The sequence below is a fragment of the Delphinapterus leucas genome, chromosome 4 (assembly GCF_059928025.1).
Source record: "Delphinapterus leucas isolate spDelLeu-1000000601 "Yukka" chromosome 4, BTC_Dleu_Yukka2, whole genome shotgun sequence".
Classification (NCBI taxonomy): Eukaryota; Metazoa; Chordata; class Mammalia; order Artiodactyla; family Monodontidae; genus Delphinapterus; species Delphinapterus leucas.
Genome location: NC_143132.1, coordinates 100,393,583 through 100,537,761, shown reverse-complemented (window position 1 = coordinate 100,537,761; position 144,179 = coordinate 100,393,583). Strand labels below are relative to the sequence as shown.

At 32.7% G+C, this 144,179-nt stretch overlaps 1 protein-coding gene across 1 annotated transcript; it reads right to left on the bottom strand.

The window, feature by feature from the left end:
* Nucleotides 1-32,729: 32,729 nt before the first annotated feature.
* SI (sucrase-isomaltase) lies at nucleotides 32,730-133,083 on the bottom strand. The gene is made up of 47 exons (XM_089910924.1): nucleotides 131,468-133,083; nucleotides 130,479-130,615; nucleotides 128,758-128,875; nucleotides 128,355-128,464; nucleotides 121,462-121,613; nucleotides 120,098-120,269; nucleotides 118,571-118,670; nucleotides 117,516-117,628; nucleotides 114,394-114,519; nucleotides 113,391-113,522; nucleotides 113,184-113,303; nucleotides 106,962-107,075; nucleotides 102,091-102,175; nucleotides 101,034-101,151; nucleotides 93,539-93,710; nucleotides 90,228-90,344; nucleotides 88,172-88,326; nucleotides 87,252-87,336; nucleotides 86,408-86,464; nucleotides 85,161-85,285; nucleotides 83,144-83,232; nucleotides 80,407-80,456; nucleotides 79,280-79,450; nucleotides 77,432-77,587; nucleotides 72,382-72,588; nucleotides 70,899-71,053; nucleotides 69,330-69,498; nucleotides 67,613-67,709; nucleotides 67,411-67,523; nucleotides 67,198-67,323; nucleotides 65,578-65,706; nucleotides 64,368-64,478; nucleotides 62,626-62,685; nucleotides 59,066-59,182; nucleotides 57,677-57,764; nucleotides 56,635-56,773; nucleotides 49,909-50,042; nucleotides 48,573-48,607; nucleotides 48,369-48,485; nucleotides 45,756-45,904; nucleotides 43,858-43,942; nucleotides 43,718-43,774; nucleotides 42,989-43,113; nucleotides 40,233-40,321; nucleotides 36,314-36,363; nucleotides 35,912-36,076; nucleotides 32,730-32,883 (listed from the first exon to the last, which is right to left on the bottom strand). Exons 1-47 carry the CDS (start codon nucleotides 131,583-131,585, stop codon nucleotides 32,815-32,817), a joined length of 5,478 nt encoding a protein of 1,825 aa, XP_089767050.1. The 5' UTR covers nucleotides 131,586-133,083; the 3' UTR covers nucleotides 32,730-32,814.
* Between the last annotated feature and the right edge of the window lie 11,096 nt (nucleotides 133,084-144,179).

The following is a 144,179-nucleotide window of genomic DNA, read 5'->3' as shown; positions in this document are numbered from 1 at the left end:
ACCTTTATTCATTTACCTATATCTTTCTCAATATAATTATTTTTACTTTGTGTCAATATAAAAAGGATTTGAAATAGCCCATAAATTATGTACAAGAAGGTAAAAATGTAACTGAGAAAAATCACATGAAGGAAAAAGAATAAGGGCAGGTAGTATTAAGATTCAAATTGCTTGTCATTTATAAGCAAGTTACAAAAGTTGCTAAAGGAAAATAGCAAATCTTTGGGATTTGCAACTAGCCATCACAAAGTAGGACATATTAACAGGTAAATTGTTTTACTCTCATAAGTTAAAAACAAGCTAGTTAGTCAGCAGAAACACATTTCTCTCCCAAGAAGCTTTATGCTATGCTATAAAGAATGTTTTTTAATGATAGTTCTGTAGAAAATACAAGAGAGAACATGAACAGGTCATTTTTGTAACTAAGGAAGAGCAGCAAATCTGAGCCATGCATGGCATAAGCAGCACTGTCTAGCACTCTCTGATCATCTGATGGAATCCAAGGGTCATCTTTCACACATCTCAAAAGGGACAGCTGCATTTCCTTCTAGTTGTATTCCCTAAATAGTATTTTTTTTCAGCACAGCTTTTGATTGAGCCATCGTAAATTCAAGGTTATGTCCCCAACAACAGATTATACTACTCTCTATGAACTTTCAGGCTGGTTATTAAAATATGAATAGCAAATGGGCAATGGAAGGTCTTCTTTAAGTGTACTAGTGTATTATTGACCTGGAAAGATTCCCCAATATTTTAAGTGAGAAAAAATAAGATAAAATACTGTGTGTAGTACAATCCAATCATTGTAAAAAAACAAACAAACAACAATAACAACTAAATGAGTAAGTAATTGCATGTATTTACAATTAAAATGCCCTTCAGGATATCCAGTAATATGTGAAAAGTGAGTATCTCAAGGTATGGAGATGATAGATGTTCTTTACACTTTATTGCCTGATATTTTACAAATATTTTGATAACATGTATATGTTATTTGAATTAGCTATAAAGTTTAGTTATGATCATAACCATTGGGCTGTAATATTGTGTGATTCACAGTAAACTGATCCAGATAAAATTAAGATATTTCAGTAATTATTATTGAAAATATACCAGCTTTTACATCTGTATTTAAGAAATTTTATATGGAAACATACACTAATATTCCAAAACTTATATAGTTGTGGTAGGGGACTGGTTCCAGGACCCTCCTTCATACCAAAACCCATGGATGCTCAAGTCTCATATAAAATGGTGTAGTATTTGTATATAACCTATGCATATCTTCCCATATACTTTAAATCATCTCTAGATTACTTATAATTACCCAATACAGTGTAATTCTTACATAATAGTTGCTGACAGGAGGCAAATTGAAGTTTTGTTTTTTGGGCATTTCGGGAATTTTTAAAAGGTATGTTTTCAAACTGCTGTTGGTTTAATCTGTGGATGTGGAACCTGCAGATACAATGGGTGAACTGTACTTATTTTTTTCAGGAGAGAAGTGATAAAGAATGCTGAGCCCCATAAGAACTGAGTGTCCTCAGTTCAGGTATTTGTTTCAAAATAAAACTTAAGGGGCTTCCCTGGTGGCGCAGTGGTTGAGAGTCCGCCTGCCGATGCAGGGGACGCGGGTTCATGCCCCGGTCCGGGAAGATCCCACATGCCGCTGAATGGCTGGGCCCGTGAGCCATGGCCGCTGAGTCTGCGCGTCCGCAGCCTGTGCTCCGCAACGGGAGAGGCCAAAACAGTGAGAGGCCCGAGTACCGCAAAATAACTTAAGAGAAAGCAAAATATGGCTGTGTCATAATTAGTAAAAATTATGGCAATTAAACTTTCCTGTTCTAAGAAAATCTTTCTTCATCTTCTTGGGATTTTAAAATTTCTCTCCATATCTAGTTTGTATTTTTATTCACAGCTCATACTTTTATTATCTTTTTAAAATAATGTACAGCTCATTATTAAAGTAAATGTTCCCTAGGGATGAATAGAAAAAAATTATTTCCATAATTTATATTTCTTATCAAAACGGGAAAATATACCAGAGCACTCTAATTCCACCACTGAACTTTTATTACTCTTAAATTTTAGCTGCTAATCTGTTTTTTCAAGTATCTGAACATAAAATACTAAAAAAGATTAACTACAAATTTAGTCTTTTCTCCACGTATATAACTTCCATATCACAATATGTTCCACCCATCTTTCCACTTGTTGGTAATATTCAGTATTGATTGTTCAGTTAGTTACAAATCCTATCCCTTCAATATCAAAGGAACAGTGCTATACAAAGTACAATGGCCCACATTTCATCATAAATGTATTTATAAATCATAAAAAGTATCTGCAATATTTTTCTGGATAGTTATTTCTAACTACGACAGTCTTTAAATAAACCTCTGCTACTTAACTTAGTTATTTTATTTTAAATTTATACAATACATACCCAGTGATATTTTAAAAGGTAATTGAATATACCTGGAAAATGAAACAAACTTCTGTGTACTTGATTTTCTCATGCAGAAGTGGCCTTGATACTGTGTCTCATTCACATGGGATTTATAAACTCGAGTAAGGAGATAAGACAGCACTGTATATCAAATGTTCAAAAAAATGCTTTGACATGGTGATCAAAAGGAAGTTACTTCTAAAATATGCTAGAAATCTTGAGGCTAAAAAAATAAAATTGCATTAGAAAAAATATTGGAATGATACTATGCTCTGTGTCTAATCTAAAATATTTTAAGAATATATTTTACTAACAGATTTAGCATTGATAACTCTATATTATTTTATTTAAAAATATAAAGGAATATAGCTGAATTTTAATTTCACCATTTCCTTTAAAAAAGCAAAGTGGTATGTCATTTTAACTGCAATAAAATTTTCTGTGTTATTTCAGCTATTAAAAATTCAGTTTTAATTTTAAGTATTATGAACCCCATTTTATTACTCACCCTTCTAAATCTCCTTCCATCCTCTCCCACCTCTGCAGTGGGAAATACAACATTGAGTTAGGAGACAGGAAAAAAGGGAAAAAACGTCTTCTCCCTTAACTTGCATACTCAGGTTCTGCTCCACAGGTAAGAACCTCTTTCAAGCTTCTTATTGGCTAAAAAGCATTGTGAATAATCATCTAGCTGCATTGCCTCAACTTACACTAGCTATTAATAAATTTTTCTCTGTAGAATACTTATCCATACATCTTAAATGTACGTTGATTCCCAAAGCCACATATAACTAATGTATTAATGTAAATCAGCAGTCCTGTTTTGAGACATGTTCACAGGAGTGACCTGAAACAGTTTTCCCTGAATATGCATGTTTGTGAAGATACACAGAGTGCCTATTTCTTGGAGATTCTCAGTGCATACTGTCATGTAGCATTTTAAACTAAAGCATCCTTTCCCTCTGTAAAATTATTTCTTCAATTTTTTGTATCAGTGTTTCCTTTATTTGTTGAAATATAGAATTATTTTTTATTATAACATATCAGTATATGTGTGTATGTAAGATGTGTTGGTTTGTTTTATTTAGATTTTGTTCTATTATTACCCAACATGCCAGTTTGGGAAACACTGAAATGACATTTAGTTCATTGTTGATATTACAGTAATGCATAACCATAGATAAATACACATGATTAAATAATAACTCACTGACATTTTAAGAGTTTATATTGCTTGGTTTATCATTTATTTTTGCAGTTCATTATTATTCTCTCTCTTGATGGTGGCTATAGGGTATCTAATCTCCCCAAAAAGCACAATCCTCTCTAAGATATCCTTATTTGAATTTAGACATCTTACTTGCTATGAGGAAAGTTGCCTTTCAAAACTAAAACGAATGCTCCATATTATACTTAGTTAACAAGGGAGACCAAAGAAATGCCTGTTTCCCAATTTCTAGTTACCATCTCTTTCACATCACCCATAATTAAATAATTCCAGTGGCTCAGGTGGAATTCAAGTGCTCAGTATGAAGATATCAATAGTAGTCCAATAAGCTTGGGCAAAGAAATAAAGACAGAGGTAAGAAGTAAGAAATTTATTTAATTATATTTTAATAAGGATCCAAATTTCCCTGCATTGTGAAAAATAAAGATTCTGTGTTTACTCAGAGCTATAAATGTCTTACCTTGAAATTTTGCAGTTTGAAAAACTTGGCTTGTTATTTCAGCTAATCATTATATATATTTACTTGATATACGTGAAAGTATAAGAATTCAGTGAAGTGGCAAATAACAAGAAGTTCTTTGCTGTTCAGTGAATCAGAGTAGGCATTAAAGGAGTGTTTCATAGAAAACAAATTGAAACAATAAAAGGTAAAGTCTGCTTTTTAAATTTCTGACTCTGAGTAAAGAGGAAAGTTAGACAATCACAAAGTCTTGTAAAGAAATCCTGTTTTCTCCTACTTCAGCAGCTATTATTGAGGATTAAATGAAGTAAGCATGTAGTTTAGAATAGTATCTGGTCTAGAAGAGCACCTGGTCTGTAGTTAGCTCTCAAAAAAAGTTAACTGCATTTAACAGAGTCTACGTTAAAGTTTTATATTTAAAGGTAAATATCTATATAAATAAATATGTATATTTATGATTTGGGGTAAAAATCTAGGTTCCCCATACTTAATAAGTAAATTGTCTTAAGTTCATGAGTAATCAAATTGTTTTTCCCCAACAGAAGCATATTACTGACTTCTAAAACACAAAAATACTGGGATGAGAAAAAATTTCTTGAGGTTCAGATTGTAAATAAAAAAAACCAAAACATTGAATTAGTATTTCATTTACTTTTTTTGTATTTATTCACCCAAATTAAATTAAAGTCACATCTTCACAGAACTTCTCCTTTTCTATTTGTGCTCTGCCTTAAGATGACATTGTGAAAGTCTATTATTCAAGAAATATACAAATATAATGCTGATATTAATAAGAATATTATAATTATCTATGGCAATTGAATTTAAGTTATTTTTGTATAACCTCACTTGGGACAAAAGCTCTGTCACATAAGATTTCTACCAAGCAACGATGACTTTGATTAAAAGTTATCATTATCATCAATATCATCATCATTAAATTTCTTATCCCAAACATATACCATTACTTTATATGAGTGCCAGCAAAATCTCACCTTAGAAAGGTTTTATTTTATTTAGAATATACAAAAAAGTTTTTGACAATTTGGAGAATTATTATTTCCCATTGAAAATCTTAGAGAGAAGTACTAAATGCATATATTGGTAATTCTATAAAGTAAATTCCCTATTAGAGTAACAAGGTACATTTCTAATTCTGGATTCTAAATAAAAAATATTTTACTAAGGAAAACAATTTTACAATCAAAACGTTAATAAATGTAGAAATTAAAGAAATTTATAATATATTGATATAACATAAAGAATCAAGAATTTATAGCAGAAAAGCAAGCATAATGGTCAGTGAAGAAAGTTACCTATATTACATACATTTTTTCTTAACCTGACATAAGGTTTAAAAGCATGTAGGTGTTGCAAAAGCTAGGATGAACAATAAATGAAATGTCAGGTTCCTTATTACATATTCATTATTTATTACATACAACATGCTGTTGTACTACTTCTTCTGGATTATTTCTCACAAAAATAAAAAAGTATAGAATATCTCCAGTAACCCTGTAAGTTATTATTAGTGTAGGCTGAATGAACGTTTCTGTGGAAAAATTGAAACATAAATGTCAAGTATCATAGAATACATAGACATAGCATAATTATTATGGCAATTTTTGCTTTCACTATATTATTTTAGAAAATCATGAATACAACATCTTGGATACTTGGTTTATGTTTAAAAATACTTTTACTAATTTTACAAAATATCTATTAGGAAAGATGAAATTTGAACATTATTGCATCATCTCACTTTCCTTTATCTCTCCTCCTGAAACTTTTTTTAAGCTTATGGTTATTCACTATTAATCCTTCCTGCTCTGTGTCCACAGTATCATTCTTTATCTCCTTACCCTGCTTTAATATTCTTCTAAACACTTATCACTACTTGATATTGCATTTTATATTAATTTTTATATGATTTATTTTCTGCCTTTCCTTTCTAGAATGTAATTTCTATGAGGGAAGGGAGTTTTCTTTTTTCCTGCTCTATCTGTAATACTAAGCAGTACCTGGAACATAATATTCCACAGAGTTTTGTTGAAGGAATAAATGCAGCTCACTGCTGAAACTGGATCTTTATACAATTTAAATTTCTCTTTTATTTTAGCATTTTCGTGGAATATAATGTACTCTCATTGTTTTTCTTCTGGAGTAAATAATGCCTTTTGTTTTCTCCCCATTTTCTTAATTGGTAGGTACTTATCATGAATTCTTTGCAAACTCTTCAATAGAATTATAAAAGCCCTTTCAATAAAAATTTTAACATGCTTGAATACATTAGGTAATTTCTTCTTTTTCTTTTTTCCACAATGTCTATCCTGATGCTCCCTATATCACACCTCACTCTAACCTGACTTCTCAGTAGGCCAGATGTACAGCTGTTATCTTTGTCATATTGGGAATTCCCTTTGCCTCTTCCCTGTGTTGTATCACTGGTTTCCATGATACCATACACATTCCTCTTTATTCCCTTGTTTTGTGAGTACATCCTCCATTTCTTCTTGGAAAATAGCCAGCGTAGGTGTGGCCAGCATACTCTAGGGAAGCTACCCATGATTCCCACCTCTTGGTATTCATGCCTTTGTATAATCTCTCTTTGACTGCAGGCAGGACTTGTACATTATTATATATGACTGAAGCACCAATCTTGCTCCAGTGTCTCTCTTTCCTTGCTGACTTGATGAAGTAAGCAGCCATGTTGGGGAAGCCCACATGGCAAGTGGCAAGGAACCATGAGCAGCCTCTAGGAACTGCAGGCAGCTTCCAGGAGCTGAGGTCAGTCTTTGACAGCCAGCCAGGAAAAAAACCCCGAAGCTCTTAATCCTACAACTGCAGGGAATAAACACTGCCAACAACCATGTGATCAGGGAAGTGAGTCCTTCCTTAACTCACTTCCAGATGAGAACTAAGCCCTGGCCAACACTTTAATTGCAGACTTGCGAGACCCTGAGAAGATGTAGCTTAGTTGTACTTGGATTTCTGACCCATAGAAACAGTAAGATAACAAACGTGTTTTCTCATAAGCTGTTAAATTTATGGTAATTTGTCACACAGCCTAGAAAACTAATACAGTAACAATTTTATGAGTCCATGTGTGTCTGAAAATTTCTTTGTCTACTCTAACATTTAATTTTGAATTGGCTTTGCTTAAAGTCTGTACAAATAATTTTTTTTCAGAATTTGGATATAGGATGCTCCATTGTCCTTTAGCATCCATTGTTGAGAAGTGAATTTCTATTCTAATATTCAATAATGATTTTATGCTTTCTCTAGTCTACTAAGTCAATAATGATTTATTGACTTCACATATATTTACTTCACATCTTCCAGAAATGTTTCTATACCTCTCATCTGATGTCTCTTATGTTCTGATTGTTCTTGTGTGTTTATAGATTTTTAACTTTACTGTTTTGGATTAGAGTGGAGAAAAGTGCATGTGTTTAATTCTTCTGTTAAACAAGCTATTTTAGATATTGATTTTAGATATTTTATTTTTTGACCTGAGTCCTATTGCATACTATCAATAGCTTCATTTTATTTACTACTTTCCACAGAAATTTCTTATAAACAGGTCAAAGTCAGAGAGCTCCTTTTCAGGAGATGAAGAGAAAATTTTAATGCCTCGGGTTTATTGGCACCACCTATAACCCGGATTTCTTATCTTTAAAATCTGCTCACTTTTGTGAAATAAAAGTCTTATTTTTATGGCAAGATGAGAAATTTAAACAAAAAATCTTCTCTGCCCTTGGCCTCCTCTCTCCCCGCACTGTGCGTTGTGTATCTGCATTATGCATTGACCAAACCTTTCCCATCTTCCCCCATCAACAGGAATATCTACTCAGCCATAAAGAGCAACATTCTCCTAGTATCAACAAGACAACTCCTTAAAAGATAACATTCCTTCTTGATCTTGTCAGGGGTCACATGACCCACCACAGTGATGCTTAGATCTGAATTATTTTAACTGTCAATAATACTTCATTTGATGTACGGCCTTCTGTCTCCAAACACCTATATAACTGTGCCTTGACTTCTAACAGGTGGAAACAGTTCTCAGAACTTTCTGAGATGCTCTTTCCAGAGTTATAATCCTCAAATTTGGCTCGAATTAAATTTTCCATTTCTTTCTTAGATTGACTGATCTATTTTTTGTTGACACTTTCATGTAGTTGTTTTTTATTTTTCTCTCCCTGTTTGTGTTTTTTATTTTTAATATATATTTCTTTCCCAGTTATAACAATGATGGTACATAAGAGTAAATACCCTTATAAAAACAAGTGCAGAACACAGGCACACTCATAGGAGAACACATTCCTCCTGACACTCCTAGTAGCCAGTCTCCCTCAATAGATACTCATCTGAATGTCAGTGTAATTCATAATGTAAGAAATTCAGAGATGTCAACAGAAGAAATTCTACAGTTGCTTATTCTGATAACCAAGAGAGAACATAATGAATTTTTTTTTCTTTTTTTTTTTTGTCTTGAAGTTTTAAATGTTTGATCCAGGTAGTCCATTCTCAATTATCCATTGAAAGGAATAATGCTACAGCTTCCCTAAATGAAAATATTAGGCAATTCAAGAAATATTATATATAACTTAGCTAATCCAGGGATAAAAATTAATTTGTTTTGTGCATACTCTTAAGGTGATAGTATCATGGTAAGGAAATAATGTAAAGATATTTATCCTCGGTACCAGGAAGTTATTGGGGAAGGGTTGGTAGAGGTAGAAGTAAGTTATAAATAACTCACATATAGAAAGCCCAGGGCTACTTATATCTACTTTATAAACATTAATTGATTACAAGCTTCCAAAAAATAAGTTAATGTTATCCTAAATAGTTCTAGAAACAGTTACCTTTGATTTTTTGGTATATTTTTCATACATTTTTTTCAATGACTGAATGGAAAATCCCTAATCCTTAATAGAGCTGCATTTCTTTTACACAAAATGCATTTTAAATGGTCAGCAATCATACTATTTTTATACCCGAATAATGTTAATTAATACATTAAAATTCATGTAACATATTTTGTGATCCACAGAAATGACTCTTGCTTATTAAATGTTGATATTTAGTATCCCTCTTCCTCCAACGGGTCATGTTTCAGTTCCATTTATGATTATCAGCTTTCCTCATATCAGATTTTTTTTTTTTACCATCAGCCTAAATTTCATCACAAAATCATTTGTATTTGTGGGCCTCGAAGTACCCATATTATTCCATCTTGCCAGCTTATTTTCCCAAAAAGTTAAATTAATCTGTGAAATTGTTTGACTCAAGTCAAGCAGTAAATTGGTGAACCAAGCCTAAATCTGTGGCTCACATTCCTGATTCTTTTTATCTAACCTTTTAAGCAATACTTAAATACTTTAAACTTTTTATTGTGTGTGTGTGTTCCATTTTTTATCAGAGCATTCTACTACTTATCTTTTTAAACATTACCTGTTCCCTATCATTAAATGCTGTGGATAATGAATACTATCTGCAAAAGCTATGTTTTACTAAGAGAATTCCATTTGTGGTTTCATTTGATTTTCACTGCTGTGACCTTGTCTTTTTTTATGACAAACATGTATAGATGTCATAGGTCATTCTGTACCCTTTCTTACCAGATGCACTGTTGTCTTTCTAATTCCTCTCTGTTGTCAAGGACATTTCTGCATATCTTCAACAATAATGAGAAGACTATACAAATTACTGAAATAAAAGTGTATATAATACATTCTTGCATTTTCAAAATTTGCAAGTAGTAAGAAGACACAAAAGCTGATGTTAAGCTATGCTGTGTAATAGCTAAGCTACCGCATATCTCAATCTTTTCCACTTTGCATTTGTATTGAGTAAAGTATACCACTGCTTCCCTAATTTTCATTGTGCGAACTTACTAAATCCTAAAAATACCACAATATATAGACACAAGAAAATATTTCACAATCAATATGAAGGATAGGTTCAAGAAACTTAGAATAAATTAAGGTTATCCTGCAACCCTTTTGCCTTAATTCATAGGCAAACCTAGGGCAACATGAGTCATGCAAAACATAGTTTAACTGTTACTGTTTAAAAATATGGCTAGAGTATAATGTGCATTTGTGTGTAAAGAAATAACAGGAAGTGAGGATAAAGAAGAGAGAAGCATGGGCCAAACTAAAAAGGGCTTTAGAAGTTCTGTTAAATATTTATAATTTAGAGAGAAGCAATTAATGATCTGTTAAATATTTTTAAGTAACAGATTGCAGTATCAGAATACTGTATTTATGACACATGTAATATAATCATAAGTAACCACCACTATATATTTTCACTAATGCTTTATATGTACACTGGAGTAGAATCATCTTAGTCTTATGAAACAAATATATTTTTAGCTCTTTGAGGATACACAAGAGACTCTTCCCTTTCTTCCTATTCTCTCACCCCTTACTTATTCAAGGAAAAAAAAATCCCAAGGAGTATACTAAAAGAACTTTGGAGGATAAACAGCAAGGTCCTACTGTATAGCACAGGTAACTACATTCAATATCCTGTAATAAACCATAATGGGAAATAATAGGAAAAATAATATATTATTTCTCCTATTCTTTCCCATTATGGTTATACACTGAATCACTGTACTGTACAGCAGAAGTTAACACAAATTGTAAATCAACTATACTTTAATAAAATAAATTAAAAAAAAAAACTTTGGAAAGAAACAAGTTTTGATAGTTTGACTGCACCAGCAGACCCCAGTTCCCGTCCTTTTATTAGTTAACTCCCAGTTTCTGGTCATCATTGTCCATGAAATTGAGCAGGACCCTGTGGGGCTCCTGGGCACAGAAGTCTTTCTGTCTCCTGTTTCTTGTTTGTAGGGGATAGACTCTAGTCTCCATGACCTTCCCTGAGTCCCAAAGGTCAGATTCAAACATTTGTTAATTAGGGAAGGGAGGGGAGGCAGAGACAAGGGAGGAGCAGTCAAGAAACAATAGTGCAGCCTTGGGGCAGGTCCTGGCTCTACCTCAAGGGATACACATAACAATATCTTTAAGTTTTTCTGCAGAACTAAAACCCCCACCAAATGGAAGATGTTCAGGAGAGAAGGTCACAGCTTGATAAACTCGAAGCTCGTCAGGAGGCCACCTGAGGCCAGATTAAAGGAGGGCAGGCCCTGCACCTTGTGCAACCCTGCCCTTGAACCATTACTATAAAACTCCTCACCAAATCCTTTCCAGGCTGGACACACCGTTTGGAAGGCAAGAGCACACTGCATCCCCCTTTGCCTGGCAAAGCAATAAAGCTATTCTTTTCTATTTCACCCAAAACTCTGTCTCTGAGATTCAATTCAGCACCAGTGCACAGAGGCTGAGATTTCAGCATTACCCGCTGTCACCCCGATTCCATAGCCAAAGGTGCATGAAACTTTTTTGCTTTGCACTGGCATAATGTATGTTAAACAAAAGAAGTGACATGCAAAACTATGGGAAACTATCTTATAAATGATAGAATATATAAATAGGATCCAATTCAGAAAATGTATATTGTTGATATGCTTTCTAGAAAATTAAAATGCATTAATTCTTGCCTACCAGGATATTTTTTTTTTAAAGTAGGATGAATGGATGTAAATTACTGCACTAAGATGAAGTTCTGGGACATTGTAAGTAGTTACTGAGGATAACGGGAGATACCTTGGGTGGAAAGTGCAACTCTTTTTTTTTTTTGGTTTTTTTTTGCAGTACACGGGCCTCTCACTGTTGTGGCCTCTCCCGTTGCGGAGCACAGGTCCCGGACGTGCAGGCTCAGCGGCCATGGCTCACGGGCCCAGCCGCTCCGCGGCATGTGGGATCTTCCCGGACCGGGGCACGAACCCGTGTCCCCTGCATCGGCAGGCGGACTCTCAACCACTGCGCCACCAGGGAAGCCCGGAAAGTGCAACTCTTGTCACTGGTACAGCTGTGTATTTGCATAGACATGAACAGTTCAGATATTGTGCCCTACCTCATCATTTCTATGAAAGAAAGAAGGAATATTTCACCATTCCAAATTTTAGTACAATGCTGAACATAGTAGGCCCTCAAAATACTTTTTAATAACTGAATAATACTGCAGAAAAAAACATCTAGACAATAATAATCAAGAGACAGATTAGCAATTAACATGTTGCTTACTTATGATAGTATCTTCTATGATTTATGGCAGCTACTCAAAGCCACTAATTCCCAGATCATATCTCTAAAATAACCAAAAATGTAATTAAAAACTGTGATTAGATGGTTAATACAAGCATGGAAAGAGTATTGAGGGCACTAAAATAATTCATCAGTGATTAATGTGAAGGTGCCTATCCACTTCCTCTTAAAAACACATCGTATTAGTTTCCTAAGGCTACTGTGACAAAGTACCACAAACTAGGTAGTTTAAAACAACAGAAGTTTATTGTCTCAAAGTTTTAGAGGCTAGCAGTCCAAGATCAAGGTATCAATAGGAGTAGTTCCTTCTGAGGGCTGTGAGGGAAAATCTGTTCCATCCCTCTCTCCTAGCTTCTCGTCATTTGCAGGCAATCTTTGTCATTCATTGGCTTGTATAATAGATGCCTCCAATCTCTGCTTTCATCTTCACATAATGTTCTCCCTATGTCTCTCCACATAATCTTCCCTCTGTATGCCTGTCTCTGTGTAAAAATTTCCTCTCTTGATAAGTCTTATTGGATTACTGCCCAACCTAAGGACCTCTTTTTAAATTGATTACCTCTGTAAAGACCATATTTCCAAATAAAATCACATTCTAAGGTACTGGGGATTAGTACTTGAACACATTTTTTGAAAGAACACATTTTCACCCATAGTAATATTTTTTATTGCATCCTTATATTTGAAGAAGCAAGGCTGGAAGAGTCCAAAAGAGTAGAAATGGCACTTAACCTGGAGCCTGTGGAACACATGCTCACTCTGTTCCTGACCAGCTAAACCACAGAAAGCACCCAAACCTGCAAAGTGTCTTTAGAAGGTTACTCTAGAATGGATAAGAAGGCTAGTTATGGCAAGGAACATTATGGAGATAAAAGAATTAATCAATTCAAGCCTTAATTAGGAGGGCCCAGGAAGAATGGAATACATATTTCTTCCAGATAATTAGTCCTAGGCTGCCTTTCCCAGCCACATTATGAGAAAGAGCTGTCCCCAGAAGTCACAGAAAACCCCATCCATCCTCTTCTCTGAATTATATATTTAAAGTCTTTGACATAAAATTTCTTTTTTGTGAATCACAGATCCATTACAAAAGTTATTTAAATATATCAAGATCAATCACCACACTTTCTCCCAAAATTGGACAATTCTTTATAAAGAAATAAGCTCAAATTACCATTATTTATTCAGTATATGCTTTTGTATATGTCCTAACGCTTTAGCCACTTGTATCCACAACCCATGGTAGTATAACTTCTGCTCTGCCAAAAGAATATGCATTCATGCTCAGGTCTATATCATTTAATTATTTTCTTCAATGTGATTATTCTCCATATTTGTTATAATATTGTTTATTAAATACTTAGATATTTTTACCAAAAAAAAAAGTAAAAGAATGTATATCACTAGCAGCTTCAAGACTCTATCTACACTTTTCCAGTTGTTTTAAGCAGATCATAATCTTATTTATACTCATCTTTGTTCCCTTTATGTTTATTTACACAGACATTTCTAATTATTTATTATTTTAATTAAAGTAAGAAATTGTATGGACTACTCAGATATTTTCTAATTGCTAGGAGATCTTTTTGGTTTAACTCTAAATTTTTTTTAACAGGTGTGAAAAATAGTTATTTTTTCCATTTGAGCTGCATTTGTGGGTCATATTGATAAATGAGGAATTATTAGGCAAAAAACCCCCACCAATTTTTATTCTCCTTTCACAGGAAACATATTTTCTTCCTACATCTGCACATGCCTTAAGTTTTTATTCTTTTTGAATAAGTGGTTCTCCTTTAATTATCATTTTTAAAGATTTTTAGCACTGTGTAAATTTTTTTAAATGTCTAAACTATCATCAAATAGAGTCATTATTTTAAATATGAACGAACTTATATCTCTTTTCTGTTTCCCATTACAGCTAGAACAAATATATTCTCATTTCTGCAGCCCCAAACACCTTACCTGAAATGGCCTATGCCTACCTTTCCCACATCTTTCTTATTCTCTCCTCCTTACCCCCTCCTCACCAGATACACTGGCCTTTTGGGTCCTCAAACACCATAGGCTGGTTCTTATCTCAAGGCTTCAACACGTGCTGTTCCAGGCTCCTCTCAGGTTATTGCATATTGCCTCCTTCCTGCTACTCATTAGCTCAAACGTCATGTTCTTGTGATAGTTCCTCTGATAAGGAACTAGGTTCAGATCTAGGTTTCTGAAGCAAGGGTAGGAAATAGGTACCATGCCATCTTCATGTTCTCTGTCTCTTCATTGCTTATTAGTTCTTTTAACCCAATGGTTAGAGAAAAAAACATATTTGTATCAAGATTCCTGGTACCACCATCTTGCCATTTCAGAGTAAAATAGGGTGTTTTACAACACAAAAAGGAGCAAAACAATGGACACAACTTAAATTTTGATTAAGAGAAAAATGATTAGAAATATTATAGTCACTAAATATAATTTTAATGACTAAAAATAAACATTATCATATTGCAAATAAAAAGACAGCATAATAGGATGTTTCCAGTGCTGTGCATAAGATGTAAAGAGAAATATCTATCTATTATCTATCTATCCATCTATCTATCTATCTATCATCTACGTACAATATGATTAAAAGAAAAATACATTAAAAGTTAAATGTGGTTATCTCTCTGGCTAAGAGAATTATAGATGTTCTTCATTTTTATTGTCCTTTTGCTCACTTTCTATTATAATAAGCAGGTGATACATTTAATATAAAAATGCTAGGCTCCCAAAATATATTTCAACTCCAAATAATTTATATATCTCTGTCAATCTAGTTAATAAACTTGCCTGTATATGTATACTTACTTAAGTTAAATATTTCATTTTGCATTCCAGAATTTATTCAGACATATGAGGTTTAATTTTTGTATACATAACACTTCAGATTTTTTTCCTACTTAAACTCTAAAGATCTTTAGATATCACTAATCTTTGTCTTTTAATATGGATAACTATTACTCAATATTCATGTTATTTTCTTCATATTCTTATGATAAATTCTCAGGAGGGGTATAACTACATCAAATATAAGTTTAGTGGCTCTTCATAAACAAGTCTCAATTGGACATTTCTCTTTACCACATGGCTTGGTGCCCCCTCCAGTTTCAATTTCTACCCAGCTTTGACTTATTATCATGATGATTGACATCTTTGCAATCTCTTCTTTACTACAACATTGTTTTGAGTGAAAACTCTCTCTTGCCTGGAAAATTCTAAAAGTGTCATTTCTTATTTGAGATGTAGTAAATGGTGACCCCAAATTGTCATAAATGTCCTATTTTATGTAGGCTATAAATTATATTTTATTGACATGCATAGAGTTCCTTTATAAAAATGGTTTCCTAGCTGATATTTTAATGTTCTTGATTTTATCCTCTATTTTGCCACCATCTTCAATTTATCTTCATTTGTAAATTGACATGGAAATGGATTAATTATTTTTATATTGCTTTCTAATGACTATTCAAAATCTCCTCTTTTGTTTTTTTTGTTTTATATTTTTTCTTTCTTTTTATATAACTCAATATTTAAGATAGGAGAGTTCTATACTTGGTTCTTTCTTGTGTGTCTTTTCAAAAAAATTTTTTGCTAAAATTATCAGATTACTGTCACATATTAATTTACTCTCTCACTTTATGTTTATTGATACTCCATGTGCCATTTGTTGTGTTAGTACTGACCTCATTTTAGTCTATGTTCACGATTTGTTTCTACTTTACTTTTATACATTTGATCTGAACCTCAAGATTTCCTTGGAATTTTCTCTTCAGTTTCTTCCAGAATTCTCAGTCTTATCTCTCCTCTAGTTAGCAAATAATTATCTAACTCTCTGTTAATCTTCTTTTTTGTTTTCTTCTGTGTTTTGTATACATAAACCATAATCAATGTACCTGAGATTATCATACTCCTTGTTCTTTCACTCTATTTGTAAATATTTATAAATATTAACATTTTAGGACCATCACCAACAAGATGGATTTTTTTTCCTGAAAATAACTGTTTTAAATTTATAGAAAGTGAAGAAAAATAGAACTTGTATATGTTTATTAATGAGTTTATGAATTATCATTTTCAAGATAAATATAAAGTCCATTTCCTCGGTAAGTGTACTCAATGTTATAGTTCCTTTTTATCATAATTTAGGTTGCACTAGGTGTATTCAACACATTCCTTTCTCAGAAGGTTTGGCTGGTAGCATAGAACTGAAGATTTGGGGAAATAGGGATATAGAGATGAATAAAGCCAAACTCTCTATATTGATGACCAGTTTCTAACCTCCTCAGTAGTCTCCTGCATCTAGTTTCAATGTATACATACAATGGAGAAGTAAAAGTAATCTTGTACACTTGTGCAGACATTCCATACAGAAGTCTGCAAGGTTGATCTTTCTTCATAGTTCATCTGTAAGTGATTTCATTAGCACACATGCTCACGTACAGTACACACACACTAGCTTTCTGAATATAAAACTGTGTACAACTTTACGTGACTACAAAACAGAATAACTGGAATTGATTGTTCCTGAAAATGCTATTACACTATATAAAATAAAAACAAATTAAAAATCATGTATATTCTGTTTTCAAGAACAAATGGTCATATTTGTCAACACATATTTTTTATTTCCAAAATTCCAAAGCATGTTTCAGTTTGCTGGAGTACCTAAGCAATGTGATTCAATGATGTTAAGAAATATTTTACTAGGAAACAAAATTAAATTAAAAGCATGATTTTATAAAATGCTGTTAATACTTTTAAAACAAATTATTTATCTTTGCATTAATTAATTAATTATTTTGAATGACTAATTTCAAAAAACCAAGAGTATTATAATGGGAAACTATACGAGTCCTTCCTGATGTGTCTTGGTACTGATGTGGAGATATGCTCCTTAGAAAAAAGAGTGAGGGAGAGGAGAGAGAAAAAAGAAAAAAACAAAAATCCATGTTTAAATTATCCTGGAAACAAACACACGTTAGAGGTATAAGATAATGTATTCAAGCCTCTCAGAAATCTTAAATTATAAAAAATGTTTAATCATATAAAATCCATTTTCTTCCTTTGCTGAAAAGAGAAGCAGTATTGAGGAATATACACATCTGACCCATGCATATGACTCTTCATATGTATCATACTGTAACAGATATTCAAAGAATCAGAGTAAAATTATTGTGTATATTTCCCAGAGAATCATTTGAGTAATAGATGGAGACCTTTTCTAGTGTTGAATGATAATGAAGAAAAGTAGATTTTAATTCAAAATATTCTAATTGTTTGTCATGTTACTCTCAGATGAGAAGCTTTAGGTTTCTACCCAAAAAAAAGGAAAGTAGTAAATGCTTTTACTAAAATATTCTTACGATAATTTGGAATATGATATACTGAATCACAATGTAATTGTAGCTAATTGAGAAATATAATTATAAGGCTATTCAAATTCAACTATGCAAATAATCTGTGTAATCTAGGAAATAAAACTAGGAATTTCAGAAAATGGGTTGCCTTGCCTCCCCAAATTGGTACAACCCAAATATAGGGAGAATAAGTAAATTTAAGAAAGGGACTATACCAATACTCTACTAATCATATTCTTTGGGACAATAATTCTACTGTATGTTGAAAAGTGTTATTATGGAAAATAGATCTGATGGACATATAAGTTTGAAAATTGGTATGTAAACTCATTTATATAGGTTTCAATATTTTAGGAGTTCACTGTATATTTCATATGATAATGAACAAGATGCTCCTTCCTTGCACAACAAAAAAAAAGTTTTTTACCTTTAGCAAATCCCTGCTAAGTTATCTGTCAACTCCCCCTCTATCCTCTGGAATTTTTCCCAATTTCCCTACTTCATTATCTCAGTATCTCAGTTAATGATACCACCACCTTCCAGTTATCAAGCCACTCAAGGAAATTACATAGGCATCTGCTGAACCAGCTCTTTTCCACTGCTGCTATCCCTTTTGATGCTCTACTCCTGGCGATCAATCAACTTTGTGCTGCAATTCTTTACACTACTGAAATTCTCATTTCTACAAAGTAAAATGTAGAGCAACTATGTCAAAATGGTTTATAAAATTTCAAAACAGCCATATATTAGTAATCTCAGAGCTAACAGATTCTGTTCTCAAGAACAATAATAAATTTATCTGATAGTTTACAGTACTAAAATTTAAATGCACCTTTTTGAGCTCTCTAATAAGAAGAAAGTTGGCCACTGTCCCCATGGTGATTCAGATAAATCAGTTTGTGGAGACACAAGTTAGTACTGCCTTACTGAACTAGCCATGCATCAGAACTTGCCCAGCAGTCTTGCAAACTCAGGAGAATGATTTTTTTTTTTTTTTTTTTTGCGGTACACGGGCCTCTCACTGTCGTGGTCTCTCCCGTTGCAGAGCACAGGCTCCGGACGCGCAGGCTCAGCGGCCGTGGCTCACGGGCCCAGCCGCTCCGAGGCATGTGGGATCTTCCCAGACCGGGGCACGAACCCGTGACCCCTGCATCGGCACGCGGACTCTCAACCACTGCGCCACCAGGGAAGCCCTGGGAGAATGATTTTTATAAAGTCACCAAGAGTGGATTCATTTTTCTCAAGCCTGAAAAGTCAAAGTTATAGCCTTCTTTAAATAATTCAAAAAAACCTCTTGAAATTCAAGCCAGAAATGCAAATATAAATATTTGAAATGGGATGCCATAAAACCTTTCACTTGCATTCTTTGTTTGGACAATTCATGAATGACTTGGAAAGTCTATGGCACGGTAATTTGCAACTTTGCAAGGAAACAAATTTCAATCATACACCTGCTAGAAGTCTTAAATGTGGAAGGGAGACATTCACCAGGGAAGTGAGCCTAATTTACTACACAGCATCAAAAATTCAATGTAGTTTTCCTCTTTTCCACTTGTGTCTGTTCCCTCTATAAACTTAATTCAGGGCTGAAGGTTGTTACCTAAAGTTTTCATTGTTAATTTGTATTACAAAATTTAGAAATTCGAATCCTGGGAATGGGCTTACAAATTTTTGTTTCCTATTAAAGATTAGAATTAAATAAATCTCCTTTAAAAATAACACACACACACACACACACAAAACATGTGCTAGGAAACCTGTAGCTTTACGTTCAGCAGAGGTCAGAATCAAAGTTATAGGGAAGGTGATTTTGTTTTCTTGTCCTAGAAGTAAGAGAATAAAATCTTATCTTTTCTGACACCTTCCTAATGACAATCTGAGCAGAACATTATAAAATGACGGTTTCGAACAAAACTGTAGTGTAGTAACCCCTATACTTACAAGTCTATATATTTTTCCAAGATAGTACTAGTTACAAAATGCATAAGAACAAAAAGAAGAATACAAAAGCTACTGAAGTTGTTATGCTTTGACACTAACAATGAAAATGAGGTGTTCTATAAGAAACAGTTTTTGGTGTCTCTCTGTACATATAAATATTGAGATCTCTAGAATAGCGGTCATCAAATGTAAATAACGTCATTTCTGGATGGTGTGATTTTGGGTGATTTAAAATGTCTTCTCTTTGTATTTTTCTGCTTTGTTCTATTAAAAAAATTTCAATACACAATATTTCCTTAAATAATAGACAATTGAAAATAACAAAAATCCTTTCTAATACCTTTAAGTATTATACAAGCATTCTAAATTATTTGCTTTATTGTGTGCTTTTATCATTCACTAAATACAATAGAAAGCCCAGGTTTCAAGTCAACTGAGTTTAATATACAACAGTTTTTGATTGTTGTGGGATTAGCGAGAAAATGCTCTTCATGAATTATCTCTTTTAACATCCCTTTTCGAGATAAAGCTGGACTTACAATGTAATCACAAGTCTTGCTTCACATTTTATATATTTGCATTCAGCTCTCATTTATTGATACACAAAACATATCTAATAAGATATTTATTTAAATTTATTATTTGTGATAGTAATTATTAATAATAACATTGACTTTAATATATCGATCTCAAATTGTGTCTGCCATGTGTTATATCATAGATAAATGTGTCTACATTTTATAGCTAAAGAAAGAAGAGCTAGAGAATTAAGTAACTTAGCAAATGAATACAACAAGTAAGTGATACTATAATCAAGAGTTAAATCCATGATCACCTAAGTTTTACATGTATTATTATTTTAATATTTTCTTCTGAAATTAAAATAATTGTTAAACTATATTACAATCTTTCTGTGTATCAGACTTTCCTTAAATTATTTCCAAGGATCATTTTCTTTAATCCATACAAATATACAAGGTAGATACTATTATTATCCCTTTTCACAGATGAAAATAATTACATAATGTGCCCAAAGTCATACACTTAATAGTCTCAATAATGTTTGTTGATATTCAGAACCATACCTATCTTTCTAAACTCTTACCACAAGGGCATTAGGTCTGTAAACCTTTCCCAGACTTTCTTGCCAAAGTGGTTCTGTTATTTATTTCCTGTCTTGTGCCCCCTTTCCATCTTCAAAGCCAAAAATGGCCGCTCACACAGCCCTAATACTGATTCTCTTCTGCCTCCCTCCTCCACTTATAAGGATCCTTGTGATTACGTTGGGACTACTCAAATAATCCAGGATAGTTTTCTCATCTCAAGGTTAGTTGATTAGAAAACTTAATTTCTTCTACAACATTAATTTTCCTTTGCTGTGTGGCCTAATATATTCATGGGTTCTGAGTATAAGGACATGAACATCTTTGCATTAGGCATTGTTCTGCTTACCACAACTGGGTATAAAAATAGACCAGATAAGATTTCAGCTCACTAAGCTTTAAGAGGATGACTATCTGGTTACTGTGATCTTGTTTGAGCAAATATACCAAGTTCCCCACTCCCCACAAAATATATTTGCTATGATAATTGTCGTGATGATAGCTGTGGCAGTGTTTTGTGGGAATTTCATTATTATAAACATAGAATGTAGGATGCACTTTCTAAAGTTTTCATTTCATAGCATTGTTTCTAGCAAGGAAAATTTTGTTTCTTTTAAGGAAAAGTCTATTTTAAAAGTTAACAGTATCTGAAGAGATAAAACACATTTCTGAATCCTATTTTAAACCAATTTACACCTATTAGAATGTGTTGAATTGAAAAAAGAAGCATCCATATTTTCACTGTGTCAAATGCAAATGTTTTCTGTATTTTGATGTTTCAGGGGTGAGAGTACTCCTCGGGTCAGCTAAATTTTACCACATACGTGTCTAATTAAATGCAGAAACACATCAGTGCCAAGGTAAATAATACTGATTTCTGTTTCCTTATAAAATACATCATTTAAAATAGAAACAGGGGGGCTTCCCTGGTGGTGCAGTGGTTGAGAGTCTGCCTGCTGATGCAGGGGACACCGGTTCATGCCCCGGTCCGGGAGGATCCCACATGCCGCAGAGCAGCTGGGACTGTGAGCCATGACTGCTGAGCCTGCGCGTCCAGAGTCTGTGCTCCACAACGGGAGAGGCCACAGCAGTGAGAGGCCCGCGTACCGCAAAAAAAAAAAAAAGAAAGAAAGAAACAGGGGATGTCCATGTAAAGTAATAACCATTCTATTGGAGGAAACACCTTCTTTTCTGCTACCCTTTATTCATGCAAGTGCATGTGAGTGTATCAAACCAGAATACCTTGCAGCTGAATAGCTGAGATTCTAACCCCTGCTCTACCACTTTCATGCTGCCTGACCTTAATAGTCAGCTTCCTCATTTTAAAAATAGAGATAATTATATAAATATTGTGTTGTCAGGATAGTTAAGATCAGTTAATTTCTCCAAAAATATTTATAGAGTGTCTACTCATTGGCAGGTGCTTTTCTAGGAGTTAGGCACGAGGCAATGAGCAAATAAGACAAAGTCATGCTCTCAAAGAACTCACATTCTGGGGACGGGAGACAGGGAATACACCAATAAATATTATAGCATGTTTTATGGTAATAAGTGCTAAAGATGAACCATGGAAGGGGGATAAGGAGTGTGGTCAGGGAGACCTCACTGAGCAGACAACGATTGTTAAAGACCTAAAGGAAGTGAGGGAGCCAGATGTGCTATTACCTGGAGAACAAGGAGTGTCCAAAGAGAAGAGTATGTTCAATTTCTCAAATGGGAAGAAGCATAGTGTTTCTAGGAACACAAAGAAGGTAACTATAATTGAAGCAGGGAGAGTGAAGGATAGTGTGACACAAGGTAAGTATGGAGAACTACACCATTATCAGGAAGGCTCATGTGAAGGCTTTATTTCCACCCCAAGTGTAAAGGGAAGCCATTGGTGGGTAAGCATGAGGATAACGTAATTGTATTCTTGTTTTTATTAAACATGTTGGCTTCTGTAAAGGGGATAGATAGGGAGAGGGAAATAATTGAGGCAATTGAGGAAGATAGAGTAATTAATGGGCTACTGTGGTATTCCAGATGAGGCATAACAATGACTTGTACTATGTTGGTAGCTGGAGAGATAAAGAGCAGAAAGAAGAATTTAGGACCTAGAATCGACAGAATTTGGTGACACATTAGTTCTGGGGTGTAAAGGAGAAATCACTGTCAAAAATGATCCCCCCTGAAATTTTGGCATGAACTACTGGGTGAATGGTGGGGTCATATTCTGAGGAGAGAAGGAGTGGATGAAGAGCTAGCTTGGCAATTAAAGTGGAGTTGAGAAGGTGGGCAAGATCATGAGTTCAGTTTTGAAAAGTTCACATATGAGGTGCTTGTAGATGTCCAAGAAACTACTGAAAAGGAGGGAGTTAAATATGCAGGTGTGAAGCCCATGGTAGAAACCTGCCCTGTAGTTTAAGATTGCTGAAGTTGAAGTAATAAATAGCTAGAAAAGCAGTGCCATGGGAGAATCAGACAAGTTTCAGCTAAGGACAACAAAATGTGCTGAGGGAATATTTGGAGAAGTTGAAGATCTGGGCATTAACTGACTGTGAAGGCGGAATGGTTCAGAGAATGAGTAAGAGGTAGAGAAGTAAAGACCTGTGAAGGGATAGTGAGCCTTTGGGTGATGTGGAATACCTCTAAGGTTAATTTACATATTTTTGCTCTGAACAATTGCATGTTGATTTCAGAGACATCTTACTTCCAAATTCTTCAGATTTACATTACCATAACTTCTGTGTATTGATAATAACTTTCACACTTATACTACCACATCAGATGAAGTTTAAGAGTAAATGTATGATAAATGCTATTTAATCTTATTGTACTTCTAGATAATTATTTTTCCCAAATCATGTATTGTGACTTTTTTGAATATTACATCATATTCATATATTTCAAGTATGGATTTCACCTAAGTGAGCTATAATATTTTCCCAAACTTACTGCTGAGAAATGAAATACTAGTTGATAATAAGTTACAAAGTCCAAAGTGATAAAGGGACTGAAAGTAATATGTGTATTTTGTTACCAGTTAACCTATTTTATTGCAATCTCATTTTAAAGTAAAATGATGTGTGGTCACTACATACAGTTAATATTCATGTAAAAAATGAACCAACATTCATATTCATAGTAAACAGAAAGTTATATCAAAGAGCTTTAAAATATTTACTAAAATGACGTTAAGAGACATGAATAACATATATCATAGGAGAAAAAGCTTAGTCAGCTATGGCAGTAACACACATCAGGAACAAAATGTGAAAGACCTGGGTAATTAAGGAAATAATTATTTGATCAAATGGCTGATAATTACAAGTCCTACAAACTTATACCCAGCTATTCAGAGAATAGCTGAAATACCTAAGAATATAATAAGGAGCTATAAAAATAGACAAGAAGCAGAAGAAAAAGAATTTTATAAAAGAACACACTTCAAATAATTTCTCCAACTTTAATTGAGCTTGGAATAGAAAATACAACAATTTCATTAAAAGAAAATATAAGGAGAAGAATATTTAAATTTTGAGAAAAGATAAAAAGATGTTTTGGAAGATATAAAAATTAAGAACATATTAACAAACAACTGCAAACTATAGTACTCAGTTTATGTATGTATGATATTATACATGCTCTCAAGAGAGATTATGAGATGAGTTGTTTATTGAGCAGTTTGTCATTATGTTCAAACTCTGGAATCTAAGAGTTGTATCTTGAAAAGTAAAACATATGGGTTAATAAAATAATATTTCATTTCCCCTAATATTATGCAAATTGTATTAATTTTGAAACATGCATTCATAAAAAATTGTAATGACAAAAGATAAAAGCACCACAATCTCCTCTGCAGTCTTTCAACTGCTCAAAAGATGTTTCAACATTTTCCACCTAGTTAAACCAGAAGCTGTCCCAGGGAGAGAGTCCTCTGTGTGCAGTGTGCAGCTGCTCTCACACCTTTGATGTAAGTAAAAATATTAACTTCAGATAGACTAAGTTAAATATATTTTGTTCTTTGCAGAGAGCTTGGTACCAGTTAGCTTGTCCCTCCCTTATTCTTGGATTTCTCCTCACCTAGAACGACTTTCTCAAATCCATACAAAAAAAAAAAAAAAGCCATTTTTTTTAACTTATTAAAAATCCTATGTACTTTTTCCTAATTTATCACCCACCAACCACTATTTCTATTTATGTCAAATACAGACTTGCCATTTGAATGATCTAATATGCAGAGGAAACTACATTAGATATGATTTAATTTCATGTTGCATATGGGGAACAAATTTAGAGGAAAACAGAAATGTGCATGATATTTACATAGTTCAGACTTAATTTCCACATCATTATCATTTTTACTTTTATTGTTTTGTGTTGTTCTAATCTTTTCAATGTCAAATCATTTAAGGGAATTTTTAATATAGAGTACAGATTATTTTTTTAATAATGGAAGCTTGTGTAATACATATATAATAAGACAATTTCTTTAAACATAAATCCCAGTGAAATTAACACTGGGAAGTCAATGAAGATTTTCATTACCAGCAATGAGGCAAGCAACTGAAAGGAGAAGCAGGGAGAAAAGAATATAAAACTCACAGATCTGGTAGCTTGTCTAGAAAGATGCTGCCATCAATTTGCCAGGCCACCCTCTCCTCCTCCCCTCCCCCTCCCCCTCCCCCCTCCCTCTCCCTCCTTCTCCTTCTCCTTCTTCTTCTTCCTTATTTAGCACATTTATTAACACCTACTACTGTGTGCAGAGTTAGGTATTGGTCATTGGAAAAAAGCCAGCAATCAATCCCTGTATTTTGTCATCAAAAGGTCATAATCTAGTTGGATGGTATAAATAGCCAATTACCATTCCAAGGTAATGTAATACAGGAGATACTATGGAAACTTGAAGGAAGAGAGAAATAATTTTGCTTTGAGGAGTTAGAAAATCTGCCCATTAATTTGTCAGTGAATCATAGATATAATATGATAACAAGAGTTTGTTGAAAGAATAAGACAGAAAGAAGCAACATTCTAGGTGATGAGGTGGGGAAGAAACAAAATGAGGGTGGGAGATTAGGTTAAAATTAAACCTCTTTATCAAAAATAAGGTATATCTGTCTAAAATATTTAGTAGGACTTTACAGTTTTTTTTTCCCATTCAGTTATAGCCTTTTATTTGCTAGTAAGAGTTTGGGATTTTATTTGAGGGGAATCATTAAAGAAAATAAAATGATAAGATTTGTATCTTAGATTTTTTTTGTAGTATGTTATAACTGGGAAAGATTGGAGGAGATGAGAGTGGAAGCAATAATAAATATTTAAGAGGGTCTAAAAAGTGTTTCCAGGTTAGAAACAATGGTGACCTCAGCAAAAGTAGAGAGGAGATAATAGACTGAAGAGGGGCTTAAAATATAAAATATATGACTTTTAAAGATATGGGCTATTTTATTTTGTATTACTGCAAATTCTCCTTGATGTAATCATCACCGAGTTACTCCTTAGCCCTTAAATCAGATTTTAACATTGATTTTGTGAATCACTAGGGAAGATCGTGAATACCATGTATTTTCTACATCATATATATAACTTTGTGATCTGAAATGTAGCCACTAATCACTATGTATGGATAATGAGGATAGCTAAAATTATGCAGCACATTCTACATCACACTATTAAATGTTGGAACTAGAATTCAAACTCAAATCTGTTTGATGCCCGACTTTAGCTTATTGGGTAGCCAAGTGCATAAGTCACATATACCAGAGCTAACATGGGTAATGTGAGAATGGGCTAGGGGACTTGGCCTGCTAAATCTCTCTTTTCGTTTATTTGGAGAAACCTCTACAGAAATGTTAGGGTTCTTTAGGGGACAACACTTCTAAACCTCTAGTCTATACTATTCTCTCTCTCTCTTTTTTTTTTTTTTTTTTTTTGCAGTACACGGGCCTCTCACTGTCGTGGTCTCTCCCACTGCGGAGCACAGGCTCCGGACGCGCAGGCTCAGCGGCCACGGCTCACGGGTCCAGCCGCTCCGCAGCATGTGGGATCTTCCCAGACCGGGGCACAAACCCACGTCCCCTGCATCGGCAGGCGGACTCTCAACCACTGCGCCACCAGGGAAGCCCCGTATTCTCTCTTCTTTTAAAAAAAATATTTATTTATTTATTTTAGAGAAACAGATGTAGAAAACAAATGTATGGACACCAAGGGGGAAAAGTGGCGGGGGGTGGTGGTGGTGGTGGGGTGAATTGGGAGGTTGGGATTGACATGTATACACTAATATGTATAAAATAGATAACTCATAAGAGCCTGCTGTCTAAAGCGATAAATAAAATAAAATTCAAAAATTAAACAAATAAAATAAAAAAATAACACAGAAAAAAATTTATTTATTTGTTTTTTAATAGATCTTTATTGGAGTATAATTGCTTCACAATACTGTGTTAGTCTCTGTCATACAACAAAGTGAATCAGCCACATGCACACATACATCTCTACATCCCCTCCCCACCATGAAACTCCCTCCCACCCTCCCCATTCCACCTCTCCAGGTCATCACAAAGCACCGAGCTGATCTCCTGTGCTATGCTCCTGCTTCACACTAGCTATTTTACATTTGGTAGTGTACAAATGTTGATGCTGCTCTCACTTCGCCCCAGCTTCCCCCTCCCGCCCTGTGTACTCCAGTCTACTCTCTATGTCTATATCTTTATTCCTGCCCTGACACTAGGTTCCTCAGTACAATTTTTTTTTTTTTAGATTCCATATATATGTATTAGCATACGGTATTTGTTTCTCTCTTTCTGACTTACTTCACTCTGTATGACAGACTCTAGGTCTATCCACCTCATTACAAATAGCTCAATTTCATTTCTTTTTATGGCTGAGTAATATTCCATTGTATATATGTGCCACATCTTCTTTATCCATTCATCCGATGATGGACACTTAGGTTGTTTCCATCTCCGGGCTATTGTAAATAGAGCTGCAATGAACATTGTGGTACATGACTCTTTTTGAATTATGGTTTTCTTAGAGTATATGCCCAGTAGTGGAATTGCTGGGTCATATGGTAGTTCTACTTTTAGTTTTTAAGGAACCTCCATTCTCTAGCATACTGTATCACTGGCAAGAACATAAATCTCATAAAGTTATTTTGGATAGATAAAGAATCATAATTTAAGCACATTACATATTTAGTGTAATAGTTTTTAATTGCAGAATACTTTTTTTAAATGAAAGTGTAATTGTGCAAAGTGATATTAGTTTCATTTTTACAACACAGTGATTCAATATTTTTATAGATTGCACTTCTTTTAGAGTTATTTAAATATTGGCTATATTCCTTGTGGTGTACAATATATCTTTGTTATCTTACCTATTTTATACATAGCAGTTTGTACGTCTTAATCCCCTAACCCTACCTTGCCCCTCCCCCTATCCCTACTCCCACTGGTAACCAGTAGTTTGTTCTGTGGTACCTATGAATCTGTTTCTGTTTGGTTATATTTATTTATTTATTTTTATTTTTTACATTTCACATATAAGTGATAACATCCAGTATTTTTCTTTCTCTGTCTGACTTATTTCACTAAGCATAATACCCTCCAGGTCCATCCCTGTTGTTGCAAATGGCAAAATTTCATTCTTTTTTATGGCTGAGTAATATTTCATTGTAAATATATATACATCTTTTTTATTCAGTCATCTGTTGATAGACATTTGCCTAATACTCATTTTGAGCTTTTTTTCTTTTTTTTAGTATTGCTAATATAGGTTGGCTTTTTATGGAATGAGGGACTGATTGTCAGTTCATGCTAATCTTTTGTCTTCACCTGAAATTTGGTTCCAAATGCCAATATGATGTCTTATACATCTTTGTGTGTAGTTAATACTCAGTAAATATTGTTAATTGATTATTATAGTGCTTGCCATGGTTTGTCAGGTACAGACATAATTGTCTTTGGTCTAGTGTTTTTAGAATCCTTGGTGGAGCCTTATTTCTGATAGTGAGTTATTTTATCTGTCTGATTATGTTCTGTTTGGCACATGGGTAAGTTTGGGGATAGAACAGACAGAATTTAAGATGGCTTTCATAATCATCACCTCCTGGTGTTCATGCCTTTGTGTAATTTCTTCCCCTTGAGTGTGAATAGAACCTTTCAATTCCTTTAATAAATAGAATATGACAAGTTTGAGGAGATGTAACTCCCATGATTATGTTATGTTATACAATACTCTATCTCAGCAGTCCCCAAATTTTTGGCACCAGGGACTGGTTTCATGGAAGGCAATTTTTCCATGCACGGGGTGGAGGGGGTGGGGTGGGGATGGTTCAGGTGGTAATGAGAGCAATGGGGACTGGCAGGGGGAGCAGCAGATGAAGCTTCACTGGCTCTCCCGCCGCTCACCTCCTGCTATGCGGCCCGATTCCTACCAATCTGCGGCTCGGGTGTTGGGGACCCTTGCTCTATTTTGTTAGCAGACTCACTCCAGAGATTCTTCTTGCTGCCTTGACTAAGTGTCATGTTAAGAAAACACACATGGCAAGGACCTATGGGTGGCCTCTAGGAAGTGAGGGCAATATCTAGAAGTTGAGTGCAACCTGTAGCTGACAACCACCAAGAAGGAAGGTCCTCAGTCCTTCTAATGCAAGGAAATAAAGACTACCAACAATCTAAGAAAGTTTGGAAGTAAATTCTTCCCCAGTGTAGTCTCAAGATGATAACATAACTCAGTCAACTATTTTTTTTTTTTTTTTTTTTGTGGTACGCGGGCCTGTCACTGTTGTGGCCTCTCCCGTCGCGGAGCACAGGCTCTGGACACTCAGGCTCAGCAGCCATGGCTCACGGGCCTAGCCGCTCCGCGGCATGTGGGATCCTCTCAGACCGGGGCACGAACCCGTGTCCCCTGCATCGGCAGGCAGACTCTCAACCAATGTGCCACCAGGGAAGCCCAACCCAGTCAACTCTTGATTTCAGCCATTGAGACCCTAAGCAGAGCAGCCTGCTAAGCCATGACCGACCTCCTAAATCTTGGAAACTGTGAAATAATGAATCTGAGTTGTTTTAAGCTGCTAAATTTGTAATAATTTTTTAACACAGCAATAGGATACTATTATAGGGGAAGTTGTTTTGATACCCTGAAGTTCCCTAAGGTAAGTCAGTTCTTCCTTGCCTGGAAAAGGCAAGGAAAAATTAGTGGGTCTAGTAGAGATATTATAAAGAGAAATAGTGGTGGCATAGAACAAAGGCATAGACATCCTCAGGTTGTTTAGGAGACAAAGTATAGAAATGTCATTTTTATATGGATAGCTGCAAGTAACTTATCATTCCCTTTTAAAATGTATACCTAGAAGCCTTCACACTCATATATAAAGTATGACATTGAAAACAAAATAACAATTGCTTTAGTAATAATTACATTGAACCAGTTAGGTGTATATTGAGAGCTGATATGTTTTTAACTAATATTTCATTATGAGGACCAAAATTTCTTTTTGCAAAGTGACTTAGGTCTCATATAGGATATTGTCTTTAGGAGAACTACCAGGATAGACACTATATCCACTTCTTTGATACCATAGTCAAAATTGATGCCTTTGTGTTATTTTTTAAATTAATTTATTTTTCTGGAGATGGAAGGAATGGAGTAGGACTAAAGCTGCAATTGATTAAAAAAAGCAAGTCACTTATATTAACTTAGAGAAGCAGGTGTTCGTTTGGTATTTTGTGGTTTGGAGAGTCTTTCTATTGTTTTCTGTTCTCAAAATGTTTATGGAGTGGTCTTTTTATTGTCTTGTTCCATTGTGGTTACAGATGAACTTGTCTGATGTAAGTGTTCTGTGAAAAATACTTATTTTCACAGAAAAACACCACAGCATAATCTTTGGGACCAAGCTAACTCTAAACTGACAGCAGCCAATGATTTTTTTTTTTTCTTTTTCATCAATAAGAAGTGAGTATGCTTGTACATACGTCTTTGTGCACATCTGTGAGAATATCTCAAGGTGGAACCCTGGGTCAAAGGGAAAATACAAACAACTTTACTGAACACGAATGACATTATTGCCCTCCAAAAATGGCTGCACTCATTTATAATCTCATCTGTAATGACTGGATTTCTTCTCAGCACCTGGTTTTTTAATTTATAATTTGCTTGTCAATTCCTCTTGTTATAATATTTCTTGGAAGTAAACTTCATTATTATTACTATTGTCATTATCGTTATTGTTTTTCCTGGTCTTTGTATTCTGAGTTACCATAGCGATATTCTAATTTTATTTATTATTTTTTATCTTTTGACTCTCTTTACCCATTTCTCCCATTCCCCAGCCCTGCTTCTGGCAACTACCAATCTGTTCTCTATATCAATGAGTTTTTTGTTTGCTTGTTTGTTTTTTGTTTGTTTTTGTTTTGGATCCCACATATAAGAGATATCATATGGTATTGTCTTTCTCTTTCTGACTTATTTCCCTTAGCATAATGCTTTCAAACTCCATCCATGTTGTCAAAAATGGCAACATTTCATTATTTTTTATAGCTGAATAATATCCATTGTATACATGTATCACACCTTCTTTATCCATTCACCCATTGATGAACACTTAGGTTGTTTCCATATCTTGCCTACTGTAAATAGTGCTGCAATAAATATTGGTGACACATATATTTTTCTGAGTTAGTGTTTTCATTTTCTTCAGTCAAATCCCCAGAAATGGAATTGCTGGATCATATGGTAGTTTTATTTTTAATTTTTTGAGGAAACTCAAAACTGTTTTCTATAGTGGTGGCATCAATGTACATTGCCACCAACAGACCTCAAGGGTTCCCTTTTATCCACAACCTCACCAACACTCGTTTCTTGTGTTTTTGATTATAGCCATCATTATCATTTTATTTTTCCCTGGTCCTTGTATTCTGAGTTATGAATTGTCTTAAATATTTCATTATGACAATATTCTAATATTCTAATTAGGAAAGAATTATATCAAGTTACAGATATTAGTTGATTAAGTAAATTCAAAGCAACCTAAGTGTTAAAAAAATATCAACGATTACGATTTTAGGCCATGACTTAGTCCTCCAACCTTGATGAATGAGCTAAGATGATTTATTCAACTAACTAAATAGAATAGATAGTAATATTTTTTTCTCCTATCCATAAAGCAAAGTTAGAAGAAGAAATTTGGACTTTGTTATGGACTGAAGTTTGTGTCCCCCTATCCCAAATTCATATGTTGAATACCTAATTACCAGTGTGATGGTATTTGGAGATGTGCCTTTGGTACATACACAGTCATGCATGTGGAGCCCTCATTAATGGAATTAGTGTCAGAAGAAGTGACATCAGAGAGCTTGCATTCTTTCTCTTTGTTTTGTGCCATGTGAGGACACAAGGAGAATTTGGCTGTCCGTAAAGCAGAAAGAGGGACCTCACCAGCCACCAAATCTGCAGGTACCCTGATCTCAAACTTCCCAGGCTCCACAACTGTGAGAAATATATATTTATTGTTTAAGCCATTCATTCTATGGTAAATTGTTATAGCAACCCAAACCAAGACAATTTTCTTTTGGAAAATTTTAAAAACTGTACACTGTATGTACTTATATATATTTTATTTTCTCTTTTCTAATTAAATGTACACACTAAGAAATAATTAAATCTGATGACAATTATTGGTACATAACTCAAATCTACTAAACACTGAAGAAAATATATAAAATTACATAAAACTTTTGCTTAATTTAAAAATCACCTATTTTAATTATATCTTAATTACACATACATATATATTTATTAACTAGTATACAGTTTTAGCTGATACTTAGCAAGAGTAACTAGAACAATTAAATTCTTCTAAATAGTTAAAGCATTGAATCAAGGCCACATTAATATTATAAAATCAGTATTAATATTGTACACTGTGCAATAACTTTAGATAGATGTTGTGAAAATCACATTTTACACAATATAAGAAATAAATGAAGAGGGTAAATAATTAGGGTGAATAAGTAAATAAGTATGGTGAAACTTAAATCCAGATGTTAATTTCTCTTTGACAGCTGGGACTGATGGTGATCTTCATGACCAGCTGATTTCTATTGGCTCATCTAGAGTAACGTTATTCTGTCTTAGATCAATGCTTAATATCTAAAAAAAAAATAAAATGGTAATTAATTGCTTAACCAGAACTGTTTTTTTAACAAAAACTAATTCCATAAATAAATGCTCTATCAGTAAACAGGTATAGCTTGTTTTTCTTTTCCATTTTGATTAATTTTTATTCCAGAGAGTTCACAACCATTTCAGTAATAGTCTCACCCAACCCACCCATTATACAGATGATGAAAATAAGTCTCAGAGGGGGAGAATGGTTGTCAAAATACAACTAAAAACTGAGACTATTAACCAATTATCTTATTTCTACTACTTTACTCTTTCTCCATGACTCCTAAATATGCAGTTATTCATAACTGCACTACATAGATCTCTATGCATTCCGCCCTCAAATATTATCCAGTCATCTAGAGACAAAACTTAGATTTTAGAAATATGTTTTCTTTTACATCAATCTTAAAGGGCTTTAACATGCTGAATTTATTGCCAATGATTTCATTGTGCATGTTACTTTCTTCCACTGGAGAGAATCTCTGTCAGACCATATAGGGACTAAGTATGGAGGTGACCAATTAAGCCACTGTACTCAAACAATCATCTGTAATCTTTTTATAATATGTCGATTTCATTAGACTTTTCCATTGCTCTAATAGACTCACATGACTCTCAGTACCTTAGCTCAGAAAGTTGAATTCAGTCATCAAATATGCAAGAGAAGAAGAAAACCAACATTTCTTTACTGCTAAACAAATACCAAACACTCACTGGGGAATTTATAAAATTTATTCTTCACTAAAGCACAGCATCTTAGGATTTATTTCCCATGCTTCATAATAGAAGAGTTTAAAAGGTAAAAGGTAAATAATTTTTTTTAGTATCTATTAGGTTTGAAACTGATCCATCTTACACCAAAACCTAACTTAGTTCCTTTATATCAAAAGTGAAAAACAAGCATTACCTCACATAGATTTTAATACCTGTACAGATGGCAACTAGGCATAATTGCTGCTAGGAAAGTGTTTTAAAAATTGTATTGATAGAGCAATTAAATGTCCTTTGCTTATAATTTCTACACTCATGGAAAGGGCAACCAAAATAGAGAAAGAATTTGACTACTCCCTCCTTTTCCCATATATCTATAAAAACTCAGAAAACAGTAGATGCTCATAAATATTTGTTTTATTTAAATACATTTAGAAGGGACTACTCCTTTGTTAGTAAAGTTAATATCTTCTTTTGGAATCATTGAGATAATGAACCATGTAAAAATTTATTCTTAATATTTAAAATTCTTTGTGAATGTGTTTGAAAGCAGTGGAATGAACTTTTCTTTATAAGTGGTGTTTTTTATGCTAAGTATTTGGTCGAAATTATCTTGAAATAATACTTGATATGTTAAAATATCTTATTTGACCTTGTTCAGCTGACTGTATTTAGTTTACTTTTATAGTAAAAATTGTGAGCTTTATTTTTCACCATTGTTGTAGTAAATAAGAACAAGAAAAAATGTAAGGAAAACCAGTGTTATTTAATCTCATTGAACATTGGGCTGTTCAGAAAAACTGACTTCTAATTATGTTTGATAATCATTGACTATTTATTCCTGAGGAATTAATTTTCCTTTTTAAAGATTCCGTTTCTTAGTTTGCCATATAAGACCACTGGACTAAATCATTGATTCCCTTACTTTGGAATTTTATAAACAGGTGAAATTTTAAAAGAAGAAAAATGGGGGTGAGGTGGTGGGTTATCAACTTTTATTTTACCGTGGAAGGTCATTAAATATATAAAACTCAAATTTTCCAACCTTGATAGAATTTAAAGAAATAGAAGTATTTTAATGCCAAAGTAGTAATAAAGAAATAGTTGCATATTAAAGGTGAAATTCTGATTGCCTACAGAACAGCAATAACAATAGGATAGATGCTAAATTTCAACTGGAAGAAATGGCTTCTCAGGTGCTGTTCAACTCTTACATCTTGTACAATTTATGAAAACCTAAAATTATGCCCAAGATACAGTTACTATTTTTTTAAGTTGTAGTCAGACAAACAACTAGCTATTTTGTAAGTTAAATTCATCCAAAGTGTTTAGTTGATAAAAAGCTAGTTGTTTTTATTCAACTTTAAACACAAACAGGTATGTGTACACACACTCAAAGTTTTAGCAGTGCAGATGTAGCCTTAAACTTGGATCAAAGACTTTAAACAGTTAGCTGGCTTCTAGAATATATGTTCTTTGAAATCTACTTTCACAGAATTTAAGACTGGAAGGAGTTTAAGAGGTTGTTTACTTGCATATTCTTACTTAACTGTAAGGAAAAAGAAGTCCTGAAATTATTTATTCAACATAAAAAGCTCGTTACTAGCAGCAAAGGGATTTTAACATAAGAATCCTGACTCCTTTGTGTAAATCATATCCTCACACAGCTCTATGTCAAATTATTCATAGATGCTAATAGACAGTTCTATTAATTTTGCAAGGATTTTCAAGTATATTTTATCTAAGACATATTAAATGTTCAAATGTGAACATTTTGGTTTTGAAACGTATTAGCTTTTTTTTTTTTTTTTTTTTTTTTTTTTTTGCAGTACGCGGGCCTCTCACTGTTGTGGCCTCTCCCGTTGTGGAGCACAGGCTCCGGACGCGCAGGCTCAGCGGCCATGGCTCACGGGCCCAGCCGCCCCGCGGCATGTGGGATCCTCCAGGACCGGGGCACGAACCCGTGTCCCCTGAATTGGCAGGCGGACTCTCAACCACTGTGCCACCAGGGAAGCCCCAAGTATTAGGTTTTGAGGGATGAAAATGCTTTAAAGATTTAATGTAAATTTAACTTTGCTTTGATTATATCAGAACAATTATAAAATAGATGCCGTTAGGTTGATTTATATGTTACCAAGGATGATAATATGGAAATAGATATGGATGTTTAATGAAAATAAACAAGGAAGCAATAGTTGACCCATAATTATGTTTCTTTAGGGCTAAGAAATGCAAGACATTCATGTAAACGTTTTGAATAGCTCCATTTAAAAAAGAAACGTCTTTTTACATCACTTACCTCCAGGTCTGGGTTTTCAAAGTTAACAGACTCTTTATTTCCATTATATATGAGATTAACCTCACTAACAGGAGTCTTTTCTTTCCCCCATATATGGATGTATCCAAGTCGCATTTCATTTTTGTTTATGTAACTATTTTTCAGTATAGTGCTTGTTATGATGGTCTATAAAGACAAAGAAAAAGAAATTAAACCCTTCATCTAGCAAAAGCAATTAAATCTTTAAAAAGCATATATCTGTTAACCAAAATGTATTTCATAGTATAGCAAATTGTTTATTCATATATTTGAAAAGAGGTATGTTATATAATATATATAAAATATGTAAATATAAAATACAGCCTAAAACTTCAAATATTATTTAACACAATTGCAAATAAATGATCTGTAGTGACTACATACCTTGTTTAAATTAAATTGTACAAAGAAATATAGGTCTCTTTCATAGGTGTCTATAGAGAAAAAAAAAAAGAGTGATGTATTTATATTTCCAAAGAAGAGCAATAGTAAATACTAGTACTGTATATTTTGCTTTTCTTTCACAGTAAAAGGGTACCAAATACCATCAATGTATATTTAATCTTCTCTAAGTTTATATATCTTATTTGAACACAGTCCAAGGAGCACTGAAATATGAAGGATGAGTCACCAGAGAGGGTACTAGATGGATGGGTAAGTTGGTGTGTGCCTGTTTGTATGTAGGAGAGTAACACTAAAGCAGTGGCACATGTAAAATCACCTTCACACAGCTGTGGGAAGGTGGAAGAAGTGTAAGAATAAAGAGAATTGGGTGTGATAGTCGTGGACACTTACTGGCCACCTCAGTGACTGACAATAAAATAATATTATAAAGAAAAGAGAACATGATGGTAACTTATCCTAGTGTCATTTGAGAAAAATATTCAATTGTGAGAGATTATTTCAGGTCAACTGAAATCAAACTGATAAAACATAGGCGTTATACCCAGCTCTTTAAATAAGATGTAATCTTGCCAAATTTAAAATCAGTTTAAAAAATAATCTTAGAACTAAAATTTATTATTTAGTATTTGTTATTCTAAGTACTTTATCACAATGCTGTAAGAGATATGTATTATTATTACTCTCACTGTATAAAAGAGGAAAAGAAAAGTTAAATAAATGGCCAAAAGTGAAACAACTAATTATTATCAAGTGTAGACTTATATCCAGTTTTCTCTGACTTATATGATTGTGTCATATGTAAAACCAAACAAACGTGTAAGACAAAAAGGCAAAAGTAGAGTCAAAAGCATGACTAACACAAGTATTAGGATAACACTGAAAAAGCAACAAATTTTAATTCTCTTTTCCACTTATGCATGCCAGCATTATATTCATTAATTCTCGGAAAAAAATTGCTTAATTTGAGACTAATTGTGCCTATATTAAAATTAAATGATATTCTGCCCCGAACTTTCTCTGTATATATTAATGTATACATCGCTTACTTAATATGCATTTTGAGGCAAAATTTTTAGTCTTAATTTTAAATATATAATTATAGCTTAAGTTTTTAAGAGTAATTTTTAAAGTACAAATCAATGAGATAAAAGAAAACAAAAGTGAAGCTATTAAGAGGATATGAACGGTTTTGCTGTTTTGCTGTTTTCAATGAATAAGAGAAAGATACCACATATGAACTTAGTCCAGAGAAGACATATGTCTATTTCACTAAGATGAGTAGGACAAATTAATATTTTACTAAGCTACAATTTCATTAGCTAGAACAGTCAAAATTTACTTAATGTATACACATTTCAAAATAAGTTTATTTTGCTTTATTTTTGATTTTTTTTGAGAGAAAAAAATATGTCTACAAATAACAGTGATTGGGACAGAGTAAAGGGAGCAAGTAGGTGATTAAATAGTTAATTCCAGTAGGTGACTGTAAGTAAAAGAAAAAAACCTGTAAGTTAGTGATCACTCAAGGGAGTAGGCTTGCTTAACCACAAAATCAAGCAGGCTTGCTTAGCAACAAAACCATACAGCATAAGCATGAGACATGCGCCCAAACAATAAAACAATGGTGGAATGAGACCCACATCCTGCCCAGTGAGGTCAGTAAGTTAATGATTCCTAGGACATGCTTTTCTGACCACACTAAAGCAAAAATATAAGGAAAAGGTGACATTATACTGAAACCTGAGATGATTTACCATATTTTAGTGTACGTTACCGCCTTTTTGCTCATTTCCATTGTGCCATGACAGTCCCGGTTTGACCATGTAGGGACAAGAAAACTTTCCAGCCCCATGAAGGAAGCTTGACATCTATTCAAGAATGAGGAAGAAGGTGGTCTTCTCCCCCTCCCCATTTTTCCTTTGATTATAAAACTGTAGCCCACTAAGTTCTCTGCGTGGCACCCTCTTGCCTGCCTGCTTTTAAACCTCACAAGCATCCTATTCTAATGAATCATTTCTTATCTATCACTTTGCCTCTCGTTTAATACTTTCTGTGCTGAGACATAAAGAACTGGAGCTCCTTAGAGCCCACCAAGACATATTTCTAAGATTTCAATAGTATTCTGTAAATTTTAAATGTACTTAAAGGAGGAAATCATTTAGATATCATCTAGTTTATCGAGTAGATTGGCAAGCTTGCTGTGAGAGAAGACTTCTTTGGAGATTCTGATCTAATAAATCCAGAGACTCCAAGCATTTGTTATGTATTGTTTTTGCTGTTCACTCAAGAAATTTCAGGGGATTAGTTGAGATCTTTATACTTAATTATAACAAATATACTGAAATTGTGAAATAGAACCAAAAAAGTAGGTATAATGGGCCAGAACAATTTTGTATGCTTTCATGAAGAGAACAGAGAGAAATATATGAATTATGTTCAGTTACTTTCCAGTGATAAAACAAAAAATCTGCCATGAAACTTTCATAGGGTAAAGGTTATACCAAGTTCTTTCATCTGCTATCTTAGTTTGATAGAAAGAGCTGGAAAAAAAAAATTCTAAGAGAAGCTTTGTCCCCATTACTGTTAAAATGAATTAACTTAATTTGTTAGAGAGTAAGATTCAAATATCCCAAGACAAGCATGCAAATTATGTATAACTCAACTTTGCAACCCTGGGAAATTGTAGGTAAATTCAAAGTGCCTCTTGCTGGGCCCAGTGAGGCAGAAAGGTTGCAAACTTTTTAGAACCTCCCTTAATGTATTAATGAAGTTCAGGGCTCTGAAAACATATGATTTTAACTAATAGCAGTTGAGTTCTTCACCTTCTAAATCACAAAATACTAGGAAGAGGTAATTTTATTTTTGAGTCTTGCTTATTATCATATGATTCTTATATCACTTTCTGATATGCTTTACTCACTAATAAATTCCTATTTATTATGTTTGCAGAATATTAACTATGATTTACCTGAAAAGATGAAAGATGTCTTTGCTATTAATGAAAAATCTCTCATCTATGGATAATTTATTTAAATTGCAGTGAACTGCCCTATAGCTCCACACAGATGTTAGTTTTTAAGACAAAGATTTGTGTCAAGAGAATGCTCAGAAGTCCCATCTAGCAGAGCTGGCACTATTAATGGCAGTCAGTAAACCTAATCCTCTAACAGTGTTTATTTAACAGCATAATAATGACCTGGGGGCATTTTACTCAAAGGCAGATTCCTGGGCCTCTCCCCAGATTAATGGAATTTAGATGGGTCCCAGAATATGCATTCTTTACAAACTATCCCAGGTAGCAGAGCAAGCACTGCTAAAAGTTTAGTAGTTCAGTCTGATTTTGAGGAGTAGCCATGGAGTAAACAAAGATTTAAGTTTAAATCTTTAAGCTTTTCATGTAAAAAACTGCTGAATATTAAAACAAAAGTAAAAACAAAACAAAAGCTATAGCCATAAAGCACAGAGAACAAGTTTGAGTTTTGTTCCTGAACTCTCTCATGTTTTAGAAGCATCCTTTGTGCATCAATATGTGTGCATGGGAACATGGATTTTCAGCTCAGTTGACCTCACACATACTGAGTGCCTATTATGTGAACAGCACTGGGCTAACTTCTGGGACTACAAAGATGATCAATATATCAGCCCTGCCCACACAAAACTCTTAGTCATCTAGACACTGATCACAGGGATTAAATATATTTAGGATAAGAAGAAAGTCTTTAAATATGTAGAAGTCTATTTTTTAAGTTGATTCAACTATTTATTAAACTATTTTAGCTTTGAATAATATTATTGGCTTTTTATTCAGCTTTCAAAGTACAATAATAGGTAACAAAAAAGTAATGTGAGATAATATGTATGTTACCAGTTATATTTATCTCCTAAATGGAACACTTACCTATAGTCTCTCCATCATCCCAAAAGAGAGATCCTTGTGCCATCTGATTATCATCTGCAGCAACAATGAGCTTCATGTAATTTTTTCGACTATAAGAAAGAAATACAATTTTACCAAGGTTTATAGAGTAACACATTTCTTGTTATGATATGACATCCATGTAAGTGTCCAAAGGAACACAGACTGTTTTAGGCAAAGAAAATAAAAGGATTTTCCTTTTTTAATGAGTTAATGGAAATTATATAAACCATAAAATCCTTCATATTTAATAGAAAATATCATGCATTTCTTTTTTTTTTTTTGCGGTACGTGGGCCTCCCACTGCTGCGGCCTCTCCTGTCGCAGAGCACAGGCTCCGGACGTGCAGGCCCAGCAGCCATGGCTCATGGGCCCAGCCGCTCCGCGGCATGTGGGATCTTCCCAGACCGGGGCACGAACCCACGTCCCCTGCATCAGCAGGCGGACCCTCAACCACTGTGCCACCAGGGAAGCCCGCATCATGCCTTTCTTTGACATCAAGGATTCACCTACTGTAACAAATCAGAAGTGGCCTCATTTATAATTAAAACCATATTAAGTTTATTGATATATTTATTTATTCTTCTCTCTGATAATACTGTCATCGACCATTAAACATAAAGCTGTTTCAATAGCATGTTTTAATCTCATATGACTTAAGCTTTCCTCACATTTACCTATATAAATCACTTATCATTGGCAATTGTTAATAAGAATGTGAAGAGTAGCCAGAATTGCAAGTCTTTTCCTTGGATTGGACAGTACTTCCGAAGCTTGTGCCTACAATAGGCCTATCTATGAACTAAATATCTGCTTCCATGCTCAGTCTGCAAACTTGGCTTGACAGCCTCATATTGCTATGGAAGGATTTCTCAGACAAATTATGCTTAGCTCTCTGCCTTTTCCAATCACAAGTGTTGAAGGTTACACTGCTATGGAAGTCTTCTAAAATATCCAGAATATCTAGAGTTCAAATCTCCACAGCAACTTTATATTTTCCATGTACAGATATTGGCATGTCTTAACATGCATGTATATATGCATTTCAATTCATAGTCACTGAAGTAAAAGATAAGTAGATCTTATTAGAAATATTAAAATCTGGTTTAACACACAATTTCCTAACATACTTAAAATAAGATTAAAAGAGTTTCACAAATTTCATTCTACCTTGTACATACAGTTGACCAATGAACAATGTGTATCCAAGTATCCACAGTTCATCTGCATCCACAGATTCAACCGCCCATGGACTGAGTAGTACTGTACTATTTACTATTGAAAAATATCCATGTAAAAGTGGACCCATGTGATTTAAACTCATGCTGTACAAAGGTCCACGGTATACCTAAACCCAATATCTTATTTACTTTACCCACCTACACACACACACACACACACACAGAATGGCCTCTCTACTTGTCTCTCATAACATAAGGAGTCCTCAAGGCACAACTTATGAATGGTCTCCTCTATGAAACTGTCATTTCTCAGGTATAATCATTTTTCTCCTCTTCAACTGACATCAGGGTAAAATATTGATAGAAATGGATCTGGGTAGCTCCAGAAGCTAGAAAGAGTCTACTCATGCCAACTGGGGCTGTCAGCATGTAGATCACCACAAGAGTGGGTACAGCCTGAGATGAGAAGAGGAACAGAACAGAGTCCTCTAGAATCTGAATGTTTAAGCCAGGAATTTAGTCAGGGGAAATAGACTCTATGACTGGTCTCAGAAATTTGCTCTTACATCAGTCACAGGAGACAGAATGGACCCATGATCCGTGGAAATAGGACATGTTGTTGACTGTGAAGGAGAGAATATCACATAAGGGGTCTTAGCAGATGATCAGTAATAAATGGTAATGAAAATCTGAGTTACCTTTCATTGTTAAATGGGACAAGGTTGCTACAAATAGGTCTGGTTCTTCTGCACACAGCAGAGGACTTAAATAGCGTGAAGGAGTAGTGATCTTGTCAATGGATATCTACATTTCATAGACTAAAGTGGGTCTGGGTATGTGTCACAGGACTGATGGAGGTAGAAAAGGGGGAGCGGAAAAGATAGAAGGAAAGAGAAGCCCTCTGAGCCATGTTTGCTTAAAGCTCACAGAAAAGTTCACTTAAAAAACATATTTCATAAAGTAAATAATATTTCTTTCCAAATAGACTCAGAAAAAATGATGAGGTCTCACGTGAGACTGGCATTTAAAATACAAGATATCCGTTTATCAATACCTTTGCATGTTTACACAGAGGATATTAAGTTTCCACTGGTATTTTGGTTGGGGAAACATTCTATCATGTTGGAGGACAATTTTCCATGAGTTTCTCAAGTTTCTACATATTTTGCATACAGAAGCAATGACAGTTTTTCTGCCTTCAAAGCAAAGAATGGATGCTTTTGCTTACAGCCTATTATAAAAGATTGAGTTTCCAAAGTGTTGCCTTCCTTAGCTGTGACATAATCCTCCTGGGTGGGCAGTATCCACCTGGGCCACTTGATGTCACCCATATGAGACTTGGGGGACAGGGGCAACTGGAGCAAACATGAAGCTCATATTTCTTGCTATGCCAAGAGTAAGAAAGACCTTTGTCTCAGACTCAGAATCCATGAAACTGTGGCAGGCTAATCTGTAAGCTTGGAAGTAGGATAAAATCTCAGACCTTTCCCGGTTCTTGACAATTCTAGCATGCTCTCTGTCAAAATCTAATCTGAGTTCTGTGAACACTTCACTTACCTGTAAAATGTGTTTTGAGCAGCCTCTTGACAAGGTAGAATATAACCACCACGGACATGTAGATTTATTTCATACAAAGGAGCTGCAAATGTATGAAATTTTTCCCTTACACCAACATCTTTGCCCTGGAAATGACAGCGTTGGACGAAAGAACAAAACAATAAGAAGCAGAATCACCAGCAATATTGGTACTTGAGGGGGCACATTTATAGAATCAAATAATATACTTTTTAATTAAAAAAATAATAAAACCACAAACATTTATTCAGTAATTCATGTTGTTAAAGCATGTACTTATTCCTTAGTTGATTGATAGCTTTGAAAGTAATTTACCACCGCTTGTTTTTGTGGTGCTCACATGAAGAAAATATATGGGTTTTTGATGGGTCACAAAAGTTATTCCTGATTTGTCATATACATTATTCTTTAAAGGACTGTATTACTTTTAATGATCTTTCTGCATACCTAATAAAGGGCAATGACCTTTTTGTGTATACTGTATAATTTCCACGTTTATTTGGTAAAATAAATCAATGACTACATAAGAAACTATGGCAGAAAAAATTAACTCTTTCACTGTTTGTTAATTTGATTCTGATATAATTAGCAAGAAATATCTTGCTCTCTTTAAGTGGAAAGGAAAACAAGTACGTTGTTAATAAAAAGGCTATAACTAAGTTGTTACCCATTTCTGTTTAGTCAATCCCCCAGAATTCCTTAACTACTTACTGTATGGTAATCAAACCACCGAGCATTAGGGACATAACCTTCTACAGTGTCAGCGTACTGGAATTTAAAGATATAGTCATTAAAAACATATAAACCATGGAAAAATTATTTTGTGAACAAAAATATGTGGTAGGACTTACAGCTTCCAATACAGGGGTAACCATAAATGCTGGACCCCACAGGAACTGTTTGAATATATCCCAGGTTGGCTTTTCATTAAAGAACCTGGACAAAATATTTACAAAATTAAATCAAAGAAATTTATCTCTTCTGAATACCATAAAATAATTATTAAAATCACATTTTGCAGTATGGACTTTTGTGGATTGAAATGAAAATCAAAACATAAAAAATCAAAAATGATTTTATCACATGGAATTCAGTGTGCAGTAGTACAATACTTTGTAAGTAAATCTAGACCATGACTAAACCTTCCCACAAAGCACAGAGTTGCCATGGATGTGTAAGACCAAGTGAGAAATCTCCTTTGAAGAGAACTCACATAAATTCAAATATTAACTTTGTTTAGTAGAAGATCAACAAACCAGGAAGCAAGAATTATAAACACTCTGGAAGAAAAGTGTGAGACAAGTGTGTTATAAGAATCTTAATTTGGTAACCTTAAAGAGAGTTTGCACATCCTATGTAAATTAAGCTCACTGAATAGTAAATATATAAATCCTTAAAGGTTCTTCCATTTGTTAATATGTTTCTGAGTTTGAAATATAAATGGCTGAAAAAACAAAATCTGCTTTTTATAGTTTGAGAATTGCCACTATTAAATGTCCACATTTTTTCTTTAATTGAAATGGAAGTATACATTTTTAATTTTTGTTCTTTTGTTTGTGTTTTGTTTTACTCTAAACTGAGATTAATGCTAAATTGGACTGCTGGGTTTTTCCTCTATGTATTTCCCATGGGAACAAAAACCCAGAAGTTCTCAGCAGGACAAGAGTCTGCATAGTTAATAATAATGTTTCTGGCTGGGGACTCAGACCAGTGCTGATACTCCAGCTCTTCTGGAAAGTTAATAGGGAGAAGACAAAGAGGAAAATTCTAGAAATAAAAGAGGAAAGAGTTTAATAAAAAGTTACCAGAAATAAAGAAGGGATTACAGTAATAAATTACTAGAGGATAATTTGAATCTAGGAAGTATTTTTTTTCCTTTTTTTTGGAAAGTTGGATATTTTATTATTAGAACAGAAGGCATATTGATCTACTTGTTATTTTGGTAATTTTATCTTGGCTACTACTGTTTAATTTGAGTAAATATTCGCTGTTTATTTTTTACTGATTTATCAATAGTGAAATCTAACAAATCACCCCAATCAATTACTCTGGTAATATAGGGCACACAAGAAGCTAAGTATATCATGATTATTTCAAGGGTTTTTTTGTATTTATGGTTGAATGTGTGTGGGTTTTTTTTTGTAACATCCACAAGAAATTGCTTGTATTTGCCTTAAAAATAGAACAGGCTAAAATTTTTGCAACTATACTCCATAGAATAGAATTTCAATATTTGGTCATATATCAGTTTGAGCTTCAAGGAGTAAATCCAAAACAATTGTCACAGAGAATGGTAGAACTGTTCTAGGGTACCCAATTAGAACACCTCTAGGAGGAGATGGATGGTCTTCTTAGTCAGGCATTTGTATATGGCGGATTTACTTAACTGCTGTAAACTTCAATTAAGTCAACCATAATTTAGAGATAATATTACTTATTTCCAAGACCTTTTGAAAACACTCAATGTAATAAGGTATGTAAATTTTCTCAAACAATACCTGGTATACAATAGTTATTCCTAAGAATTATTACTTTTTAAAAACTGATTGTGTTTCATTTTTAATGGCATATATTAGTCTGTTTATTAGTAGATTTATTTATGTAAATGCTTATTAACCCAAAAGGTACACTTAAATAACAATGAAAAAGCTTTCAATTTAAAATGTTTTATATGGCAGTATAACTGATTACTGAGTAAATTAAATGAAAGCTCGCTCTCTCTGTGATAGGAAAAAAAAATTGTGCTTACTCATGCAAAAGGGGTCTGATAACAGTGCCACCATGAGCATGAATTTCATGCATCTGTGTATAGAAATAGGGCAATAAAGTGTATCTAATATTTAGAATATTCCTTGACATTTCAGAAAAAGTTGCATTCCAGGAAGCAGGATCTTGTCTCTGAAACAAAGCAAAATGAAAGTGTCATAAGCTGTTGTCCTTGTTTAAATCATAATTTTCAAATACATATTTGAAGAATAAAAAATAAGGCATAATTTAATTCACTGTCATGTGCTACATCACAAAAACCTTATGGAGTAGTTATTTCTATCTCATACAGTGGAAAGAGAAAGCATAACTAATATTTTAATAAGAAAATGCAAATTAAGTCCATGGCTTGATTTCATTTAGGTGAACATATGTAAAGAGCAGTTCACATTTGAATAAGTGACAAACACATTGTCAACTGTGGTGATGCTCAGTGTAGGGTGAAAAGTCTAGGAGAGAAACAGAATGCTATATATAAGTGCATTGAAATAAACAGACATGCAGAGCCCATCATGGTGACCCTGCACATTGTGTGTTCTCATGAGAAATGAATAAGTTATGGTACTAAAGAATTAATAGTATAGGAGGAAGAGGGGATCTAATTAATGTTGGATAAGAAAAAAGAACATGCCCATGTCTGCTCTGGAATATACTCTCCAGGTAAAAAGACTAAAATTGACACTGGAAAGATAAAAGCTTCTAAAAAATGTTATTGCACTTACTGGCTAAAAAAAATAATGAGAGTGATTAGTATTTTACATTCTAGTTTATACCAAGGGAAAAAACAAGGCTGCTACATAACTCCAGGGGGCAACACTTGCAACGTTTTCTTGTTGTTATTAATAGGAGCAGAGCCCTTAAGAGTTGTATCATATCTATGAAGATTCCAACTTTACTAGATTTAAGTAGTAAGAACGTTTGAATGATGACCCATTGCTCTCACTGGTACATGTAGTGTTAGAATAGGCAAAACCTTGAAAGTGCAATGGTCCAAGAAATATTAAGCTATATATCAATATGATCCTACTGTTACTAGATTCAAAGTCAAGTTAGAAAAGGCAAAGATCATATCTGTTGCATACTGACTTTGTTGATGTTATTTCAGTTTTAACATGATAAAACACAAGCATTTAATTCTAAACCATACATTCCTAAATTCAATTATATTACCTCATAATTAAACTTAAGTTGAGTTCTGTAGATTTTTATTCAGAAGTACTTCATCAGTCTTTCCCTCTCCCATTTCATCTTCTCAAAAGCTCCAGCCACATTCACATCTTGGAGTCTTTCACTTGTTCCCCAGAACTGGAATTCTCCCCCATATATGTAAATTTGTTGCTTTCCTCAACTCAAGTCTCTGCTCTAATGCTAATGTCACTTCATCCAAGAGGACCACCTTGAGCATCCCTTCTAAACCAGAACACCCACAAATCTCTATCATTTTAGCTTACTCTAGTTTTTCCTCATATGATTTATTTGTACCTGCTGTTTTACATATATATATATATATATATATATATATATATATATAATTGTCTATTATCTGTTATCTCTATCATTCCTGCATTATATTAAAGTATTAGGGCAGGGATTTTGTAAATATTAAATAATAGATTTTCAATGAATTCTTGTTCAATGAATCCCTGTTCAGGATTTTATTGATTCATGCCTCACTCTCCCAACAATACAGCTTTCTGAATTTCATTACTGACATAAAGTTTTCCTGCTAAAATATTCCTATCCCATCAAGTTGTCTCTATTGCCCAACTTTCAAATTTTTCCAAAATGTGGTCCCATACTGCCTTCTAACTTTGTATAGATTTTCATTTTTATTTTTCATTTTCTAATATAAATTCTCCCTTCTATTCTGACAAAAAATTTCCCAGGGTGACATGAAGAATTCAAAACTCATGTTGAGCTCTACCATTCGGTTACTATGGCTGGAACCCATCCTTAAAAGACCAGCTCTGTCTACAGTTCTTCCATGAGGTGCATTTTGGTAATTTATCTTTCTTCTATATGTCTTCACTGAAAGTATAACAAAATTTAGCACTTACTTATATATTGCTTGCAATTGTTTATACTTTTTCATAATTTTTATTATTGTCTCCAAAAGTTCTTCCAGTTTAGTAAAGTATATAGTAAATAGTGTCACCACTCAGAAATTAGTTTTCATGATTCCCTTTTCCTTTTATTTTTTTCTGTTTCTCAACTCATTTTTAAAACATTTGCTTTTTAAATCTGCCCATTTCGTGCATTGATTTTAAATGATTTTTCTAATTATTTAGTTTGAAACTGATTTTTTTTTATCGTTCTGTCCAGGTTTGGAATAATTTCCAGAAGGAATTTTTTTTTCTGGCTAATTCAAAATTATATAGAACAGCAGTAATTATGCCAGCTAACCAAGTCTTGAACCCCAAAGTATAAAGAAAACCCAAGTCAGAAACTTCTCAGAGTGATGGGCTCAGATGCCATCAGTAAATGTAAAGAGATTCAAAACATTTATCCGGAAATCAGCCAGGAAGGGTGAATTCTATTAAAAAACGTTTAAGGTTAGTGGGGCAAAGGAATGAGAGTAAATGCAGTAATTACATACTCCAGCAAAGGCAGTGTTGTGATTTCTTGCATTTGGATAAAATGCTCCAAGTTGCATCCAGCGGGCACAGAGCTGATATTCTGAATTGTTGAAGAAACCACAGATATCTGCTCCAGTCTAAAATACAGTTATATTTAATTAATTTTAATAGTTTGTTTCTTAATATTAACAAGTGATGAAGATAAAAGGAATAGAGCTACTTACATATGACATTCCAAACAAACTAAATTCCATCATACCTAAAAAAATTAGGAAAAAATTATAGAAGGCCACTATTTCATATATTTTGACATCTGTTTTTTTTCTATTTATGAAGATGTTCTATTTCTAATACTGACCTCTAATTCAATGAAATATTTTTCAGATTATTAATATACTTTTCTATCATTTCTTCCCATGAAATTTATGTATTTTTTACTTTATAATGTTAATGACATTTATAAAAATAAGACACTCTAATAATGCCTCCTTGACACTTTCAAGATGACACATTTAGATCACAAAACTGTTACGAACACATTATAGTATGAGAAGAAAGTGTTAGTGGTTCCTTTTTTTAAAAATTTATTTATTTATTTATTTTTTATTTATGGCCGCATTGGGTCTTCGTTGCTGCATGCAGGCTTTCTCTAGCTGCGGCGAGCAGGGGCTACTGTTCCTTGTGGTGCGTGGTCTTCTCATTGCAGTGGCTTCTCTTGTTGCGGAGCACGGGCTCTAGGCACTCGGGCTTCAGTAGTTGTGGCTCGTGGGCTCTAGAGTGCAGGCTCAGTAGTTATGGAGCACAGGCTTAGTTGCTCCGTGTCATCTGGGATCTTCCCGGGCCAGGGCTCAAACCTGTGTTCCCTGCATTGGCAGGCGGATTCTTAACCACTGCACCACCAGGGAAGTCTTCCTTGGTTTTATTTTTAAAATAAAATGCTGTCTCTGTAATTATTTAACCATAGGTCTCATTATATGAAACAAATTGAATTATCCTTATTAGCTAAAAATCTCCTGAGGAATGATCATTTTAATAAAATAGAAAGCATGTGAATTCCCAGGTCTTCTTTTAAAGGAATATCTCTAAACATTGATTGTTTTCCTTGAATCCTAATATAAATAGTAAAGAATTTTTATGTCTAGATATGAAACAGAAAAATATTCTCTTTAAAATAATATTTCATTTACTCTTTATCCAACTATTGTTAGAAAACTTTCAAAATTTGGTTTGAGATGTTTCACACTTTAGCATCTATGAGTGATTCTTATTCCCTAGAATCTAGAATTTCTAAGCATTTCTATTCTTAGTTCTATATGTTATCCTTCCCATATCTTGCCCTTTCATAAAAGGAAACTGAGACCAAAAGGGATGAAATTATTTTCTCAAAATAAACTAGATCCTGCTTTCTGGCCCATTGCCTTTTCATTATGCTGTTTGTCATAAAATATGATGCCAAAAGCACATTTCAGTGGAGGACTTACAAAGTATATGAACTAGCAAAAGTGAATACCTAATAGAAGATTTAAAAGAATAATGATAAAGATGGTGACTCTCACATACCAATGATAGATTTGTCCAAATTGTCCCATTTTGCATAGCTGTCTCCAAGCCAGTGTCCTACCCATCTTCCAGCCGTAGGATATGTGGAACGAGAAATAACAATTCCTCTTTTGCCAGTTGCCTTCTGCAATGCACTAATATAGATGGAGAGGATCTATAAGTTTTTATATGAGGTATTTTCTTTGGATATTTCTACTTAGGACCACTTCATTAAAGAAAAAACTATCCGATTTATGGTGTCTATGCTGTCTCTTATTACGACTAGCTCTTTATAAGTGAGTCTTTGCTCATTATACTATAAAATCCTTACAAGCATGAAGGACATCTTTTTTCCTTCCAACATTTTCCAGAGTGACATGTCTAAGTGGCCCTTTATTTATTGGTTCAGTGAATACAAATCAACTATTGATATTATCAAATCAACTAATTATATTGAAAGTTTTTGAATGAACACATTTTATTCTACTTAAATGTGTTCTCTTATAAAGATTTAGGCTCCATTAATTGCTCCAACCCTTCTTATTTATAACTTGTCAACATTTAATCTTCATATTACTCTGCAGAGAATATTTGCTATAATACTCCCTGTTTTAGGGAGTATTCATATATATATATATTAATTGGAAAGAAAATGTTTATTTTTATATTACTTAAAATAATTTGTATATGAACAAGGACCAGAGAACTATATTAGGAGGAAATATTTCAAATACTTAATTAGGCAGATTTATAACCCATTACCATGTTATAAACTGTATCTAATCATATCCTTGTTAAAGATGGACCACAGTAATTGTACTGATTTGTTTATACATAAAGCTTCTTAAATGACACCTTGAGATTCTTGAGGTTAAGGACTGACTTAATCTTCTTTATATTCCTTACACCTAATACGTACAATAGTAGCTTAAGAAACTTTTGAATTCATGAATATCTCAAAATTACAGGAAACTGAAAATATTTTAAACAGATATATGATGATATATTGAACCATCTGTTGATAGTATAAACAATATTGTATTTGCTAACTTAAAATTTCCTACTTGTATGTCTCTCTTTAAAAAAATCATATAAGAAAACCATCTTCACTGCTTCATTTTTTATAACAAATATAAAGGATCTAGTCAATTGAGAATCAGTAATATATTTAACATATGTCACACGTATTTGCAGACACTTAACAAGAAATGAATGTATATTTATATAGGGAATGGAAGAACTGATGATCAGTTTAGAAATCTTCATGGAAACATATCTTAAGTTTAGTTAATTGGTAAAGAAAATTCATTTTATTTAATTGATATAAAAATTATTTACAAGGATAGAGTTGTCCCAAATCTTTAATGTTTCCACATACAAGACATACATATTCTTGAAGGTTCTTTTTTTCTGCCTTATGTCTTACTTTTGCAAAAAGTCTTTACTGAGGCTTTAAGTTGATAACCTTTTTAGATTTCTGATTGAGAAGAATTCTGATTGAGAAGAATTCTGCATAAAATATTTTCATAACAATTTTCTTTTAAGGGAAATCTAACCTCTTGTATTAGAAAAATCTCCTTTGTAACCCTTCACAGAATATTTCTTATTTGGGAAATCACTTGCCACCACTAAAACTATAATTTAAAATTACATAGCTATAAATATTTTGTAGACATTTCCACCATGCTCCAACTTTACAGATGGTTAATCACAATGAACTTAATTTAATTTTAAGAAACACTTTTCAACCATAATACAGTTTGTTCTCTGTTACAAGTTGATTTGGAAAATTTAGCTTATAAAAAGAATTTCAATATTGTGTTACAGAAACATTTTTATTACATGTTTATAATTGTCTACATGAGCAGTTTTTGAAAAGTATTAGAAAAGTTATAAAAATGTCTTATGTTATTGGGAAAAAAAGTCCTTCTAAAGGAAAACAATGACTTTTAGAAAACGTACATGTAGATTACAAATGTGGGTTATGTGAAAGGAGAATATTGAACTGAAAAAAAAATTAAATAGTTTAAAGCCCTAACAATAAATAAATATCTTTATTTTTGTCATGGTTTCTAAAGATAATAATTTCAAAATGATTAAGTTGACTACTGTTTTTAATTACTGATGAAATCAATTGGTAAATATACCCCCAATACTGCTGTCTCTGACTGGGTGATATTAAATTATTTTAGAATACTGACCAGTAATGCTCAAAGAAGAGAAAGTTATACAGGATTGTTTCTCTCAATGTTTATTTAAAAAATCTCTTTGAAACTAAAGACTTTTTTTGAATTATATTTTTAGAAAGCAAAAAATTTAGTATTATATATTTACTATCCATTAGAAATAGTAACTTGCCAGTTTCACAACTCAAAGAGACTCACCATTAGATCAGAAAATGTAATTTCAGTTTTAGTTTAGAGTTGGATAACAATTTTTATAAGCTGAAATATTTCCATTGTTTCTGAGTGTATAAGTAAATCTTAAATTTGAGATTTCTTTAGTGAGAAGAATGTGAAAGTCTAAACCATGGAAATGGTTTTATGGATTCAGATCTCAACCTTTTTTAAACATTGATACCAGCTATATCAATGTTCAACTCAGCCATAGTAATCAGAAAGTAATATCTAAGAGACACATATTCCATATTTTTCCAAGTTACTAACAGTTAATTAAGAGAAAGTTACAGCTATAACCAAGAAAACTTCCAAATTATATATGACCTGTATAGTGTTTTTCTTTTTTTAATCTATACTGGTCTTATTTTTTGTTAAAAAAATTGCAAGAAGAGGTCACTTCCTATAGTACACAATTCTCCCCCAAAAAAAGCCCCTCTTATTCTTCAGGTTAGATTCACTAAACATCGAAAAGCAACATAATTTTCCAAGTTGTTAAATAACCCAGTCTCTAGGAATATCTGAGAAAAGAACATATATTTATTAGCATTTTTATTTCATTCTAAATTAAGATTACAAAAATCTTGGGCATTTACTTAAAAATTATATACTTAACATAACCTGAACTTCCAAAGGGAGTCAAAGATTTTGATTTTTCTAGGTTCTCTCTAATGAAAAATATATAGTACTCTCAAAAGTCATTCAAGGTATTGTTGAAGATGAAAGTATGGAATATATAGCTGTATAATCCTTGGATAATTATCTGAGATTTAAACACACAATTTGAAATTTTAAAAATATATTTCTCCCTATATCTGAAGCATAGGCTTTATTTCAGTACAATATTGAATTTTAAATAAGACAAAGATCAATTGAAGACTGAAAACTTTTTGTATGGGATTTATACATGAAACTTCTTCATTTGCCACTGATCTCCAAGGTTTTTTCTATGAAACTGTTTGCAGTCTTTCAAGCTGATTATTTACCTCCTATTTCTGCATCCACTCATTCTGTTCTTTCCTTGTTTCGGTTGTTTGTTTCATGTTAAGTGAAGAGCACAATAACAAGAACTAGGTGAATGTCAAATGTGTGCCAATTTTGAAAACAGAAAATGAGTCACAGAAAGGAACAATAAAATGGTACAGTCTGAGTAACTTAAGAAATAAATTACACTCTTAATCCTTTCAGTTTTCTCAAATGATAAAAAGTCTTTACTCTCCATTATTTGCTTAAACATAATTTATTTATAGCATCCTTTTACATTTGTCAAGGTCTTAAACGTATAATGACTATATTTAATCTCTAAAATATCTGAAGGAGAGTTCAACAATTTCTTTTCTCATATAACTGAAAAAAATAAATAGTAAGAAAGTATTTAAAAGATATAAAAAGTCTATAGCTATGCATAAATTGGGCTTTCTAACTCAACATTTAAAATTTATTAATCTGTTTAACTTAAACAAAATGTGGTTAAATTTTACTGAAAATTTTTATGGACAGGAGCAAAATTAACATTATTAAAGGGATGTTCTTTAGAAGATTGTACTGATATCTTCTTCATAATGTTATTTAAGAGTTAAAAATGGGTCTTAAACATCTCTAAACACCTTTGTATATCAACTATTTAGAAATTTACCTACTTTTGCCTTGAATTTACTTATATAATTTTGATAGTTGTGGTGAGATAAAAATTGATTCACTTACATTTACTAAACATACTACAGTGTGTCAGGAACCATGCTAGATTCTGTAATGTGCTCCAGAAGTTCAATTTACTGCCCTCTATGAAAAAAATATTTTCTTCCAATTTTCCTTAAAGTACATACTTTCATCTCAAGATGCATAAGTTTTGCCAAAGAGTTCATCACTCACTTCTCAATATTTTTGTTATGTTTAATATCTATAGCTTTATGGTAAAGTGAGGTTAGCTGAGGATAATTGTGCTCCAATATTATGCTCCAGTAGGGTTAACTAAAGAAGCATTTGTCCCAATAAAAAGGCATTATTGAAGACCAGTTTGTTTACTCTTTTTTTTATATTACAAAATATTTATTATGAATTTTTTCAAGTTGACATTGTCAGTGTTTCTCCAGAGTAGTTTCTCTTTATACACAACTTTGAATTACTGCATAATAGAATTTATAATCTTGAAGAGCCTCTATTTTGATGTTATTGTCAAACAACACAAAATTCTAGCACAAGACAAGGAAATTCATCCCCACCTCAGATCCTTATTTCCCAGGAACCAGCGTTGTTTTATTTCCACTTAGCCAAATATATTTTAATTGATTATTATTCCTCTCTCCATGGAGATTTTAAATTCATTGGCATTGTCTAGTAACATACTGACACATTCATTAAATCCTAGAAGTGTGCCAACCATATCCTTGTCACAGATTGACAAAGAGCAAATCCATGATTCGTATCCAGAGATCCCAATTGTAGAAGCTATAATGCACTTATTATGGTTTAGGTGGCCATAGATATCCTAGAAATAGCTTATGACAAATTTTATTTACTTTCTTTGCCTTGGTGAAATGTAGTTTCCTTCCTTTACTCCCCAGCATATTTCTTTTTTTTCTTCAAGATCAGTTCAAATGATAACTTTTCTTTTGATGTCACTTCTATTTTCCTGATAGAGTTAGCTGAGCACTCTCCTTGTTTCTCATAACACTATTGTAGTATCTATCACATTACACAGATTTTTTTTTGTCAGTTTGTTTACTCTTTTTTTTTTTTTAACATCTTTTTTGGAGTAAAATTGCTTTACAATGTTGTGTTAGTTTCCGCTGTATAACAAAGTGAATCAGCTATATGCATACATATATCCCCATATCCCCTCCCTCTTGCGTCTCCTTCCCACCCTCTGTATCCCACCCCTTTAGGTGGTCACAAAGCACCAAGCTGACCTCCCTGTGCTAGGCAGCTGCTTCCAACTAGCTATCTATTGTACATTTGGTAGTGCATATATGTCAATGCTACTCTCTCACTTTGTTCCAGCTTGCCCTTCCCCTTCCCTATGTCCTCTAGTCCATTCTCTGCATCTTTATTCCTGTCCTGCTGACATTCCTTAGTCTTTCTGTATGTTCTTAGTGCCCTTACATTGGGATTTGGTCAACAAACCTGTAGTCATTCATTCACGTAATAATATCAAATAATTCACATATTCTAGGTTGAAAAAGAATTTAGTGCTAGAAATAAGATAAGCATGTTTCACTAAGTGAGGAAATATTACCCATACCCTTTACTCCAAAATGCTTTTCATTCTTTTTCCAACTTCCGTCATATATTAGAACCATGGTTTTCAACCCTGGATACTCATTAGAACCATCTGGGGGATTTTTAAAAATTCAGATGCTTATGCTATAGTTCAGATTAATTAAATCAGCATTTATTAAAAAATCTTCAGTTTGAACTATATTTAAAATAGATAACCATCAAGGACAGGCTGTATAGCACAGGTAACTCTACTCAATATTCTGTAACAAGCTAAATGGGAAAAGAATTTGAAAAAGAATATATATATGTATACACATAACTGAATCACTTTGCTCTACACCTGAAACTAACACAACATTGTAAATCAAATATACTCCAATATAAAATAAAAATTAAAAAAATAATCTCCAGTTGATTACAGTGTGTAGTTAAGAACCAGTGATCTAGAGCTGCACTGTGTAATATAGTGACCACTAGCCATGTGGGGCTATTTAATTTACATTTATGAAAATTAAATAAAATTTTAAATTCTATTCCTGAGTCACACTAGCCACATTGCTCAACAACCATATATGGCTAGTGGCTACCATATTGGACAATAGAGAATTATAGAACATTTCTATCATTGCAGAACATTTTATTGCACAGTGTTAATAAAGACTTGATACTCAAAGAATGGCCTGTATTCCATCATCATTAGCCTCATATAAGATTTTGTTTAATATGGATATTAACATTTAAGAAGCTTAAGGTCATTGACATTTATTCTTATTTGCTAATAATGGATTTAAATAGCAGATTTAGTCAGATTTCATGTTTTAATTAGTGACATCAAACTATATATTATTTACTCAATTATTCATTAAAAATTATTCTTTGAGCACCGACTATTTGTTAGGCATTTTGCTACTATAAGCTGGGTGCATACTGGGGAACAAAATAAAATGGTTCAGGGTTCTTTTGGGAATTGGATAAAAATTTAAAACAAAGATACAGAGAAAGAGACAATTATTCTAAGTGCCATGAAGGACCAAGTAAGATAAGGTCAGCAGGGAAGGACTCAAAAGAGGTAACATTAAATTTAATATCTAAAAAATAAGAGTCAGAAATGATGATTATGAAGATTGCTTACTCATAAGTAAGTTTCGCTTGTGACCATCCATATAGATTGTGAACATCGTAATGCAAAACGGATGATCCATCACTAAGAATCTGCTCAGTTTCCATACACATGGTTCTGAAATGTAATCCATCAGTTCTTTTTGTGAGTTCTGGGGAGAATTAATAAAAAAAATTAATATGTTATAAAGTAACTTATATTGAAATATGTAAATTGTAACTATAAATTATTTTGGCAAAACAATCATTGTTTGAAAATATTATTGATTTTTCAACCATTTGTGCACTTTGTTTATGCTAATTATAAATGAAAAAATGGTCTGCAATGTGATTGCAATTACAGTTGTGGCTGGAAAATATGTGCACAATTTTACTATATTCAATAATAAAAATGTTACTAATTAACATGAACTCATAAAAACCTGAAAAGTAAGTGTACTCCGAAAAGTCTACTATATTTTATGCATTTAGATGAGAAATACTGATTAAATAGATTTTTTTAAAAAAATCCATTTGCTAACATAAAGCCCTGGCATATTTTCTCAGTTTCAGATGCAAATTTTCAGAGCTTTGCCATCACTTTAGATGTAACTGTTTATGCAGTTTACTGCCTACATAAGAGCATGAGGATGAATGTTGAAAGACTGTACTTTTCCCTCCTAGGTCAGGGACAGCCAAAGAAGTGTTGTTAGCATTGTTTCACTTTTTTCCTAATAAAGAAAAACTTTAAAAAATCTTTATAAAAGATTTTAATTTTTTATCTTAAAGAATATTTAGAATTCTCACATCTGGGAAGATTCTTAAGAAAATCAAAGTAACAACTTCAAATTTAGAAATCTGTTCATATAGATAAAACATGTTTCTTGAGTTTTCTTCTTGAAGTAATGTTAGATGATTTAGATGATATTGGTAATGGGTTGAGATGTGGTCCAGTGTGTAGATGGGTAGTGAGTATTGGAAATGTGAATCCTGTTCTCTATGTCATAAGGTATATAAACCTGATTAATAAATAATAATAGCATGATAACAGCCAAGGCACAGCAGCAATATTGTACCTGGGAAATAAGGTGGATAATTTAGCTCTGTATTTCTGCATTGATTAGTAGTTGTTCCATTTACAAAGCTTGATGGTTCGTTCATATCCTTAAAAAGAGAAAGAAAAGTAAACAAAAAACAAATTTAGGGCATACCTTCTTAAAAGAACTAATTCAGAGACCCAGTAAATTAAAGTAGGATATTTGAATAATAGTACTTTACTATTCTAAAAAGCAAAAGTATAAGGCATCTCAACAATACTAAAGAATTTAGTTTAGCTCAGTCTTTCTTAACATTTTACAATTCACATCTCCTTTTGAAAACCATAAAATGTCCTATTTTTCTCTGTAGATAAAATCTATATAAAAGTGAATTATTTTCTATGTTTCTAGACATTAAATTATAATAGTGTATATTCCCCCATGCCTTTCCCTCCATTTCTGCCTTGGAGACTTGTATCAATTTTTTTAAAGCAATGGTTTGTGGTTTTTAAAACCACAAGATAATAGAAAATTTTTTAAATTTAAATTTTTTAAAACCACAAATACAGAAAATTTCAGAGTATCTCTATTGAGTACACATTTCAGAATTTTAGTAACCATATATAAACGGGCCATCATATAAATATATAAATTAGTTGCTATTTAAAGGTGATTCCTCCATCATAAAAAGGTTATCTTTTCTGGATCAAGATATAATTATTGGGGATATATTTAATGGAATCCCTTATACTATATAACTTTATATAATTAAAAAAAACTATCTTTATACAACTTTACATCCTCAAGGCTTGTACATAACAGCACCCCTATAAGTTTCTTTAATTAAAAAAGTAAGTAAATTAATGCATACATATTGAAAAATCAGCAGAGTAGAAATGTCACCTCCAAAAAACTAGATAAGTATTACATAAATATCTCCTGTATTAAATATTTACTTGTGATAAAGTAAATTCTTTTTATGTTATCTCAAAATTATATTAAAAATCTTATTGCCAGCATTTTAAAGTTAAAATTAGGATATTATTTAGAAGATGATTTTGCTACATCTGTAAGAGTTTATGACTTCTTACACCAAAGACTGACAGTCGAGTGTGAGACATATCTGTATTGAATGAAAATAAAATAAATATTTATAAGCATTTATATATCATTACATAAAGAGACTATTTTGGTCTCTTGGTCAAGTTGAAAATATTCAACTTTAATATTCAGGAAAAAGCAACTAAATACTTAAACTGAATTGTTAAAACTGCATTTTAGCAGTCTTTTGCATAAGAAAGTTCTATGGAAAAAATGAGTGAGCTAATTTCATAAAGAATACTTTGTTAACATTATTAAAATCTAGTAAGAATTTTGCATAATCCATACACAATAAATAACTTAAAATATAAATTGAAGTTTACTTACAATCCACAAGCCATCAAACTTCATCTGGTTATTGTAGAAATCTATAATTTCCCTTGTCCACCACTCTGCTGTGGAGTTCCTGAAGAAATCTGGAAAAGCTACATGAGCTCTGGAACCCTGTAAAAACAAAATTTAGAGCCACATATAGAAAGTCATAAGAGAGACCAGTCAGTCACACATTTATCTGTCAGATTAACAAGTGATAGTGAAGGCAGCCTGATCTCAACTTTAATGAATGTGTATGATTTTCCTCCAGCCACTCAAGCCTATGTGTGTCCTTAAATCTAAACTGAGTTTCTTATAGACAGCATATACAAAATTTACAAACTGTTAGCTAGACTAAGAAAAAAAGAGAAGATGAGAATTACAGCTGATGTCACAGAAATAGAAAGCATTGTAAGAGGCCATGATAAATAATTATACAACAGACTGGATAACCTAGAAGAAATGGACACATTTCTAGTTTCAGACAACCTAACAATATCTGATGAGTAGAGATGCAAACATCCTCAACCAAAATATTAGCAATCACATTCAACAGCACATTAAAAGGCTCATACACCATGAATAAGTGGGATTTTTTCCTGTGAGGCAAGGATTATTTAACATACAAAAATCAATCATTGTGATTCAGCACATCAACAGAATGAATGATAAAAATCACATGGTCAGGGCTTCCCTGGTGGTGCAGTGGTTGAAAGTCCGCCTGCCGATGCAGGGGACACGGGTTCATGCCCCGGTCTGGGAAGATCCCACATGCCGTGGAGCGGCTAGGCCTGTGAGCCATGGCCGCTGAGCCTGCGCGTCCGGAGCCTGTGTTCCGCAATGGGAGAGGCCACAACAGTGAAAGGCCCGCGTACCGCAAAAAAAGAAAAAAAAAAAAAAATCACATGGTCATACCAATAAGTAATGCAGAAACTCTATTTGATAAAATTCAACACTCTTTCATGATAAAAACTCTCAACAAACTAGGAATAGAAAGAAATTACTTCAACATGATAAAGTCTCTATAATAAATGCCCACAGCTAATATACTCATTTAGAAAAAATCTTTCAGAGTTTTAGTTCATATCAGAAACAAGGCAAGGATGCTCACTCTTGCCACTTCTATTCCACATAGTCCTGGAAATCCTAGCCCAAATAACTAGAAATGAATAAGGGGGAAAAAAAGCATCCTAATCAGAAAGGAAGAAGTGAAAGTGTCCCTGTTTATAGATGATGTAATCTTATATATAGAAATCTCTAAAGAACACACACACACACACACACACACACACACACAACTATTAGAACTAATAAATACATTCAGGAAAGTTACAGGATACAAAATCAACATGCAAAAGTCAGTTACATCTCTATAGACTAAAATAAACGGTTTGAAAGGGAAATAATCTCATTTACAGTAGCAACAAACAACAATAAAATACTTAGGAATAAACTTGACTAAGGAGATGAAGATCTGTACGCTGAAAACTGCAAAACATTACTGAAAGATATTGAAGAAACAGAAAAATAGAAAGATAATCCATGCTCATGAACTGAAATAATTAATATTGTTAAAATGTCCATAGTATTGAAAGCAATCTGTAGATTCAATGCAACCCCTGTCAAAATCCCAATGGCATCTTTTCAAGAAATATAAAAAACAATCCTACAATGTATTTGGAACCATGAAAGTCCTTGAATAGGCAAAATCATCTTGCTTAAGTAGAACAAAGCTGAAGGCATCACATTTCCTGATTTCAAAATATATTCCAAAGCTACAGTAATTAAAAGTATGGTCTTGGCATAAAAATAAACACATAGGCCAATGGCACAGAATAAAGAGCCCAGAAATCAATCCACACTATAGTCAACTGACCTTTGATAAGGGTGCCAAGAATATACAATGAGGAAAGTATAGTCTATTTAATGAATGGTGCTGGGAAAACTGGATATTCACATGTGAAAGAATGAAATCAGATCCTTATCTTATACCATAGACAAAAATCAAACCACAATGGACTAAAGACCTAAATGTAACACCCGAAACTGCAAAACTTCTAGGAAAAAACATAAGGGAAAAGCTTCATGACAATGGTCTTGGCAAAGATTTTATGGATATGACACCAAAAGCACAGGCAAGAAACCAAAAATAGACCAGTGAGACTACATCAAACTAAAAAGGTTTTGCACAGAATAAGAAACAATCAACAAAATGAAAAGGTAACCTACAACCCAATAGAGAAAACACTATAACCGACTTAGAAAATGGGCAAAGATTTGAATAGACATTTCTCTAAAGAACACGTACAAATGGCCAACAGATAGATGAAAAGATGTTCAACATCACTAGTCATCAGGGAAATGCAAATCAAAACCACAGTGAGATGTCACCTTACACCTGTTGGGATGTCTATTATCCAAAAAACAGAGAAAACAAGTGTTGGTGAAGATGTGGAGAAACTGGATGCCTGTACACTGTTCGTGGGAATAAAAAAGTGGTGCAGCCACTGAGAAAAACAGTATTAAAATTCTTCCAAAAATTAAAAATAGAACTACCATATGATCCAGCACTCCCATTTGGGGACATTTATCCAAAAAGACCTAAAATCAGGATTTCAAAGAGGTATCTGAACTCCTATATTTATTGCTGCATTATTTACAAGAGTGAAGATATTGAAATAAATGTCCATTGACGGATGAACTGATAAAGAAAATGTGGTATATACAATGGAATTCTATTCAGTCTTCAAAAAGAAGGAGTTTCTCCAATACGGGGCAACATGAATAAACTTTAAGGACACTATGCTAAACTGAGTAAAATCAGCCATTTATAGAAAGACAAATACTGCACAATTCCACTTATATGAGGTATCTAAAATAGTCAAACTCATAGAATCTGAGAGTTGAATGGTAGTTGCCAGGGACTGGGTTTCCAGGGGTAATTGGGAGCTGCTATTCAATAGTCATAAAGTGTCAGTTACATGAGATGAATAAGTTCTAGTGATCTGCTGTACAATACTGTCCTTAGGGTGAAGGATGCTATATCTTAAACTTAAAATTTTAAGAGTAAGTGTCATGTTAAGCATTCTTACTACAAAAAAAAATTAAATAAAAAAAAATAATTGTTCCTTGGATTAAATCCAATAAAATGTAAAATTGCTTCATAGAGTGACTGAAACATGTTGGTATTTTAAAAAATAAATAAATCTGATTTAATATGGTCTGATATAGAGAATTAGAAAATAAGCCATCACATTTTTTTTTTTTTTTTGCAGTACGCGGGTCTCTCACTGTTGTGGCCTCTCCCGCTGCGGAGCACAGGCTCCAGACACGCACGCTCAGCGGCCATGGCTCACGGGCCCAGCCGCTCTGCAGCATGTGGGATCCTCCCGGACTGGGGCACTAACCTGTGTCCCCTGCATCGGCAGGCGGACTCTCAACCACTGCGCCACCAGGGAAGCCCCAGCCATCACTTTTTTAAGGAAAGTATTAAAATTGAATTATTGGTCAAAGTCTTCATTAAATCCCAGTGCTGAATTTCTTTCAGTTAAATAGTTAATCAATATGGAACTTACATTAACAGCTTCATCTATTAGACTTTCATCTTTTGTTACATTTGGCAAATCTGGCCAAACCTACAAAGAGAGAAGAAATGGGAAACCGTTCAAAATAAATTCAGTGTGGTATGACTGTTGTAAACAAAGTGTAATAGAGTTTTAGAAGCATATTACAGACTCAAGATCCCCAGATCAGTAATTCCTTCAATTATTTTTTTCAGTTTGTGTTCTGGTATATGTATCATTTGCAAACTATTCCCACTTTCCATATGAATCTCCTCTTTAGTAGGGCAAATAAGGAAAAGAATACCATCCTTTGTGGTCAGTAGCGATTTTGCAAACAATGCATGTAACCAAAAGGTCTGGTCAAGAATTAATATGAAAAGCATATTCTAAATTTAATTTAATGTGGTATATTAAAACTCTTTCTGTAATTACTCCAGGATTAAAATCTAAAAACAAAAAGTATATTTTTATATGAAAGGAATTGAAGATCTGAGTTGGATGATGCCATGCTGAGGCAAATATCTCCTTGGTTTTTGCAGTTAGTACTAAATCCTCCTCTTTCCCACACACCTACTCCAGCCCCTGCCCCCCTGCCTACCAATGTTTTCTTTTACTGCAACCACAAACACAGAACAGAGCCCAAATTCAATCAGGCCAAAAGCTCTGGGATATAAATCTATGTTGTAGAAATTAGAAAGTCCCATATAAAAATGTAAATAATCCACAGAGTGGTAATTACATACAAGGAATTAGTTGTTGATAGAGAATAGTGCTTGAAAGGTAGAAATCTGAGAAAATGTATAGAATGAGAAAATATAAAATGAGGAGAAAGTAAGAAGAAAAAAAATCCCTTTCTATAGTCAGTACTGTATACCTGTAATGTTTCTTAAAACATGATTTTTCACTGTTTATCACATAAGTTTTTCTATTTTACTTTTACCTTTTTATTTTGAAATATTTTCAGACTTATATAAACATCACAAACATTATACCTAGTGTTTTTCTATACACTTCACTATTCTTCCCCTAATATTAACATATTTATAACCACTGTACAATTATCAAAATGAAGAAATTAACATTAGTAGAATATTATTAACTAATCTCCAGTCCATGTTCGAATTTCACCACTTTTATCACTAACATTCTATCTTTGGTCCAAGATCCAAAAAGGCTCCCATATTTCATTTAATTACATCTCCCATTATGGGATTTTTTTCATTCTAGTTATGACTAGTGGATTTTTTCTTTACTCTTTATATATAAGCCAAATCAGGATGCTTTCTATAATGTGTTAATATACACAGGTTGGGATATTATTGCTTAAATGAAATACAATGAATTATATTCCCTGTTCAAGTCAGGAATACTATAAGTATAGCTTTTACAAACATTGTTTCTTTTATCAATGAGATGTTTTTAAGAGAAGTACAAACATTTAAATGACCCATGTAGTATAGAATAGCGAATAACCATATTATTAATGTCAGTTTTATAATAAAACACAACAGGTACCAAGAAATACAATAAAAGACAATTTAAAGATGAAACAAATAGTATTTGGACATAGGACATATAAATTCTTTCTTTGTTTCTAATAATTTGGATTGAACTCAAAGAGTATTATTTTATTTATTACCTATTAAGTCATTACATCTCTCCCTATGAATATATTTTTAACTGTGGCTTAATTAAATAGAAAGTTTCAAATAGTATTTTTATACTTATTTTATTTCAAGATATCAATTCAGTACCTTTGCCCAACAAATATCATTGGTGTTAGGCCATTTGACAAAGACATCTTTCTCTTGTCCTCTTTCAAAGGCAGGGTAAGGCTTCGTTTCATTTCCTGAAATTGCTGGATCCTAAAATTAAAATGAAATACAATCCAGGTAACTATGGTATAAAAGTATAGCCACTTGAGTAGCTGTAATAAAATGTTACAATTTTCCATTATTAGATTATCATTATATTGTATTCTCACATGGACTGACAAAGGGACTGATGGCATACACTTTTTTGTTCTAGTTAGATTGCCTTCGAAATTCCCTAGAAGGAAAATTTAAGAACTTTTGAAAATGTATTAGCTATGATTTCAAGCAAGATTACAGGTGTTTTTTGCTTTGGTTTTATATATCCATGGGATTTCTGGCTACCTACCTTGCTTTCTGTAAGATACTGATGAAATATTCTTCCCACTGAATCACTAACTTTTTAAAATAAATTATTTATGGCTGCGTTGGGTCTTCGTTGCTGCGCACAGGCTTTCCCTACTTGTGGCATGCGGGGGCTACTCTTTGTTGCAGTGTGCGGGCTTCTCAGTGTGATGGCTTCTATTGTTGCAGAGCACAGGCTCTAGGCACGCGGGCTTCAGTAGTTGTGCCACACATGCTCAGTGTAATTGTGGCTCACGGGCTCTAGAGCACAGGCTCAGTAGTTGTGGCGCACAGGCTTAGTTGCTCCGTGGCATATGGGGTCTTCCCGGACCAGGGCTCAAATCTGTGTCCCCTGCATTAGCAGGCGGATTCTTAACCACTGTGCCACCAGGGAAGCCCCTGAATCACTAATTTGAAGGAAAAATTTTAAACATGACAAGCATAAGAAGCAGTCCCAGAGAATAAGTTGAGAATTGTATAGGAATAGAAAATCCATCATCACTTTGTGATAGTGTCTGTAAATTGAGACCAGTCTGTAGCTTGGGTGATTACTAGAAAACAAACTGCCTTTGATTCCCAGCTTTATTTAGTCTTAAATCTCTAAGGATACACCTAAGAATGAAGGTAGCCTGTGGCAGCCACGTAAATGAAATGAAGTGTTAAAGGAAGAAAGATTTAGATTTGGGAGTACAATCCAAAATTATATACTTCATATTTTGAAACACCTTTTCCTTCCTCGTTCAGGAGAGAAATCTTAACAAAACTAAGATAATAAGGCTCAGATAGAACATAAAATATAAACACTGACCAGGACAATAATGTATCTCATCCCCTCACTTCTTATTTTGTCAACAAACTGAGGAAGGTCACGGAATTCTTCATCAATCGTAAAGTCTAGTTGCCTTTCCATGTAATCAATGTCTGTGTATTGAACATCCTGAAAGATATAAGAATTTTAGTGGGGTAAGATTCAATAGAGGGAGTTTGTCACATTCTGTTATACTTATGAAAATAATAGCAATATGAAAGTTTCAATTCCTAAGAGAATTAATCAAGTAATGTAATGTTCAAGAAATAAAAGTAGCATGTTTAGATGCAAAATATTCTAAGAGCAAGTTCGTGTTAGTGCTCTGTTTTGTTAACAGTTCATTAATAGTAATTTTGATTTAGAAGTACAAATTCTTTCAAATCAGTATCTTTTGTTATATAATTTCCAAAGGAAATAGGAAGACACAGGAGTAAAGGACTTATGAGGTTATGAAATTATATTAAATGGCAATTTGGAATTTTGTACAATATATAGAAATAGGTATTGCTCTATTTCTGGAAACACAAAGCAAATATGGGATAATTTCAAATAATTCTAATATTGCCAAAGGGGAAGAAAGAATTATTAGTGAATCCATCAATAATTATAAAATTATTCTTTTATTATCCACCAAAGTCACTTTTGAAATAACAGCCCAAGCTTAAATAAGCAAAATATTGTTTACAAGTAGGTATTTACAAATATATTTAAAGTAATAAATGCTTTATGAAATCTTTAATTTAGGCCTAAATAACATTTTAAAACATTATTTTCTGTTGACAATTTCTTCTTCTAGGTGTTATAAAAATATGGCTAGCATAGTAGATCTAATAATGAAAAAAATCTCCTTTTTTAAAACATTTTTTTCACTTGCGTATTGCTACATTGTCAACCTAAACAATTAGTTTCCCTATAATAATGTATTCAGGAACCATATATTGGATTCTACTATAGGTACTGATGTCTTATAAATAAGGTCCTTCTTACTCTTCTTAGAATGAGTTCTTATATACAAAGCATTCTAGATTTCAATGTTTAGATGTTACCAGGAGGATCCCTGAGATTCCTTACTCTTCCTAAAAAGTAAAAATCACAGGAAGTGATTATTTCTGGATACTTAAGAATATTTAGTTTCCCAAACACTGAGGGAAGAAGATATTCTGCAAGCCCACTAATTCTGTATTCTAATATGACAACCATTGTCTATTCCATGGCAAAAATAATTGTTTCACCTCGAATTCTTTTTCTGTAATTTGTCACATTAGTTGATGAAATAGGTTCCTATGGACTCTTACTCTCATTTAATGAGAAGAGAAGAAATGTGTTTGACTACCTACGAGACCCAAAGCTTCTGAGAGAAAAGCAAGTGCACAGTGACTTGTTTAGTACAACACACAGTCATGGAACAGGTGAGAAAGAAGGAAAAGGAATGGTATTATCCCTTTATGTTATCCATCTGATAAAGACTACTAATAAGATCTCATATCCAATTCATTTGGTGCTACTAACCAGCACTGATTTTTGCCAAATGCTTAAAATAATTTTAAAGTATATGTTTTTATTTCATTCTGATTTTATAGATGACATATTTAACACCGTTTTAAAAATTGATATACATACATAGGGGATCTGAGCAGCCACCATGTCATTATATACTTCTTCAACTTGTGAAGTATTTCTGTACCCATAAAGACATAACTGGAATCCCAAAGCCCAATAAGGTGGCATGACTGGTTGGCCGATTACCTTTGAAAAAAAAAATTATTTGTGAACAAAGAGAATGACTTTATATTATTAAAAAACTTTATATTTTTTTAAAATGTGCAATCATACTCTATGGTATTGCTTTGTTGCGACTTCTGGAGATGGGCCCAAAAACATATAAAAGTCCAAGATTCCTCCAATTATGCGATATGTTAGAGCGGGAGTTGGTTGAAATGTAACATCTGGAAGTCCAAAATATGATTACATTTTAATCTGTTATTATTTTATTAAAGTCACATAAAATATGTTAAACTAAAAAAAATTGTTTTACCCATTGCATTGCTGTTAAGTAAGAGAACTCCATGAGCATGGCTCTCATCTTCCAGAGCCATGTAATAGGGATGAAATCCATAGGAATTAAGTTTATACTAAAATTAAAAAAACATAATATATATTTAAATAATAACAGAATGTGAATTTTGTAAATGTAATATTTAAATTCACTCTACGATTGAACATAGTAATTTAAATGTTCCTTCATTGCACACATAAACTATGATTGAATTAAACACATTTTTTTAGAAAATAATTTATTATTTGAAGCATTACTGCATTAGAGAATGTGAATGAATATACAAATGTGTAACACTCACAAATACTGCCACATTAACTTATGTAAAAAGCCATTGGTTTTAGAATAGTTGAGTTTCTTTTCACAGGTTATGTGTCTTAATTTATTTATAAATTTGTACTTCTTTTTTAATAATAGAATGTTCTATAAATGATTAAACTGATCAAAGTACTCAAACTCCTTAAGTACTTAATGTGATAATATTTAAGTTTATATAATATTTTGATAATATTTTAAACAATAATATGTTGTTTATATACAAAGCATTTAATTTCATTTTCAGCTAGATCTTTTCATTTTTCAGAATAGAAAATCTATACTCAGGGTCATGAAATATCTTGTCAACGTTACAAAGCTTACAAGTTGATGATCCCTAATCAAATTGATATCATTGACACACACTGAATCTCAGTAACTGATTAGTATGTGAAAGAAATTTTATATATTGAGAATCAAGGTTATATTAACCTAATAATTCCAATACTAATGTTGAAGGGTTTTCTTTTTTGGCCCCACCACAGGGCATGTGGGATCTTACTTCCCAGACCAGGGATTAAACCCATGTCCTGCAGTAGGAGCGTGGAGTCTTAACCACTGGGCTGCCAGGGAAGTCCCTGAAGGGTTTTAAAGAGGTAAATTTTGGAAGAACATATTCTTTCAAGTGGAATAAATGAAAAACAGCCTTTATAAGTCTGAACTATTGTGATACAAATAAAAGTTGTATGAGCACCTAACAATAAAAAGCAGTTATGACATTATACCATTTATAATCTCATACTGAATATATCCTTTAAGTTCACATCACATGTGAAAATGGAAATGAGCTAGTATTTTTATTAAAATGTATTTTCCATTATATGTTTAGAATAATTATAGTTTATATCAATTGTGCAATGTATTAAATACTCATGAAATGTACACCATTAATAAGACAAAACATTGGAAAAGTGATATGAACATATAAAAACATTTTCTAAAACTGTAACTTGCAATATAACCTCATAAAAATGCACAACTGCAGCTTAGGGTAACAAAGGAAAAAGCATCAAATCTTTATCTAAGGAGTAGAAAAAAATTTCAAGGAGAAGCCAGTTATTTTCTAAAAGCTGAAAGTAAACATGTATTTGACAGGGAATTCTGAATCTGAATGTTCTTTCTATGCAGTTGAGAGGGTAAGGAATTGGGTCACAACCTCACTTCTCACTGTAGTCAATGATGTTATCCATTCGATCCTCTACTTTCACCTGTAATTTATGGTGACTTTTCATTTGTTTTTCAGAAAATCACTCTAGCGGCTCTTTGGATCTCTAGCCCCCTTTCATTGCTTCAATATTTAAGTACAGGCCTACAGAGAAGTGGCTGGGATCTGAATCATGGTCTTAGTTGCCACTTGGGGTGGTCAAATATTGGTACCTACACCAGGTGGTTGGTCTCTTGTGAACATTCCCCAAGTATGCCAGTTCAGATCTCGCTTAAATGCTGTGTGCTCCATTTCCCCAAAACCATATATATATTCTGATGGTAGGCGTGTAGATATTTGAATGAACTGGTTGTTAAAAGCAAATCCAGGAAGGCGAGAATCCCAACTGAAAACAAAAGAAAACAATTTTATTCCTGTATACACATACAAATAGTATCACAAATAATAATGGTAATTCTTTCTTAGGTGTTATAAAAATCAATTGTATTTTTCTCTATAGGCCTATCATACCCAGATACAAACGGAAATAGATAATTTTTCCAATACATTTTTTTGGCTAAGTTAAGGAATATCTAAAATATGTTTCATATATTCATAATCATATTATGGCTACATGTTTATCTTTAGACATATATTGCTTTTTAAAATAAAATTAATATAAAGTTATCAGTAATATATGACCTAGAAGTAATATATGTCCTAGGAGTTGAGAGTCCTTTATTATCCTGTTCCCTTGAGATAATCAGTAAATTTTTACTACATATAGAATAAAAAGAAATCAATATCAAAATAAAGTATAAGGTATAATGGATATTTTAATTCTAAACTCTATTACTATTCCCAATAATTTTCTTCTTCTTTTGTTTTGTATTTATAAAACCATGTGTTTATGAAGAAATCCAGAAGAAATGTGTTACAGAGAATGTCATTTGCAAGAAGAAGATAAAAGAAGAAGAAAAGAAAGTTGGCAGAGAAAGGAAACATAAGTATTAAAAAGAATTTGAGACATATTCAAATTTTTATATTAATGATTTTGGAAAAGTATTTACTAAAGAATAATGCTTCCTGAAAATCAATAAATAATGCCTCTGCATCAGGAATTTTCTACAAAATCATTTTGCTTCTTATCCTTTGGAACAAAACTATTATCATAACAACAAAATTTAAAAACTTTAAAACAATATAAACATAATTTTCTTCATTATTTGTATCCATACTGACAATACCTGAACACATCATGACAGCATCTTGTAAAGGATAGCAGGGCAAGCTTAAATTACATAGAACTATCTTTTAATACACTGTAGTTTGTAGAGCTTTTTACCAAAAAAAGGTAATATTTTAAAATTTATATTTATTCATTAGACATAAAAACATATATATATGTGTATATCTTAATTTCCTTTCATCAATTCCTGACAAACATAGTATTAACTTTATCAAATTCCAGGACCAAAAAACTCCAATTTCAATAGTTCTAATAAAATATTTACATAACACATTTCCAACTACTTATTTTGACAACACTCATCATGCTTTTCAATAGGAGTCTTGGTTTTGGTTCTCAACTTGATTAGAAGAATGGGTCTGATATTTAATAATGAAATTCATCACATCCAAAGTGTAAATAAAATTTTACACCAACTGTTAATGATTTGCTGACTTTAGTTTTTAAATGTCAATATAAGCCAAATTATTTAATACATACACCTAAAACCACTTTTGGTGTGATGACATGCTAGCACAGTGAAAATATCCTTCATATCAAATAATTGAATCACTTACATAATTCTTCCTGTGCTTCTCCTTCGAATCTGGATGCCAAAAGGATTTTCCTTGATTTCAACATCACAAAGTCTATTTTCATAAGTACTTGTCGGTGTAGCTGGAATGTTTAATGGTACCGGAACTTCATATCTCTTATTTTGGGGGTCATAAATCTATTACAGAGAGATAATGAAAACAGACATGTTTAGTTCTTATTGCCAACATATTAGGTACATGTAATTAACTAATTTAAATAATGGTTCAAACAAGAATATTTAGAATTCTTATCATAATTCCTAATTTTGTATCCATGGTCCATATATCTATATAGAATTCCATACACATACATAGATATGTAATGGACTCAAATTATGTACTGTATTTTACCTGTTTTAATGTTTTATAATTCATTTTTCCACACAATGAGAAATCTTCAGAAAGAGAACTTTAAAGCTAAATATTCATTTATATGCATACACAAAATTATTTATCACTTCATGGTTAGACAAAGTTGTTTTAATATTTTTGCCTTATATATGATCTTACAATGAATATTAATGCTAATTTATCTTCATTCATGTCTTTATTTCCTCAGTACATTACTTATAAGTGATAATATTAGGTCAGAGTATTCTAACATTTGTAGGATCCTTGATAAACTATTGGTAAATTGTTTTCCAGAATTAGTGTACTAATTAATATTCTCACTAAAATGTGTAGTCTAATACTGTTATATGTTAAACTAAAAAGCATTTATTTCTCAAACCATCATTTATTTCCTTGCTGATGAGGATAAACCATTTTCTACACGATTATTCAAATTTAGCTTTCCCATTCTTTGTGTTTGCCTTTAGTTCCTTTTATTTTTAATGAGTATTACTTTAATATTTTATTCCAAATTTTATTTCTTCTTCTGTTAAATGTCTGCTTGTGAGGTCTTAATATTTTTCTTGATTGTATGAGCTGAAATTGCTTTCCATTTGTCATATATGAGTCTGTACTATTTCTAATAGTTTTCTTAATGGATTCCCTTGGAGCTCTTAAGTAAAAAATAATTGCTAAGTGTAACTACTGAAAGAAATTATCTCTTTTGTATTTCTTATTGCATTGGCCAGAAAATTCAGATCACTGTTTAAAAAGAAATAATGGAAACAGTAAGCATCCTATTGTGTTTATTTTTTTCTGTTTTGTTTATTTTAATGGGACAACCAACATAGTCCAATTCTAAGTGATTTATCAATTTATCAAGAATTTAAATAACTAAAAAATCACCACTATATGTTTAATTATTCACAAAGCTAGCAAAAACAAAAAAAATTTATTTACTGTTCATCTAGCTATGAGCTCTGTAGGAAAAAAAAAAGCTTTACTTTATAGAATTAAAATGTCATCAACCCAGTTAATAATCCTTAGTATTACATGAAAAACCCAAGCACCAAATCTATTTAAAATCTGCCTTGAGAGATGAATCATGCATTGAGATAGTTTATATTAAACATACCTTAAACTGCAGCATATCATCTTTATGATATTTCACCTCCACATGAAGAGTTGGGATGGGATCAGAAGGTAGCTTTATTCGAGCTTTTACAGTATTCAGCTGGAGGTCAGCTGTTATACCCACTGATGAGTAATGAGTTGACTGGACTAAGTAAGAGTTGTCTTCTTTAGGAAAGTAACATTCAGGTGCTTTGGATCCTAAAGGAGCCTAAAAACAAGACAAGTTCATTGTCAGAAATTGTAAGCATTGTAATATTTAAAAAAATAATAAGGTAGACATGTCAATCACATGTTGTATGATTTACAAATGTTATTGTTTAATAGTAAAATGAAATTGCAGTCATAGCACAAAATATCTATTAGGTAACATGACATACCGTGTACTAAAATGTTTAGAATATTTATATTTTGACTCTAAAGATAGGTAGAGCAGAACAATCAAATGTCATAGTTTTTTAATTCAGAATATAGATGATTGTGTTGTCTCTGAACATAATTAAGTATATTACTCATAACTTTTGATCCCAAGCTTGTTTTTACACTTCTTATTGATTACTGCCTTTTTTTGTGTGTAAAATGACTCTACAATAATCCTCAGAGTGGCATGAATATAAAGTTCTTTTCTTTTACTTATAATCAAAGTATATTATTCTTTATTTCATGACTGGTATTTCTATTGGTTAATTACATCCTTACCAGTATTATAATAGGAACTGTGGCCAAAGATCAGGGCTAATTGGTCTTTCTTATTAAATTAATATATTGTTGGAAGAAGCAATGTGCCCATCTATATTTCCCAGTCTCTTTTGAGGAAGTTGTATGTGACACCCCCCTGCCAAACCTCCTTAAAAGAAAAGGATATAAGCTGATTAAATTAGGATAGCCTTTGCTCTTCCACCTTCCAGGCCTGGAATGCTGCATATGTAATTGTATAATAAAACTTTGTGGATGAAAGACAAATGATAAATAGGGAACACTGACAACATTTAGATACCAGAATATTAGGCCTGGGATTTTTTCTGTAATAGAAAAATAAATCCTGTCTTGTTTAACCAAATCAGATTTTAGGTCTCTGATACTTCAGCTTCAGGCAATCCTTAACTGATAGGAATACTTCACTTTCATTCCAAAGGCATGGAATCGAGTGCCAATGGAACCAGGAAAATGATCGACTTTAGAAAGTCTGTATATGTCTGCTTCATAGCTATCTTTCTGCCCAGTATCACTTTCCCTTTATCATTTTATGTCTTCTCATTTATCTTTCTTGGTAGTTTATCAGCATTGTTATTTTTTGTAGTTAGGATGAAAATAATCTTGTGATTTAATTTATGGAAACTGTATAAATCTCATCTACACCACCCCTTTTCATATAATCTCAATCCCTATGTCCCTCACTTGCTTTCTTACACTCAGTTGCAAAACAACAATACTGGGAAAAAAACCTATCCTCTACATTCTCAGTGCCTACAACTGTGTGGCTGAATGGCTTGAAAAATGCACACAATCATGTAGACTGCTCTCCATTTATATAATCATAAAAGTTAGAGTGGGTCCAAAAGATCAATCATACTATATTTGCCTAGTTCACTCACTATCACACTGCCCTGAAAAACATTTTCCTTTTTTCTCCCGTCACAAAAACCCTCCCTATTCTCATCATCTCCTAATGATTTTCGTTAGTATTTTAGTATGGAAAGGAAAGCAATTGGGAGAAAAATCAGAACGAAACACCACAACTACCCACCCACCTCTTTACCTCCTGTTACAAAATATGTATGGTCTACACTTCTATCTAAGGTGAACCATTTCATTTGTGCACCCAATCCCACGCCTCCTTGCCAATGAAGACATTTCTCCTGCAATTCTCAATTCTCTGTCCTGCATCACTAATATTCTACTTATTATTGGTTATTCTCAATGGCATAAACCAATTTGATTTCTCCCATCTTAAAAGAAACTGTCACCTCACTCATTTCTCTAATTACTGCTCTATTTTTTTATGCTTTCCTTAGAGCAAAATATAAAAGGTTCGCCATATTCACTATCTCTAATTTGTCTCTTCATTCTTACTGGAATCTCATTCTCACTCTGACCAGGCTTTAACTCCCAGCACTCCATCAGTATTTCTCTTGTAATAGTTACCAAAGACTTCCATGCTGCCAAATCCATACTTCAGTTTCTAGTTCTTATTTTACTGATTTATAAGTATAATTTGCACAGTTGATAATTTTCTCTGTCTTGAAATGCCTTGTTCACTTGGCTGACAGGAAGCAACATTTTCTTTGTTTTCAACGTACTTCTTTTACAATTTGTTCTCAGTCTCTTTCCTGGTTCCTTACCATTTCCCTGAGTCTAAATGTTGGATGATTCAGGGTTTAGTTTTTGACCTTTTCCCTTTTCTATTCAAGCTCATTCCTTTGATGATGTCCTCTCATCACATGATTTTAAACACTGTATATATGCTGACTCTAAATTTTAGATCTTACCAATGATATAAAATTTTCAGTTTCATCAGTTTACATCTCACAGTTGGAAAACTGCACTTGGATTTGTACTGAGTACCTCAACCTTAATTTGTCTAAATCTTAACTCCTTCCCTCCATGTTCGTTTCCGCAGTTTTGTCAATCTTTGTTACTATCAACTTTCTTTTTTCCAGCTGTTTAAACCAAAAACTTGAAGTCATTTTTACTCTTCTCTCATATTCTATATCCAATCAAGGAACAACACATTTTGGCTTTATCTTAAAAATATGCAGAAAAGTCAAACACTTATTACTAATTCTACCATTACCACTGTGGCTCAATCTACCAATATTTTATTTTGATTACTGTAACAGCCTCTTTCCTGGTCTCCCTGCCTTATTCTTCTAACAGTCTGTTCTCAACACAGAAGCCATTATGGTCCTATTAAGATGGAAATTTAATTTTCTCATTCATCTTTTCAAAACTCTCCAGAAGTATTCTATCTCAGAGTAAAAATCTTAATCCTAAAAATGGTCTAAGTAATTGATCTACATTATTTGTTCCCATATGTCTATAATTTCATCTTCTGCTGTTCTTCCATTCACTCATTCTGTTTCAGACACGATGGCCTCCTTGCTGTTTGTGGACTATACCAGGTACATTCTTACTTCAGATGCACTTCAGGTTGATGTATTTTCTTTATGGAATATTATTCCTTCCTTTCTTTCAACTCTTTTAACAAATGCCACCTCCTCAAAGAAACCTTCTGTGTACAATCATTAAAGTAACACCACTGTCATTCTCTGCCCCCTTCTCCTTTTCTGCTTTATTGTTCTCCATAATACTTATCTAACATACAACATAATTTTTTAGGTTATCTATTTGTTTTCCCACACTAGAATATAAACTCTATCAGGGAAGAGGGTTTTGTTTATTTTCTTCATCTAGAACAGTGCCTAGAACATAGTAGTTCTCAAGTATTTGTTAAATGAATCAATGAATAAACAGGATGGTCTAAAGAAACATAAATTTTCTAAATTATCATATTTAATGGACTTCTAATGTTAAAGCTTCACTTGTTTGACTTAAAAATCTATAAGGTGTTGAATAGTAATAGTAATGGGAAAAATAAAGTTTTCACATTTTCTTATTAGAAGTTATTGGAGCTTTAGTACCCATCATTTATATTCATTTTTTTAACTTTTATATTGGAGTATAGTTGATTAACAAGGTTGTGTTAGTTTCAGTTGATAATGAGAGTAAGTGACCACACACTGAATGCAATGGAGAATGGGTATGGATTTGAATGAAGAGTTGGAATTTAAAAAGAAGATTTTGGAGGCATATTGGAAAGATACTTCACTATTTGGCTTTTATTGATTTCATTATCATTTCTCCTCCTCACTTCTTTTCTTCAATTCTTCCATAAACTTTCCTAATGGTAAAGATTATGCTACTTCATCAAGCAATGGAGAGGAATGAGGGCCATTTCTCTGGTGGCAGAGATTCTATATATTCCCTCATATAAGTGCAGACATTTCTGGGAAGTTGCTGGCAGATGTGTCTAGACTCTTCTCAGTGTTATAACACATGCATTTAATTTATTGATTATATGAAATAATTTCTTTTTTTGCTGACAAAACCCAATGATGTAACCAAAAGTTCAGAATTTAAAAAATAAAATGAGTGTAGCAAGAGGGGACTTTTCCCATATCCCTTTCTGTAAAAACGTCTACTATCAATGACCATCATTGTTGTTGAAAATTTTTTTCTTTTAATTAATTTATTTTATTTATTTATTTTTGGCTGCATTGGATCTTTGTTGCTGTGTGTGGGCTCTCTCTAGTTGCGGCAAATGGGGGCTACTCTACCTTGTGGTGCACAGGCTTCTCATTGTGGTGGCCTCTCCTGTTGAGAGCACAGGATCTAGGTGTGCAGGCCCCAGTAGTTGTGGCATGCAGGCTCAGTAGTTGTGGCTCACAGACTCTAGAGCGCAGGATCAGCAGTTGTGGCACACGGTCCTAGCTACTCCACGGCACGTGGGATCTTCCCGGGCCAGAGCTTGAACCCGTGTGCCCTGCATTGGCAGGTGGATTCCTGACCACTGCACCAACAGGGAAGCCCTGTTCTTGAAAGTTTGACCAAAATTACTGGCAGAAATTGTCACCTCTTAGTGGAACAGATACAGCCCATCAATCAATTTCAGAAATTTTAATAACTTGAGACAATGCTTTTGAAAGACTACTCCCTACTGGCATAATACCTTGCTCAATTAAGCTAGTCAGCCACAACTAACATCTAACAAAGTGCAACAAATAGAGTTCTAGTTCATTAAATAAAGTAACACTATCCAAAATGCCTGGAAAGCAACTTACACATCCATTTAGTCTGGCTTTTACTAAATTATGTCTTTGGAGAATTAATTAAGATAAAGATAAATTATCTATTAGAAGTCCTAATTTCAAATTCTAAATGCTTCTCTAGCTGAATTTAGTTTATATGCTGTAGAATTAAAATTATAATATATACGGTTTACTTTGAAATGTTTATGTGAAAGCCTTATCATGAATAATTAAAATTCTTATTACCGTTTCCCATAAGCAGCCACGTTCTTCACAGCGTTGTTTAGTTGCAATGTCTGCATCTGGATAACAAGTAAACTTTTCAGCTTCCAAGAAAGTTTGATTCCATTGAACAGTAAAGTTTCTTCCAAGGTTAAACATGAGATTGTAAATTAGTAGATTCTTTGAAGAGAAAGAAAACATTAAAATATTTCTGACCACTGGACAATTTAATAATACTTAACATTTTTAAAATGCAGCAACCCCACAGCAATTCTTCAGATCAAATCATTAATAATTTTAATATAATACTAAAAGAAAGAATAGAAAAGAAAAAACCTGGCATGCCACTGAAATAGCTAGAATCTCAAGACAGTTCTCAAAACTATGAGAAATTATAGAATACTGATGAAAAACATTATCTTTAAATCCAGATGTGTTCAATTCTCAGTTCTGATACTTAACGCTCATGAATCTGGGGAAATTATCTACTCTGTTTTATCTTCAATTTCCTCCTCCTGTAAAATGGGGATAATGAATAAATGATCTGTGAAATTTAAAACACCTGGCATTATGCTTGGGGCATACCAGGTATGAAATAAATAGTAGTCCCCTCAATGAAGAAAAAGGGAGGAGGGGAATATTATTTATTTTTTTATTTTCCTAATTTTATCCACTGCTTATAATATTTGAGGGACAAGTTAGAGAGGAGATAACATGGTATTATGCAAAAAGAAAAAAAAGTGAAAGGATAGTGTCCAAGAACAGGAGAATTAGAAAGACGTATCTATAAGTGTCTTTGTAAATCTTTACATTAGCATAAAAATAGAAACAGATATAAACTGGGATTGTAAAAACATATAATAAAACAATTTTGTATTATGCCCACTTGATAATCTTTGTTAGAGTCATAAAGTTCTCAATAAACCTGTATTATTTATTGATTAGTTCTTATAGTCCTAGGAATATATACATTATAGTATACTTACTAATAAAAAATAATTAACCAATACATATCTTTATGGAAATTCCTAAGTGAAAAACTGGGCCAGAGGACTTAGAAGCTAGACAAAAATACTCTAAGAAAATGTCCTACATCTCAGTTTAGAATTTTTGCTAACATTACTAATATTTAGGAATATAGGAATGGTAGAAAAGTAAGTGCCAATAAAAATCACTCCCATGTTTTAAATTATTTTTGTCTAACATTTTAAATAATTAATTTTTTACCTGAAGCAACATTATGATTAAATATGACATTTTACATATGAGGAAGCTGAGATAATGAGAGATTAATTTATTGTGTTTAAATTCACAGACTGCAGGGCTGCAATTTGAGCCCAATTCTATTACTCCTTTTCCCTCTCTAGTACACTTGTTAAACAAGGCAAGAACAAGGATAAGAAAGGGACTACTTGAAGGTGAGACTGTAAACAAAAATTTGAAAGAGAAGTACAAGATATATTGAGGACAAAGGGAGTTCATGAAAGGAGAAGTAGAGAGAATTGAAGAAATGGATTCAATCATTACCTTAAGAAGTCTTAAATGAGAAGGTAAAACGTTTAGATTCTTTATGATATGCAGTAGGTAAGAGTTCAGGGTAGGAGAATGGTATCAAAAAAAATATTAGAAAGGCATACATAAGTGATACACAAGATAAAATTAAATAGAGAGGGAGAAGTAGTATCAGTTCACCTTAAGGTTGATATCTCAACATAAATTGAGATAACCTAAAACGGAATATTGCCAGCAAAAGGAAAAGAAAAGAAAGATATGTAATGAAGAAAAAAAATCACAAAATCAAGAGGCTGAATGGTTATATAATGTTAAATATGAGAGTATGTGATAACTAAAATATTTTAAGATTGTATTTACCTGGTTGGAAGTATCATAAGTGAAATTGTAGTGAGCTCTCATTGGTTGATTATCTTCCATCACTGAAACTTCTGTAACAGTGTCTATCAACCCAAGGATTTTTATAGTCTCAAATGCTAAAGTGGTTCCTTCCTGGTATGATGAATGTGTGCATATAACATCTAATTTGTTCTGAAAAATGTATATAATATTATATATCAAGTAGATACAAATTAGAAATAACAAGTGTATTTATACTGATTAAATCTTACAGTTCTAAAAATGTATAAACTATAGTTTTTACTAAATAAAAATAATTAACCAATACATACTTTAATGAAAATTGCTAAGTGAAAAACTCTAGACAAGACAGCTTAGGAATTAGCCAAAGTTCTAAGAAAATGTTCTATATCTCACATAATTTAGAATTTATTTATGCTGATAATACTAATAAATTAGTATTATTTAGTATTAAATTATAGCATTATTTGTTATTTAATAATGTAGTATAATAAGAAAAGAACCAATCATCCATCCCTCCATTCCCAACAGCTCTTCACATCAAAGTACCCTATATATAAATACACTTATTAGTAACTCTTTAAAATTGTCTTTTATACATGCTCTAAAATTATTTTCAGAGATAAATTGTTCATGATGCAAATCATGTATATTCCTTCTCATTCTCTTCATTGGTGAAGAATAAATTATCTTTGGCAAAAAAGAATATATGAAGAAATCTAACTTCTACAAAAAGCATTGCTACTAATTATTCAAAATTTAATCTTGTGCATAGCTTTTTCATTTTCACCCCAAATCCATGACAGTCACTGCTGTGATTGGTATATTAAAACATTTTCAAATATGTTGAGATTATTTTCCCAGGACATATTGCTTAAACCAGACATAGTGCTACAAGAAGTCTGAAGACTTCTGTGCATCAATTTCATCAACAGAAACTCATCTATTACATTGAAATATAAAAATTTAAGGTAACTCATATATAATTTAATCATTTAAATTGAACAATTTATTTTGTTTCTTTCCACTGATTTCTGGAGAGAAATGTAACATCATTCCACGAAAAGGCACAATCTAGACATTAACAAGGTATTATATTTAGCTATGTGTTCAAGGAGAATGCTTACATTAGAAACTGAAAATGTATATAAAATGTAGTTGCCATTTTGGATGGTATCTGAAATAGTGAAAAAAAAAAGTTATCAGATCAAAATGTAATGTTAAATTCTGTTTTATTTTTACAGTTAGACAACACAGGGAATTTTTTTAAAATAGATATTATTTATTAGTGAAGCAAATTAAACAGATTATTCTTTTAAATTAAGGTTCTTAATTATCTTTAAATGAAACTATTTTGGTAGTTTATTTCCCCAGGAAGTAAAGGTAGTGAATGCATCTTTGCCCAGTTTGATTTTTCAAGGACTGTTAAAATAGTTCTGGAAATTCAGAGAGCACAAAACTTGTATTAAAATATATATAATTATAACTATTTTTTGAATGATATTTTATCTCTTTTTAGTAAACTGTGGAACATTCAGTTTATTTTGGGAAGCCATGGCACACCACAATTTTGGTTCGCATCTTTCAGTGTGTTTTTTCATTATTTGAAGAATGAGTGAATGTGGAGACATTAAAGTTTCAAATAAACTTTAATGAGAAAAATTGAAGAAAGCAATTATTTTCTGCATCATATATGTAACAATGTAACATAACTTTTTATCAACATGTTTCTTTAACAGGGAACTAAAGATTATAACTAAAATAATTAGGAAGAAAGAGTGGAAAATATAAAGGGAATACTAGGATTTATATACAATACTTTGAATAACATTAATTTACTTAAAATTTTAATCCTAGGAAATAAAAATAGAATCAGAACCCAAACTGAAGGTCATTTTATTGTCTTGTGTTTGATTGATTATTCAGAAAATTTTGATTTTAACTTTTTAACACACTTCAGTATATAGATATCATATTAAATGTCTGATTAAATCATAACTCCATATTTTTAACCATTTTATATGAAGTAAATTATCAATATAATTTTTTGCAAGTAGAAAAAAGGAATGAATTTGGAAATATTTATATAATCTGAGAAATGAGAATAACCTTAAAATCTGGTTCCACATGCTACCAATAGAGGTATTATCTCAACAACATTCTTTACCTGATGATTATGAAACAATTTACTTCTGCTGCAATCCTCTCTTACAGAATTTCTATGTAGTAAATGCTTTGAATCTATTCATAGGGCAGAGCTCACCCTAGTGTGTTTGACTCTAAGGTATTTGAGAAAGAGGGAGAAGGCTGGTGTGCTGGCGTAGAATGAGAAATAGAGAATGGTAGGGCACAGTGTGTGTGCATGTGTGTGTGTGTGTGTGTGTGTGTAAAATGTGCAGGACATAGTGAATGCTCTAGGTCTTGGTAAAGACTGTGGCTCTTAATTGAGTAAAATGGAGAATTGATAGAGGGTTTTGAGCAAAAGTGTAATGATTTGAATCATCTTTTAAAGGGATCACTCTATCTGCTGGTTGGTAAATAGAATGTAAAAAAGGGGGATTGACAAGAGCTATTGACCTAGAGACCAGTTAGGGAGCTATTGCAGTAATTAAAATGAAAAGTAGTGATGATAATGGTGGAGTTTATGAGAGAACCAAGATCAAGGTGGAACCAAGAGAAATTCCTAGGTTGTGACAGACAAGAGTGAACTCTAAAGTTTTTGGCATCTTGCAGAGATGAAATTACCATCAACTGACAAGGGGAAGACAATATATCTGGTGGAGCAGATATATTGTGGTAATCTACATATTCATAGCAGATAAAACTTAAAAAAGAACAGAATTTTTTTCATAGATTCCATATTTTCAAAATTGTAAGAGAGCACAGCAATACATAGGCTATTTCTTGGAGTTAATTTAGAGATATTTGGATGTTTCATATACTATAGACAAAGGCATATAGGGCATTCTTTAATATATCTGAAAAGTAGTGAGCTATAATAGAAGGTAAACTATAATTTTTTATACGTACATATATAAAACACATACCTAAAAATATATATATATATATATATACTTTTTCAGATTCTTGTCCATTATAGTTCATTAAAAGATATTGAATATAGTTCCCTGTGCTATACATTAGGTCCTTGTTTATCTATTTATATATATAGTATTGTGTATTTGTTAACCCCAAACTCCCAATTTATCCCTCCCCAGCTACATTAATTAACTAAAGGCTTAATATTGGTTTTCTTTTACAGTAATAAAACTTTAGTTTTGTTTTTTTTTAAACATCTTTATTGGGGTATAATTGCTTTACAATGGTGTGTTAGTTTCTGCTTTATAACAAAGTGAATCAGTTATACATATACATATGTTCTCATATGTCTTCCCTCTTGCGTCTCCCTCCCTCCCACTCTCCCTATCCCACCCCTCCAGGCTGTCACAAAGCACCGAGCTAATATCCCTGTGCCTTGCGGCTGCTTCCCCCTAGCTATCTACCTTACTACGTAAAACTTTAGTTTTAACCACTATAATCATATAAGATAGTTGAAAATAAGATGCAAGTTATACATCTGTGAATTTATTAACTATTTTAATTTTTATACAGTAATCTAATAAGATATTTATATTTGTCAAAGACTTTTTATGATAAAACAAAAGATAAAAACAAATATTGTAATTAAATATATATAATTTAAATACCAATGTTAAATTTCATAAAGTAACCTAAAATCTTAAGATAGATATAAAACAGCAATTAAAAATTAAAACTTGTGATATTTTTGTTTAATTTTATAATAAAGGCAAAACTTCCCATCATTAAAATGAACATTTAAAAGCATATCACTTTGAAACTTACCTTTAGTTTCTCCATCATCCCAGAAAAAGTCTCCTTTTGCTTTGTTATCTTCATCTAAAGCAACTATAAGTCCTAGAGGGTTATTTCGGCTGTTAAGTAAGTTTGGGTGCATATATGATTAAAAATAAATGTATAGTGAAATATAAATAAATCCATTTCAACATAAGGGACTTGTAGGAGTTCTGCATTCACATGAGAACACTGATATTAATAAAATTCATGTCTATACTTATTAGTAATTTATCAATGAGAAAAATAATTCATATGCTTAGAAAATAAATGAAAGGAATAAATACAATACGAAGGGCTTCCCTGGTGGCACAGTGGTTAAGAATCTGCTTGCCAATGCAGAGGACACAGTTTCGAGCCCTGGTCTGGGAAGATCCCACATTCCGGGAGGCAACAAAGCCCGTGCACCACAAATACTGAGTCTGCTCTCTAGAGCCTGTGAGCCACAACTACTGAGCCCACGTGCCACAACTACTGAAGCATGTGCGCGTAGAGCCTGTGCTCCAAAACAAGAGAAGCCACTGCAATGAGAAGCCCATGCACCACAATGAAGAGTAGCCCCCACCCACGCTCGCTGCAACTAGAGAAAGCCCACGCACAGCAACTGAAGACCCAACGCAGCCAAAAATAAATAAATTAATTAAAAAATATACAATATGGAATTTCTTGGGGGCCAAGACACCATCAAAATTGAAATGGTATAAAAATATTTCAATTCAAACAACAAAATTAAATATATCTTATGATTGCTAAATTCAACATGTATTTGCCACATACACATTAACCCTAAACTGCAGTGTACCAAGGTTACAAAACAATGAAAAGCACTATAAAATAAAATTTTAAATGCTAAGTGGAATCTCTAATAGTCTTACAAATGATGCTAATTCTATCATGTGAAATGAAACATGATGAATATTTTTTTAGTTATATATTGCTATAGGTTTTTAAACTTAAAATGAGGCTATACAGTCCAGGTAACTGCTCTATACAGAATACATTCCTTCCAACATGCACTCATCAAAGTGTATGTTTCTCTTGTTCAATACAGCTCTAGAGTATAACCAATTATTCTGAGAACATTGTCATGAAACAGTTACAATATGAAAGTGATCAATTCTAGAAAACAAAAATAATTAAGTTACTAACACACATCCATTCACTTATTAATTTGTTCCTTCAACAAATATTTAGAGAAAATCAGGAGCCTATTCCATAATAGGCTGACACTATTATTGGTTTGGGGACTAAAGCAGTGAAAAGTCAAGTCTCTGCCTTCATGGAGTTTATAGTCTGGGGGAGTAGACACACTACGTACAAGAAAAAGTAAAAATATAATTCCAGATATTCTTAATGTTATGAAGAAAATACAGCAGAGTAAGGAATAGATATCTATTGGGGTGTTGTAGAATATGGGGAAATGCATAGATTCAATATGACACATTCTGTCCATGTACCCAGAATGAATGTTGCAAGATAAAGCACCAGAATTTTCAAGTTTCTGCTTTTTTTCTAAATAGTTCTCAAATTTATTCTTACTGAACAACTTAGTTTCTATCTTGTTCTTTACTTAACAAAAATATCTACCTCATTTATTAACTTAAAACGTTTTAGCTGAAAGAAAAACATTGTGACATTTATGTATTGAAAATCCAAATATGTAACAACTGACACTTTAAGCAATTATATAACTTATTTAATACTTCATTTTTTATTAAGAATCAGCAATTAACTTTAATTATACATATTCTTTAGAGAATGTCAGTACATTTTGGCATAGGAAATAAATTTCTAATCTATGCTTATTTTTTAAATCAAGAAGTTTGTAGTAATATACATTATTTGATTCTTCTTTTTATAACCATGATGGTTATATGTAAGAAGTCCTACGTATATCAAATATCTTCTGGTGAAAAAATGAAATATCCATATTTGATTCTTAATAAAAATGTGAAACATTAAAACTTGAATTATATTTCAGATTTCAGTTAATGCCTTTTCATTTTACCTTGCTGTTGTAGTTACAGCAGGTTGTTGAATGGGGATAATGTAACCTCCTCTAAGATGTAATCCTATTTTGTCTGCTGGAAGATACATATCAACACGTTGTCCTTTCCATGGTCTTTTTGCACCCTAATATTTGGAAGATAAAAATATTTTTTTCATTATTGTAAAGAATTTAAACCCCATTTTACAAGAAATACACATAGAAATAATTCTTACTATGAGAAATTCGTGTCATCTTAGTGAATATTAACATGTCATTTTCTAACTTTTAAAGAAAACTCTTTTTCAGTTTACTGATGAAAGCTGGGTAAAAATAAGTTTGGTTTCACAAAAAAAAATCAACATAGAGAAATCCATTTCCCTTCTACAATAATTAACAATATTCTTAATTAGCACTATTTTTTATTCTTTGTTTTGGTTTAAAGTTAACCATGCCTCTAGAAAGAATTTTTTAAAAATCATTTCTTATAAAAATAAAGGGTTTGGACTTCCCTGGTGGCGCAGTGGTTGAGAGTCCACCTGCCGATGCGGGGGACACAGGTTAGTGCCCCGGTCCGGGAAGATCCCACATGCCGTGGAGCGGCTGGGCCCGTGAGCCATGGCCGCTGAGCCTGCGCATCCGGAGCCTGTGCTCCACAACGGGAGAGGCCACAACAGTGAGAAGCCCGCGTACCGCAAAAAAATAAAAAAATAAAAATAAAGGGTCTGCTTAGCAAATATAAGTGCATTACAAAATACTTTCCTTTAAAATAAATATTCTCAGAAGGTCCTGGTCAATTAAAAAAAATATGTCGTGTGTATGAATCCTGCTACGCTGCCTTTTCAAGACTGAGATGAAAATCTTTCCCAAACATTAAAATATACATTATAAAAACAAATGTTTAAGATTAGCTTAATACTCAATTCTTCTGGCCATAAGATGAATATGTAAAATAGGGAAATTATTAAAATAAGTTACTACTCCTTAAAATTACTCTTGACCTTTTATTTCCACAATTTAAAATGGATAACTCTACACTAAAGAATATAACTTCATATTAATCACGTGCAACAAAACATATACTTTCTCACATGCAACAAAATGTACAGCCGCACAGACTTCCACATTATTAAAATTTGGAATTATTATTTTTTGTAATAATAACAGAACTACTGAAAAAGAGATATGCTGTGTGTTTGGAGTTGTTTCCATGTACAGATGTTGAACAATATGTACTTGTGATCTATTATTATATTAAGGTTACTTACAGTTTCAAAATCATACCAAGTAGCATTAGGGATGTATGCACTCACTGTATCTGCTCCCTAAAATAAACAAGATAATTTATGTATATATATATATATATATATATATATATATATTACTTCAATATGTAATGGAAGAGAATCACATCAAATGTTAAGTTGGATTTTCATAGTAAAGCGAAAAGAAACTTCCTTTGTATTGTTATACTCCAATATTTTCTATATATAGTAATCAAAAGGCTATTTTACTAGCTTTAGATATTATAATGTAAAATATTCCTAAAGCAAAGATGAAATGAATTTAAGTGGCAACTAAAATAATGGATACATGCATTTGTATTGCCGTAATCTACATGGTAATTGTGAGTGTGAACACATTCATTTCCGTATATTTCCACGGCATATAGACTTTTAAATAACAGATAAAAAACATATAACTCATTCAACTATTTTTTCAACAGTTTCATATGATCCACTGGTTTTCAAGTTCACCTTTATTTACAATATAGCAAAATTTCAATGTCTATGTCTACTTGAATGAGAATTCCTTGTTATTACTATAAGATTTGATTTGATGTCATAAATAAAGCTTTCCTTTTCAGAAGAATACTAATTTTATACAACTTTTTTCTCCCCAGTACATATTATATATTTGAACAGCATAAATCTACTTAATATATTTATAATTTTTCACAATTTCTTCTGCATTTTAGAATTCAATTTAACACTTATCAGGTTGAAGCAGTCTATTGAGTAATATTTATTACCCAGATGTTTTGTAATTTAGTGTGGATTTGATTATACAAAGTTTCCATTAAAATATAAATTTATTAAAATTGTATCCTACCTGTTTCAAGACAGGGGTGATAAGTAATGAGGGGCCCCATAAGAATTGAGTGTCCTCAATCCAGCTATTAGTATCCTCATAAAACCTAAGAACAATGACAATATTTACAATACAAAGATAAAAAATAAGTTTATCCAAATTCTTCATTTGGTTTATGTTTTTTCTCCCTGGGAATAATTATTGTCTTTAATTTTACTTATTTGATATGTCATTTTGAATCGATAGTTATTACATCCTTATGGTTCATCTGACACTCAAAAAAAGAAGGTAGAAAGGAAGGGAGAAGGGAGAGAGGGAGAGAGGAAATTCATTCATTTGGGACTCAAAAAATCCATCATATATGATAAGGCTCCTTTTTATCTGTAATAAACAACTATTCTGTTTAATTCATTTTTCTCCTGTAAGATAGGTCCATAAAGTACCAGAAATATTTCATATTCTACTTTCCTCCTTTTACACTTTTTTCTTTATAAACTCCCATTTTGACTTGGATTTGAAAGGATCTTTAGTCATTTCTTGAGGAAAGTCCCTGCCTTGGTCAAGAAGTACAAAGACAGGCACAATTCATTGTTTTGTAACTATACTATACACTATATATAATTAGTTGATTTTCACAATATATACATGATTATGTTTTCAGTATTCTATATTTAATATTGCTTATTGATATAATTTCTCAAATTATTCCACATATCTTTTTCCTTTTAAGTTCTATGCAGTTCTCACATTTCTAGATTAATCTTGTCCAATTCACCAAATTAATTATATTTACTACTATCATTCCACAGTTAATCAACTTATTTACGTAAGTGTAAGAAAAAGCAGTAGAATCTACTTGACATCTTGATTTACCCCTATTAATTTTTCATATGTCTGAATATAATTTGAAAGATACTGAAATTCTTGAACACAGTACTCACTCATGAAGAACTGGCCTTGCTACTGTTTCTCCAAACATATGGGCTTTATAAAATAGAGTATAGAGGAAAGGTAACAAGGTATAGCGAATACTCAAATAGTGCCTTGATGAATTAACCAAAAGAGAATTCGGTCCAAAAAATGCTGGATCCTGATGCTGTGGCATAAATAGAGGAATTGAAATAAGAAAGTTAAAACATGAATGAAAATTAAAATAGAAGCATTAAATGTATTTTTGAAAACCAAAATGTATACATTTTACCTTGTTTGTAAAAAGTTGAGATTACTCCTATTTCATTATCAAAGGATATGAATTTCTAACTTTTATGTTTTCATTTGGATATATATATATTAATTAAACTTTATTTTAAAGTGGACATTTCCCTTTTAAATATACATACTTAGAGAAGATGGAAACTGTTTGAACAAAGCATTCTTCTCTTCTATTATTTGTGGTAGATTGAATTATTGGTCCCAATTTTCATGCCTCCTTGTACCCTCAACTTTTGCTATGTGACTTTGCACCTACCTCTAGCAGTGGATTGTACTTCCCCACCACTTGGCTTTGTGCTCAGCTATATGACATACTCTGGCCAATGGAGTCTTACTACATGTGACACCTTCAAGTAAGGGCTGGAAATGTGCTTGCCTGAGGACTTGCTGCCTTGTGCCTTGCCATTGCTATTAGAACAATAAGCCCAAATGGTCTGCTAGCCAAGGGATACAGGGAACAGAGCTGCCTGGCCAGCCTATAGGCTTGCAACTTGAAGGACAGCCTCCTTGCTGAGCCCAAGCTAGATTAGCTGACTCTCTCAGCCAAGGTGTAATGATGTGAGCAAACCTGCTTAGATTTCCTGCTATGGGTAACAAAATTAACTGAGGGAACCAGCTACTGCTTCCCTAGATTCATCATCATATTTACCGCAAAGCCACATTTCCCTTTGGCTGCTCCCAGGAAATTAATGAGCAAGGTGGGACTACGATTCAGGCCCATTCCAGGGAGATACAGGGGTCTCCCAGTGGTCAACTTTACCTTGAGGACTCCCTACTGGACTGTAATTTCCTTAGAACTGGGCTGTAGTATATAACTCTCCCTATCAAACCTTCTTTGCCTTCATCTTCACCTGGTTCAGACCTGAATTGTGATCTGAAGGCTCTCTCCACTTTCTCCTGCTTCCTCTCCTTTATCCACCACAAGTGCTTCACCAATAAATCTCTAACATGTCTAATTGTCTCTTGGCATCTGCTTTTTGGAGGACAGAGGTAAACACAAATTATAATGTAATTCATATCAGGATCTCCCATGAACGCAAACTTCTTGAAGCATCACTTAGGTAGATTAGGAAGTGACAAATATCCAATTTATATCTTTTACTTCTGTACTATCACGCTTCCTTCCAGGCTGAGCTCTGAGTAGTTGTCTCTCTTCTCAAAGAGAATTAAGCCCCAGTGTGTGCACAGTGAATAATTTTTAACCAACATGTACTTAATTGACTTAATGCTTTCACCTAATTTCCTCATTCCCTTTGAGAAATATACCTATGAGAGCTCACTGCATGCTGAATGCTCAGTTCAGATGCATGTTTTAAAAGCGTTAGTTTTATTTTCTCCCCACCTGTCATTACAGTTTTACGTATTACAGAAAGACTATGGCCTCAAACTGCTTTGCAAGTATCTTTAATTTCTTGTGTATCTTTAATGAAAGAAAAACTGGAAATCCTTAATAGTATATTATATTTTTATGAAAGTTACCTGAACTTATATTGTTAGAATGTAAGAATCCAGACTCAAAAAGCTTTGTCCTTAACTTAAAATATTGTGATTTAACACGTGTATATGCTTTAGGCTTAAATAAAATATCTATGCTATGACTATGTCTCATGATTTCCTTATTTGATCATATTTATATATACAAAATATTTATAGACCTTGAGAAGAGGACTTCCAACTCTTCTTTATGAATTATACTACAAACTTTCAGACCAGATCATCTATAGATATAAATTTAAGTTTAAAATTATGTTTTATTTTGAAACATGGAGAACAAGAGGCATTTACCTCATATCCATCAGCATTATGGTTTCTGGAAAATGGATAAAAAGCCCCAAGTTGCATCCACCTTCTGCAAAGCTCTTCTGTGGTCTCAGCCACAAATCCACAGATATCTGCTCCAACCTAAATAACATATATATCTATTATTTACAGTGTAAGGATTCTCAGATTTGCCCAGAGCATCACATTTTATGCCTCAGCTGATTAATTTGCACTAACAATCTTTTTGTTTTACTGTCTTCATATACTCTTCCTTGGCCAAGTTTATTTTCCATTTTTGCCACATTACTTGCCACTAATTGAATGTATAAAGCTAAAATTGTATTATTAAAATGTGTTGCTTCTTTTTTTTTTTTTTTTTTTTGTGGTACGCGGGCCTCTCACTGTTGCGGCCTCTCCCGTTGCAGAGCACAGGCTCCGAACGCGCAGGCTCAGCGGCCATGGCTCACGGACCCAGCTGCTCCACGGCATGTGGGATCTTCCCGGACCAGGGCACGAACCTGTGTCCCCTGCATCGGCAGGTGGACTCTCAACCACTGCGCCACCAGGGAAGCCCAATGTGTTGCTTCTTAATCGAAAACTCACCACCTATGATTTGACTTTTCCTATTTATAATATATTACTGTAGGAGTAAAATAGTTTTAAAAAAATTGCCAGATGTATGCTCATATATAATTGCATTCCTCATCATTCAAGGACCCTCCAGAGGGGGAAAAAATACCAAAAAAACAAAAAAAAAACTATTATCCTTAACTTACTATCAATATTTACTGTTTACAAGCATTTCTTTATTTTTCTAAATAGTATATATGTATCTATAAACAATATATAACATTGTTTTGCATTGCTTATTAACTTTGTATAGATGACATGTTGTATGCATTACACTGTATTTCACTTTTTTCTCAGTGTTACTTTTGTGAGATTCAATTATGTTAATATGGCTGTAGTTCTCTATTGTATGGGATCCCATCACTATAAAACATGCTTCTATGAAGTGTCTATATAGATTTCTTTGTGAATATGTAAAATGTAGTCTTATTCTGTAATGTATATATGTATATATATATATATATATATAGGATTATTTTCCTGATTTATTGGAAATGTACATTGTTTAATCAAAACTGGTTGTTACCATTTATAAGCACAGTCACAGTACATAAAAGCTGCCATTGCTCCATTTTCTTGCCAATTTCTGATATTTTCAGACTTTTAATTTTTATCACCTATGTATATTAAATGTATCTTACCAAAGTTTTTACTTGCATTTCTCTGATTACTAGGAAAGTTGAGAATTTTTTTCATATTTTTATTGAATCCATATGGATTTCTCGCTCTATAGAATTGCTTGTATATATCCTTTGCTAATTTTTCTACTGTTTTTACCTTCTACAGATTTATAGTAGGTTCTTCAAATTAAACACTAATCATTTGTTGGTTATACAAATTGAAAATATAATTTTCCAGTAGTAGAAACGTTTTATTTCTAACTTTTTAAAACAGACTTTTGATGAACAGAAGTTTTCATTTTGTTGTAACCAAATTAATGTATCTTTATTATTTGTGCCTTCTGTGTTCTGTTTATGAAATTCTTCTCTTAACCTAATGTCATAAAGTTACCCACTTACATTTTCTTCTAAGATGTTTAAAGTTTAATTTTCACACATCGATTGGGTATGAGGTGAGACAGAGAGCCATTTTACTTTATTTTTTAAATGGATAATCAATTGTCCATATGAATGGTTGGTACTTTCCTCACTGATCTACAGTGATAGTGCTACCATTAAACAAATTTCCATTAATGTACGGGCCCATGTCCTATTTTGCAATATTAATCTATTTGAATATTCACAGTTAAGTATCATTGTGTTATATTATTATTTTATCTGGTAAGGCAAATACTTGTGCTCTTCTCTACTTCTTTAAATTGTATTGTCTTCCATATGAAGTTTAGAATAATCTTTTATATTCTTCAAATTCCCTGTATAGTTTAAATTGGAATATCACTGAATTTGGATAATAGTTTGGGGAGAATGCATATTTCTAGTATATTGAGACTTCTTTTCCACGAAAATGGTATATCTTTAATTTACTAAGTTATTAAAATTTCTCTTAAAAAGTCCTACACTTAGTTTGAATATTTACTCCTGGTTATTGTGTATTAATTAGTTGCTATACTGTATAGTATAAGATGAAATACATCTTAACATTGCTTATTTTCTTCTTCTTTTTTTGCACAAAACTTGCCATGTATTGGTCTATTTTATTCAAACTTTCAGAGTCACCTTTGTACTTTGTTAACTTTTCTCTAGAGACATTGCTTTCATTGCATCCATTTCTTCTCTTATTTTCATTACCTACATCTTTAGGTTTATTCTGCTTTTCTTTTTCCATTTTCTTAATTCATGCCCTTCATTAATTAATATTCAACTCTTTGTTTATAATCTAAACATTTAAGGTCAAAATTTTTCTTCTAAATACCAATTTAGCTGATATCCCACAGTTCTGATATGAAGTACAATTGTTAGCTTTCAGTTTTAAGGTTTTCCTCTCATTTCCATTCAGTTTATTTTGGTGAATCATTTGGTAATGTGTTTTTTTACTTTCCAAATTCAAGATGCTATGTATGTGTGTGTGTTAGCTTTTTTTTGTTGGTTTGCTTTTGGTTTTCATTTGGTTCAATGAATATGAAAGAATAAATGAACAACTATAATTTTCTAAATGTTTTACATTTATTTTGTTATGTAATGACACTCTTTAGTGTTGAATATGAACATTACATAGTTCTTGTTTTTGCTTGATATAGAGACTTACCAAATTTCTTATGTTTAGAATTGCATATATAAGTTTTCTCTGCTTTAAAAATTTGAAAATTTTCTGTCATTATTTTTTATCTTTTAAATAGAGGAAAGAGCTTTATTTTTTTAACCTAAACTGACAGTCTAGTATTTTAAATATATCTAGACTTTTGATATTTACTTTTATTACAATCCCAAATTTGGATTTTTCTCTACCATTTTCTCTGGTGCTTTATATTTATTATATAAGCTTTTCTATACTTTGTTTATACTGACATTTGTTTCATGAATTAGTTTGATTTGATTGAATTTTCTTCATTCTGTTTTTCTATTCTAATGGCTTGAGTGTTATAGACATCATCCACAATCTTATTTTCCTCATAAATTCCCTAGGAATAAAGACTTAAATTTTCTGTCACATACCTTTAATCATTTTACTGAAAATCATTGATGATAATACTACAAAATTAATTGTAATTACAGTGTTTATAAATAACATGGTATAACACCACTCACCAAAGGTATTCCAAACAAACCAAACTCCAGCATTCCTGTAATAGACCATTCCATTTGTTCCCAAGAAGCAGTATTGTCTCCTAACCAATGTGCAGCATAGCTTCCAGATCCAGCAAAAGTTGACCGGGAGAGAATAAAGCTTCTTTTATTAGGAAAAACTTTTTGTACAGCTCTAAAACAAAATCAAATTAATAAACATTTACTTTAAAATAATATTGATTTTATAAATTCTAAAATCTTAATTTCAATGCATGTATTACAGCTCCTAGAGCCAAGCCATAATATTTGCAACTATTTTATCAATATTTTATATTAATTTTGTATTTAGCTATAAATATTTACTTAGTTAAATGCATTCTGATCAAACACAGAGAAAAGAAATCTTCTAGAAAAGACTTAAACTTTGGATAATATTCTTTACCAAATTAAGCATGTGCTTTTTTGTATCCACTCAATATTTGTTTTTGAAATGTATGATTTAAACCCATTGAAATCTCTTTACACTACAAAATATTTTTACAATACAAAATATAGTAATCTGAACTTGAACACAATACACATTTTTGTGGTTCAATGATGTTAATTATACCTTAATATCTGCATTTTCAAATATTATCAAGCAATGTTGAAATAAAACTAATATATTTGACAGGCATTTTATTTTGTTCTTAGAAGTTCCTCATCCACCAATATTGGCATTATTCATCTCACCACTATTGGTACCTCAATGCTGTTGAAAAATTTTTTCCATAATTGGAAAATAATCAGAAAAAAGATAAAAAAGTTTAATTCAGTATCTAAAGTTATCGACTACCATAGTAAAAGTATAATAGTATTCTCATGTGCTTTTTCTATAATATTACTTATATATGAACTATAGTGCTCTTTTTTCTTTCTAGAATTTACTTACTTATACTCCATGACATATAATGCTCTGTTAAGTAAACAAACACTATGAAGATACTGTATAAAATTCTGATATCATGGTATGATCTGGGACCAAATATGGTTTTGAATTAAAATTTGAATACAGTTAATTATGAGAAAATTTTAAATTTATAGACACAGAATCTGGTTTTTATTAACTATAGCATTATAGGTCCTTATACTATGCTTGGAAAAGAATAGGCAATCAATATATGATTGTCCCCTTCCTTTGTTTTGTATCATGCTCCTTTTTTATATACAAGCAACACATTCCATTAGAGGATTAATTTGTGAGATAATACATAGAAACCTATATATTAATCGAAACTCTTGTCATTTTTTTGTTATTTATTTATTTATTTTTAACATTTTTATTAGAGTATAATTGCTTTACAATGGTTAGTTTCTGCTGTATAACAAAGTGAATCAACTATACGTATACATATATCACCATATCACCTCCCTCTTGCCTCTCACTCATACCCCCCCTATCCCACACCTCCAGCTGGTCACAAAGCACCAAGCTGATCTCCCTGTGCTGTGCATCTGCTTCCCACTAGCTATCTATTTTACATTTCGTAGTGTATATATGTCAATGTCACTCTCTCACTTCGTCCCAGGTTACCCTTCCCCCTCCCTGTGTCCTCAAGTCCATTCTCTACATCTGTGTCTTTATTCCTGTCCTGCCCTTAGGTTCTTCAGAACGATTTTTTTCTTCTTAGATTCCATATATATGTGTTAGAATATGGTATTTGTTTTACTCTTTCTGACTTACTTCACTCTGTATGACAGACTCTAGGTCTACCTACCTCACTACAAATAACTCAAGTTCATTTCTTTTTATGGCTGAGTAATATTCCATTGTATATATGTGCCACATCTTATTTATCCATTCATCTGTCGATGGACACTCAGGTTGCTTCCATGTCCTGGCTATTGGACATAGAGCTGCAATGAACATTATGGTACATGACTCTTTTTGAATTCTCATTTTCTCAGGATATATGCAGAGTAGAGGGATTGCTGGGTTGTATGGTAGTTCTATTTCTAGTCTTTTAAGGAACCTCCATGCTGTTCTCCATAATGGCTGTAAAAATTTACATTCCCACCAACAGTGCGAGAGGGTCCCCTTTTCTCCACACCCTCTCCAGCATTTATTGTTTGTAGATTTTTTGATGATGGACATTCTGACTGGTGTAAGGTGATACCTCATTGTAGTTTTGATTTGCATTTCTCTAATGATTAGTGATGTTGAGCATGCTTTATGTGTTTGTTGGAAATCTGTGTATCTTTTTCAGGAGAAATGTCTATTTAGGTCTTCTGCCCATTTTTGGATTGGGTGGTTTGTTTTCTTAATATTGAGTTGCATGAGCTGCTTGTATATTTTGGAGATTAATCCTTTGTCAGTTGCTTCATTTGCAAATATTTTCTCCCATTCTGAGTGTTGTCTTTTGGTCTTGTTTATGGTTTCCTTTGCTGTGCAAAAGTTTTAAGTTTCATTAGGTCCCACTTGTTTATATTTCCATTTCTCCAGGTGGGTCAAAAAGGATCTTGCTATGATTTACGTCACAGAGTCTTCTGCCTATGTTTTCCTCTAAGAGTTTTATAGTGTCTGACCTTACATTTAGGTCTTTAATCTATTTTGAGTTTACTTTTGTATATGGTGTTAGGGAGTGTTCTAATTTCATTCTTTTACCTGTAGGTCTCCAGTTTTCCCAGCACCACTTATTGAAGAGGCTGTCTTTTCTCCAACATATATTCTTGCCTCCTTTATCAAAAATAAGGTAACCAAATGTGCGTGGGTTTATCTCTGGGCTTTCCATCCTGTTCCATTGACCTATATTTCTGTTTTCGTGCCAGTACCATACTCTCTTGATTACTGTACCTTTGTAATATAGTCTGAAGTCTGGGAGCCTGATTCCTCCAGCTTCCTTTTTCTTTCTCAAGATTTCTTTGGCTCTTCAGGGTCTTTTGTTTTTCCATACAAATTGTGAAATTTTTTGTTGTAGTTCTGTGAAAAATGCCATTGGTAGTTTGATAAGAATTGTAGTGAATCCACAGATTGCCTTGGGTAGTATAGTCATTTTCACAATGTTGATTCTTCCAACCCAAGAAGATGGTATATCTCTCCATCTGTTTGTATCATCTTTAGTATCTTTCATCAGTGTCCTATAGTTTTCTGCATACAGGTCTTTTGTCTCCCTAGGTAGGTTTATTCCTAGATATTTTATTCTTTTTTTTGCAATGGTAAATGGGAGTGTTTTCTTAATTTCTCTTTAAGATTTTTCATCATTAATGTATAGAAATGCATGAGATTTCTGTGCATTAATTTTGTATCCTGCTACTTTACCGAATTCATTGATTAGCTGTATTAGTTTTCTGGTAGCATCCTTAGCATTCTCTATGTATAATATCATGTCTTCTGCAAACATAACAGCTTTACTTCTTCTTTTCCAATTTGGATTCCTTTTATTTCTTTTTCTTCTCTGTTTGCTGTAGGTAAAACTTCCAAAACTGTGTTGAATAATAGTGGTGAGAGTGGAAAACCTTGTCTTGTTCCTGATCTTAGAGGCAATGGTTTCAATTTTTCACCACTGAGAATGATGTTGGCTGTGGGTTTGTCATATATGGCCTTTATTATGTTGAGGTAGGTTCCCTCTATGCCTACTTTCTGGAGGGTTTTTATCATAAGTGGGTTTTGAATTTTGTCAAAAGTTTTTCTGCATCTATTGATATGATCATATGGTTTTTCTCCTTCAATTTATCACATTGATTAATTTGGGTATATTGAAGAATCCTTGCTTTCCTGGGATAAACCCCACTTGATCATGGTGTATGATCATTTTAATGTGTTCTTGGATTCTGTCTGCCAGTATTTTTTGAGGATTTTTGCATCTATGTTCATCAGTGATGTTGGTCTGTAGTTTTCTTTCTCCGTGACATCTTTGTCTACTTTTGGTTTCAGGGTGATGGTGGCCTAATAGAATGAGTTTGTAAGTGTTCCTCCCTCTGCTATATTTTGGAAGAGTTTGTGAAGGATAGGTGTTAGCTCTTCTCTATAGTTTTTATGGAATTCGCCTGTGAAGCCATCTTGTTCTGGGCTTTTGTTTGTTGGAAGATTTTTAATCACAGTCTCAATTTCAGTGCTTGTGATTCATCTCTTTATATTTTTCATTTCTTCCCGGTTCAGTCTTCGAAGGTTGTGCTTTTCTCAGAATTTGTCCATTTCTTCCAGGTTGTCCAGTTTATTGTAGTAATCTCTCATGATCCTTCATATTTCTGCCATGTCAGTGTTACTTCTCCTTTTTCATTTCTAATTCTATTGATTTGAGTTTTTTCCTTTTCTTGATGACTCTGGTTAATGGTTTATCAATTTTGTTTATCTTCTCAGAGAACCACCTTTTAGTTCTTTTGATCTTTGCTATCTTTCCTTATTTCTTTTTCATTTATTTCTGATCTAATCTTTATGATTTCTTTCCTTCTTTCAACTTTGTAGGGTTTTTTTTGTTGTTGTTCTTCTTTCCCTAATTGCTTTAGGTGTAAGGTTAGATTGTTTATGTGAGATATTTCTTCTTTTTTGAGGTAGATTTCTCTTGCTATAAATTTCCCTGTTAGAACTGCTTTTGCTACATCCCATAGGTTTTGGGTCATCGTGTTTTCATTGTCATGTGTTTCTCGGTATTTTTTGATTTCATCTTTGATTTCTTCAGCGACCTTTGGGATATTTGGTAGCGTATTGTTTCACTTCCATGTGTTTTTTTTTTTTTTTTTTTTACAGTTGTTGTCTAATTGATATCTAATCTTGTAGCACTGTGGTTGGAAAAGATACTTAATATGATTTCAATTTTCTTAAATTGACCAAGGCTTGATCTGTGATCCAGGATATGATCTATCCTGGAAAATGTTCCATGAGTACTTGAGAAGAAAGTGTATTCTGTTGTTTTTTGGATGGAATGTCCTATAAATATCAATTAAGTCCATGTTGTTTAATGTATCATTTAAAGCTTGTGTTTCCTTATTTATTTTCATTTTGGATGATCTGTCCATTGATGAAAACGGAGTTTTAAAGTCTCCAATTATGATTGTGTTACTGTCGATTTCCCTTTTCATGGCTGTTAGTATTTGCCTTATGTATTAAGGTGCTCCTATGTTGGGGGCATAAATATTTACAATTGTTATATCTTCTACTTGGATAGATCCCTTGACTATTATGTTGTGACCTTCTCTGCCCCTTGTAATAGCCTTTATTTTTATATCTATTTTGTCTGATATGAGAATTGCTACTCCAGATTTCTTTTGATTTCCTTTTGCATGGTATATCTTTTTCCATCCCCTCACTTTCAGTCTTTATGTGTCTCAACAGTGTCTCTTGTAGAAAGCATATATACAGGTCTTGTTTTTTGTATCCATTCAGCTGGTCTATGTCTTTTGGGTGGAACATTTAATCCATTTACTTTTATGGTAGTTATTTATATATATGTTGCTATTACCATTTTCTCAATTGTTTTGGTTTTGTTATTGTAAGTATTTTCCTTCTCTGTGTTTCCTGCCTAGAGAAGTGCCTTCAGCATTTTTTGTAAAGCTGGTTTAGTGGTACTGAATTCTCTTAAGTTTTGCTTCCCTGTAAATGTTTTAATTTCTCTGTCGAATCTGAATGAGATCCTTGCTGGGTAGAGTAACCATGGTTGTAGGTTTTTCCTTTTCATCACTTTAAATATGTCCTGCCACTCCCTTCTGGCTTTCATAGTTTCTGCTGAAAGATCAGCTGTTAACCTTATGGGGATTCCTTTGTATGTTTTTTGTTGTTTTTCCCTTGCTGCTTTTAGCATTTTTTCTTTTCTATTTAATTTTTGATAGTTTGATTATTATGTGTCTTGATGTATTTCTCCTTGGATATATACTGTATGGGACTCTCTGTGCTTCCTGCACTTGATTGACTATTTCCTTTCCCATATTAGGGAAGTTTTCAACTATAATCTCTTCATATATTTTCTCAGTCCCGTTATTTTTATCTTCTTCTTCTGAGGCCCCTATAATTCAAATGTTGGTGTGTTTAATGTTGTCCCAGAGGTCTCTGAGACTGTCTTCAATTATTTTCATTCTTTTTTCTTTATACTGTTCTGAGGTAGTTATTTCTACTATTTTATCTTCCAGGTCACTTATCCATTCTTCTTCCTCAGTTATTCTGCTCTTCATTCCTTCCAGAGAATTTTTAATTTCATTTATTGTGTTGTTCATCATTGTTTGTTTGCTCTTCTGTTCTTCTAGGTCCTTGTTAAACTTTTTTTCTTCTTTCTCCATTCTATTTCCAGGATTTTGGATCATCTTTACTATGATTACTCTTAATTCTTTTTCAGGTAGACTGCCTATTTCCTCTTCATTTGTTTGGTCTGGTGGGTTTTTGCCTTGCTCCTTCATCTGCTGTGTGTTTCTTTGTCTTCTCAATTTGCTTAACTTACTATGCTTGCAGTCTCCTTTTCGCAGGCTGCAGGTTCGTAGTTCCCATTTTTTTTGGTGTCTGCTTCCAGTGGCTAAGTTTGGTTCACTGGATTGTGTATGCTTCCTGCTGGAGGGCACTAGTGCCTGTGTTCTGCTGGGCTAGGCTGGTACTTGCCTTTCTGGTGGGCAGTACCACGTCCAGTTGTGTGTTTTGGGGTGTCTGTGGCCTTATTATGATTTTAGGCAGCCTCTCTGCTAATGGCTGGGGTTGTGTTCCTGTCTTGCTAGTTGTTTGGCATGGGTTGTCTAGCACTGAAACTTGCTGGCCATTGGGTGGAGCTTGGTCTTCGTTTTGAGATGGAGATCTCTGGGAGAGCTCACACCATTTGTTATTATGTGGGGCTGGGAGGTCTCTGGTGGTCCTGTGTCCTGAGCTCAGCTCTCTCACCTCAGAGGCTCAAGCCTGACACCAGGCTGGAGCACCAAGACCCTGGTCTTCAACTTGCTGAGCCATCCTAGAGATTTTGGACTTGCCAGCCTCCATAACTGTGTGAGCCAAGTTCAGACACTGGATCAGCAGGCACCTTGATCTTGGATTTCCTGGTCTCAAGAACTTTTTCTTTTCCTTTGTGCTTAAGCCTAGTTTCACTTGTTTACAGGGGGCTCAATGCTGAGGCCTCACACCTGGCCCTTCAGACCAGAGTTCCTCCTATGAAACAACTGTGTTGACACCTCAGCTTAGGGTCCCATGTGCAGAAGCCTGAAATTCTTGTTTTTTAAAAATAAAGACTTGTTTTAGAAGCATCATTCTCTCAGGCCAATTGTGAATTTCATGCTTAGAGCACATATTCAGAGATACCAAACTGAATCAAAATTTGGAAGGAAATTTTCAATTTATGAATTAAAAAAGAATCAGTTTTATTCATATATCATGTAGTTCTTGATAACTAAGTTTCAAATTTGTGAAGATTAGTAAAAGAGGCGATGCTTTTAATGCCCTAATTTTTCACCATGAAAATATTATCTTTTGTTGCTTTCCTCCTCTTGTTATTTTCCGCTATATGTAAATTACCAAATATGTTTCTAGACAATAAATATTAAAGGGCTTTCTGAGTGAAATTGCACTTACTTCTCTGTGGCTATAGCCATACTGTATCCATAGAGGCTGTGAACATCATACTGTTTCCCCCAGTGTTGCACAGCATCCATGCAAATTGTTTTGGAATACAGGATTTTGTCAAGAATATCTTAGAAAAAAATATAAGAAATAATTTCTTAAGGAATATTTTGCCATTTTAAACTTTATAATCCTTATGTCATGTGCTATGTAATACCATATTTAGTTAAAAAGTAATGAAAGGCAACAATTTATGCTAAGTTCCAGTTGGGTCTTCACCCTTTACTCTTACTGATTAACAACTACATTTGCACTTACAATTATGAATACCCTGTTTCCTAACTTCAGTAATAAATAAATCATGGAGAAAATAGACTTTAACATGCATATATAAATATATATATATATATTTATTATAAATCATATAACTATAGACCCATTTGAAAGCTTTATAATTTATTTAAATATAACCTAATTCCACACATGTAGACCTGTTACACAATAACAAATCATTTAAATCTCTGTTTTTCAGTTTTTATTGTGCTTTAATTTGCAGGCTTATATTGTACTGTGATAATTATTGTTATCTTTCTTCAGATGTCCTTATAATAATCTACTCCCCTCAGAGCACTTCTTTTTCTTTGGTGAAATTTTTTTTACCGATTTTAATGATGAAAACATGCTTTTTGGAATAAGTGAGATGTAACTATTCACATCAAGTACATCTAATAACTGCAGAGACTTAAAGCAAAGTGCTCAAGGAAAAATTTTGATCACTTATGATTTCAAACAAATTTTATTTCTTTTCATTAATCATTTAATCATGGGCAGTTCATCAGAGGTAAAGACAAATCAATAATCTACACCAAAATTTAAAAACATGCTCCTTCTCTTAGACATAAATATTTTGGCCAGAAATAAAACAAAAAAGTAAACAAAATACCACAGTTATTTCAGGGTCTCAAAATTATATCAAAGTTTGTGATTTAGAAATATATGCTACAATTTAGCAGTAAATAAAGATAATTGTTCTCAATTAATGGTAAGGAGATGGTTAAATGAAATTTACCAGGAGTAAAAGCTGGGTAATTCAGTTTGTTGTCACTGCATCCTTTCTTTGAACCATGAATAAAGCTGGAAACTTCATTCATGTCCTGAATGGATATAAGATAAAGAACAGAAGATTTTAAGTAATTCTAAATCATATAAGCAGAAACTCTCTACTTGTTTGTAAATATTTTATCTTAGAAGACATATATAAGCTACCAACCTACAAACAAACTTGCTTAACTGTTCTCACTACTTGATTCCAAAATACTTCTAGCATGAACAAGTCATTATAGTGAGAAAAGTAATATTATTTGTTTTTTCATAAATGTATATACCAGATAACAGAAGGTATCTTAGGTGGGATTAAAGGATTTTTACAACCAAAATGTATGTGATTTACCTAGTTTTAATTATACATATAAAGCATTAATTATATTACATTACATTAAAAGTATTAAGCAACTGTCTTTTCTAAATAGTTGTATCAGTCTTCTCACTGTGAGCCTATCATTGTACATATTTTCAGCACATTCATTTATTCAACATAGTTTATTAATTTCAGCTGGCATTTATCTATTTTCTATGATGTGCCTTGCTAGCAGTTAGGCACAACACTTTTTGCTTAGCACACAGCTCCTACACTTTCATGAGAGAATGAAAGTGAAAAAAGTCAAAGAGCATTTTAGTATTCTAATGAAAATGGTCATGAGCTTATTGAATCCTTGGAAGAGTCTCAGGGAATCCTAGCACTCCTGGGCCACATTATGAGAACCAGTTATCTAAACATCTCTTGGAGTCAGAGTTGTGGGGTATTGTGTTTATGGATTTTCTTGCCTTGTAAACTGAGGCCCCCGTATTGTCTTGCTGTTTACTAGTTCTAGTCCATAACCAGTTAAGTAAAATCTTTGGACTAAAAAATATTATTCATATAAAATCATATATTACACTACACATGCTCAAGAAATGTGTATGTCTTTCTCCAACTCTGTTAATGGCACCAAAGAATTTTTGAGCCTTATTTCCCACATCTCTATAATACATTCTCTCTGCTCTCACAAAGGCATCACACTCATTCAAGTCCCTTGTTAATTTTGTTTTCCTCAGAAGTATATTCTCTTTATCACTCTTCCCTTCTCCCATCAAAATGATGCCCAGATGGAATTAATGTGAGAAATGAAGGCTGCTCAAGGGAGAAAAGAATAAATTTCTCATTGTGAAATAGATTTTTGTTTTCTTAATAGCCACAAAGGACAATTATGTAGTTATTCTAAAGTACATATTGGGGTTATTTTACTAAAATGACCTGATACATTATATTCAATCTTGTTGTCCTATGTTCAGTAAAATTAATACAAAGAAATACTATAGTTGTACAGCCAATAATTTTAGATGAACCTAAGTATTTTTTCTTCATGAATGTACCAACTGAATTAAATTCAAAAACAGCTTCAACTACTGAAACTCATAAATGGAACTGAGTTGCATTATTTTAAGTTTTAAGAGTCTTTTTCTAAACCATTTTATTACCTCTTGTATATAATATTCACCAAGGAAGTGCAAAGGCAAAACATTTAACTCTAAAATTAATGTTATTTTATTTGAACTAAGTATTTGCAAACTTGAAATAAAATTCACAAGCTCTTATAGCACTCACTCAAAATAGGCTTTATTTTATGTAATTTAAGAATAAATAAAAGAATTTAATAAATGTAATATAATAAAATAAAATAAAATTTAATCACTTTTACATGATTTTAACCATATTTAAAACAAATAAAGCATTTAATATTTGATTATTTTTTATTAAAATGTCTATTTGACAAGATTATATTATTAATAGGTTAAACTTACTACTCATAATTTAATAGAATTTATTTGTATGTCTTTTAATGTATTTTGTATTTTTGCTTCTTTCAAAATTCTGAAAATATTTTTCTCTAACCTATTCAAGGATTTAAGTGATGTTATGTTTATTTAATGTCATGTGAAAGTGAATTTGATTAGTATTGTCAATATTACAGCCAGTAGATTCAAGCATTGTAAGTCATGAAACAAAGGACTCAGTGGATTGATAGTAATAAGTACTCCTACAGTATCATTAAAATCATCTCAAGTCTAGTAATGACCATTTCTAGGAATTGTCAATACCATTTTTAGGAATATTTCTTTAAAATCTATTGAAAACTGTATAAAAATCTGGTGGCATTTCATAACTTCACTTTTAAACTAAATCTAAATAAAAATAACCCTATTTTCAAAGAAATTTTTAAATAATTGATTTTTTTCTAAGAATCCTATAAAATGTACAGATAATATATCCAATTAAGCCCCCAGTTATTTGGATATATGAATGTGTTTGGATATATCTTCTCAATGAATTTTAAGTTTCCCAAAACTATATGTTAAATTATTCGACTTCTTTATGGAAGAATTCTGCTTGTTAGATTTTAAAGAATAAAATCATAGTAACAACATGGTCACAAAAATATGCTTACTTTTTCAGAAAAATGAAAATATTCTTTGAATTTTAAAAATACTAACGTTCTTATTTTGAAATCACAGCATTAGTCTTAATTATACCAAATACAGTAGGCTTTTATTTTTCAAATATTAGGAGATTATCTTAAGAATGACACAAAAAAAGAGAATTCAACCATAATGTGTGTTTATATGCAAAAATCTATTTTTCAATTACAATTAAGCTCATATCATTTCCCAAAATTATTGTAATATTTAAACTTAAAACTTAAAAGCATTAGCATTGAATCTAAATTAAAAATCTAGAAAATTATAAAACTAAAAATTTGACATGAAAATAAAATTTCATCAGTTAAATAACGCTGCTTTACTATATATTCATTCTGTCAGAAAAAATAATCTGAAGAAAGAAAAAGAATTTGAGAAACAACCTAGCAGTAGGGTTTGGCAATTATTCAGGTAAGAGCCAGAGGCAGAATATTCACTGCTTATACATAGCATATATTAATTCAGTGATATTTAGTGAGCTTTGAGATCATACTGGTTATCATAAGCATTAGTCAAAATGCTTCTGCATTAGTATCATAACTACTCTGTTTTTCTCAGATGCTCCTCTTCTTCCCATCCCTCCCTCTCTTTGGAGATGAATCGTGTATTTCAGTCTTCAGTGGATGTAGGAAATGAAGTATATTCTCTATATATAGCACAATCAGATTCTTTTTCCCTATCCCTAAATGTCATTTATACTTGTAACTCTGCTCTAATGGATTCAAATTTTTCCTATACAAGAAAAAGAAAGAAAGAAATGAAAGAAAAATAAAGGAAAGAACGTACTTTTAATTTAAATTAAATAATATAACTGAAATTGGAGATAGAATTAAAAACAAAACGCAAGAGCAGATTGCAATTTTTTTTGTTATTTCTACCAGCAGCTAGGTATCATCACTGCAATCTCACTGATTTTGTGTCAAATAACAAAGCCTCTCCATCTTCATTCTATTACCTTCATAGGAATTCTGACGGCTATGCTAACCTTCTACTCAACTCCACGTTTTCATGATGATGCAAAATAAACACTTGTAATTGACTGAATAAATAAATAAATAATTTAAATAATGACTAAATTAATAATGAGAACTTTAGGAAAGTAGAGATACTGTGATCTAAACAATCAAAAAATTTAACTATTCTCAGATATCCATTATCTCTCCTTCCAAAATTCCGTACAGTTGTAATACCTTTGAAAAACATCCCTCATGTTCTCTCTGTGCTCAAGATTATTACATATTTTTTTCTGAAATATAGGATTCTGGGATCACCAAGTAGTTTCATTCCCCAAATATTGTTACAGTTTCCTTAACAAAAGACACTAAATCATTGACTATCATCAGTATTATTCTACATTATAAACCTTTTTTTTTTTTTTTTGCGGTATGGATGTGCAGGCTCAGCGGCCATGGCTCAAGAGTCTAGCTGCTCCGCGGCGTGTGGGATCTTCCTGGACTGGGGCACGAACCCGTGTTCCCTGAATCGGCAGGCGGACTCTCAACCACTGCACCACCAGGGAAGCCCTAAATTATAAACCTATCAGCAGGCATCAATAGCTACAGATATAAAACTTCATCCAAAGAAACTTTTAAAAATTAGTGTGTTGGGCTTCCCTGGTGGTGCAGTGGTTGAGAGTCCGCCTGCCGATGCAAGGGACACGGGTTCGTGTCCTGGTCCGGGAAGATCCCACATGCCGCGAAGCAGCTGGGCCCATGAGCCATGGCCGCTGAGCCTGTGCGTCCGGAGCCTGTGCTCCACAACGGGAGAGGCCACAACAGTGAGAGGCCCGCGTACCGAAAAAAAAAAAAAAAAATAGTGTTTTCCTTTAATAACTTTACCAGTAATCTAGGATATTATTTGTTTGTTGTTGTTGTTTACCTTGAGATAAAACACTTAACCTATTGCCAATTTTGATTTGTTCCACTTAATAACTTACTAAAAAGAAAGTTTCTAAAGGCTGAGAGCTTATTTAAGTTCATGTTGCTGCAATTGCTTGACTACTGCAGACTTTAGTAAAAGTTTTTGAAGTTGCACTACTATAGGCTAATCTCCAAATTTTGTTAACTCTTTTCAACATAAATTATTAGTCATAAAGGTACAACACCTTAGTGACAGAAATGAACTTTATCCTATAAAGTATATTACTGGATAAGAAAAATCTCAATTTACAGTTTTTGGTTTGTATTCTTTTTCTGACCCATGAACATGACAGGTATGATATTTATACATTCTAGAAAAATATAAGAACATTATTTTTATGTTCAATATGTTATAAAATATTTTTTGTCAACTTAATAATCATTTTTATGGAAAAATAATTCTGTGCTCATTGTCCAAAATCACAAGTCTAAAGTAACCACTTACAATCCAAAGTCCATCATAATTCACTTGTTGATGGAAAATACTGCATTCATTTGCCCACCATTCTATGCAGTTTGGATTAGTGAAATCAGGGTATACTGTTAATCCTGGCCATACCTGAAAGAATAGATCATTCACATATATACATAAATAAAAGGAAACATAAATAAATGAAAATTCAAAAATTAATGAAAAATCAAATTGAGTGAAGAAGAGTAAAAAATTATTGAAGTTATGACATTGTACTTCTTTATGTATATGTGATCCATGCACCATCTATATTTACAATAATCTCAGGTCTACTTTAAAGTTCATTTAAGGGAAAGTATTGATAGTTAAAATAAAGAGAGAGCGAGAACATGAAGCATTTAAGTTGGGAAAAATATAAGAATATGGGATGCAGCTGCTATTTTGACTTCACTAATTTATTTTGTAGCATCTAGTGGGTTAAGTTAAAAAACAAATAAACAAAAACTGTATAATATATTCATTGTCTGATAAAAGAAATTACATTAGTTCATTTCCAAAGATATTTGTTTCCAAGAAATTCAAGCAAAAGTATTCCTTGTGTATTTATTTTTATTTAACAAGTGTGAATATAACTTTTATTGTGTGCTGGGGACTGTTCCAAGTGCTTTTAGTTATTAATTCATTAAATCTTCATTAGAACTTTAGGAGATAGGTACTAATTTTATCATCACTTTACAGCTGAGCTAAGTAGTATAATTAAACCCATTTTACAGATGGGAAAAGTGATGAACAGAGAAGTTTTTCAAGGTCACACCGCTACTAAGTGGTACAGAAGGAATTCAAATCTAGGCAATCTCATATCTGATTCCACGCTATTAAACACTACATGTACTATGCTACCTCTTTATGATTTATGCTTCTTCAAATTATTTTACTTACTATTTAAAATAATGACATTCAACAAGAGGAATTCAATTTCAGGTATATTGGGATAAATAATATTGCTTTATATCCAAATTATGCATATTGACTATCTGATCTGTCCATATTCAATAGAACAGGTCATAACAAAATGTATTCTGTGAGATATTAATGGGCATTATGGGGAGGAATATTGTGTTTTGTTTCCTGATGGAGCTCATAATTATTTGAAGAAAACTTTCAGTAGTAATTTTAACTTTGATGAATGTGATGGTCAGGATATTATTTATTATTGTAAATAATTATTGTAAATAATATAATAATAATATTATTATTGTAAATAATAAAATGTTTTTATAAATTGATATTTTCTCCTGTTTTATTTCCTTTGATTAAATAACAGAAGTGGAATTATCAAGTCAATGTATCTAGAATCAGTATTTTTTTTGTTCCTTTGTTTTATTATTCAAGCAGAAAGTCAGAAAAATTATAATCATCCTCATCAGTTCACTCAGTCCCATGTAATTAATTGTTTTTATCTTGATCTTTTGTTCGCACTTTTATGAATTCATCAGTTTTCCATTAGAGTTCTGAAAATGCTTATTCATTCAGTTCAGCAGGATAGTCAGTTACCAGAAACCTGTACTTGTCAGAGTCTTATCCATGAATTCCTTGAAGATGAAACCCTTTCATAGGAACACTTTTGCAAAAGCAACAGAGTACACCCAGAACTGTCTGTAAATGACAAGACTTAAAAATGACCACCATTAAAGATTTGATGAAAGTTCATAATAATGTAATTGACAAGGAAATTTAGTTATTTCTGATATACATTTTAAGGTAATAACTAGAATTATGACTTATAACATTATACCAGAACATATAAGATTTTTAGGAATTTCATGTAATATCTGAAACATTTATATTAACATATTTCCATAAAAATAAACCAAAGAAAGTTTAGTTCTTTATTTGAATTTTATTTTATTTATTTTTTTATACAGCAGGTTCTTATTAGTCGTCAATTTTATACACATCAGTGTGTACATGTCAATCCCAAGCGCCCAATTCAGCACACCACCATCCCCACACTCCTGCGGCTTTCCCCCCTTGGCATCCATACGTTTGTTCTCTACATCTGTGACTCAACTTCTGCCCTGCAAACCAGTTCATCTGCACCATTTTTCTAGGTTCCACATACATGCGTTAATATATGATATTTGTTTTTCTCTTTCTGACTTACTTCACTCTGACAGTCTGTAGATCCAACCACGTCTCAACAAATGACTCAATTTCGTTCCTTTTTATGGCTGAGTAATATTCCATTGTATATAGGTACCACATCTTCTTTATCCATTCATCTGTTGCTGAGCATTTAGGTTGCTTCCATGACCTGGCTATTGTAAATAGTGCTGCAATGAACATTGGGGTGCATGTGTCTTTTTGAATTATGGTTTTCTCTGGGTATATGCCCAGTAGTGGGATTGCTGAATCATATGGTAATTCTATTTTTAGTTTTTTAAGGAACCTCCATACTGTTCTCCATAGTGGCTGTATCAATTTACATTCCCACCAAGAGTGCAAGAGGGTTCCATTTTCTCCACACCCTCTCCAGCATTTGTTGTGGATTTTCTGATGATGCCCACTCTAACTGGTGTGAGGTGATACCTCATTGTAGTTTTGATTTGCATTTCTCTAATAATTAGTGATGTTGAACAGCTTTTCATGTGCTTCTTGGCCATCTGTGTGTCTTCTTTGGAGAAAAGTCCATTTAGGTCTTCTGCCCATTTTTGGATTGGGTTGTTTGTTTTTTTAATATTGAGCTGCATGAGCTGTTTATATATTTTGGAGATTAATCCTGTCTGTTGATTCATTTGCAAACATTTTCTCCCATTCTGAGGGTTGTCTTCTCATCTTGTTTATGGTTTCCTTTGCTGTGCAAAAGCTTTTAAGTTTAGTTTCCTTAGGTCCAATTTGTATATTTTTGTTTTTATTTCCATTACTCTAGGAGGTGGGTCAAAAAAGATCTTGCTGTGATTTATGTCAAAGAGTGTTGTTCCTATGTTTTCCTCTAAGAGTTTTATAGTGTCTGGTCTTACATTTAGGTCTTAAACCCATTTTGAGTTTATTTTTGTGTATGGTGTCAGGGACTGTTCTAATTCCATTCTTTTACTGTAGCTGTCTTTTATGTAGCTGTCCAGTTTTCCCAGCACAACTTATTGATATTGAAGAGACTGTCTTTTCTCCATTGTATATCCTTGCCTCCTTGTCATAGATTAGTTGACCATAGGTGTGTGGGTTTATCTCTGGGCTTCCTATCTTGTTCCATTGATCTATGTTTCTGTTTTTGTGCCAGTACCATATTGTCTTGATTACTGTAGTTTTGCAGTGTAGTCTGAATTCACGGAGTCTGATTCCTCCAGCTCCGTTTTTTTCCCTCAAGACCGCTCTGGCTATTCGGCGTCTTTTGTGTCTCTGTACATATTTTAAGATTTTTTGTTCTAGTTCTGTAAAACATGCCATTGGTAATTTGATAGGGATTGCATTGAATCCATAGATTGTTTTGGGTAGTATAGTTATTTTCAAAATATTGATTCTTCCAATCCAAGAACATGGTATATCTCTCCATCTGTTGTTATCATCTTTAATTTCTTTCATCAGTGTCTTATAGTTTTCTGCATACAGGTCTTTTGTCTCCCTAGGTAGCTTTATTCCTAGGTATTATTTTCCATTTGTTGCAATGGTAAGTGGGAGTGTTTCCTGAATTGCTCTTTCAGATTTTGCATGATTAGTGTAGAGGAATGCAAGAAATTTCTGTGCATTAATTTTGTATCCTGCAACTTTACTAAATTCATTGATCAGCTCTAGTAGTTTTCTGGTGGCAATTTTAGGATTCTTTATGTATAATATCATGTCATCTGCAAACAGTGACAGTTTTACTTCTTTTCCAATTTTTATTTCTTTTTCTTCTCTGTTGCCGTGGTAGGACTTCCAAAACTATGTTGAATAATAGTGGTGAGAGTGGGCAACCTTGTCTTGTTCCTGATCTTAGAGGAAATGCTTTCAGTTTTTCACCATTGAGAATGATGTTTGCTGTGGGTTTGTCATATATTGTCTTTATTATGTTGAGGTAGGTTCCCTCTATGACCACTTTCTGGAGAGTTTTTATCATAAATTGGTGTTGGGTTCTGTCAAAAGCTTCTTCTGCATCTATTGAGATGATCATATGGTTTTTATTCTTCAATTTGTTAATGTGGTGTATCACATTGATTGATTTGCATATATTGAAGAATCCTTGCATCCCTGGGATAAATCCCACTTGATCATGGTGTATGATCCTTTTAATGTGTTGTTGGATTCAGTTGGCTAGTATTCTGTTGAGGATTTTTGTATCTATATTCATCAGTGATATTGGTCTGTAATTTTCTCTTTTTCTAGTATCTTTGTCTGGTTTTGGTATCAGGGTGATGGTAGCCTCATAGAATGAGTTTGGGAGAGTTCCTTCCTCCATAATTTTTTGGAAGAGTTTGAGAAAGATGGGTGTTAGCTCTTCTCTAAATGTTTGATAGAATTCACCTGTGAAGCCATCTAGTCCTGGACTTTTGTTTGTTGGAAGATTTTTAATCACAGTTTCAATTTCATTACTTGTGATTGGTCTGTTCACATTTTTTATTTCTTCCTGGTTCAGTCTTAGAAGGTTATACCTTTCTAAGAACTTGTCCATTTCTTCCTGGTTGTCCATTTTGTTGGCATAGAGTTGCTTGTAGTGTTCTCTTAGGATGCTTTGTATTTTTGCGGTGTCTGTTGTTATTTCGCCTTTTTCATTTTTAATTTTATTGATTTGAGTCCCCTCCGTCTTTTTCTTGATGATTCAGGCTAATGGTTTATCAATTTTGTTTTTCTTCTCAAAGAACCAGCTTTTCATTTTATTGATCTTTGCTATTGTTTTCTTAGTTTCTCTTTCATTTATTTTTGTTCTGATCTTTATGATTTCTTTCCTTCTGCTAACTTTGGGTTTTGTTTGTTCTTTTTTCTCTAGTTCCTTTTGTGTAAGGTTAGATTGTTTATTTGAGATTTTTCTTGTTTCTTGAGGTAGGCTTGTATAGCTATAAACTTCCCTCTTAGAACTGCTTTTGCTGCATCTCATGGGTTTTGGATCATCGTGTTTTCATTGTCATTTGTCTCTAGGTATTTTTTGATTTCCTCTTTGATTTCTCCAGTAATCTCTTGCTTATTTAGTAACGTATTGTTTAGCCTCCATGTGTTTGTGTTTTTTACGTTTTTTTCCCTGTAATTGATTTCAGGGAAATCAGCATTGTGGTCAGAAAAGATCCTTGGTTTGATTTCAATTTTCTTAAATTTACTTAGGCTTGATTTGTGACCCAAGATGTGATCTATCCTGGAGAATGTTCCATGTGCCCTTGAGAAGAAAGTGTAATCTGCTGTTTTGTGATGGAATGTCCTATAAATATCAATTAAATCTATCTGGTCTATTGTGTTATTTAAAGCTTCTGTTTCCTTGTTTATTTTCATTTTGGATGATCTGTCCATTCGTGTAAGTGAAGTGTTAAAGTTCCCCACTATTATTGTGTTACTGTCGATTTCCTGTTTTATAGCTGTTAGCAGTTGCCTTATGTATTGAGGTGCTCCTATGTTGGGTGCATATATATTTATAATTGTTGTATCTTCTTCTTGGATTGCTCCCTTGATCATTATGTAGTGTCCTTCCTTGTCTCTTGTAACATTTTTTATTTTAAAGTCTATTTTATCTGATATGAGTTTTTGATATGTCTTATAAAGTTGTCTCCAAAAGAATATTTGTTCTGGTTAAAAATTATGCCTTTTGGAGCTAGGCTGTTTCCTGACACTGCTCCTTATTAATTCTCTGACATGAGGAAAGTTACCTTACCTCTCTCAAATTCACTTTTTTCCACATGTAAAGTAATAATTTTAATCATAGCTATCTTATGATTTCATTGTGAAGATGTACACTATAAATCTTATTACCCAGCATTTAAGTACTCAGTTTATACATACAATTATTTTACATCAAATGATCAGAATTTTACAATAATCCAAATAATTTATCATACTTTTTACCATTAGTTTTGTTTATGTCACTGAAAATTATCTTTCTACAAAAACTGTTTTAGAGGTAATTGAAATATTTCCTCTAAAATTTCTCTATGCAGTTAAATATCAAATCCAGATTTGAAAGGAAATAAAATCACACACACACACACAAACTCACACACACACACACACTCAGAAACACCTTGATGTTGCACAACAGAAAATCTGAGCAACACAAACTTAATGAGTATCATGCTTTACCTCTCCAATAATTGCTGTAGTCCCATCTGACTCATTTACCCACACATTTTGTGCAGTTCCCCTTTCATAGGTTTCATATGCTGCTCCATTGGCACGTTTCTCTATGGAAATTGCAGGGTCCTAATAATTGAGAAAAGAAACTATAGAAAATCAATTAATTTACAAATGTGTAAATAGTAAAAATTAATATATATAATCAGTTATTACCAAGATGATGACATATTTCTGCCCATGGTCATGCAAATCTTGAACAAATTCAGGGAGGCCATTAAATGCAACTTGATCATAAGTAAAGTCTTTCTTGTCTTCCATATAGTCAATATCAGTGACCTGTGTATCCTGAAAATTAGCAGAGTATATTTCAATAAACAGTACTGAAAGAAGCCTCTAATCACCTCAACCTTTAAGTCCAAAGAATTTATATTATAAATATAATGATTAAAAAGTAAATGAACTTAGGGCTTCCCTGGTGGAGCAGTGGTTGAGAGTCTGCCTGCCGATGCAGGGGACACGGGTTCGTGCCCCGGTCTGGGAAGACCCCACATGCCGTGGAGCGGCTAGGCCCGTGAGCCATGGCCACTGAGCCTGCACATCCGGAGTCTGTGCTCCACAATGGGAGAGGCCACAACAGTGAGAGGCCCGCGTACCGCAAAAAAAAAAAAAAAAAAAAAAAAAGTAAATGAACTTAGATCTCTTTTATTTCACTAAAGACACAATGATATTGCTTATAAAACTAGTTTTTCTAATTCTAAAGTACAAAAGCATTAAATGATTATTCACATTTGTTTCAGTTATGATCACTGGGTATGTATTAGGTCAATATATATACATATATATATGTATATGTACATATATGGGTTCTTTGTATAAAAAACAAAACTGCACATTACATAAAATACATTAAAATTTTATTACATTAAAAAGTATATAAGCTCTAAAAATAAAGTATATTTAAAAAACTGACTATAATTTTGTTCACACTTCAACATGTGTTCTAGTGTAGTATAACTCATAATCAGTTCTCAAAATTCAGGTAGGCCTATACATTGCATATGGACATAATGTGTACTTTATCATTAAAAAAGCAGCTTAATAATTTATATTTATATCTATATGGTATATATGATAATCCTGACAATTTCCTACACTTATTATTATATGACAACATTTAACTTGAAATATATTCCCACAAACCCTTCATCCTACTTACAAATGGTATGCCAGCTTCCCGATTTCTTCGTACCACTTCTTTCACTACATCAAGTGACTTATAATTCCAGCGACTAAGTTGGAATCCAAGACTCCAATATGCTGGCATTGTTGGTCGTCCAATGAGCTTGAAGTAAATGGATATTTAATTAGTCTCAATAATGAATATTAGAAACAAATATTAATATGCTTCTTATTGTTACATCTCTAACACTGATTTGAGTTTAACTATATATTTTAAACAAAGATTTTGTGTCTGCATTCTAAATGTGTCCTGGATATTCTCTTAGAATTTTGTTATGAAACACTTAGCAAGTTTATGTTCTGTCACTCATCTTTTGTTAATTTTGTGTTAAAAAATCAGAAAGGTAGCACTTAAAAAAGTAGCATCTACAAAAGTATATTTTGCCCTGCATGGAAAGTTAAAAAAGAGAATAAAATAATAGCATTAAAGAGATTTGAGAAAAAGAAAATTGTCCCACCACACTCCCACTTCTTGTAGCAACAAAATGAATGAATGAATGAATGATCATCACATAAGAAAAAAATGATGTTTAAAAGTATACAATTTCTATTCCCTTGCATTTTGGCACTTATTTCTCTCTGAGTTTGCAAAAATATTAATAAAATATATTTCTACAAGAATCCCAGGCAGTTATTTCATAAGGTACTTATATTCCCATGTAGGACATTGGTTTCTTCCCTCCACCAAGGACCAAATGGGCCCTTCTCCTCCCACTCTCTGGTGGCCCAAGCAGGCTCACTGCAAACTCACAACAGAGCACCAGTGTCTCATCAAAACAGAGCACAGGATTTTGCACATGGAAAGATGAGTGCAACTGATATTAAGTTTTTTCACCAAAAACTAAGTATTAGGTTACATTAAGACAAATATCTTATTTGGCATGATGGGTTTTCTTTGGTTTAGGTATTTATATATATATGTTTATATATATGTATCTTTATGTAATATACATTTTTTTGGATCCATGATTTCTTCATCATATATGTCTAAAAAGTGCTATGGACAAGACGGGAATAAAGAGGCAGACCTACTAGGGAATGAACTTGAGGATATGGGGAGGGGGAAGGGTAAGCTGGGACAAAGTGAGAGAGTGGCATGGACATGTATACACTATCAAATGTAAAATAGATAGCTAGGGGGAAGCAACCGCATAGCACAGGGAGATCAGCTTGGTGCTCTGTGACCACCTAGAGAGGTGGGATAGTGAGGGTGGGAGGGAGGGAGACGCAAGAGGGAAGAGATATGGGGATATATGTGTATGTATAACTGATTCACTTTGTTATAAAGCAGAAACTAACACACTATTGTAAAACAATTATATTCCAATAAAGATGTTAAAAAATAGTGCTATGTAAAAAAAAATACTCAGGTTATTGTATTCTATTCAATTTAAGCATTAAATTAATTTTTAAAAACTTGGTATCAAATAAAAATCCCCCAAAACTCAGTATGTTTAAACTCTATTCATAAACACCTTATGTTCCATTGAACTCCTTTAAAGATTTGGACATGTGATTGAAATTTCTGTGTGTGTGTATGTATTATATGTATCACATAATTTATTTTCATAGAAGTGTATAAAACATATTTTATTACATATTATATTAATTTATGTACTATTCATCTTATACCTTATATGTATATATTATCTTTAAACCTTATGAAACGATCTAGTCATTCAAATGCATTATGTTTTAAATTTTGACATACTGGGACCACTAATGTATTAATTTATACAGAGAGGATAATTTGTTTTCCTTCAAACAAGAAGTAGTTTCTTTTGTCTCTCTCTACATAATTTGAGCCCCATTGAAATGCAGCAGTGATTAATAGTGCTATATTCTATACAAGTCATTTATCTTATTCTTTAAATTCAAGCTTCTACAAGTCTGCCCATAAAATGATGTATGCTAGTGGACTGCTATATCACATGAATGCTGCATTCTCATGTCAAACATGACTCAAACTCAACTACTGCTGACCACAGACTTTACCCAGCATGTAATAGACAACTATCCCAACTAATACTTCACAAATAAAATATCAAATTCTTACAAAAATGTGCTGTCCCCTCTTTTGATGGTGTGATAACTGTATATAATAACCATGATTTCATATTATAGAGACTGTAAATCTTGTTGCCTTTCTGAAATTCACATTTATGAACAGCAATTTGGGAACTGCTAGACATTGTAAATTATTCAATTGTGTAAAACCCTACCTACACTTATTTCAGGTTTTTAGATCCTAACTAAAGTTTTTGATAGTAATTGCTTCTCTTTTGAGATCATTTTGAAAATGGGACTTATATGTCAAGAGATTTATCAATAAAATAAGATGTTATAAATAGGACTATTCTTAAATCTTGTATCTATAAAAATGATTTTTCATAATAACACCAGAAATTATATACACTAACAAGTCACAGGAGAACAATTTACATGGGAGAAACGTCTAGAATTAGGCTCAAAATAAGCCTTGGATGCCTCAACTTTCTAAGGTCCATCTTGGGCTTAGGCACACTAAGATGCTATTTAATAGGTAAATGAGAGTTGTTTAGACATAACCTCAAGAAGTTAAGACTTCAGACTATGTTTCAATATCTGTCCTTCTAAGTCTGAGTGCCAGAGCCAATTTTCCTGGAATTTACCTATGGTACATTAACAGCAAGTTTCACTAGCCTTCCTCATAACTCACTTGCCTCTAAGATTCTTATCAAAGGGATGTATGACCTATATGGCCATTACGTATCCTCAGACTTGAAGATAAGATACTTCCTTTTGTTTTATCCCACCAAAGAAGGTCATGAATAAGTAAAGATTTAATATGCAACATCTCAAAGGAATCCAACTACTGAACTCACCTACCTAGAAGCAAGAAACAACTTGATATCTGAAATGTAGACATCTAAATATACCTAGGTGTCACTGTATAACAAAAACAAAAATAAAAACCACTTTCTCATATCTGAAAAATGGTACGGTTTAAAAATATATTTAGCTAAAAGGCCTCAAATATCTTAGCTAAAATCATTTTAATATGTAGACATGTTTGAAAGTATGGTAGAAAAAAATTTATAAAATAAACCTGAAACACACCTCTTGATACTGTTGAACTACTTGTTCTGGAGTATCTCCTAGAAAAATGTAAAAGTCCAGAATGCCACCTGTAACTCTGTAAGTTACTATTGGAGTAGGCTGGATGAAAATCTCTACAAAACAAAAATTGGAGAAGCATATGTAAATAGTAAACATGTACATGTGATAAAATAATTGCAATGTCTATTTAAAGTACTTTGTATTAATCACATAGTTTTACAGTTTTTTTAAATGATTAAGATAAGGTATTGAAGATAAGAATATAGGAGAAAAGTGGAATGCCACCATACATGAGGTTTAAGATAGGATATTCCAGAGCTGCCTTTTACAGATGTTGGCAAAAGCTCCTCTAGAAACTGCTTAGCAGGGGATAGAGGATACATCTTTTTACAACAAAAAGATTTCTTTTCAAAATTGCATTTCAATTAGTTATTTTAATTGAAGATTCTGTGAAAGATCATATTATCACATGTTGATTTCTAAGAAAAAAACTACATAGGTTTTTAATTTGTCTATATGCAAGACATAGTAATTGTCTGTATAACCATATGGTATACAGCTCTTGCTTGAATTTTTGTAGTTTTTACTATCACTGATTCACCTATCCAATTGAGGTATTGCATTATTCACAACATTAAAAAACAAAAGGTTCTACACTACCTGAATTATGATAAACTTAAAAAAAAATCATTCTTCCTTCTTTTTATCCCCATATAGACCTTTCTCTTTTTTATCTGGAGTGACATATTAACTTATCTTAACAAATAAGGCTATGTGAATGGGAATATTCATTTGCATGGATGTGTTCAGTGTTCCTCTGCAGGGAAACTGAAGTGCCCGAATATCACAATACAGCATACTTTCCCCCAGACAGAAGCACAGATATGCAAAAATCCATGTCTCACTAACTACAAAACATGCTTATAATAATTTCACCTTCTAAATCAGTAAAAACAAAGTTTACTCTGGTATACAATACCTATGATTGGAATAAAGAAAGCAGTTAAAACATTTCAAGTCTCATTTAAATATATTATCAGATAAATTACTCTTACCCATTGCATTGCTGTTCATTAAGAAAACACCAAATGACTTTCCAGAAGTATCTTCAATGCACATGAAGAATGTTTGATGGCCATATAAATTATTATTATTCTATAAGGCATAAATTTATTTAAAATAAAAAGATTATACACTGAAAATGGACTTTATGGACTCCAATTTATTCTTGTAATTTACTCTTCATATTTAACTTACTCCCATACTCCTATAACAATTTTCTCTATATAAGTACCATATGAAATATTGTAGCACAAAAAACATTGAACCTATTTTAATTATTAATACATTAAGATATAAATATATAACTATATATTATACTATTAATAGTTTACTTTCCTTTATGTTTTATTATGATTAAATGAGTTTTTATAAGATATTAATCAACTATACTTCAATTTTAAAAAAAAGCTGTCTGTGATAGGGTAATAGCATGCTTATCCATTATGTCTCATGTATGCCCAAGGTATCGCAGGGAATTCCAAAATGATGTCCACCCTCATAGAACTTTTGCAGTACAGTGGTTGAGAGCTGATGAGTAGATGAAGTGGTGGAGGAAAATTGGAAATGAACTAAAAAAGTGAAAGAAGAAAGGCTTCTTGACTGATTGGGTATGGAAGTTCAAAGGAAAGATGTATGAAAATAGCTATGAGGTATTTATTAGCCTGGTGTTTATTATAGACAGTGATGCTGTAAACAAAGATTGGCAAAATTTATTAATATTTTTGTATGAAATGAGGGTCTTTAAAACAATAACTCACATTCATTTTGAGGAATGAAAGCGCATCAGCATTTAAAAAATCATTAACATTTGACTCAAAGCAATCATGAATGAATAAAAAAAGAGTTTTTTTAATGGTATGGTCTTTGTCCCGAAGAGTCACATATTCCAGAAGTACAGACAAATGTATATACAAATAATACACTGTGATGGTTATCATATTAAAATATGAATAAAGGGTTAGAAAGTAAAGATTAATTCTGCATGGAGGAGTTTGGGAAAAGTTATTATGAGGTGAAACCAACCGAACTATCAATGACTTGTATAAATGATAAAGAACTTCAAGGTTTAGCACGTACAAAGAGAACCAAGCTCTTGTGAAAATATGTGAACTTAAGATGATCATATGTTATGGTAAAGGAAAAAGTGGGTATAGATGCAGGACATGATGTTCAATAGATAGGCAGACACCATATCATACGAAGCCATGTAGAACAAGGTGTTTGGAATTATTCTTGTGCAATAACTAACCCTTGATAGGTTTAAGTACAAGAGTGGAATGATAAAATATAAAAGTGAAAATCAAAAGAAAACATTCATAAATTGAAAATATCTTTTTAAATATTCATAAAATCAGTTGTTCACTTAATTATTTTAGGACTTTGATATCAATCCTCACCCCTAAAGTAAACAAGCTTCTGGAATGTGTATCACTGACATCAAATAAATGATGGTTTCAAATAGGCTAAAATTATCCTCAAATATACCTATTTTATCTATAACAAGAAAGAGAGTGGCTTACATCACCAGGAAGTTGATCCCGAGTAAAAATTGGCCATGTTTTCCAATATAAATCATGACGAAATCTCTTATGAATATGTTCCCCAATACCATAAATATATTCACTGGAAAGTCTGGCTGAGATCTGTAAATACTGGTCAGAGTATACCAGTGGACCAATGCTGGTGTCAAACCTGTAGTATGAAATAAATAAATAAATGAGCTAGAAACATATAAAATGTTCTACTAAATACAGGTCTATATTATCATCCAGAATATTTCATTTTAAATATGTCAGTCTTTAGCTGTGATCAATTCTTAGTAACACATGAATTTTATACCATAACCAGAACTTGTTAATTCCATCAACACAATTTGTTTCATCATCATCAATATGATTCTTCACATGCATTCTCTCCTTTTATCTTCACCAAAATCCTAAAGCATAACTACCATTAAAAATTTCATTTCACAAATGACACAAATTGGACAGATTTATTCATGTTTTCAAGGTTAGGCAGCAGAGCCAAATTTCAGACATAGTTCTGCTTTGCTACAGAGACAGAGTTTTAAAATACAGTACTATACTGGTTTCTGCACCTCTAATATACATATTAAAATTAAGTTCAAAATTATTTTTCCAAAAACAGAAAGGTTACATGTTTTATGCATATCAAATATATACTATGAGAAATGTTAAACAGCATTTCTTTTGTGATTTAACATAAACTCAATAACAAGTTATTAAAATATATTTACAGAAAATAATTGCTGAGATTCAGTCTTGACAATTATTTAATTAAACTTTCTTGGAGATTCAAGGGTTATAATCTTGAAAATTATTAAATTCTTTGCAACAAGTATCCCTCAAAATACATTTATAATGAAGGCATTCAGGTAATATTTAAATTAATATATGTATAGTAATTTAAATTTATTATATGTTAATATATACTCAATTTAATTTCATACATATATATGAAAAATCCTCTAATTGTACTATGGAAATTCATCACTCTCTGCTTAGTAACTATTTGATGCTACAAATTGACAACAGAATATGATAAATAATGGGGAAAAGACACAACAGGAGTTTTAAGTATGCAAAAATATAAACAAAGCTTAGATTGTATCAGTGATGCTCTTCACCTTCAACTTTGGTTGGCCCCATTTCTATACTTTCATTCATGTTCTTGGTCCTTTCTTCCATGAGAAATTAAAATCCCTTTAACATTATAATCTTTAAAACATGTACACCCACCCTCTTTTGGAAGGAAATTTAATCTTTCTGAAAATGCCCTAAAATTAAGACTTTCATAATTCTATGATGATATAATAAAAGTGACCAATTATTTAATCTTTTATTAATATAAAATAATTACTTACAAAAGTCTATCATTGCTTTTTCTATAAACTTTAATGCTAAATGGATTGTCTATAACCTTCACATCATACAATGTATCAGAAGCTGCAGTTCCACTAAATTCTTTTACAAACTGATGAGGAACTTCATATCTTCTATTATTTGGATCAGTAATCTGCAAAGATTTTGAAAAATTAGCATTATTTGATTCAAAACTGTTATTTAATTTTTCAATTCTGAACTAAGTATTAAATGCGAGTTCTAAACATGAAATAATAAACTTAATAATTTTATAGATGAGCTATTAATCTAGTCATAAACTTAACTTTAATATTGCTGAATGGATATGTACAGAATAAACTGTAAAAGAATTAATAGAATTAGTTGGTCATAATGGTACTAAATCAAATAAAAATTTTTATTGACCAATATAAAAAAATAATGATAGTATTACTACATATTGATTCTTGAATACTGGGATTTTGTAATTTAATTATCCTTGTTACATTTCAGTGATCACCTGCTTAAAACTCCTGCAAGAATTTTGAATTTTGTTTAAAATAAAATCTTAATTTTTGTGAAATTGTGGCTAAAAGGTAATGTACAAAGGATATAGTGTTTTCACTGCCAAATCCAAAAGACGATACTAGTAAACTACTTGGTAAAATAATAGCAGAAATTAATTTCTTTACAATCATGACTACAGCACTCCCTCTTGTGAGAACACTGGAATCACAACTAATTAATGAACAGTCATCAGCAGGAAGACATTGGAACTCACCAAAAATATACCCGACATCCAAAGACAAAGGAGAAGCCTCAGTGAGATGGAAGGAGGGGTACAATCACAATAAAAATCATATCCCATAAGCACTGGGTGGGTGACTCACAAACTGGAGAACAATTATACCACAGAAGTCTACCCACTACAGTGAAGGTTCTGAGCCCCGCAGCAGGCTCCTGAGCCTAGGGGTCTGGCAATGTGATGAGGAATTCCCAGAGAATCAGGCTTTGAAGGCTAGTGGGATTTGATTGCAGAACTTCAACAGGACTGAGGGAAACAGAGACTCTACTCTTGGAGGGCACAAACAAAGTAGTGTGTACATAAGGACCCAGGAGAAAGGAGCAGTGACCCCATAGGAGACTGAACCAGACCTACCTGCTGGTTTGGAGGGTCTCCTGCAGAGGCGGGGGGTAGCTGTAGCTCACCATGGGGACAAGGACACTGGCAGCAGAAGTTCTGGGAAGTACTCCTTGGCATGAGCCCTCCCAGAGTCTGCCATTAGCCCCACCAAAGAGCCTGTAGCCTCCAGTGCTCAGTCACCTCAGGCCAAACAACCAACAGGGAGGGAACTCAGCCCCACCTACCAGCAGACAAGTGGATTAAAGTTTTACTGAACTCTGCTGACCAGAGTAAAACCTAGCTCTACCCACCACCAGTCCCTCCCATCAGGAAGCTTGCACAAGCCTCTTAGATGACCTCATCCACCAGAAGGCAGACAGAAGAAACAAAAAGAACTACAATCCTGCCACCTGTGGAAGGAAAACCACATTCACAGAAAGAGAAACAAAATGAAAAGGCAGAGGACTATGTACCAGATGAAGGAACAAGATAAAAACCAGAAAAACGCTAAATAAAGTGGAGATAAGCAACCTTCCAGAAAAAGTATTCAGAATAGTGATAGGGAAGATGATCCAGGACCTTGGAAAAAGAATGGAGGCAAAGACTGAGAAGGTGCAAGAAATGTTTAACAAAGACCTAGAGGAATTAAAGAACAAACAGACATAGATGAACAATACAATAACTGAAATGAAAAATACACTAGAAGGAATCAATAGCAGAATAACTGAGGCAGAAGAACGGATAAGTTACCTGGAAGGCAAAATGGTAGGCTTCACTGCCATGGAACAGAATAGAGATAAAAGAATGAAAAGAAATGAAGAGAGCCTAAGAGACATCTGGGACAATATAAAATGCACCAACACTTGCAATATAGGGGTCCCAGAAGGAGAAGAGAGAAAGGACCTGAGAAAATATTTGAAGAGATTATTGTCAAAAACTTCCCTAACGTGGGAAAGGAAATGGCCACCCAAGTCCAGGAAGTGCAGAGAGTCCCAGGCAGGATAAACCCAAGGAGAAACCAGCCGAGACACATGGTAATCAAATTGACAAAAATTAAAGGAAAAGAAAAACTATTAAAAGCAACAAGGGAAAAATGACAAGATACAAGGGAAATCCCATAAGGTTAACAGCTAATTTCTTAGCAGAAACTCTACAAGCCAGAAGGGAGTGGCATGATATATTTTAATGATGAAAGGAAAGAAAAACTATTTTCTTTCTAAAGGAAAGAACCTGCAACCAAGATTACTCTACCCGGCAAGGATCTCATTCAGATTCGATGGAGATATCAAAGCTTTACAGACAAGCAAAAGCTAAGAGAATTCAGCACCACCAAAGCAGCTCTACAACAAATGTTAAAGGAACTTTTCTAACTGGGAAACACAAGAGAAGAAACGGACCTACAAAACAAACCCAAAACAATTAAGAAAATGGTAACAGGAACATACATATTGATAATTACCTTAAAAGATATGGATTAAATGCTCTAACCAAAAGACACAGATTCACTGAAAGGATACAAAAAGAAGACAAATATATATGCTGTCTACAAGAGACCCACCTCAGACCTAGGGACACATACAGACTGAAAGTGAGGGGTTGGAAAAATATTCCATGCAAACGGAAATCAAAAGGAGTAGAAATACTTATATCAGATAAAATAGACTTTAAAATAGAGAATGTTAGAAGAGACAAGGAAGGACACTACATAATGATCAAGGGATCAATCCAAGAAGAAGACGTAACAATTATAAATACATATGCACCCAACATAGCAGCACCTCAATAAATAACAGCTATAAAAGAGGGAATTGGCAGTAACACAACAATAGTGGGGGACTTTAACACCTCACTTACACCAATGGACAGATCATCCAGACAGAAAATTAATAAGGAAACAGAAGCTTTAAATGACACAATAGACCAGATAGATTTAATTGATATTTACAGGACATTCCATCCAAAATCAGCAGATTACACTTTCTTCTCAAGTGCACATGGAACATTCTCCAGGATAGATCACATCTTGGGTCACAAATCAAGCCTCAGTAAATTTTAAAAAATTGAAATTATATCAAGCATGTTTTCTGACAACAACGCTATGGCATTAGAAATCAATTACAGGGACTGAAACGTAAAAAACACAAACATATGGAGGCTAAACATTATGTGGATAAATAACCAAGGGATCACAGGAGAAACCAAAGAGGAAATCAAAATATATCTAGAGACAAATGACAATGAAAACACGATGATCCAAAACCCATGGGATGCAGCAAAAGCAGTTCTAAGAGGGAAGTATATAGCAATACAATTCTACCTCAGAAAACAAGAAAAACCTCAAACAGTCTAACCTAAACCTAACGGGACTAGAGAAGGAAGACCAAACAATACCCAAAGTTAGTAGAAGGAAAGAAATCATAAATATCAGAGCAGAAATAAATGAAATAGAAACAAAGAAAACAATAGCAAAAATCAATACAACTAAAAGCTGGTTCTTTGAGATGATAAACAAAATTGATAAACCTTTAGCCAGACTCATCAAGAAAAAGAGGGAGAGGACCCAAATCAATAAAATTAGAAATGAAAAGGAAAAGTTACAATGGACACCGTAGAAATACAAGCATCATAAGAGACGACTACAAGCAAATTTATGCCAATAAAATGGACAACCTGGAAGAAAAGGACAAATTCTTAGACAGGTATAAGCTTCCAAGACTGAACCAGGAAGAAATAGAAAATACGAGCAGACCAATCACAAGCACTGAAATTTGAACTGTGATTAAAATCTTCCAACAAACAAAAGTCCAGGACCAGATGGTTAAAGTGAATTCTATCAAACATTTAGAGAAGAGCTAACACCCATCTTTCTCAAGCTCTTCCAAAAAATTGCAGAGGAAGGAACACTCCCAAACTCATTCTACGGGGCCAACATCACCCTGATACCAAAACCAGAAGAAAGAAAATGACACGCCAACATCACTGATGAATATAAGTGCAAAAATACTCAGCAAAATACTAGCAAACAGAATACAACAACTCCTTAAAAGTGTCATGCACCACATCAAGTGGGATTTTTCCCAAGGATGAAAGGATTCTTCAATATACACAAATCAATCAATGTGATACACCATATTAACAAACTGAAGAATAAAAAACATATGATCATCTCAGTAGATGCAGAGAAAGCTTTTGACAAAATTCAACACCGATTTATGACAAAAACCCTCCAAAAAGTGGGCATAGAGGGACTCTAACTCAACATAATAAAGGCCATATACGACAAACCCACAGCAAACATCATTCTCAATGGTGAAAAACTGAAAGCATTTCCCCTGAGATCAGGAACAAGACAAGGATGTCCATTTTCACCACTATTATTCAACATAGCTTTGGAAGTCCTAGCCATGGCAATCAGAGAAGACAAAGAAACAAAAGGAATAAAAATTGGAAAAGAAGTAAAACTGTCACTGTTTGCAGATGACATGATACTATACACAGATAATCCTAAAGATGCCACCAGAAAACTGCTAGAGCTAATCAATGAATTTTATAAAGTTGCAGGATACAAAATTAATTCACAGAAATCTCTTGCATTCCTCTACACTAATGATGCAAAATCTGAAAGAGAAATTAAGGAAACACTTCCATTTATCATTGCAACAAAATGAGTAAAATACCTAGGAATAAACCTACCTAAGGAAGTAAAAGACCTGAACTCAGAAAACTATTAGACACTGATGAAAGAAATCAAAGATGACACAAACAGATGGAGAGATATACCATGTTCTTGGATAGGAAGAATCAATATTGTGAAAATGACTATTCTACCTAAAGCAATCTACAGATTCAGTGCAATCCCTATCAAATTACCAAAAGCATTTTTTACAGATCTAGAAAAAGAAAATTTTAAAATTTGTATGGACACAAAAGACCCTGAATAGCCAAAGCAATCTTGAGGGGAAAAACAGACCTAGAGGAATCAGACTCGCTGACTTCAGACTATACCACAAATCTATGGTAATCAAGACAATATGGTACTGGCACAAAAACAGATCAATGGAAAAGGATAGAAAGGCCAGAGATAAACCCACGCACCTATTGTCAACTAATCTATGACAACGGAGGCAAGGATATACAATGGCAAAAAGACAGTCTCTTCAATAAGTGGTGCTGAGAAGACTGGACAGTTACATGTAAAATAATGAAATTAGAACACTCCCTAACACCATACACAAAAATAAACTCCTAATGGATTAAAGACCTAAATGTAACACAGGACACTATAAAACTCTTAGAGGAAAACATAGGAAGAACACTCTTTGACATAAATCACAGCAAGATCCTTTTCGACCCGCCTCCTAGAGTAGTGGAAATAAAAACAAAAATAAACAAATGGGACCTCATGAAACTTAAAAGCTTTTGCACAGCAAAGGAAACTATAAACAAAATATAATGACAACCCTCAGAATGGGAGATAACTTTTGCAAACGAATTAACAAAAAAAGGATTAATCTCCAAAATATATAGACAGCTCATTCAGCTCAATAAAAATAAAAAACAATCTAATCAAAAAATGGGCAGAAGATCTAAACAGACATTTCTCCAAAGAAGACATACAGACGGCCAAGAGGCACATGAAAAGCTGCTCAACATCACCAATTATTAGAGAAATGCAAATCAAAACTACAATGAGGTATCACTTCACACCGCTTAGAATGGGCATCATCAGAAAATCTATAAACAACAAATGCTGGAGAGGGTGTGGAGAAAAGGGAACCCTCTTGCACTCTTGGTGGGAATGTAAATTGATACAGCCACTATGGAGAACAGTATGGAGGTTCCTTAAAAACCTAAAAATAGAACTACCATATGACCCAGCAATCCCACTACTGGGCATATACCCAGAGAAAACCATAATTCAAAAAGACACATGCACCCCAATGTTCATTGCAGCACTATTTACAATAGCCAGGTCATGGAAGTAACCTAAATGCCCATCGACAGACAAATGGATAAAGAAGATGTGGTACATATATACAATGGAATATTACTCTCATAAAAAGGAATGAAATTGGGTCATTTGTAGAGATGTGGATGGACCTAGAGACTGTCATACAGAGTAAAATAAGTCAGAAAGAGAAAAAGAAATACTGTATATGAACGCATATATGTGTAATCTAGCAAAACGGTACAGATGAACTGGTGTGCAAGTCAGAAATAGAGACACAGATGTAGAGAACAAATGTATGGACACCAAGGGGGGAAAGTGAGGGTGGAGGGTTGTTGTGGTGGGATGAATTGGGAGATTTGGATTGACATATATGCCCTAATATGTATAAAATAGATAACTAATAAGAAACTGATGTATAAAAAAATAAAATTCAAAAAGAAATCATGACTAGAAGTGATATCAGTAAAAAGAACTAGAGAGTGTGTCACATTGATATAGAACAATTAACATCTTTCTCAAATTAAATTTTAAACTAATGTTTTATCACAGTCTTTAGTTGAATAACAAAAATTACTAAAGTTTTTTGAGTGTTTATTCTCAGGACACTGTACCAAATATTTTACATTGACTATATTATTAAATTCTCCAAAAACTACTGCCAGAGAAAATTTTCTTATGTTATATTTGAGTAGACAGTCTCAGAAAAGTGGAGTAAAGAGTCTAAACTAGTTTTTTGCTTTGGAATAAATATTTATTAAGAGGGAAATGTCTTGTTGGGGTGAAAAGTCTATTCATAATGTGTTTTATTAATAACTTTTCTTTAGAAATCTCAAAGACCAAACCTTGAACCGGAAACGCTTGGGTGTCTGACTTTGAGTTGTGAGGAGAACAGTGTTAATGTCATTTCCAAATAGTGTTGGTGAAGGTATCCTGTTTAATTTGGCTTCAAGTCCTTAAAGAAAGAAAAAATGTTTGCATGAATTATGACTTTATTTACAAAGATTAATAAGTATTAAATATTTTCACATTTTCTAATTTTCTTTCTTGTCACATATAATGACTTTGTTTTTTCATTTGGAAGATACAATCATGCAAAAAATGTCCTTAATATACCAAATTGAACATTTTTGTGTACATATTTCCCATTTGATTTTATTTAAGATATCTTTCCAAAGAAAATTTTTAAATGTACTTTTTTCATTCAATGTAAAATATGTTGGATCATCATGATAGAACACTTCTCACCAGTATTTGTTGATGTTGTTCCCTCAGCATTATAGCCATGGTTATCTACGAAGAAGCACCAAGGAATAACAGAATTATTCCATGGCCTCCAGCAGCAACCTCGAGCTGCACAAAGTGTCTGATAAAACATTTATTAAAGGAATCATGGGGTTAGTATTGTTATCATATGGGTCAATCTCTACTTTTCAAACATACACTCATTCCAATAAATGTCGGAGTGAATGTTTAAAAAAAAATCTTATTTCTTCAAATATATAATGTGCTAAAATATCATTTATCATTTTGTTCCTTTCATTTGGAAGAAATATAAATATTTGATGAATTGAATTAATTATACCCTATCCGAGACTGATGTTCTGAGTTGTGATTTATCAGATTTACATATCAATACATATTATTGTAAGCTCATGTTATTTTAAAGGTTCCTGCCCTCTGGATAATTACAGTCTATTCTGTTGTCATGTAGTCAATGCAGAAGAACTAAAATATTTATTGTGTACCAATTATGTATCAAGTTGCAAGTGAGGCTATAAAGATGAAGATATGGCCCTAAACTTAAGTCTACATAAAATGTTTAAGGTAGTTATTTCCAGAAAATTAGTAGTTCAATATGATTTAAACTAGTTTGTGCCAGTTGTTGCAACATCCAATGAATAAAGTAAAATACTAAATTCTCAGTAATTTTATGATCTATATGGAAAGTTTATATGAAGTGGAAGAAAAATTATATATGTTTACAGTAAAAGTTGAGTCACATGGTGCTGCTGTGTGTTAACATTGGTATAATCAAAAATCTATTTAATATTTAAATTTATTAATGTGACATGTTTTCATAATTTGAATGCTTGTGAGCTTTTTCTTCTTGGCTATTTGTCTTGAAAAAAATGTTAAAAGCCTCCACTTTCACCAGCTGACAGTATACATTGTTAACTTCTCTCCTATTTTTAACATCAAATTAAAATGGCATCAGGTACACATACACACACGCGTGCACCCATACACATGCAAATATGTATATTGCAAATGAGAGCAAATAGGAGCTGAGCATTTTGGAGGGTCATTACCTAACAGAATCTAAAGTATGTGTGACTTTTGATATAGACATTGCAAAATGGGAATACACACACACACACACACACACAAATTCACTCATTGACATTTTAATCTCATGCAAGTTATGAAGACCAAGGGAGAGTCAAGGTTATGTGAATCCATTCAGTTACACTTACTTTTCTCCATTTGAGCCCCTTCTCCCCAATTACCAAATAATAAAAAAATAATTTTTAAAAATTAGAAGAATCAAAGTTACTTTGTTTTCCACAGACTATTCTTAATGTTATCATCACAAATACTTTAATAGAATGTAGATATCTTTCTCAAATGTTCTATATTGTCAAAGGTTATACATTTTTTTTAAGAAGTAGATTGGAGAGGATAGAATTTCATGAAGATTTATATTTTAACAATAGCTTGTTAAGCATGGGAAAATATTAACTTGTTAATTTGAATTGAAAGGAAGTACAGAAAAGCAAGCTCAGTAATTTCCATTATCTCTCATCTGTTCATACATAAATACAATAAAAAGAAATGCAGCCTAATTAATGGCTAGAGTTTTAAAAATATGGAATTGATCCAATAGTAAATAATTAATATAATTATCTTAATATAATTATCATACTATGTATCTATTCATAAAAATATTAAAGACTTTTGTTGCAGACCTGTGTTGGAAATTGTTCTGGAATGCAGTTTATTCTCTCATTGATAAGATCATTTAGCACACTTGGACATTTTCCTGAACCAGGATACACAGTGGTTGTGTGAATGGTAGCAGGGCTTGAGGTAGAACCACTGACTTCTGGGAAAGAAAAAGGTCAATAAAAGAAAACATCGTTTTAAATTAATTTTTCAAGTAACAAATACATTGAAAGTATTCATAAATGTATATATAATGAAAATTAACATAAACTTTGCATTTAAATAAACCCCACAAATTCAAGTCCTAGTCACCAAAAGGGAAAGATCCAAATGATATTTAAAACTGTCAAAGCCCTGTTGACTGTTCCTTCAGAGAATCAAAATACATTCACAGGAGGTCTTGAGGTAGATTCAAAAGGAAACAAAATGTATATTCCCACTGTGCTTAAAAATTGTGTTTTAGAGATGAAGAAAGAAGGTGGAGAAACATGGGTAGAAATATTCAGAAAAAAAAGATAAACGTTTCAAGCCTGTTTCATTCCTGCTACCTGTTTTTCTCATATAACATCTCTCTTCTTAATAAAAAATTAAGCCTATGACAAAGAGATTATCCCCCTAAATTTCCCCCCTGCCTCCCTGCAGGTGTCTGAAACCCAGAGTAAAACCCCACTAATGAGATTTCCTACTAGTTAGAAGAACCTCACTGGTAACTATAGATGATTATTCCACTGTTCATTAACATCCTGATCCTTTTGCCTCTTTGCTATTTCTTAAGGAACACAATATGGGGAAGGCCATTAATATCAAAGCACATAGATTCCTTAATTACAATGATGCTTCATTGAAAAACCTGCAATATAATGGATAGAAAAAGCTGGAGTAATTGTGTAACGTACCTGAGACCTTTCTTCATGCATTTCATCTCATATAGATTACTTTTCAAAATCCATAATTATTATGTAGTAAACTTTATCTCAACCTCACTATAATAAGTATTTTCAATATTATTTACCTTCAACAGCAGGTGTCTTAGTTGCTAAAACAGCAATTAGGGCAATAGCTATTATTGTAACTATAGCAAAGAGGACAATCAGAGAGATTTCTAATCCAGTAAATTTCTTCCTTGCCATCTAAAGAAAGAAAAGGAATATATGTTTGAAATGTAGAGTATACAACTACAATAAGTGACCATAATTAATATAAAATTATACACATTTGGTTTTTTTGTCTACTAAGCATAACACAAGTGGAGCTACAGACAGCTCTATCAGTTTATAATCTAAAATAATACACATTGGCAAAAGTGTAAACAACACATGCAGTTTTAAGTAAAAAGAATGAATTAGTGATGCACATTATAGTAGTACACTAAAATGAAAATACAAAAGGAAAAAGATCTCCAAGTAGGTGCATCTTGCTCTCTCATTTTAGAACATTTTTTCAAGTCAAAGAAAGCTTATGCTTGCATTATGTTCCTTAATTCCATAACATTTGTATGAAGGAGATGCTGTTATTCACATTTTACTCATTAGGAACTTCAGGCTTAGAGAAAATGTTATTTTTTTCAAAGTCAAAAACTCCAGTTCTTCGTACTATAACTATTGCGCTCCAATTCCAACAGTGGTTTCTTATAAGGATACTGTGGAAAAGAATATAAATGTAAATATGTGGTAAAGAAAATAAATATAATTATATAAAAGAATACAATACAAAATGTTGTAAAATATATATACACCACACACACACAGATATATATATATACACACATACATATGGTATATATTTAGGAGTTGTTTCTTAAAAAAAAAAAATTAAACTACATGCTCTCCAAGTTCCACCCTTAAATAGCAAATAAAATATACCAAACTCTCACATCAAAAATATATATTCATTTCAGATAACATTATGCATCTGAGTTAGCATCCAGAGGTGCCTAAATGTAGGTAGGGAAGAGCTCTTCTCTAGTAATTATCTTAAAACTTATTTGTTTAACTTAGTTTTGACCATACATCTCTTATCTCTCCTAGTCTTTAAGTTTCCATGGCTTTTCTGTATTTTATGTTTTTATATGTTTTAATTCAATGGCATATACCTAGACAGAAATTCAGAATTTTCACAGTAATTGCTCTTATAGATTGGATTGCTGGTTTTAAAATAAAATTTTTTGCCCTCTCATACGAGTCCCTCCTCCTGTAGCTATCTATGTCAGCTCACATACTCAGTTGTTCCAACCTAAAAACTTCTTTTCCCTCTTTCATATCTTTCTACCACATTAAATCATTCAACAAGTCCTGTTGATTCTACCTCCAGAATATTTTCAGAATTATACCCTTATCTTATCCCCACCAATGAAATATCTTTTTTTTGAATAACATGTCTTCTTAGTAAATGCTGTTTAATCTTTCTTCAATTCTTCCACATTTGCTCTTCTGGGTTAGCTCCAATTTATGCCCAGTTCAAGTGCCATGTCATCTGTGAATGTTTTCCTACTTTCAGAAGTAGAGTTTATCTATCCTCTTCCCATTTTACAATAGCACATAGTATATCTATTGCAATTATTTAAACATGTGTTAATTTCCTCCATTGGATTGTTATATTCCTAATAGCAAGAATCATGAAAGTAGTTCAGAGCCTGACATCGAATAAGTACAAGCTCAATTTTTAAAGTATACCTTATGACTGAATGTTTAAAGATTAGCATTCAATTTTAGCATATGATTTCCTGTTATAGATATGTAAACTGTTTATTACGTCAGGAATCTTCAGAGAACCTGAATGAATGTAAGCTAAATTTAAATAAAGCTACATGATCTAAGCAGCTGTTTAGAAAATGAAACCCAGTTGCTCAATGTTATGTGAGAAACAACACAGTTGCATTTAATGTTTAATTTTAAATAAGTTTAACTATCACTCAAAGTAATTTCACTTTGAGATCAAAAAGCAATAAAAAGGATTATGCATTTCTTTTGTTAAGGGAAATCTAAGAAAAAGTGCACATTGTCCTGAAGCTAACCCTCTTTAAGCTAAAATAATCAGAATAAAATTAATGTACCTAAATTAAATTATTCATATGAGTACTTATAAATGATCAGTACTAAAGCTGTTCATATGCTGTATGTGGTAATTACAGTGATCGTATTTTGGATCACAGTAATTTTAAGCAAAATATTTTTGGGGAAATTATATACTGATGTCCTTTCTCTGTATATTTATTTTCAAAATGAGTAATACTTTATTAGATGCTAACTTGACTGATCTTTAAAAGATCAGATACAAAAGATTAAATGCTTTATAAATGCAGCATTCTATTCGGCATATATATTTTTCTTAAATAAAATATATTTAATCATACATAGAGTATTTCTTTACATTTCAAAATATTTTTTATCTTTATTTTCATCTATATAGAGCAATTCAACTAAACTTGCTATGATTCTACTTGAGTCTGACAAAAATTTTAATGAAGAGCTGGGCAAAGAAAATATTCTATCTTTAAAGAAATTTAGAAATGTTTTTTCCTGTTTTAGTACAAGGGGCTATATATTTAAAATGGCAAATGAAAATATATTATAGTTGCTATTTTAAACAAGTGCAGATAGACAGGAATATTGCTAACATGAATTAAAGGAACACACAATTACTTGGAAACACGAAAGTAACGAAGACATATGATTGGTAAACTTACCTTATTTCCTAGTCTGGTCTTTTTGCTCTGTTGTACCAGAGTTGGGCAAGGCTGCCAAAGTAATGATCAGGGAAAACTGCTCAGCTATAAATTGAGCTACTCATAATGTTTTATTGCACTCTCACCAGCCTATCAGTATTTAATAAACTTCTGCTAACGTGCAATCTAAAAAAACCTTAACCCTGAAAACATCTTGTGTAAATATCTCTCTCTGGGAATCTAGTTAATTAATAATTGTGCTCTCAGATGCTCTTTGATTTCTGGAAGCTATGAGCTAGCTTAAGAACATAAAAGTACTTATTTATATTGTTTTTTTCTCTTTTCAAAATTGTATTTCTTCTACTATTTGGATGTTGCTTTAATTACTATTTTATCTCATTGTGTGAAATTTAAACTCTCACTGGAAAGTGGAAATATATTTGTAAGCTAGGGTTTGAAAAACATTTGCAGAAACTAACAATTAGCAGATAATATTTCATAAAAGGCAATTATTAAGAACTGACAAAATCCGTAAGAATGAAAGGTAAAAGTAGAGCTATATAAATAAGTAATACAGAAATAAAATCAACATTTTATTTATCTATTTATTAGTTATAGCACTAATTTTATTATCAAAAATTATAGTGTAAATACAATTTCATACACAAAAAAATGTGCTATCAATTATATTGCTGGTTTAAGCTAGAATAATGTTTAAGAGCAACGGGTTTGATATAAGAGACTAGGGTACAAATACCAGCTGTACCACATATACCTGAGAAACTCTGGGCACATTTGCTAATTTTTTCAAGCCTCAGTCTCTTTATCTACAAATTAGAAATAAAAATACTTATTCATAGGTTCACTGCAAGAATTATATGTGCTTACATAGTCTATTACCATTATTACAGCTCTGCTACCACAAAGAGTACAATTTGACTCTGAAACAGTTAGTACTTGAATGCTGCATATAATCTGGGCACTACCTTTTCAAAGGAATATATATTAAAATAATGTGGTCACATAGAGTAGATTGACTCGTTTTTTGAAGTATCCTGAATATGAGTTTAAAGAGAAACAGTAAAAGAAGCAGATGTAGGGAGTACTGTTAAGCCCTGGGGAGATATAAAGGAGAACTTCCAGTATAGAAAGAGCAGTGATATGGAAATAAGATAAGAATCATTCTAGAATAGTCTCAACAGGCAGAACTAAATCCAATGTAATAGAAATTTTAAGTGATTTCCTCTCTATTCACAAAGCACATAATTATACAAGTGGAAAATCTCATTAAATCTACCCAAATCTTCTAGAACAAAAATGTGAATGTAGCCAAGTCACAGCATATAAAGTCAATGTACAAAAGTCAATCATCTTCCTACATAAAAGCAAAGAATGACTGGAAGCTGAAACTAAAATAGACAGATAGGTAGATAGAAAGAATAGATATAGCTATAAATATTGGTTGGCCAAAAAGTGCGTTCGGGTTTTTCATGTTATGGAAAAACCCGAGCAAACTTTTTGGCCAGCCCAATATTTAGAGAGATATAAGTGAATAGATAATTTATGATAGTATGAAAAATAAGTACTTGGGTATAAATTTAACAAAATATATGTAGAATCTCTATTCTGAAAACAGCAAAATGTTGATGAAAGAAGTCGAAGATCTAGATAAATGGAGAGATAAACCATATTTATGGATTAGAAAACTCAATATTGTTGTTCTTGTTCTTAACAATTAGATCTATATATTCAATATAATTTCAATAAAAATCCCAGCAAATAGATATAAACAAGTTGATTGTAAATTTTCGGCATCTGTGTTTATAGCAACTTTATAATTTCCCCAAACTGGAAACACCTCAGGTATCTGTCAACACCTGGCATATGTATACAATGACATACTAATCAGCAGTAAAGAGTTATGAATATTGAGTCATGCAACAACATGGATCAACCTTAAAATTCAAGTTAGTTGTTTTCCCTGCAATTTCAGTTTTCTGACTGTTTCAAAACAAAGTAATTAATTAGCAGTTTGTCCACCTTTTTTCCCCTTTTTTAGGAGTAAGAGCAAACACTCTTTCCAGTTTCCGACATCTCTGAATTGAAACTAAATCTGTGTCAAGTTTTAATTAGTCATCTTTTAGATTTTCTTTTATGTGTAGACATATTTTAAGTAACAGTTTTTGTGCTATTTAAAAAGCTTCATGTGATTTAAAATTTTTATATCTTCAATTTTGTGTCCAGATTTCCCTCTCTGGTGCCATGAGCTGGGCTTTGCTTTGATTAGTTCCTTTTGCTCCCTCTGTTCCATACATCCCCCCACCCTAGTTCTGGTTCTATTCATTAACCTCACCAATAGGGAAGCAATGTGTTCATGAATTGCTTAGAAGGAAAATTTAGACAAAACCCCAGTATAAGGGTACTCAATTATAGATATAGGGAAATTATATACAGCAATGAAAGAAGGCATTTTAACTTAAAATATATTGTTTTTCTTTAAAAGCAATTATAAGTTTAAAAATTTTACTTTTTAATATACAAATTGTACAAACAGTTAAAACTTAATGAAGTAAAATAACAGAAAAATTGAGTTGGATAGGCAATAGGCAAAAACAGTTGTAAAAACCAAGAGTGAAATTAAACCATACCTGATGATTGACACTTTTAGTAATCAGAACATTTAAGTACTCTCTTCATGGACTTTGCTGTATGTATTTCAGTATAACTTATGTATATCAAACATACACTTTAGGTTAAAAGTTATATGATTTAATATGCTAGTTTCATGTATTGCTGGCCAGCAGAATGCAACAGAAGAGAAAAATCTGATTTTCACAGTGATGATGCAGAGGTACTAAAAAAACCTGAATTACCAAAAATGTCCTATTTCTTTCAGAGGCCTATGAAAAACCTAGAAGGAAAATGGCCACATGGGGAGAGGAGAAGGAATGTAAGCAGGTTCTAGGAATTGTTAAATTTGTTTGAGTTGTTACCTCTAGAAGCCGGAAGTAGGTAGAGTAGATACAAATACAAAGAGAGAAGCCAAGGTTCCTGCTTTAAGACACATATGAAACATTGAATGCAAAGGAATTTAGAGGACAATGTAAGGAGCTAGAGGCCAGCACCATTAGAGAAACCATGATCAGTGCTGGTATCCCAGTCTAATCACTCACTGATAGATTGCACAGCTGACTCTCCAGTTTTTTTAGCTCTAGATATGGCTATTCCTCTAATTTTTAGACCCAAGTTTCCAGATAACTCATCTTCAGCAGATCTAAATCAGAACTCATTACTGTTTCCATCAAGAGCATTGTTTATCTCTCTGTCTTAATATCTCCACTTTTCTCCAAGTCATGAAAGCTCAAAATTTCAGCTCCTTTTTGTTCGGCATCATATGTAGACATTTAATTCTGCAAGTGCTTCTCTCTCAACATCTTATATGCAATTCTTTCTTTACTGCTTTACTACTGCTGCTGTAATTTATAACTTCAAACCTACATTACTATAATTCTTTCTTAACTTGTCTTCCAGGCTCCAGATATTCTAATTCTCTCTCTTTTCCCTAAAGTATCCACCTACCTCTTCCCAACAAAATAATGCAACTTGTTTTAATCTCAAGGCAGTATTCCAGTATCACATATTGCCTGGAGATAAAGATCTAAACTTCTTAATCTTATATTTAAAACTCTAAATTTGGTGTCTACCATTTCATCTTACATCCTCAATCAACCCACTCTCCTGCCATATCCATCTACTAAGCTCTTCTATTTTCTTACTCACATTTGTGCTTATTTGGTCCAGAAGCTAGATTGCCCTTCTTCAATATAAATTTAACCTATCTTTCTAGTGTCAGCTGACATCACTCTTCTTCCAAAGGGACTATTCAAATTTTTCTACTTGCCCTTAAGAGCATTAATTAATATCTCCCTGTTCCCCTCCATAACAGTGTATTTTATACTTGTGTTACAGTACTGTCTTAGTTTATCTCATATTACAGGTATCCATGCTTGCTTATATTGCCCACATGAGACTGAGAACATTTAGAGAGCAAGGACAATGTCTTCCTCCCCTTTACTTAATTCACAATAGTACACACAACATTTTATGAAGCAAGATATCGCAGTGACTACCAATTGTATACCTATATCGATTCTCCCTTGTCAAAGCCAACCAGCCAAAGACCACCAGGAACATGACTGAATTCAAACAAGGAAGGGAAAGGTGTCTCAGACAAAGTTGGGAGGGGTTTATTATAGGATTTGGACTTATGCTAAGTGACTACAAAGAGAAATTAGAGAAGGGGGGGGGACTAGGTCTGGATTGGATAATGTCCAGAAGTGAGGGCAATTCAACAATTAAATATCCTAATCCTTGTTCAGGAGGTGGGAAGAACAAAATGGAACTGGGGAACATCACTGGTAATACACTCAAAAGTCAGTTTTTGCAACAACAATATGGTTTACTTAAAAACATTGTTTATCAGTATCACCAGCAACAGAGCCAATTTTTCATTTTCTCTGTGTTCTCTCTTTTCTTCTTTTAGTGGCAGAGAATCCCCTAAATTTATTAAGGTACATGCATATCTACAGACTACATTTTCCAATCTCTCAGATGTTGATTTTGATGATGTAAGTAAATTCTAGTCAGTGAGATGAAACCAGAATTCATGCATGCAACTTCCACCTTACATTTTCAAGAAGAAACTGCTTGCCCTCCACATCCTCTATTTAATTCTTTCTATGAGCATGTGGTTCTGTAAGCCAGCTTTGACCATCTATCCCCAGTGGAGTACAAAGTTAGAAGAGATTTAAATTCCTGGATCATCTTGTGAACCAGAGGAACCTATCCACCCTATCATTAACTTTCCTCTGAAATGTTAAATGAGAGAGAAGTAATCTATCTGCTTTGAACCGGTGAAGGTTTGACCATCTTTATTAGAGCACTTAATACACATCCAATACAGATGGTAAGAATAGAAATTGGCTATTGAATTATGAATTCTAATGATAAAATGTTAGGAGTGTCCACTATAAATCAAGAGGTTGCTAGTTGGATTATAGGTATTACCTATTACCTCCTCTGGCTTTCAGTTGTGTAGATTGCCAAGTATTTTTACAAATCAGGAAACGATATGCATACATACCCTGCATAAACATCTAGGACTAATAAAAAATAATAAAATCTTAAAAGGACTAATAGAATCACTATAAATTGATTGCCAAAGGAAATAAAATTCATTGTTACTTTATTATTCATGCTTTGCTATTTTGGGGGGAAAGGTTTTGTTTTTGTCAAATTTGCATTCTTGAAATGTGAACAGTGACTTGGATGGGAAGGGCTGGTTCATTTCAAATATAAGTTCTCAAAGAACTCCTAGTAAGTTAATTTTCAAAATCTGTCATTTAATCATCACTGGAAAAAGTCGACAAGATAGACTGCTATTATTAAATTTCAATCATATGATAGTAAAAAAATATATTGTCTGTGTAATATCAGTCTATGCAGTTCACATAAAATGGACTAATAAAAATGAATGCCTGAAAATAATCTTTCTGATTATTATTGTTTGTATTGCAAATATCATTGAAATGATATAAATATCAAAATGATATATAGTTTATGAAAACAGTCCTAAAATTTCCAACTTATTAATAATTTTCTTGACCCTATTTCCATATTTTGATTCTAGGGAATTTATTGTAGGAAAAACCACTTTTTGATGATGGAATATTCATTCACATATTGGAAATAGCTAATAATAAAAAAGACTAAGTAATGAATTCAAAGTAAACAGACCATGATTTCTTTTGAATGGCTACTTAATGTATATATTCCTTCAATAGTAGTTCCATGAATAACAATAAAGAAAAATAGAATTAAAGTGACTAGAGGATGCTCTAAAATTAATCTGATTCCCTTAGCACTGTGAGATTTACCTACTTTAAATAAATATTTACTAGAGAATTAAAGCCATTTTTCTTTGGCAAATAAAATAAGAACACTGAAGCCAAATTAGAAACTTAACTTTCTAAATCCTTCTGAGGTAATTACTATACTGTTAAGAATAATTAGTAAAAATTGCATAGAACTCTGTGTTCAACAAATTTCCAATTCTAATTCTATAAAGGCTTCAACAATGACAGTAGTTTCTCAGTGAAACATGGACTAAACATTTCAGTTTCTCATTTCTTCACTCATAATGTAATTCACAAAGTATTTATTAGTTGGCAATTACTAAAAGTGAATTTTAAATCAATTTAAATACAAATTATTTGAAGGTAATGAAGTACCCCAATGAGTGAGCATCTCCAAGATGTAATATTTCTACATTTTCAATTAAAATTATATCAGATATTTTCCAATATTCATTTTATTATTCACCTCTATCAGAAATAGTTTCATGAAATATAAGTTTTTAGGAGGAAAATATAGACTCAAAGCTCATTTAACTCATAAGTTTTCCAAGCTAATGAGCAACCATTAAACTAAGAAATTCTGCCCAACTTTAATATTCATATTCACTACATTTTGAGAATTTTATGACATTCTTTTTTTTTTTAACATCTTTATTGGAGTATAATTGCTTTACAATGGTGTGTTAGTTTCTGCTTTATAACAAAGTGAATCAGCTATACATATACATATATCCCCATATCTCTTTCCTCTTGTGTCTCCCTCCCTCTCACCCTCCCTATGACCATTCTAACCAATTGATATGTTACTAAATGCCAACTTTGCATTAAGGAGGATAAAGTGATGAATGGTACTCCCATTTCTACAATCACTGCCTCATAAAGTATGTGAGACTTTGCACTGGGTACAAAAGGCTTAAGTTATGAAACTCTTTATGACACAATAGTAAAATTGTCAAATTAAAATGAGAAAACAGACCAAAGAGATAACATTTTGTATTATTAGCAACCTTCTCTGATGTTTTCAGAATATACAAAACAAAGTTTACAATACTAATATTGTAATTATTTCTTCCAGAATGTCTGAGAATCTATACCTACAATATAAAGTAAAACTAATAGTTGGGGTTAATTTTAGGTTTGGGCTACATTATTTGAATTACATTAAAAGAAATTCTAATCCAGGAAAAGTCCATGTGTCGCATGTCACCTATAATACACATATCTAATTAACTGCTCTGCTCTTTCCCAAGTAACAGAGGAAAACAACTCAGAAAACATGTAATGCTTTTGATAGCCACAAGGTTGCTAGCACAAAACTGAAAACTCCTTGCACCAAGACATATTTCATCAGCTTCGTCCATTAACACTGAGTTGCTAAGAATTTCTACTTTCTGATAGGTCAATTTTAGCAACACAATTTCTTAAAAAGAAGTTTGTTTTACTTACACTTCAAAATGTGGAGAGTCTTACTTCTGCCTGGAATATAGAAATCTGGAAAGATCATAATGCTACCACTTTTTAAACAACAAAAAAGTTGACTACTCTGAAAAACCACAACTTTTCTTGAATTCGTTGGACAGTTGATGGTTACAGGTAAGTTTAGTAACTTGAATCTAAGTTAGAGGAATGCAAGGAGAAACAGGACCCAACTTTTGCTTACCTAGATTACATGGACACCAATGCCATACAAACCAGTAAGGAGAATTCAGCTAAAATTTGTAATGAATTGCTAGAGGCTGCATGTGGCTATCATGAGAATAACCCTGGGAGCCAAAGACACAAGGGAAATTTGTACCAATTCACAGGCTCTTTTCCAACATAGGACTGGGGACTAGATGGAGAGTCTTGGGAAATCCTCCCTGGTGAGGCAGGCATAGTGGAAGGGGATGGCTGCCACAGCAAGAAAGGCATAATATTCCACCTTCTTCCATAACTCCCCTATGGAGCAAAGGCCTTAAGACCCTAGAAAAAGGCAATAAACCCTGACATCTTTGGAGCACAGGTAAAGAAGACCTGTTGAATCTGGGGAAAGGGGCAAGAATATGTCTTGGACCCAGACCATTAGAAATGTCTTCCTAATGCTGAAAATGGGGCAGAATCACTGAGAAAGCCAGGCCTGAGACTCAGGGACACAGTAACTGCCCAAAATAGAGGGTGAACAAGAACAACAGAGAATATTCCCTGCCACCAACCTAGCTAAAGGCCACTGAGATACAGGAAACAGAATTCTGCAGTTAATTGATGATATCAAGAGCATGGAGACAGCTTACCTTCTCTCAGGCACAGAGGAAAAGGCAAGACCTAAAGCTGAGGGTGGAGCAAGCACTGAGAACATACACTGTAATCCAATACTTCCCCTCCCTTCTTTTGAAGTAAGGACAATTCAACAGTAAGGTGACTCTAAAGAAATGTGAAGCTTGTGATACAATTAGGGTGCCTTTAGAACAACAAAATCCAAACTCACTTTAGCTCCTGACTTGATTGACACAACATTCCACAATAAAAGCCAAGCAAGGGTCAAGATGTACCCATTTTCAGGCTGAAATATTGTTTATCTTGGTCTCTACTATACAACAAATATCCCAGTTTACCTTAGTATTAGATTTACATTTAATTGTTCAAATAATGCTTAATAATATACTTCTGTTAGATCATGTATAGTGTATTATCTCTTTTTAATTACCTTATTTAATAAATTTATTGTTAATAAAATATTTACTAATTAAAATTTTATAGTGAAGAAAAAATTTTAGTGATGCAATTAGAGATATGTACATTCTACTAAGTTTGAATTCCAACATGTATTTTACAGGAAAAATGTTAACTCATGCCTATATGTATTGAAGGAATTAAAATTTTGCATAAATTATTTTTAATCAAGATGAGGAAAAAGTGAATGTTTATCTAAAAGAAAAATTAAAACTGAAGCAATATGATTCATAAGAAGCCTGTTGGAAAAATAAAACCTTTATATAACATGAGCCAATCATAAAGATTGCCTTCAGTGGAGACCTAATATTTGCCTTGACTAATTTCTGACTAAAACATTTTTTAAAACATTAAGAAAAAGGATAAGTATTCCCACCCAATGATATTAAGAACTTAACCTAAATTATTACCAGGATTCAGGTTATATAAGGCCAAATTGTCTTGAGAAACGACTTTCTTCATTTGATATAATAGTCTCTAGGTCCATCCATGTTGCAGCAAAATGGCATTATTTCATTCTTTTTTTTTATGGCTGAGTATTATTCCATTGTGTTTGTGTATTATTCCATTGTGTTTGTGTATATATATTATTCCATTGTGCTTGTGTATATTCCATTGTGTTTGTTTATATATATATATATATATATATATATATATATTCCACATGTTCTTTATCCATTCATCTGTCAGTAGACATTTACATTGCTTCCATAACTTGGCTATTGTAAATACTGCTGCTATGAACATTGCAGTGCATGTATCTTTTCTAAATAGAGTTTTTGTTCTGGATATATCCAGGAGTGGGATTACTGGATCACATGGGAGCTCTATTTTTATTTTTTTAAGGAATTTTCATACAGTTTTCCATAGTGGCTGAACAAATTTACATTACCACCGACAGTGTAGGAGGGTTCCCTTTTCTCCACACCCTCTCCAGCATTTATTATTTGTAGGTATTTTGATGATGGCCATTCTGACAGGTGTGATGTGATATCTCATTGTTGTTTTGACTTGCATTTCTCTAGTAGTTAGTGATGTTAATCTCTTTTCATGCGTCTGTTAGCTATCTGTACGTCTTCTTTGGAAAAATGTCTATTCAGGTCTTCTAACCATTTTATGATTAAGTTACTTGCTTTTTGATATTTAGTTGTATGAGCTGTTTATATATTTTGGATATTAACCCCTTGTAAGTCACATCATTTGCAAACATTTTTGTACTTTCTGTAGGTTGTTTTTTCCTTTTGTTGATGATTTCCTTTGTTGTGCAAGAGCTTTTATGTTTAATTAGGTCCCATTTGTTTATTTTTGCTTCTTTTTTTCCCCACACACTGGCCTGTATTTAACTTTTAAAATATTTGCTTTTGCTTCTTTTAACTTAGAAGACAGATCCAAAAATTATTGCTACAATTTATATCAAAGAGTGTTCTGCCTATGTT

Bases quoted from the DNA above. Each gene is read 5' to 3' on its own strand.
- SI (XM_089910924.1), bottom strand. From the start codon at position 131,585: ATGGCAAGGAAGAAATTTACTGGATTAGAAATCTCTCTGATTGTCCTC. The intron at 48,486-48,572 runs GTAAGTAGCTCT...ACTGTATTTTAG, and splicing joins GTTTGTTTGGAATGTCATAT to ACTGGAGCAGATATCTGTGG. The intron at 45,905-48,368 runs GTATGTAATTAC...GCTTTGTTTCAG, and splicing joins ACAACACTGCCTTTGCTGGA to AGACAAGATCCTGCTTCCTG.